The sequence below is a fragment of the Haliotis rubra genome, unplaced genomic scaffold (genome assembly GCF_003918875.1).
Source record: "Haliotis rubra isolate DU_JTF1 unplaced genomic scaffold, ASM391887v1 Scf540, whole genome shotgun sequence".
In the NCBI taxonomy this organism is placed as follows: domain Eukaryota; kingdom Metazoa; phylum Mollusca; class Gastropoda; order Lepetellida; family Haliotidae; genus Haliotis; species Haliotis rubra.
In genome coordinates this window covers 247,004-368,899 of record NW_025767236.1, presented here as the reverse complement: position 1 = coordinate 368,899, position 121,896 = coordinate 247,004, and the positions used below count along the sequence as shown (strand labels likewise).

General features: G+C 39.8%; 5 protein-coding genes across 12 annotated transcripts; 2 read left to right on the top strand and 3 right to left on the bottom strand.

Annotated features, from left to right (window-relative positions):
• Nucleotides 1-10,775: 10,775 nt before the first annotated feature.
• Nucleotides 10,776-17,160, bottom strand: LOC124253442 (GPALPP motifs-containing protein 1-like). Its single transcript, XM_046687216.1, has 6 exons — nt 17,031-17,160; nt 15,616-16,263; nt 13,877-14,050; nt 12,642-12,746; nt 11,896-11,955; nt 10,776-11,125 (listed from the first exon to the last, which is right to left on the bottom strand). Exons 2-6 carry the CDS (start codon nt 16,183-16,185, stop codon nt 10,952-10,954), a joined length of 1,083 nt encoding a protein of 360 aa, XP_046543172.1. The 5' UTR covers nt 16,186-16,263; nt 17,031-17,160; the 3' UTR covers nt 10,776-10,951.
• A 109-nt stretch (nt 17,161-17,269) lies between these two features.
• On the top strand, nt 17,270-20,223 carry LOC124253444 (peptidyl-prolyl cis-trans isomerase NIMA-interacting 4-like). The gene is made up of 3 exons (XM_046687217.1): nt 17,270-17,501; nt 18,706-18,825; nt 18,969-20,223. The coding sequence occupies exons 1-3, from the start codon at nt 17,346-17,348 to the stop codon at nt 19,125-19,127; spliced, it is 435 nt and encodes a 144-aa protein (XP_046543173.1). The 5' UTR covers nt 17,270-17,345; the 3' UTR covers nt 19,128-20,223.
• Nucleotides 20,224-21,523: 1,300 nt separating this feature from the next.
• On the bottom strand, nt 21,524-32,993 carry LOC124253454 (protoporphyrinogen oxidase-like). 4 transcript variants are annotated; one of them, XM_046687229.1, is made up of 12 exons: nt 32,948-32,981; nt 32,791-32,916; nt 29,929-30,063; nt 29,489-29,597; nt 29,064-29,203; nt 28,767-28,917; nt 26,503-26,693; nt 26,318-26,378; nt 25,522-25,634; nt 24,181-24,297; nt 23,779-23,925; nt 21,524-22,023 (listed from the first exon to the last, which is right to left on the bottom strand). In XM_046687229.1, exons 2-12 carry the CDS (start codon nt 32,878-32,880, stop codon nt 21,850-21,852), a joined length of 1,428 nt encoding a protein of 475 aa, XP_046543185.1. In that variant the 5' UTR covers nt 32,881-32,916; nt 32,948-32,981; the 3' UTR covers nt 21,524-21,849. The 4 variants fall into 4 exon arrangements, with proteins under 4 accessions (XP_046543185.1, XP_046543184.1, XP_046543186.1 ...); XM_046687228.1 differs by having other exon boundaries at nt 32,791-32,992; XM_046687230.1 differs by having other exon boundaries at nt 28,773-28,917; nt 32,791-32,991.
• Nucleotides 32,994-34,121: 1,128 nt separating this feature from the next.
• Nucleotides 34,122-84,878, top strand: LOC124253436 (GTPase-activating protein skywalker-like). Of its 5 annotated transcripts, none has more exons than XM_046687202.1 (11): nt 34,122-34,219; nt 57,145-57,688; nt 63,529-63,839; nt 66,111-66,212; nt 68,609-68,703; nt 69,198-69,297; nt 69,837-70,058; nt 70,659-70,745; nt 72,672-72,830; nt 76,469-76,677; nt 77,904-84,878. In XM_046687202.1, exons 2-11 carry the CDS (start codon nt 57,298-57,300, stop codon nt 78,037-78,039), a joined length of 1,812 nt encoding a protein of 603 aa, XP_046543158.1. In that variant the 5' UTR covers nt 34,122-34,219; nt 57,145-57,297; the 3' UTR covers nt 78,040-84,878. The 5 variants fall into 5 exon arrangements, with proteins under 5 accessions (XP_046543158.1, XP_046543159.1, XP_046543160.1 ...); XM_046687203.1 differs by lacking the exon at nt 34,122-34,219 and adding an exon at nt 34,944-35,202; XM_046687204.1 differs by lacking the exon at nt 34,122-34,219 and adding an exon at nt 44,442-44,573 and having other exon boundaries at nt 70,662-70,745.
• A 3,179-nt stretch (nt 84,879-88,057) lies between these two features.
• LOC124253440 (putative glycerol kinase 5) lies at nt 88,058-117,360 on the bottom strand. The gene is made up of 17 exons (XM_046687212.1): nt 117,155-117,360; nt 109,753-109,902; nt 108,432-108,525; nt 107,753-107,828; nt 106,344-106,437; nt 105,132-105,221; nt 102,847-102,888; nt 101,855-101,992; nt 99,134-99,207; nt 97,350-97,410; nt 96,518-96,644; nt 95,465-95,569; nt 93,216-93,266; nt 92,624-92,667; nt 91,299-91,462; nt 90,684-90,820; nt 88,058-90,327 (listed from the first exon to the last, which is right to left on the bottom strand). The coding sequence occupies exons 2-17, from the start codon at nt 109,867-109,869 to the stop codon at nt 90,173-90,175; spliced, it is 1,569 nt and encodes a 522-aa protein (XP_046543168.1). The 5' UTR covers nt 109,870-109,902; nt 117,155-117,360; the 3' UTR covers nt 88,058-90,172.
• Between the last annotated feature and the right edge of the window lie 4,536 nt (nt 117,361-121,896).

Sequence of the window (121,896 nt, the reverse complement as noted above, 5' to 3'; positions counted from 1 at the left end):
GCTGCACCTTGAGTCTCTCGATCCTCTGATCTCGATCACGGTCTACACGTGCTCGTGGTCTCCTTGCTCCTCCAAGTCCAAACTGTCGTCTTGTGCGCCTGTCTGCCTTCTCGATCTTCTTGAGCTCCTCTACGAATTGGTAGGCAACGCAAAAGCGACAGGAAACATTTTACCATTCACCAGACAATGAATGATGTACACTTGTAGCCACAGGTTAGGACACACAAAGAATGTACCATCCATAAAGAGAATGTCAGCGTCGCTCAATAATTCCAGCATCTCGGTTGTAGCAAACAGCAAAAGTCTGTCATCTTCACCGTCGTCTACACAGAGGAACTCTCGGCCATCATCGGTCTGGGTCCATATTCCTTCTAGAGTGACGCCAGCCCTGCTCTCAGGCAGTGGTGGGATGGACTTGGCTCTGTGTCTGTACAGTGCGGCCTGAATATTAGAGTACGTGGGTGCAGTTGCGGCATCATCTTCATCAAGGAGGTCGAGCTCGTTGTTGTAGATCTGCAGCACCGGTGAGATGTCAGTCTTTACACGCTCTTTTACACGGGCGACGAGTCGGATGTGTTCTCCATTCTCAAAGGGTGGGTGGCTGTGAATAGTGGAGGACACTACGTGGTCTCCGATGGTGCTGCTGCGACCATTGCATCCTGTGAGGACACACTTCCAGTGTGTAGCAACCTGTCGCTTGACATTGAGCCTGTACCGGTAGCCTGCATACAGTAACTGCTGTCCACCTCTCTGTGAAGTCACGAACTCAGCTCTCTGGAGATTTGCCATTTTGATACCGACTAAAGATCAGTGGCATGTATATATACTTTGAGAAAATTATGTTGAGATGACCCCTCATTGCAACCACAACAGACCTAATTATAATCTTTTTACTTTTATAAGATAAATCTTTTGAAGTATTAATTCTAATCAAAACAATGGGATTATCTCACCCAGGGGTAAGCATAACCCCCTTCACTAATATCCTTCACTGTATACTTAAAACAAATCATGTATCAATAGTAACTTCTCAATAGTCTTCTCTCCCATTTAGTTGCATTCGATGAAACTACAGTGGAATAGGGCCATTCCATTCCCTGAACAGGGTAGATGGGATTTGACAGGATGTTTATATAAGCTGTAGGCGAAATAGTGGTGTAGGCGATATGAGGTCAAACCGACAGGAGCAGGAAGTGGAACACGGTGGTCTGTAGGTCTTCGTTTATGTAATCGAGACAAATACAAAACCTTCGTTTTTGATAGTTTCTCGTTTTACTGACTCTAAATTATGCTGTGTTAATAATGACGTCACAATGTATAACTACTACATGAATAGATTGAAATAAAGTCTTGGTTTATTTGGGAATATTTGTCTCTATGGGAAGTAACATCGGGAGCCTAGACTACCGTAGACGTGGTACAAGTTGAAAACTGATGAAAACGTTGCCGGGCCAAAATAACACATTACTATGGTGAAAAATAACAACGAATGAATTATTGAAATAATACTTTTATATGTAACTATGCACAAGTAAGTGTCTATATGTGTGTCTAGTTGTGGAATATACAGGGTAGGTATAGTGGAAGTCATCGCGGTTGAGCGGGTTAGGCGGCTGACTTTGTGTGCTGGCGATTAGCCCGACTCTCAGGGTGTGGGTTCGAATCACGGATGGGACTCAACCCAACTCAGCCCAATTTATTTCGTATAAATATGACGATGAAATGTTTGAAAGGATATGTGATATTATATCAATATTCACAATATTTTCACAATTAACTGTTTTCTGATTCATTGTATATTCAACTTGACATATTGTTGTAACATGTAACAATCTTCATATTTTTGGAGGAAATAAAGATAATCTATCTATCTATCTATCTATCTATCTATCATTACTTGATAGACTGTTTGAGAAGAGTGATAAACTCTTTGTACAAGAGCTTCACGTCATCAATATTTAGCAGACAACCGCTGCATATCGGGTCCTCCGTCGCAGACCTCCCACGTTTGTATTACATGTAATTGGTTTTAGTTTTTAGGAGTGAGTGAGTGAATTTGAGGGGTGGGCAAGGGTGTGAGTGAGTATGGCCAGCGTGAATGAATGTGCATGTCCAGAACGCCGGTGAGTTGTCAGCCTAAATATTTGTCTGACTAATAAAAAAATTAATAAAATGGAAGCAGGAATAAATAACGTTCAAGCTGGACTTGTCAAGTGTTTTGTAATTTCGTGGCAATATTATTGCATGGAAGTCCGGCTGACGGAGCGAGAAAACATTATCTCACGCTATAATACTGAAATAGCATATAATTCATATTTATAACTGTCTTTATTTATGATGATACTCTCCACCACAGAAGCATCCCATACCGCCAGCAGTGTTTCAACGTTATCCGACCAGCATTCAGTAGAAAGCGATCTTGCAGCAGGAAGCGCGACAAATATTATATCCTACACTAACTAACTAAGTAAGTAAGTACCGCATTTCCTCTAATAAGCGCACGGCCGCTTATTTTTTTCAACGGACTTCTTGACCCGGCACTTATAAGAGGCCCGGCGCTTTTGCGCTTTTGGGTGCATGTAATTACCGTAATTGTTAGTGAGCCGCTTTGTCTCCGGCGCTTATTAGAGGAAATACGGTACCTTTGATAAAACCAACAAACTCCATTTAGATTGAACAGGCGACTCACTTAGGTGAGGGATTCAGCCTGAACCTTTGGAAAATCTAGACATGCTTGATTTAGAGGTTTAGGTTGTGTATTAAAGACCCTGTGGAAACCACAGTGATGTGGTTCAGGGACTGGGGGAAATAAAATATATCCCAACAATATGTTCGGTCATCCGAAGTTCCTGAATTAACTATGCCATATGTTATAATTGGGGGTACACATTTTCGGTCATTGTGTATATTAAAATAACGCAATTATAAAGGATGTGAGGACATGGTCCTCTGTTGTGGCCATTATAGCATACAATCACATTGCTACACTGTACAAACACTGAAAGCTGTTGGCGGCTGATCTCTGCACCCAGTCGACATACCATACAAGTAATCCCCAGTAGCCCACATACCTGTTGTAGGGTCAGCCTAGACTGGAGTGAGTGAGTGAGTGAGTGAGTGAGTGAGTGAGTGAGTGAGTGAGTGAGTGAGTGAGTGAGTGAGTGAGTGAGTGAGTGAGTGAGTGAGTGAGTGAGTGAGTGAGTGAGTGAGTGAGTGAGTGAGTGAGTGAGTGAGTGAGTGAGTGAGTGAGTGAGTGAGTGAGTGAGTGAGTGAGTGAGTGAGTGAGTGAGTGAGTGAGTGAGTGAGTGAGTGAGTGAGTGAGTGAGTGAGTGAGTGAGTGAGTGAGTGAGTGAGTGAGTGAGAGTGAGTGAGTGAGTGAGTGAGTGAGTGAGTGAGTGAGTGAGTGAGTGAGTGAGTGTGGTGAGTGAGTGAGTGAGTGAGTGAGTGAGTGAGTGAGTGAGTGAGTGAGTGAGTGAGTGAGTGAGTGAGTGAGTGAGTGAGTGAGTGAGTGAGTGAGTGAGTGAGTGAGTTGAGTTTTACGCCGCTTTTAGCAATATTCCAGCAATATCACGGCGGGGGACACCAGAAATGGACTTAACACATTGTGCCCATGTGGGGAATCGAACCCGGGTTTTCGGCGTGACGGCGACTGTGCGTAATATGGTACAAGATTGTCAAGTATGTGCTAATGTTTTGTGTATTGACTCTAACAATGTTAAGTATTACCATAACGAGTTTACAGTGGTAATTATTGCCAGCTATTTAAATTTGAGTTTGTGCAATATCTATATGTACATGTATATTTTATTAAGATGTGTGTGTGTGTTAAAATGCGCATGTACAGGTGAATGAGTGAGTGAGTTGAGTTTTACGCCGCACTCAGCAATATTCCAGCTATATGACGGCGGTCTGTAAATAATCGTGTCTGGACCAGACAATCCAGTGATCAACAGCATGAGCATCGACCTGCGCAACTGGGAATCGATGACATGTGTCAACCAAGCGAGAGAAAGGTTTTGCATACATAATAAATACAAGTTATTAAAAATCCTGTCATCACAGGACTGTAAAATACCTGGAGTATCACAGATAGTGTTTAAAACTAGCAAGTAAATCTAAAACTATTTTATTTATGAAGACAATACATTATAAAGACAGGCTATAGATCACCATACTAAGGACATGGGGACATACTGTGTTTTTGCTACCTGCATGAACTCTAATTGGATTTACATCGTCCCTTCAAATTTAGACAAAAATAAAACAAACACATATTCTACGAATATAAATGTGGTAGAAATAAATACACTTTGAAAGACGTGGTCTTATGTACCGTCTCAGGAGGACAATAATTTGACGTTCTTCAACCTCCTGTGAGGATACCGCCACAAACAATCGCAGTTGCTTATCCATGCGACCAATTATAAAATATTATTTATCTATTTACAAAATATATTATTCAAAATCTATCTAACAATTCTATTTCCTTTAACAATTCAGTTAAATCTGTTTGTAACTTCAGTGAGTGAATATTGATTACTGCCGCACCGGCAATGGTTCAGTTACTCCAAGACGTTTGGAGGTCACTGTGACTCCTCAAAGCATTGCTCATGTTTAAACACATTTTATTCCATTCAAGAAAAAAGAAAAGGATTGGCAAACAAGCCTAATTGGTTTATATTATTGCCGCTCCATAATACATGTGAAGGTTCACATCTATGCGTAATGTTATACATATTTATATAATAATAGTTATGACAAGTTATCTCTGAATACTAACAATCTTGGATATCAACAATTTATCTTGGTTTTGTTTCGTGGCCAGCTGAAACAAATAAGAAAATAATAGAAATTACAAAAACTTTTATGAATCAAATCGTTGTCAAATCAAATCATATATCTAGTCACGGGCGTATCTGGTCCAAGGGTTCGATCCTTCACGGTATACCTAGAAGCGTGTATTTTTAAAGCGGGACCCAAAGTGGTTTTAAACGTAAATGGGCTGGTCACGTGACCACTTTTTGAAACCATACCATGTGCTCTATGATGTCGGATGACAGTAGTACATATTGGCTGGCCGGAAGTGCACAAAAAGTTTCAATAACAAACTTGCTTATAAAAATTATGGAATACGTATGATTCAAAACTGTCAATAACTTCTGTAAAAAAAACCCAGTAACGCCCACGTGTTTTCTATTATCCGAGTTTCCGCTCGGCGTCCAACAACGTGGGCGACAGGTCTATTGATACGGCTACACTGACTATCGATCTGGAAATCGAACAATCAATCACTGTTCACCGGTATCGATCGATTCAGATCATTATGTAACGGAACGTCAATTAAGTCTCTCGAGAGCAAATCGAGTGCCCCTAACTAACAAAAGATCAAAGCTTGTTGGTTTGTTGTACAAGCTTACAGTTTGGAGTTTACTTCAGAAGTTGATCAATAACGTCATAGCAGTTTACCGGTTAGGAACGCAGAACAATCACCAGTATTGTAAAGAGAGGCACAAAAACTTGGGAATAGTCGATTTGTAACAGTGGCACTGCGTGTGTTTATCATTGTAAGGATTAAATAAATATCCCGGGTAGCAGCCAATAGGCAGCTGTGCTATCACCGTTATTATCCACCACCCGCCCCAGGGGGCAGTCGACACGCAGCTTAACTTACCAGTGTTACTTGTAAAATAATGTCCCATTGCCCGAGATAATTGATACTTCCGATCCATATTTCACTGAATAAATCTTGGGATGGTGTATATTATGCATTGTTTGTAATGATCTTGGTTAACCTAAATTACAGACGCTTGAGGTGAAAGAAGGACAAATACCTTGAACTGTGTTGATGATGTTCCAGCCGGTAGAAGGCGAGGCTTGAGTGGGTGTTCAGGGTGCACATGGGGAGGGTTGCCATTTCTCAACATGTTCGTAAAAATGTGTTCAGGAATTTCGTATTTGGCACTTTTCTCTGGCCCGACCGGAGAATTGAGTCGATCATGCAAAAAATAAAACATATTTTTTCTACTTTTGTCAAGTTCTGTTGACAAATATCCACGAATTGGTAATCACGTAAATGTTCTTAATTATCAAGTAACTCATTAAAACGGAATATGAAAGCTTTGCCATAAATTATTTATGAATAAGAACGTAAATATTCAAATAAAACTGATAATAAATGTTTTTTTCATATTTCAGCTACAAATCATAGACAGGTTCCTTCGAAAAAAGATGTATTGAAAAGGTGGTCAGAGATGTATGCGCCTGAATGAGAACATGCATTCGTATCCTCAGAGGAAAGTAGATCTCTTCGAGTTCAGAATCACTTCATTTTACTTAAAAAAGAGACCTGAAATTATATCTCAAGTTATTTATTCATAGCAAACCCAGAGGCCATAGGCCCATAGTTTAGCGTAATTCGATTGCGGTTTTTTTTCAAGTAATACTGTTGGGTGTATGTACAATGCATATTTTTGTAATAACGTAGAACTTGAGAATGACATGAGTAAAACAATAATATTTGGATAACGTGTAAACGTCTTTGGAATATATTTTTTACTTAACTGAAGATGCAGTTCACACACAATCACAAAATGATAATCGATAAATGTTGTTCCACTTGAGGGTGGTGAGTACCCTAGTGGTTAAACTGTTGGCTCGTCACGCCAAAAACCCTGGTTCGATTCCCCACGTGGGCATAATGTGTGAAGCCCATTTCTGGTGTCCCCCGCTGTGATATTGCTGTAATATTGCTAAAAGTGGCGTAAAACCAGATTCACTCACTTGTTACACTCTTGAAATGTGCCAGCTCTGTATCTCATCATAGATTGCAATTATTAAAATGTTAGATATTAAATTAATGTCCTGGTAACAATGTTCAGAGAACAACGGCCCCAGAGAACGACGAACGAGACAAAGTCGGGAAGTTTTGACTTTATAAACTTATACTAAAACGTTTATTTATAATGATTTTTCACCGGTAAACAACGATGATACATCATGTTCCAACAGTTTCGTTGTTGCACGGTACATTGTAGTATGCAATGAGTGATTAGATATACACTCAACTCCGTGTGTTGAAACTACCGCTATGTTGAGGCAGGGATACTCTACAACCTTATATAGTCTCCCTGGTTGAGGAAAACTGGCAGCCCACAAGTGTTAGGTATAACGGTAAACGTTGTTGAATAGAACAATTGCTGACTAATGCAAGTGTGTCAGAGCTCACCATTTCATTTGAATCCAAGGAATCAATATGTGTCCTAACTTAAATATTATTTCAGAGAATGAACTGAAACATGAATCCCGTCCCCAAATGTTGAAAGAATATAAAGGAAGCCACCCATCCCTAACGCATTGTTTGGCCAGCAACATCTGATGGTACAATATGAAAGATAGAATATATTCAAACACCAGTGTTTACATTTTAATGGTTGATAAATTATATAATAAAGGTGTTCGGTTAATAAGCCATAATGGGCACATCTATGTACATATATGTGAGCTGTAATTAGACCCCGGATGCATCATTTCCGGTGCACGTGTTCAGTAGGCTGAAGAATTAAGTGACTATTCTGTACTTTTTTTCTGTTTTTGATGCTGGATATGTTGATGTTGATTTCGCCATCACAGGGATGTGAATAATGGGGGATTGTATTTGCCACAAATATTAAGGTCGAAGAAAAACATTTAAATTTCTAATTAATAAGTTAAAAATAACATTTCGTCAACAGGGGCTTGTATTGCTGAAAATAATACGTCCTGGGTCCTACAAGCGTACACTGATAATACGTCCTGGGTCCTACAAGCGTACACTGATATCCATATACATATCCTTCTTTATATGTATATGGATATCAGTGTACGCTTGTAGGACCCAGGACGTATCATTTTCAGCAATACAAGCCCCTGTTGACGAAATGTTATTTTTAACTTATTAATTAGAAATTTAAATGTTTTTCTTCGACCTTAATATTATATTACCTGACACACTTGCATTAGTCAGCAATTGTTCTATTCAACAACGTTTACCGTTATACCTAACACTTGTGGGCTGCAAGTTTTTAAAACTGTTACTTTCACCATCACGGGATTGTATTTGCAACAAATAGATTAAAAACATTAAAGTTCTATTAAATAAGTAAAAATTAACATTTCGTCAAAATTTGCGGTGTTTTGAAGTTTTTAATATTGCTAAAAGCGACATAAAATCCAACTCACTCACTCTGATGTTATGTGCATGCTTTCTATAAAGAAAGGCTGGCGATATTCAATAAAAGTGGTCACACCATCTGATATTTAATATTTGTATTGGGATACATAGCTTAAAAGTGTAGGACGGCTGACCGAGATATGTCGATATATAAGTCTTGTTCCAGATAGACGACATATGTAAAAAAAAGTTTGAGTTTAAAACAACAGTTACTTTCAGTCTTGTTTTTACCGCTAAAACGTACAGCAACATGCTGACACGTTTCACTATAAATTTCTAATTTTACCCCGAAAGTATTTACGTGCCCATCATGAGAATAGCCTGCATAAACACCATCCCTCTCGACATTGAACTATTTCCTGCTGTTTCTACTGTTACATTCATCATTCGGTACCTTTTAAAGGAATGTACCAAAGATATATCTTTTCAAGTCCAGTTGATCGGCAATAAAATATATTTCGCAATAGGTATGTTTTTCTCTTGGTCGTTTCTTGTGTTTTCGTATATGATTTCTAAATACTTTCAAAGGTTTCAGGACCGTTCCCTCTGTCGTTTGTTGAAGAAGCTGAACGTTATAAACTGGCGACTAACAAACTGAGAGCCCGACATTGCATGAACTCACGTGCATCCTAGTTTCTGTGGAGCTCATGTCTCTACGGTCCAATGGGAAACTAGCATTGTTGGAAGATCTTATTCAAATGAGATAGTGACGTCAATTTATCATGCGGCAAGTTGATCTACTCTGGTCAGATGAAGATGAAGTTACATCGATAAACATGAAAATTGTTAACATTGAAAACAAAATAGCATTGATGGCAGTAGTTGGTATAGATCCTTCATAAATATTTGAAATTATAGATAGCGCGTATTTCAATTAATGACATTAAGTACGTCAAATTGAGTATCTCATACTATACGTGAAATGTCTTGGGACTTATTCAACATTTTTCACACATGTAAAATTTCACAAACTCAAATATATTACTACACACATCCTTTATCAAATTTCACATATTCAGGATTGATATACATGTTACTCCCTGACACGTAATATTGCACACACTCACATTTAATATTCTACACACATGTAATATCTCAGACATGCTGTATTCCACATTCATATGTAATAATTAACTCACCAACATGTAACACCTCACACATTACACACATAAAACTCCAAAGACAAACTTCACACATTCAAATTTAATTTTTTACACACTCTAATGTAAAGTGTGGCATATCACTCTGACATGTACCATCTCATAGTATATATGTCACACTCCCAAGTATTAAACCCCGCCCCATGTAATATGTAACACACTCACAAGGAATATGTTACAAACACCCCATCACATTTCCAGACTTACATGTAATATCTCACACTGACACCTTAATACTCACACTTTATATTAGTTACACAAAATAGTAATTTACATGTATACATTTGTTTGAGCTGAAAAATATCACACAGCAAATGAGAAAGTCTCCATAAGTAACAAGATTGAGTGAGTGAGTGAGTGAGTGAGTGAGTGAGTGAGTGAGTGAGTGAGTGAGAGCATGTTTTTACCCCACATTTAGCAATATCACATCATAATTTTTCATGTGGAATCGAAACACCAGAGTAATCTAAGAATATTACAATTGGAACTCTAATATGTGCCAGTCTGTCCCTTAATCCCAGATTCATCACAATGACATTTTTCATACACAGATACTCCAATCCTAGACTGGCAAGGGGAAGCAATGCAGTATTGACTTAGTATAGTGGTCCTTGAAATACACCAGTATGCTTTACACAACTTCATTCTTTATTTACAGGAAGTACAGAGTGATAGCTACACTGAACATTTATAATGATGGTTTGATGAGACATGTCCAAATGTTTGGACTACCTATGTAAATGATGTACAGTATACCCTGGTTATAATGCCACCATTCGTCCAGGAGAAAACATGGCATTATATCCAGGGTGGCATTATAACCAGGTAGGACAGTTAACGGTCTATGCAATCAACAATGAGATTGAGCTGATGTCTCCTGTAATGAGCCTTGAATGACTGGAAAATCCAAGCATCTAGGGGCTGCAGGTGACTTCTTCTTGTAGGTGGCAGGAAGTGTATTGTCACATGTGTCATCCTATCTGGGATTACAAGACTACTTAAAGCATTAATGAGTTTGGTCAATTAATTTGAGTCATGTCAATTAACCAATTAAGGTATGTATACTACATGCCGCCAGTGCAATTGGCATTATAACCAGGGGAAAATTACTTTTTGTTCCAAAACCCATTGGCATATGGCATTATAACCAGGGTGGCAGTATAACCAGGGTGGCATTATATCCAGGGTGGCAGTATAACCAGGGTGGCAGTATAACCAGGGTGGCAGTATAACCAGGGTGCACTGTACATGAATTCTGCTATTTGTGTAAAATTAGTCTGATACAGCCATGGTTGAAGTTATAACTTCCACATATTTCAAAATTAGTCGTAGCTGAAAGTTTCTCTGCAGAAAAAAGTATCGAGAGACACCATCTGTTGATCTGTTGTGGAAGATTGCACAAGTCATTTCCAATGACAGCTGTATTACGTCATCAATAACATAGGATGTGTGAGATATATACCACACACATTGATTTTGGCTAAGTCCTTTTTTATTCTCGAACACATTTTGTGTTGGCTTTTTTCAATCTTTCCTGGACAATGTGGATACCAAGTATATAATGAACATGGCCAAAGTATCCTCAGAGGAAAGAAGAAGTGGAGCCCCCATGTGAGAAACGAGTGTTCAGTTGTTGAGATTTTTTTATGATTGCATTTCTCTGTGCATTATCAAATCTGTTGACCTGGAGGTCAGAGTCCCGGTCGAAAGGTCGTCTCTCCTTTGGTTTGTCTTTGTCTTTTTCTTTGTCTTTCTTCTGTGAACACAAACATATGGATTATCTCCCTTTGTATGCTAAAACATATGGATTATCTCCCTTTGTACGCTAAAACATATGGATTAATAAATTGGGTGGCTTATATTGTCTTTTCATACAAAACAAATTGGAGCTAAAAGGATCTCTTTAATCTACTGCAGACTTGTTTAAGAGTTTTAATTGTTAGTGTTTCAGGGCATGTTGGAAAGGCTCAAGTATCATTTAGTAAATATGACATTAAGGAAGACTGGACATAGATCAGCTTTAATATGAACCACGGAATGTAATGTCTTGTAGTACCACTTGTAACCCTGATGCGTTTAGGGAATTCGGTCTGATTTAAAAATAAACACAATCAAGATACACTGGTTAATATGTCTAAAGGGATGGGGTTTTGTAAAGAGAGAGTGCTTGGGTGGGGTTGGGGTCGTTCGTTCTAGAGTGAAGGTGTTCTTGGGTTAGCTGTTAGCTGTTGTTCTAGTGTGGGGGAGGAGGTGCTCTAAGCTGAGGGTGGTGTGTTCTAGGGAAGAGAGGACAAAAAAAAAATGGGTGATTGTTTTCACTCATTGATAAGGTGGATGTTCAAACTGTTTTATCTGAGTAAGTCCAGATATGACCGTTACGAAAAGGGAAGTAACTCTTGAAAGACACATAATGGACCGTACTGTTTCATACAACCTTTCACAAACACCTAAAACAATTGAAACACTCGACATGCAATTCTCCAGGTGGTTCTGAAAACAAGTGCTGAAGTCTTGGTCATATTTTACCTTTTTCTTTTTCATTTTTTTCTGGTGCATTTCTAGCAATGAGTCGGGCCTTTTTGACTTCTGGAAAAAGAATAAGAGCATATATATACACAACTCTTTCCGACACAAGAGGTAGTTTCATGATACATATACATACTAGGGCTAGGGTGAAGCCAACATAGTACCTGAATACCCGAGGTCCTGTTACCTCACCTATATACCTGTAAGCCTTAAAATGTCTGATTGGGAATTGTTTTACCTGAGCCCTCACAAAACAATATTAGATATATATATGAAACAAACAGATCATGCATACACTGAAGTTTCATGTTTACTCCGACATCTAAAAGCCAAACGAATACACGCATAGTTCAAAAGAAATATGAACAATAGCAACTTGACTGTAACCATGGAGTCACACTGTTATTGTCATTAAACAATATATCACACTATACCTCACCCCTCCAGCACTCATCCATACATTACACAACACACGTGTCAACCGATCGACTGAACATTCTTATAAGATAAGATAAGATAATTCTGTATTGTCCCAAGGGAAATTTGTTTTGCATCATACGTTCTCCAGTTTTTCATACATAAAGCAGCCATACATAACATTGCAATATACAGTGTCAGCCATACATTCACGGCCTGCTTTGAAATATACTTCAAAATTCAAATTAATATTTTGAACTTTTATTCAAGAGTTTTTTTAAAAAACACATGCTCCCTACTTCCTTGTCTACATATACTCAGAAACCTACGTTGTGTTTATGGACAGCCTTGGCATGGGCCTTATCTTTACTGGACGATGATGGCTGGGCTGTATCTTGAGATGATCCTCTTCTCTCATACTTCTCTCTTGCTTCCTGATGACAAAATATACAAATATGATAATTATTAACCAAAATTCACAAATCCAGTATTTTGACTTGCATTCGGAAAACTTCATAACACTCAGAAATCTTCGGATATTTCTGTTTTCATTTGTGCCAAATATTATTCACATTTTTATTTTTAATCACGCATAAAAGTTGTTATTAAAGCTTAATGAAGCACAGTTATTTTGCTGTGTATTTGCTCTATAAATCAAGCATTACCTCGATTATAAGTAGTTTTTTGTTTAAAGAATACTTCATGCAATAGATTGCAATACATATCGCAATACATGCTTTCGCATTGCAATATATCGCAACATGAAAATTCTCTGCAATACCCACCCCTAAGTATTAGTGTGAAGACACTCAGAGGGGTAAGGCATTTTGTTCCTTTATTCCTTCATTAACAGTGAAAATTTCACACAACTTGGCTCCAATAATATACAAGTTGCGAGGCCAATCACTTCTTACTCCTGACTCCTGCTGGAGTTTTCACTATATTTCCCTTGATATAAAATTATGTGCTGCAAGTATAAGCCAATCTTCCAGGTCTGTAACATAAGCAGTGTTGAAGACAGTATGTATGGTTTAACACTTTGAGTGCCACCACGAGCACACTCGTATTATCAGTTCTGGAAGAATTCGCCACTACGAGTAATCTCGTGGCTATAATTGATAATATGAGTATACTCGTGATATGCAGTCAACACATAAATGACATAAACATGTTAGATGAAACTTATGGTTCATAAAGACAATATATCTGGATTCATCCATGAACCGTTGAGCAACATGGAAAAACGTTTGTGAATGTTTACAATAGAAGTACCACATATACAAATATACCTTAGCTCAGGTAAACCTACATGTATATAAGCTCAGGAAAACCTTTATATATAAAGCCCATAAACTTATATATACCACCAACAAAAAATAACAGGTTATGATTTGAATGCAGTTATATTTGAGGTGTACAGGTTTGCTAGAGCAACAAGTCTTGACCATGATTTGGGATGTGGTAGTTTCATGGTAAAGGGGGTGTACGTCATGTGTAAAGATCTATCGTTCACTATATAAGAAAGCATTCACCTTGGTTTCACTATGACATTGGATGATGTTACCTTTTCCTTTCTGGCCTTGTCAGCTGGTGTGTCCGTCCACACAGATGCATCCTTGTCTTTCTCAGGAATAACTCGTGTCCTGAAAGTCCGAGCTGTTAAACCAAAATTCTTTTTCATTTCAGTTGGGAGCTCTGTCATCCAGGCTTCCCTCTCCTTCGGAGCGTCTTTACCGGGCTGAAACATATTCATCAGTGAGAGAGTGGGGAACTCCAGAAATAGGCTTCACACACTGAGCTCATTAGGCTATCCTACACACACACCACCACGTATTTTTTATATAAGTTTCTACTAAACAATTTACAAATGTAGCATGAAAGTGAGTGAGTGAGTTATTATTTAACGTCACATCGGCAATATTTCAGCCATATCGGTAGCATGAAAGGGGGCCTTTGGGCTCATTATGGAAACCAAGGAAATCCAGTTTATGAATTGGCCGTGAAGATCTGGGTTAGTATTGCTCTTCAGGAGCACATGCTTGTTGTAAGAAGTGACTAACAGGATCGAGTGGTCAAGCTCAATGACTTGTTTGGACACATGACATTGTATCCCAGCTGTGTAGATCAATACTCATGCTGTCGATCACTGGATTGTCATGTAGCTTGAATATTGCAGAGATAAACAATAATTTAACAATCAAAACTTTCATAAATTAATGAATTATGCATACAAATTACAATTTCATGAACTAATGCACTATGCATACAATTTGATTAATTAATGGATTGTGTATATAACTTCAAGAACTTATTGACCGCCTCTGTGGTGTAGTGGTTAGAGCGTCCGCCCGGAGAGCGGAAGGTCGCGGGTTCGATGCCCGACCGCGTCATACCAAAAGACGTTAAAATATGGTACTTGTTGGTCTCTGCCTGGAGCTCGGCATTAATGGGTACAACAAGGACTGGTCGGCTGGGAGTCAGTATAATGTGTCTGAGTGGGGTATTCATGCTTCACTGCGGCATGGTATCTCAGTGGGCTAGCACTATAAAACGAGCTTAAGTCGGCTAGTACAAGCAGCCGCACATACACATACACACGCATGTCGTCATATGAGCGAAATATTCTCAAGCATGACGTAAAACCCAGTTTCACCTCACCTCACCTAAAGAACTTATTGATTATATGTATAATTTTCAAATGGTCCACATGGTGGTCTTTTGCTTGGTAGTTGCTCTTCTAAATTTACAAAGGGAGGTAATTCCAATGTAAAGCATTCCTATCATCAGAGGATGAAATATCTAACAAGAACTAAAATAGATATCAATTTACCATGTTTACAGCAATCATAAACCTTCCCCAATGGATTAATTCAAAATTCAAAATCTAAAAGATCAATATGTTATCTGTATCTAAAGAATAGCAGAGTGTCCATATTATACATTAACAATTTAACAACGACCACAATATACTGACTGAGTTTACCATGTTTACTACAAAGTAATCTTCTATGTCAAGTAAAGCTGGAGTTAGCCCTCAAAGTTTCTAGCTTTGACAAGACAAAAAACTGTTTACTATGGTTACTATGACTACATTCTCTGTCAGTTGTACTACAATTTGTGGCATAATTGAAAGATTCAGAACAGGTTCAGAAATATTGCCCTCAAATGCTACAAATCAATCAGGAAAAAAATCACTGGTGTTTTTACTTGTCCTTTAGTAGCCTCAGCCAAGCAAACTGATATGAATTTCAAAGGCTTTAAGTTCAACATGCATATGAATATTCCACACCAAACTGAACGTACAGCATCTGTCAGCTTCTCCTTCATCTTCTGCGCCCTCTGTTCAATCTCAGCGGCTGCTGCTTTAGTCAAATCACCTGTCATCATTTCAGATGGTAGAGGTCCGATCACATCCTCATTAAACCCAGCTGCTGACAGATGAACAGGTTTAAACCCCGGTGGAAAGGCTGGACCAAATGAATCGTCCTCATCATCAACTGTTTGTTTCTTAAAACCAGGAGGCAACATGGGACCAATCGATGCTTGATCATCATGATTGGAGACACTTCTATTCTTAAAACCTGGAGGAAGAGCTGGGCCTATTTCATCTCTCGCCTCTTCATCCTCACTACTGTCACTGTTCGCTACATAATTTGAGGATGGTATGACTGGACCGATATTGACATCTTCTGAACATTTGGATTTCAGAAGGTGAGGAGGAAGAACCGGGCCTATTATATCAGTTTCATGATGATCAGCTGGCCCAGATATGTCTGTTTCTTTCCTGACTTTTAAGTGTGGTGGCAATACTGGTCCCATGGTTGATGGGGTTCCTGTCCCATCATCAACATCAGTATGTTTTCTTTTCCTCATGTGAGAAGGCAAGCTTGGCCTGATAGCTTCCTCTTCTCCATCACTTGAGGAATAACTGTTTTTTTCTCTGTTTGTGTCCTGGAATCATAGATCAACAATGGCTTCAAAACATAGCTTCAGCAAATAACTTCTGGGCTAGAGTGCAGTTTACCGGGCGCAGACAGAACATGTGCTCCTGTAAGTTATCAGCACTCTTGAGCCCATGCAGCACTAACTGGGTCTGAAAATGCATGCCTGGTATTAGTGGTAAAGTGCACTACTCTCAAGTTCTGAAAACACATTATCATTAGCAGAATGGGGTGTAAATACAGCTATGTGTGATCTTTCAGCATCAAGTCACTATTTGCATCATTTTCTAATTTCTTTCCACCTATTTCCACAACGTATGCCCATTTACATGATCTTTATTCATATCATAGTATGGGTTTCAACTATTTGATTTTGAAATTATGCATATCATTAGAGTGTAGTTTTCTCATATTTCTGCGTTTGTGAAACTGTAAATAAACCTACATCGTTTAGTTCTTATCGATCATCTGCGATTTTGTTGCTATGGAATATTACTTACACTAGTTACAGCGTCCTGTGGTTGCATGACTCCCAACAGTAACCCCTTGCCAATCAAACATCCCTTCGCGACTCCTAGTGTCAGTTGTGCGTAAGTGTTTGGCGCTAGCTGTCTCTTCTAACGAATTGACCCCATGTAATTTGAGTAATCCTTACACTCGGATCAAGTTCATTGTTTCACGAAGAAATGACAGTAAACATCCTCCGGGATGATTTCAGACTGCCCCAAAATATTTATAAGGAACTTTATTCGGTGCGAAGTAATATTTCTTACGTACCTGGCGGAAGTGCCGGCATATAACTGTCTTCCTCCATCGCTGTTATCAACAAACAGGCAAATATTTCAAACAATACAAGGATTTCTCATTTGCAAACTTTCCAAACCTGCAAACTTGCAGCCATGTTGACTATTTTGTTTCCTTCGATATTTTACTAAACAGAACATTGATTGGCTGAAATGAAGGATTAGACCAATAGCAACCCGTGTTACAAATGTAAACTGAATGAACCACTTCCGTTTTCCACACGTGTTGCAATCACATAGATCACAACAGTCAAAACATATAAGTGATAACGCCAGCTGATTCAACGCTATGCCCAAAAACAAAGGCGGGGGCGGAGCAAAAGGTGGAGCAGGGGCTAAAGGGGGAGCAGGTGCCAAAGGGGGAGGAGGTGCCAAAGGAGGATCGAAAGGAGCTGAAGGTGGTGCCAAAGAGGCTAAACAAGTAAAAGGAGGCACTGCTGTCAAGGTGCGTATCACCAAGTTATCACTAAAACTTAAGCTTAGCACAAATGAATTAATGTTCCTTCGCGTACTTAACACCGTATTTATTTAATTATGGCCAAAACCAGATTGCATTAACCAGCATGGATCATATTAAATGGCAAAATTCCTTAACATCTGAGTGTTCACTGGGCTGTTTTGAGTATGAGTCATCCAGTTGTTTAGGTACGACTGGGTATGGGTTGTCCAACATTTGGGTACAAGTTTGCGAAAAATGTGTGGGTACAACTCTCTGGTGGAGAATGTCCACTTCCTCCACAACAATCTGGAAAGTTGTCCATAATAATGTGTACTGGATTAATTGTTACACACATAACAACAAACAAGATATATATCAAGGCTACTGAATATCTTATGGAGATTTCTTGACTGTATTTCCCTTGGAGAGCCAGGAGTCCAGTGCCCATCATGGGTCATTTCCAGGGTATTGGACAAAGGAGTCAGGCTCTGTGACTGCTGGAATGTGTGTTACCATGGTTATTGTGATGGTGTGGATTTGATGCTCATGACTTTAGTCTCTAGCTTGCTTGCTCAACAGAGAAAGGTATTTGTTATCCACTGTTATAGCTGGAATTTGGACTATGACATTAACTGAAATTAGTCACCTCCTCCGTTTTGTGCTGAATGTTTTGTTCCTTAGTTATAACCATTGGGATTATAAATGTTTCAATATGTGTACTACAGCTGTAGGCCCCCCTCCCTCCCTCACTCACGACCTGTGAGTGAGGGTTAACGACCTGTGATTGATCTTCAGTAACCTATGCTTGTTGTAAGAGTCGACTAACGGGATCGGGTGGTCAGACTCGCTGACTTGGTTGACAGAAGTCATTGTATCCCAATTGCGTGGAACAATGCTCGTACTGTTGATCACTGGATTGTCTGGTCCAGACTCAATTATTTACAGACCTCCACCATATAGCTGGAAGAGTGTGCCCGTAAAACTAAACTGACTCTCTCATTCACTCTCCTTCCCGCATCTGGATTATTCAGGAATATCTGTCGTAAAGGGAACTTACAAGATCAGGTAATTTGGCTCCAAACTACCAAATAGCATTGATCTTTGATAATGATGTCAATCACTGAATAGCATGGCCCAGACTGAAGGTGGCATTTAACAACAAACACTAACCATACTCACTGACAGACATTTTCTTCTTATTCCTGTCCAGGTGCGTCACATTCTCTGTGAGAAGCAGTCCAAGGCTCTGGAAGCCATTGAGAAGATTAAAGGTGGCATGAAGTTCAGTGAAGTTGCAGCTCAATACAGTGAAGACAAGGCGAGATCAGGGGTAGGTTGCTGGATGTATGTTATCGTGTATGGGTATATGTATGGATGGATATGTATGTGTGAGCGTGTATGGATACAAGGATGGATGTGCAAGAGTGATCCAGTGTATCAAGATTTATATATCAGGTGTGTATTTGTCTTCAGGGTGACCTGGGCTGGATGACCAGGGGGTCCATGGTTGGGCCGTTCCAGGAAGCTGCCTTCCAACTCCCCAACAGCAGCGTGGACAAACCCATCTATACAGACCCCCCAGTGAAAACCAAACACGGTTATCACGTCATAATGGTGGAAGGAAAAAAGTGAACTTGTTGCCCCTAAATGTACATGAACGTTGTTCACTGAAATCATTTCATTATAACTGTAAAAATCATTATTTGACTATAACTTGAGTATTTTTCATAGGGAATATATTTCTTGTTGTGGGACTTTTTCTTGCTGATGTTATTTGAACCTCAAATAACACAGTGGAACAGTTAATTTGTGATTGCAGGTCCTTAGAATTCAGTTAATGTCTTACCATTCATATGTTCAAACACATTTATCATCACTAATTGAGGGATTCTGGCTTCACTGCTGCAGATAGTAAATGAATGTTTTCACAAAGTTAATACTCGGCCTATTACCCAGTGAATTATCTTTTCCTACCATACTGCTGGAATGCATGCAACACATACATAAACTTGTTATGACTTAAAAATGAAGCACAGCATTTTAGTGGAATAACTTTCATTGGTTTCAAAGGACCTGTGCATATGTTATATGGTTGATATCATGAAACTTATACACCTTGCAGAACATTTGGTATGCAGGATTCTGGGATATATTTAGATTACTGAGATGGAATTGAAATCCCCTTGTGTGATTTGTGAGATGCAGATAAAAATGTATATGTGCAGACTCATCATTTGTGTAAATAAAAGTTTCCTTGGAATATTATATATTTTATATATTTAATCAGTAATGTGAAATCTTCAATATTTTTACTAAGGAACATGTTTTATAGGTTTTCGGGTGTGACCAATATTCTGGCATTATAGAGTGAATTCTGACGTGCTTTTGGGAATTGTCTGAGGTACTATTCAGAATTCATGGGGAGTAAATGATACCTGGAATTATAAGATAGATATTGTTCAGGGTTCAGGGAAGAGTTTCTGAGGAGGCGTGGTCATCACAGGTACTTCACTCACCTGCTCACCCCCAGTACCCCCAACCCTGAACATGCAGGTCTGTGGAATGATAAATTATCAGTGTCAGCCATTATCTACAGAAACTGTAGTTGTCATAGAGCTGATATTGTTGCCATGGTTACATGTAAAATGTCTGAACCATCAAGTTATTCAATCATGTTCATGTCTGTTCTTGTAATTCTTGTCCTTGTGAATAAATGAATTTACATTTTTGTGATGTTATTGTGTGTTCCTATGCTTACAACAATCACTACAGTTTACACATGGTTCGTACAGATTGTCAGCCATCACATTTATGATGAAGGTAGCATGTAGGAGTAGGATATAAATGTCAGTGGAGTGTAAGTGGACATATCAGAGGCTGGACTTCTAGCATGTTTCTTTAAGCAGTAAGTGCTAGTGACCATAGTCAAAGATCCACGATTTACATAAGTGGAAAATGTATACTGTAGTGAGTGGTTGTACGCCACTTTTACCAGTATCGTGACAGAGGAACACCAGAAATGGGGTCACACATTGTTCGCAGGTGGGTAATTAAACCCCCCAGTGACCACTTTTACCAGTATCGTGACAGAGGAACACCAGAAATGGGGTCACACATTGTACGCAGGTGGGTAATTAAACCCCCCAGTGACCACTTTTACCAGTATCCTGACAGAGGAACACCAGAAATGGGGTCACACATTGTTCGCAGGTGGGTAATTAAACCCCCCAGTGACCACTTTTACCAGTATCCTGACAGAGGAACACCAGAAATGGGGTCACACATTGTTCGCAGGTGGGTAATTAAACCCCCCAGTGACCACTTTTACCAGTATCGTGACAGAGGAACACCAGAAATGGGGTCACACATTGTTCGCAGGTGGGTAATTAAACCCCCCAGTGACCACTTTTACCAGTATCGTGACAGAGGAACACCAGAAATGGGGTCACACATTGTTCGCAGGTGGGTAATTAAACCCCCCAGTGACCACTTTTACCAGTATCGTGACAGAGGAACACCAGAAATGGGGTCACACATTGTTCGCAGGTGGGTAATTAAACCCCCCAGTGACCACTTTTACCAGTATCGTGACAGAGGAACACCAGAAATGGGGTCACACATTGTTCGCAGGTGGGTAATTAAACCCCCCAGTGACCACTTTTACCAGTATCCTGACAGAGGAACACCAGAAATGGGGTCACACATTGTTCGCAGGTGGGTAATTAAACCCCCCAGTGACCACTTTTACCAGTATCCTGACAGAGGAACACCAGAAATGGGGTCACACATTGTTCGCAGGTGGGTAATTAAACCCCCCAGTGACCACTTTTACCAGTATCGTGACAGAGGAACACCAGAAATGGGTCACACATTGTACGCATGTGGGTAATCCAACCCCAGAGTGACCACTTTAACCACTAGGCTACCACACGGACATCGGGCTCAACTTTAAATCAAGTAAACTAAATGTTAAGATGTAATATTCTGGTAAAGACTCAATAAGCATGACACCATAAAACAAACAGTTGTCAACTTGGATAAATTTTATTTTGCTCAAAGAAAGAAGCAAGTCTTTCAAACAATGTCATGTATATTATTTTTGGATTATATTAAACTGTTAAATACAAAGATGAACAATACCAGAAATCATTTTTCATTATTTAGCTACACAAATGACATAACCAGAACATCGTTGTTATTAAAACGTTCACCAGTGAAAGCTCCTACTATTCTATGTTCAACCTTGCATTTTCAATGTACATAAATAGAAAATACTCAGTATATCAAAAATATAAGTAGTAGAAAACTTCTATCATCTAAAATGAACCATACATCTTGTGTACTTTAATATGTATCATGAGTTGCATACTTTCTCCACAGTTAGCCGAGTGTTGTATATACAGTCGTTAACGCTCGGACCTCGATATGATGAACCAATGAGACTCAGGGGAAGCTTTGTGTCGGCCAGGTATTTGTCCATAGATGACAGTCGCTTGTTGTGGCCAAGGATGTACTGGGGAATACAGTCCTATAAAACATGAACATGATCCCAATTTATAGTCAGAAGATTTGATATCAGAAATGTATTTCCGAACCTATCCACATCCTGCAGCAAAACATTCCCATAATAACTAACAACGCAAAACTACCCACCTCGTGCATTGCAACTTCTCACAACCTTCTGCAGCAGCGATGTTTATACATATAGACTTCTCCACATTACCTACTTCCTTACAAGAACCCTACCTTCGATGTTTATACATATAGACTTCTCCACATTGCCTACTTCCTTACAAGTACCCACCTTCTGCAGCGCGTCGTTTATACATATAGGCTTCTCCACATTGCCTACTTCCTTACAAGTACCCACCTTCTGCAGCGCGATGTTTATACATATAGACTTCTCCACATTGCCTACTTCCTTACAAGTACCCACCTTCTGCAGCGTGACGTTTATACATATGGGCTTCTCCACATTTGCCTACTTCTTACAAGTACCCACCTTCTGCAGCGCGATGTTTATACATATAGACTTCTCCACATTGCCTACTTCCTTACAAGTACCCACCTTCTGCAGCGTGACGTTTATACATATGGGCTTCTCCACGTTGCCTACTTCCTTACAAGTACCCACCTTCTGCAGCGCGATGTTTATACATATGGGCTTCTCCACATTGCCTACTTCCTTACAAGTACCCACCTTCTGCAGAAGCGTGGCGTTTATACATATAGGCTTCTCCCGTTGCCTACTTCCTTACAAGAACCCACCTTCTGCAGTAGACGCGTTTATATATATAGGCTTCTCCACGTTGCCTACTTCCTTACAAGAACCCACCTTCTGCGTTTTATACATATAGGTAGCGGCGTTTATACATATAGGCTTCTCCACGTTGCCTACTTCTTACAAGTACCCACCTTCTGCAGTAGGCTTCTCCGCGTTTATACATATGGGCTTCTCCCGTTGCCTACTTCCTTACAAGTACCCACCTTCTGCAGTACCGATGTTTATACATATGGGCTTCTCCACATTGCCTACTTCCTTACAAGTACCCACCTTCTGCAGCGTGACGTTTATACATATAGGCTTCTCCACGTTGCCTACTTCCTTACAAGAACCCACCTTCTGCAGTAGCGACGTTTTTTATATATAGGCTTCTCCACGTTGCCTACTTCCTTACAAGAACCCACCTTCTGCAGCCACGGCGATGTATTATACGTTATAGACTTCTCCCGTTGCCTACTTCCTTACAAGTACCCACCTTCTGCAGCGATGTTTATACATATAGGCTTCTCCACATTGCCTACTTCCTTACAAGTACCCACCTTCTGCAGCGTGATGTTTATACATATAGGCTTCTCCACGTTGCCTACTTCCTTACAAGAACCCACCTTCTGCAGCGCGACGTTTATATATAGGCTTCTCCACGTTGCCTACTTCCTTACAAGAACCCACCTTCTGCAGCAGCGACGTTTATACATATAGGCTTCTCCACGTTGCCTACTTCCTTACAAGTACCCACCTTCTGCAGCGATGGTTTATACATATAGGCTTCTCCACGTTGCCTACTTCCTTACAAGTACCCACCTTCTGCAGCGCGATGTTTATACATATAGGCTTCTCCACGTTGCCTACTTCCTTACAAGTACCCACCTTCTGCAGCGCGATGTTTATACATATAGGCTTCTCCACATTGCCTACTTCCTTACAAGTACCCACCTTCTGCAGCACGATGTTTATACATATGGGCTTCTCCACATTGCCTACTTCCTTACAGGTACCCACCTTCTGCAATGTGACGTATGTACGTATAGGTTTCTCCGTGATGCCAAGTTGTGTCTTCAAAGCATCATGTGCAATTTGCTTTAAGTGAGATTCATCTAGATTGGTTAGCTTCACCAGATCGTCAAACCAAGCTCCGCCCAACATAACCTACAACAACATGGATATACATAAATAACAATAGAACAGTTCTTGGATCCCAGTAAAATGGGAAGGTTCAAGTACTAATTACTGTGATGGATCATTGAACACAAAGCTCTTCCCAACATCACAACATTGATTATACATAAATACCGTAACAATAGAACAGTCAAATGACACATCATATAATTACTACTATGACGTCAGTTGAGGGCATCATGTTCCTTCTCCAGTTAACCATGAAGGTGTGTATATTTTACTCACCGTGACACGTGTGCTGTCGGTCATGTCACCCCTGTTATGTTCAGGGAAGGTACAGGAATCATAGATCACACCTAGTACTGGACCACTCTCGAAGGATGGAAGGAGGTGACCGAAACCCTGGAAGAATAAAGCAGAAATTCAGTCTGCAAAGAAGTACAGTGGAATGTGTCAAATCTGGACTCTTTGTAAACCGGTTTTCTCCATAACCCGGACTACTCCGAGTCCCGGCAAAATTGATCTTGATTTATCATTAAAGCTTGCTTGATAGTCCAGAATCTCTCAATTACGGATTACGGACTAAAATAACAGTCCCAACAATCAACAATGCTTTGTAATCCGGACGTAACAAACATGAGAAGACTACTTTGTCAGTAAAGATGTCAAATTTGCAATTAAACATCACCAGACAAGATTATTTATGTTGACATCGTGCTTCTTACTCATGAACGACAGAGGCATCCAAGTTGGGGTTAAAAGTTTTAATAGACCTTCTTCGCACATCGGCGGTTACATTTGAACTGAGCATGGGAACACATGTACAGGTACATGTACTTCCGGAAGATAAAAGGGAGTTAATTGTTTTTGTATTTTACATACCGCTAAAAACAAATGAGCAAAGTGACTGATGCGTACGTACAATATCCACAAAGCAATATAACTACAGTTTACTTCAACAATTTACCTATTCAGTTCTAATTTGTCTTATATACAGGGATTAAGAGTACTGTGTGTATTTGTCTTGTATACAGAGCTGGAAATAGCACTCGGCTATGCACACAATCTCCTACCCAGAGTTCCATGCTGTGCACACGTTCCCTTACCAGCGAATTTTTTTTTAACATTTTAAGGAAAATTACTGTTGTCTTTAACAAAGGGTGGTAACTCATCATGTAACAGACAAATATTGACTAATCCGGACTGCTTTATAATCCGGACAAATGAGTTGGTCCCAGGCCTGTCCGTAATAGACAGATTCCAGAGTATCCAGCTTTTACCAGCCTAATAACTAAAAACACCTTTACAGTACCGGCTAGAATGGGAATTCAGATGCCCACACTTGTCGTAAGAAGCAGTGAAAGGGATCTGGTGGTCGCACTAGCTAGTCATCATATTCCTAATGTATCAATGCTTATGTTTGCAATCACCTGATTATCTTGTCCAGACTTATGTAAATATCTCCATCACAGGGCTGCAATATTGCGGAGTGTTGAGTTAATAACAAATAAACTAGACTTGTCCAATCAATCTAGACTTGAGATGGACTCCTATTGCAATATATTCTGAAGGGTCTGGACTCTAGGAAAGATGTACCACAGTGAGGAGCTTGGTGTTGGGTCTTACCTCATACGGGAGTTGCAGTCCCTCGTACTCCATGTTGATGACAACAACCGAGACGGCAGGAATCTCCATCAAGTTATCCTTCAAAGGACTGGCAGGGAGCAAGCTTCCCAAATCTGGAAATAATAGGAAGTAGCGTGTCTTCGATAATCATATTGGACTGGAACAAAATATGTTGAGATGGGAGTGGCTCCAGAAAATATTCTTACCTAAACACATCCACATATTTAACGATCAAACTGACAGCAAAAAGATCAGTCCTTTTTCAAAGGGGTGGTGGAGTTCACTTATCTTTGAATATACAAAGAAATGCCATAATTGATTTTGGACCTTCACCAAGTATACAAAATTGCTAAAACAGTTTAGTTATCTTGACAATTATCCACTGTCATCACTCTGACTCTAGACATCCTTTGAAAGCATTACCCAACTATGCATTACATTACTGATAATATTCCCACACTGTTGGCCCGACAACCTAACAACCTGACACCGATCTTAGTTAGATTGTATGCAGGATCGGTTACAAGTTTAGCCCCCAAATAGAGGTCAGTAGGTTGATAAAAAAACATACATATGAAATTTCCTCAAACTGTAAAGTAACTGTTAATATGAATTTTTTATTTATAGTACATAAAGATATTTTAATGATATTGATGGAATCAGTAAATTTTTTTTTTTTTCAAACATTTCACATATTTTTGGTCTGCAAAATAAATAAAGTTTAGATTTATTCATTTTCACCTTTTAGTATTTTGGATTTTATATCTAAAAAAAGCCTGTTAAAATGTGATCATACTTTTTGAGTAGACACCAGAAAAGACGTGGTCGGCCGTGATGTCTTCCCCTTCAGTCTTCACCTGTACAACAAATTAATTTAATTCACATTAATATATAACAGACGACTTTCAGAGACAGAATGACATCTAATTATTGATTTCACATCACATAAGTAACTTTAATTGTTTAAGACTATAGTCTGACCTTGAGTTTCCCATCATGCAGCAGCTCAATGCCCATACATGGTGTGGAGGTCCTGACCTCTGTTGTACTATTCTGGCCAATCACAGTGGACATAGTATCGGTCAGTTCCTGCAAGCCTGTCCGCAGTGACCACGAAACCCACTTCTCCAACTCCGACACCCGCACCAGAGACGAGGATGGAATCTCTCTCTCTACAAAAATGATAGCAAATGTAACCAACTTGTGTCTGGGGTATGTTTTCATGGTACATCCCTTTTTATCTTACCTCACACATAAATGGCGCTTTCTGATTGGCTGAGCGTTTATCTATTATTTTCAATGTACCCCGCTTACAAGCGAGTAACATTTCAATGTACCCCGCTGTCAATGGCAACTCATTTGGTACTTCGTGGTAGTAATTCTTTATCTCGAATAACATTGAATCACGGATGATGTACGGAAATTACCGTTTCTTCCATTGAATGAAAATCGATGGAAGGGAGATAACTCTAAATCTGTTTTTCTTGTCAGCAAAATCTAGCGATGGCTACCAAAAGATTTGTACCCGTGCTTCAAACAATTCAAAATTACCATTGAGGTGTTCGGTAAGATAAATACGTTGTTCACTGGTCCTTCTTGGCCCATGGGCTGATGTACCCTGATGTTTGTTTATGTTCCAAACATCGAGGGTATGTAACAAGTACAATACAAGTGTGTAACAAGTACAAAATATACAAATAGTAAAATGTTCGGGAAAAGCAATCTATTTTAATATGTCTTGTCTTATGTTCCTGTTTGGAATCAATTAATAACACCTTAAACAATAATACAATTGTCAGTGAAAAGGTTTACCACTGGGTCATAGGTCAAAAGTAGTTCCTATGCAAATTAGCCAAGTCTTAATGAGGTCAGGTCTGATGTCTTGTCCTTGGTTTTTATTGGCTGAAGATGTGCAGCATCTTGATTGGATGTTGAATTTAGTTGCATTTGGAAAGTGTGAAGTTTGTTCACTTGCTGTCTTTCTCCCAACCTGGCAAGGTGGTTTGAAAGTCATGGACGGAGGATTTTGACTTTGGTGAATTACAGGTTAGTTACACTTGGTTTTATATAAAAGGAATAAACTACAAAAATATGTTTAATTGTTGAAAGGTTTATTTAGTATTTATTGTAACTGAATTTATGCATTTGGTGGAGGTATATTTTGACCTATGGTTAGAGAATTGTTGGTGTCAATAATTTCACTTACAATTGATTCAGATTAATGTTTGAGTCCAAACAGATTGTACGTTTACTTTACTGGTGAGAATTAGCATTTCCATGCTAATTAAAACATACATATTTTAGGTTCTTGGTGTTTTGTTGGTGCCTCACAACTTGTGGCCAGTTTGAAGCAAGTTGTCCCATAGATGGTAAGACACGTTGATGTTTCATTGTTTTGAAGATGCCAAATGTGTTCCATAATTCCTAAGGTTCTTAATATGAAACTGAACCATTGACTTTGTGATGTCAATTTGTCTTGAGTTCTTTTTATGTGTTCAGTGGCAGAGCTGTGATTGTTAATTATCTGAACAATGTGCAATGAAATGAATGTGATAAAATAGGTATTTTGATGGAGTGTTGTATATTCATATACATTGTTTCAGACTTGAATTCTTTATACAAACTACCGTAATAAATCCGGACTACAGCCTCAACGGAGTTGTGTTGTTGAGTCGGAGCCATTCCCGTTACAGGTACATCAACCCATCTCCTGCTCGAGACCAGTGATCAACTTTTAATGTAATGTCGGCGCTATCTCTGTTGTCAAAGACACATTTATCCTGTGTGGATCGAGAGTAACACTTAGTCTCTGAATAGCACAGAAACCAGTAAACTGAAAAGGAGACCTGAACCTGAAGAAGTCTAGACTTGCTTCATTTAGGGCTTTACCATTGCAGGGAGGGCTAGTCAGCAGTTTAAACAATGTGGTTCATGGACTCTGAGACAGACTGCAATTCGCCTAGCTGGCACTAGTGTCTAACATTCTTTAGAGCTGAATAATGAGAACCTGGTGTATGGTTAGCCTTTGAAGGGAAATAATGCAGTTCAGGGACTGAGAAACAGACTGGAGGGGATCCAGTAGAAATAGTTCCCAAGTACTCCATGTTTGTCTCCCTGTGGGGATCCGGTGTGTTTATATCCTGATAAAGTACTCATCCTACGTCCTAGCTAAATACTCTCTCACTAATACAATGTTTTATAACACAGTGTAGTCAATATATATCAACTCTACATTCACCAACGACTCTTACTTTTTGGCGTCAACATGCCCTTGATGACCGACCCGTGGTCTCGTTCCATGTTGGTCAGCATCGGGAAGCATGCGTCCACGCTCAGGTTCCGGCAGTTTCCAGCAAATATCCCACGGCACATCGGGTCAACAGCATAGTCGGCAAGCTGCAACACAAATATGTGAAAGAACTGGGGTGTTCCTTGAGTCTGTGTTTTCAGTAATCTGTCTGCATAAAGCAGTTGGGGATGTAAGTTTGTTCATGATTTGGGGTCTTTTTGGAAAAGATATTGCTTTATATCAATGCACTCACCTCCGCCCCAAATCTTCTGGCTACAAAAGCATGAACAGTTTCGTCAGAGTTATCTCCCTTCTTTGTAAGGAGTTCTTTCAGACCACTCAAGATCATCGGCTTGGTGAAGGGTGCTTGTGTCCTCAAGATGGACTTTAGACCTGCACATGAGAGTAAAGTGAAAGAATTTGGTTTCAATAATATGTGGTTTCAATAATATGTGGTTTCAATAATATGTGGTTTCAAGAGCATGTGAGAGTACGGAAAACTGAAGTAGGCATTCAAAATGTACTCGTTAGGTGAAATACCTAGAACTTAAATCAAGGCAAATGAAGGATTAAGACATATGCTATGTATACCGATACAGTGAAACGAATATAATTTTAAGCGCTTTTTTTGTTTTTTGGTGACACCCCACTCTCATTCCTTTATTAATCATAACTCACTGTTAGGTAGGGCATGAATCTGACCATCAATAAACAGGAATCTGTTTTTAGCTGCAGCGCTGGTGGAAAGACATGGAAGAATTTGATTGGACAGCCCCAGTTCTTCTGCCTGCCAGGATAGAAAAACACATTATAGAGTGACCACATCAACCATGTGCATCTCTCCCAACTAGTGTTTGAAACATATGATTGGGATACATCATACACACAGGGGAAATGTGTAGGACATCAGACTTACCAACAGTGCCTGTATAACCATACAGTCATGTCACCAACTGACGAGACCACATACTTTCGACAAATATTACAAATTTCCTGAATGTGAATTGAGTGTCATATAATATTTACCACATCCTGCACTTTAATAGTCATGCAGTCTACTAATATTTGGATTTCAACTTTCAAAACAGTAATTTAACAGGTCTTGAACAAATCATCACCAGCATGAGTGAGTTGATTCCTGAATCTCCCACCGGCCGTAGACTGCGGGGACCATGCTCGAACACTGCTCCATTGTCGTACCGCGTTGACCTCACCCAGCCTCCGAGACGGTCCGACGCCTCCAGTAGAATAATCTGGAAACGAAGGCACTGCATCTGTCAATTTATCAGTTGAATAAAATGAGTAATTCGGTGGGCTGGAGAGAAAGGATACACTAGACTCAGGCCAGTAGACAGGACATTTGATTAAACTGACTCAACGCTCACTGCTCCGTTTTACTCCAATGTTACTATATGCCTGAAACGAGACCTGAGAACAGAGTTGGACAAGGGAGATAACTCACTTTTCTCCTACAATGCATTGGTGATACAAACCAATCATGCAGGTGATGATAACATTCCCCCTAAATGTCTCAGTTTGACATGCAGTTATTACGTTGTCGAAACCTTGACTGAAAATGATCACCATTTCCTAGAAAAATGTTCTTTTGACCCATTAAACAGTGGCAGCATTGTGTGTGTGTGCATGTGTGCATGCGTTCATGCATGTGTGTTGAGATAGGGGAAGTGGAACTGTATTGTAGTGGAACCATAATTGTAGAAGATCTACATTTTAATTGGATCAAAACCAGTTTAGAATATGAAAATATGCAAATCAAATTGGCGTGAGTGAGTGAGTTTAGTTTTACGCTGCACCCAGCAATATTCCAGCTATATGGCGGCGGTTTGTAAATAATCAAGTCTGGACTAGACAATCCAGTGATCAACAGCATGAGCATCGATCTGCGTAAGTGGGAACCGATGACATGGGTCAACCAAGTCAGCGAGCCTGACCACCCAATCCCGATCCAGTTAGCAGTATTCCATAGGTGTAGTAGCCTAGTGGTCGAAGCATTCCCTCTTCACGCCCAAGATGGGTACAATGTGTGAAACCCAGCCCATTTTATTGTCCCCCGCTGCGATATTACTGGTATATTGCTAAAAGCTCACAGTAACTCACTCACTCAATCCATCACTCACTAAACTAAATTCGTAATTTCAATTTTAGAATAGTTTAGAAGGGAGAAACATATTAAACTATGAGCGATATACAGTGTTTGTTTACTGAATGTGTTTACCAAGCCACCCAGTCCTTGTTCTCTCCCCTCAACGTCAAACACAAGGCAGGGTAATAATAAGTACCTTATTTCATCATTTTACATTATTAGGTAGGGCCAGGAGATTCAACCATGGACCTACCACTCTGTGGGTAGATGCTCTATCCACTAGACTAACGAGTTGGTCCTGACTGCCTGACTGACTGAGTTTGGTTTTTACGCCGCTTTTAGCAATAATCCAGCAACATCACGGCGGGGGACACCAGAAATGGGCTTCACACATTGTGCCTATATGGGGATTCGAACCTGGGTCATCGGCGTGACGAGTCAACGCTTTAACAATTAGGTTACCCCACCGCCCAAGTTGGTCCTGCAGCTAGATGAGGAGTAGATGCTGACAGACTGAGAATAATACTCAAGAGGGACCTGCACCATCAGAGAACTGCCTACATCTATGAGGTGACAATTTAAGGTGATTTTTCACATTTTTCTGTTAAGATTGTTCATCTGTGTGACAGAAAATAAGCAACAAATCATGCAAAATAATAAACTTAAAAAATAAAATCAGTTATCGATATCTGAAAAAGAAAATTTGCAACAATTACAGGTTTGAATAAAACAATTTTTAAATTAATTTATCAAATGCATTGTATAGATTCTGGTCATTCTGCCAAAGAGAACAATGTAGAATTATGGAACGTGTGTTTCACACCGTACAGATATTTGTTTTCAGCAAACTTTATGCCAACCAAAATGTACATTGAGCTGCACAAACATATTTGCATAAATATTTATGTATGACTGACCCAAGCTATATTGTTTTCAAAAATCTATAAATCATTAAACAAAAACAGTCTGGACTAAATATTTACCCTATCACCTATATCATTTGAGGTTCCTGTGACTGGCTTGTAATAACTACCTATATTTTGACACTCTATCATCCCTGATGTGAAAACTGTCCACAATCTGGCACTGTGTCCCTGTATTTGACACGGTGAATGGGAGGTCATAAATTGGCCTGATACACACTTTACACAGATTGATAAAATACAAACTGAAACTAGATAGAGATGATTAACACGATTAATCCCAGTGGAGCTTTATATATATTAATACAGTGGAACTTCACTATCTTACAGCAACTTTTCAACAAATTAATGATCATATATACATTCCATCTGACAATGAGAGAGACTCAAAGATTGTTTCATCGATTACACGTCATTTACACTTCCTTACTTCTCCAATACATATTATTCAATACAGGGATAATATGCACAAATTTATAAATTTTGCCATTAGCATAATTTGTCAGATTACCAATTTCGGCAATTTCTTTACGCATTGCAACAATCACCATTTCATAACATAACATGACATGACATGAACCTGGAAAGTTGTGTAGTTAATACATTTGATGAGACATTGAACTTGCAGAACTGAATGATCAAACATGAATGTTTCCATGTGATCATGGTGATATTTCGTAAATTCTGTAATATCTCTCTCACTCACACATACATGGACACAGACACAGTGACACACACACACACACACGAAAATAATAACAGAGGTGTCGTTTTCCTGTGTGACGTTCTGTCAGTTACGTAATTTAACAGCCATATGACATGATCCCCTGACTCAAACTATCGGAGACAAATCCTATTATTAATGATGATATGGGACAATAACTGAAGTATATGTGCTTGTCGTGCGAGTTATCACGTCTCCAGGCCGTGGGATATTGGTGATTATTCCATACCTTAGCAAATTTTGCGGCTGTCTGCCTCTGTAGATAGTACGCCGCCGCTAGTCCGCTGACTCCCCCACCCAAAACTACTGCTGTCGACATAATTAGTCCAGGGTAATAGAACCACACATCGTGAATGGTCGTCGTTATTTAAAAACACTCCGTGAATACACCTGTCCTACATCTTCACATGGTGACATATTGGGTCAGAGGTCATATGACATATCAAGGTCAAGGTCATAAAAGATAAATCATCCGAAAGTCACAAAATATGCAAGTGCAAAAGGGTGAGAAGCTTTCGAATCAGAACTTTTACACAGTAATTGTTTGTGGGAACATTAGTTAATCTAGTCGAGTCATTTTAAAGAAATATACTTTCTGCAAACCGCTCCGATCGAAGGGACGTAACTCCGTTTCAAAGTGGGACGTTTCATTAACTATTGACATCCACTATGCAATGGGTCCTGATATCTGAGATTTGATATTTGTTTGCGATGTTTTAATTGTTTCAATAAACACATAATAGAAAAACAACAACGTGGCCAAATATAATTAGAAGTAATTAAACAACGATTCACGGAAATAAGTTATCTCTATGTTGTCATCGCCCGACCGACTCTTTTCTAAAAAAGCGGGTTTTTTTATATTAATCCTAAGTTTTTTCTTCTTTTCAAGATGCAGATTTCCACAGGCACTCCTAGACAGGCCAGCTAAAACATCAAACTAAAGAATCAAAGTTACAGATATTTGTGTCTACTTTTTTCATGTAGATATGAACAAATCAAGCATTTTCATTCTGTTATATTTTTTTACCGGCCAACCCAGTTTTAGATCATGCTGGCAACGCGACACACACAGAATAATATTGTCCTTTCCAAAAGTCCATATAGACAATGTCCATATGGTCTCACTGCACTAAAATCAATAACAAAATGCTGGTTTAACTGCAAATGCGCAGATCACCTATTAGAACATCGTGTCCCAGTTGGATCGATGCTCTTAATGTCAATCACGGGATCGATTTGTTTACAGACCGCCGGCACATTGCTCCAACGTTGATGGGTGCGGTCCCCAATAACCATACAGACATACTGACAGACAAAAATGTGCACTTGTAGAATTCATAAATACTACAATAATCCTGCTGCAATACTGTATATACACGAACTGCAGGGAGACAGCAGTTTCCGACCTTAATTAACTGAATTGTGGAACAAAGTACAAGAGCTAAATTGTACTATCATCACGCATGAATCCTGCTAATGCCAGAAGGGGAATAGTCTACCTACAGAGATCAATACCAGACAGCTGTTGTCCGATTGCTGAATAACTACACAATTACTCCAGGCCGTGCTGTATGTGCCGACAAAACGACAGCTCATATCAACTCGAGGGATCGTTCATATTAATTTTCCACAGATTTCGCCATTGCCCGATAACTGTAAGTACTATATTATTAATTACCTCCACACGTCTGCATCTGTGTTATTCGGCGCCGTTCATATACGCAAAACCGACGTATTGACGAAATTCATGGGAACAATTTATTGCGACGCATCATCCATCTAAATGTAATAATTTGTGTTCAGTTCAAAGGCATCAGCATTTTGTGTTTCATATTGGGATTAAACTGCCATGACCGATCCTTGGTCAGTCATGACCTTATGCCCGCCATATAGCTGGAATATTGCTGAGTGCGGCGTAAAAAATAACTCACTCACTCACTCATGACCTTATGCATAACAATCCGCCAAGACTAACGCTTAGTCCCTGAATATAAACCGATGTCCAAAAGAAACGATATGAAACATTTTAAAATATATTTTTAATTAAGTATTCCTTTTAGTATGTATAAGTTAATCATAATTACAAGGTACTTATTTATATAAACTATGCGATGGCTTTAGAACCCAGCAGTGAGGGTGAATAAACGGCTTACACCACGAGGGCATACTTATGTAATACGCTAATGGATTAGGCATGATGAAGATTATCAAAATATGTACAATTTTATTGTTTCTAATTAGAAATAATTGCCCTAGGGCTGTTAATCAGTTATGCTAATAAAACACTTCCAAGAACAATGGACATAACTTCCCCTAGTGGTTTAAGAAGACATACTTGAGCGTTTCATATGTTCCAAAACAAACGTAAAAATCCGGGAACATTTGATCAATGGAGAAAAGCGCACACTTTGCCAAAATGATGTTACGTCCCGTAGCACGAAATGCACGTGCAGTTCAACTGTATAAAACTGCTGACTCGACACGTTGGGATCACAGCAACAAAAAGCACACACAAAAAATGCCACGTTGACAACGATGAGGGAGAGAGTCGATCGTTGGAATGGGTCAACAGGAAGCAACGTGGACCGACATCGCCAGAAGGATAGGTGTGCGCGCATAACCGTCAACGTTGGAGTGAGTGAGTATGGTTTTACGCCTCTTTTAGCAGTATTCCAGCAAAATCACGACGGGGGACACCAGAAATGGGTTTCACACATTGTACCCATTTGGGGAATCGAACCCGGGCCTTCGGCGTGACGAGCGAACGCTTTAACCACTGGGCAACCCTACCGCCCCTAAACACGTTGGACAAGAGAGAGGGGGAGACCACTGTCGAGACTGGGCACGGAACAGATTCTGCAGCTTCAGGAACGACGGTCAGAGTGTGTACCGAAGACTTGGTGCACGTTTGGCACAGAATTGCATTCATCAAGTCCGACCATTCGGAGGCGGGGGTTTCATGGTTTGGGGTGGAATCTGGGTTGACGCCAAAACGAGGCTCGCCGTTATTCGAGGAAACCTAAATACACAGCGTTATCGAGATGAAATACAATCTCCAGCATTGAAAACGCACCAGTCTAGAATTGTCCATATTTTCATCAAGATGGATTTCTGCATGACAAGTGTCAATGAATATGACTAACATGAAGTCACAGGGCATGTCCAGTTGAAAACAAATGTTTTAGAAACGAGTTCCTGTTCACAATATGAATCTTAACTCCAAAACACAACAACATGCATCCATGCCATGAACAAAAAATGAATTTCGTTCTGAAGTTATGCTGACTGTAATAATAGCGCTCATTTCCACGCTAGCAGCATGCTCAAGGCTCAACAATCAAAAGTACATAGGAAGGAATGATGACAGAGTTAGTATGATTCATAGAACAAGTCAACACATTGATTACACAACAGTCGCGTTTCCAGTTGACTGGGTTCCGTCCTATTGCGCAACTTAGTACAATAACCAGTCCAGAATTTTGAGACCAATTCATTTAACTGGATACATAAATATTAATCAGTATTATTTGATACATCTAAGCACTTGTATATCGCAGCACTACGTCCCTTCTAATCCTTGCAAACACGTCGTACAACGTGCTCTGATAAACGGAAACCAGGAAATCTCAAAACGAGGCTCTGCCGCTAGAAACGTTTGGCGGTCTGGTACGGACTTGATATTATATCAATCACATTGTGCGTTCCAGAACTACACTGAATAAGTGCTAAAATACACATACCAGGTGTAACCAGTGGACCAGATGCATTGTGAATCATTTTATGACCTCATCAAACAGGGTCGGTCTGTGACGTCTTTGTTAAGGTCATGCTGCCTACACCTCGCCATAAAATATAGAAATACGATGCTATTAAACTTTAAAATTAAAATTCATTATAATACCATTTTCTTATGAAACAAGGAATTGGAATTCAGTGTAGCCATATTTGTTTGTGATGTCTATTTTCTCTTTCACACGAGAAAATTCGGATCGGCTGAAAAGTAGGTCATTGTCTGAATACTAGTGAGTGAGTGAGTGAGTTTAGTTTTACGCCGCACTCAGCAATATTCCAGCTATATGGCGGCGGTCTGTAAATAATCGAGTCTGGACCAGACAATCCAGTGATCAACAGCATGAGCATCGATCTGCGCAATTGGGAACCGATGACATGTGTCAACCAAGTCAGCGAAACTGACCACCCGATCCCGTTAGTCGCCTCTTACGACAAGATAGTCGCCTTTTTATGGCAAGCACATGGGTCTGAATACTAGTAGGTTAATGAGACTCATGTTTCGGTTTGTGGCGGAAAAGAATGAATCAAACGTTGAAGAAAGTTTAAGATCTTGGGGAAGAAAGTTCCACATCACTCGCAGATTCCAGTAGCAAGTCTTAAAGACGTTATTAATCTGAGCTTCCGTGGAAAGCGTTGGGTCCACCAGGACACCAAGATCTTTGAACTGAAATTCCGTGTCTGAAACATTAATGGTGTGTATGTCCACCTTTTGGAGCTGCTGCTTTGTTCCGAAAAGGATCGCTTCAGCTTTATCGCTGTTCAGTTTGTGTTTGTTTGTGGTCATCCAAGATTTCAAGGACTTGGTGCAGTCGGCTATATCAAGGAGAGCTTCAGGTGAGTTCTGAGGACGAAATTGGTTGTACAATTGACAGTCATCAGCATAGGAGTGATGAAGGAGACGGTGCTGTGAGATGATGTTTGAAGTACTGCCACAGTATAGGACGAATAGCACTGGACCTAGAACAGATCCTTGCGGGACACCATACTGCAAGTTAACAGTGGATGACTTGTCATTTCCAATCATTACAGCGCAGTCCCGTCGATACCATACTGATGCTGGAGTCTGTCTAGAAGAAGGTTGTTATCGATCGTATCGAAAGCTAAAGACAAGCAGCACAAGGGCTGCAATGTTGCCATGATCAACTGCACGGCGAATGTCATTGATGACACTTAGCAAGGCTGTGTCAGTATTATTGAACTTGCGGTAAGCTGACTGGAACTTTTCTAGAAGAGAATTATTTGCAAGGTGACATTTGAGACGAATATGAAAAGCCTTTTCAATGATTTTAGACAGGAATGCCAGGTTTGAGACGGGTCTGAAGTTTTTCAAGTTTGATGCATCTAGGTTGTCCTTCTTGAGGAGAGGCTTGACAAGAGCAGTTCTGAAAATCTCAGGAAATGATCCACATTCAAGACTCTTGTTCACGATGCTTGTGATACATGGAAGAAGTACATCCAAATGCTTAAGAACAATCTTGGTTGGCACCGGGTCCATGGCACAGGTAGTGGGCTTTGATGAACTAATAACCTCACGTATCTCTGCGTTCGTGAATAAAGCGAGATCAGTCAGGGGATGCATACTGTACTGATCACTGTTATACATGACGTCTGGGGACACTGTGATATCATCATAGAGATTTTGTCGTATCATGTCAACTTTGTCAAGAAGAAGTAACCTAATTTCTTCACTAACGATTGTGAAACGAGGACAGAGACGTAACATCATTTTGGCAAAGTGTGCGCTTTTCTCCATTGATCAAATGTTCCCGGATTTTTACGTTTGTTTTGGAACATATGAAACGCTCAAGTATGTCTTCTTAAACCACTGCCGGGCTCCATGCTCGATGTTATTACTTTGGACCAATTCTGACTGACAGACATCGTAATGAGCGTATACAATGGGATGGTGAGAGTATCATGGTCTGGGGTGGAATAAGTTACAATCACAGGACTGCCTTCATGTCTGTCAAGGGAGAGTTAATGCCCTTTACTACCGTGACCAGATTCTTCAGAATCACGCCTTGCCATTCTTCAATCACCACCAAGATGTCCATACTTTTCAACAGGACAACGCATGGGCACACACAGATAGACTTTCCATGCAATATATGGCCCAGCAACACATCCCGGTAATTCATTGGCCAGCACTGTCACCATATTTATCCTCTATTAAGCGCTAGTGAGACGAAATTGGTCAACGTCTTTCGCGGCGACAACAGATGCGTAACATCAAGGAACTTGAGGCTGCACTTCTGAAGGAGTAGGATGCCATCCCCCCAAAACACTATTCTGACGATTGGTGACTCAGTGAGGAGACGTTGCACTGCATGTGTTAGTGCAAATGGCGGTCACACGCAATACTGACTTTCCGATTTGACCCCGCATGTGTTTGATCCTTTCTGACCGTGAAACAATTAAATGAATGGGCGTTTTTTTCTGTGTTGTTTGTCAGTCGTTCACCTGTTATTATCCACTAAAAAACAATCAATTGCTTACACGTGCTATTAGTTATCTCAACTTGTGTAAGTGGTGCGTTTTCAATGCTGGTGTGTATATTACAACAAGTTGTTGAGTAATTCATCCAACAACAGCCTCGTGGAATCTTTTTCTAGCACGATAATGCGAGGCCACATACGGCATAGCTGACTCAGAACTTCCTCGCCAACGCCAACATTCAGGTTTTACCATGGGCGGCATATTCACCGGATATGAACCTAATCGAACACGTATGGGACTATCTCGATCGCCAACACAGACTTTGTTTCTCTGGACCAGATCGGGTAACCAACAGGCCGGGCGTAGTGCTCATGTTTTTGTGATTTTTTTCACAAAACGGTACATGCTAATCGTTTCTGATTGTTCACACAAACACCACAAATCGATAGATAAATACATAGAGCTAGACATGTTTGTGTGCTACGCGATCGTGCCATGATGATGTTTAACTTTAAGAAATATTATACATATACTAGTCAAATAAAGAAACTGTGCATTGTCAAAATATTATCCCAGTTGATAAGTACGATAAGAATGTCAAAGGTACATATAAACTTTAATGGAGGGATCATGAGACCATAACAAGTCGGGAGAATTTCAATTGAAAAGTCAATCACAATGACGTCACGGGTATTTCCACCATCGGCATTGAGAACAGCAGTGCATCGACGACGCATAGGGCCTATCAAACGTGCAAGGAAGGCTTGTGTGATGTCACGCCAGATTCTCTCAAGTTCTGTTGCAAGGTCAAGGACGTTATCTGGCAGATGAGAAGACGGCGTAGACGTCGATCCATCTCGTCCCAAACATGCTCTATCGGGAGAGATCCGGTGAATTTGCAGGCCAAGGCACTAAGTCAACGTTGTGGTGTTGCAAGATATCCATTGCAACCCTTGCCGTATGTGGGCGGGCATTGTCCTGTTGGAATGTTAACCCAGGGCCATGACGTTGCAGAAAAGGAATTGCCACAGGTCGAAGAATCTGATCCCTGTAGCCCACACCAGTTAAGTTGCCCTGAACAATCACCAAAGGAGTTCTTTGGCGTGCTGTTATTCCACCCCAAATCATCAAGGAACCACCACCAAAGCGATTCCTCTCCAAGACACAGGCCTGTGCATAACGTTCTCCCACGCGTCTATAGGCACGTTGACTTCCATCACTATGGTAAATGTTAAACCTAGACTCATCTGTAAAAACAACATTTCTCCACCCAAAAAAGGGTCTGCGGACATGATTTCGGCACCACATTCGGCGAGCTTGTCGATGACGTTGTGCCAGGATAGGCCGTATGGCGGGACGTCGTGGTCTGATCCCGTCACCCTTACCCATCTGTCTTGTCTTGGCGTTGTTACACGTGGACGTCCAGAACGTGGCCGATCGATGACGTCATTTGTGTTCTGGTAGCGTCTCACCAGTGCAGAAATGGTGTTCCGGTGGCAGTGAAAATGTGCAGCCACTTGTCGTTGAGCCATTCCCCCACGGACCATCCCAATGGCCTCATGACGTTGTGCAGACGTGAGCCTTGGCATGCTATGCGTTTCAATAGCTGTTTAAATTTTTGAACGATCGCAAGGGCAGGGGTTGAGCTTTCCAAAGTGACAGTATTGTGTGGCATTCATTTGCTCTGTTACTCTTTCCCGGAATAACGTGCGACAACGTATTGCACGTCTCAAGGACGAACCCACTGATGTCACGGAACGTGGCACGTGCATGCATGTTGGATACATGTCACTAATCTCTGAGTTTAAATACTTATGTGTCTACACAGGTTTGATAAATTTAGATTTTAAATTTTGTATGCACAGTTTCTTTATGTGCCTAGTATAGATAAAAGAAATAATGATCATCACCATTATGCATCATCAATGCGATAAACCTCTGGGTAAATATGACGTCATAAATGTGGGCTGTCCGGTATTTACACATTACGTCACAATAGATTATGTTTGTATGTTGACGTCACACTGGTAATGTAACGTGCTACACCTACTTCCCCAAACCGAGCACTTGTTCCTCCTTTACCCCTTACTATGTATTGGTTCCAACTGTGTTCCAAAACTAACTGATTGTAGGGAATGTTAGGGACATTCATACAAGCCGCTCGCCCTCCGCCTTTGGGGAGTACTTAGTACCTTAGACAGGCTACGTGAAATTTTCAAATGGTCTTTGCAATTTACACACTTTGTGAGCTAGTCAATATCCGTATTCAATTTTCTACGAAAATGGAGAAAGTATTAATTATCCGATACAAAACAATTATCTCAGTTAATTAATCGTTTAAAAAATCATCTGTAATGGCTTCAATCTCATCATAAATCGGTTGCATGAACTTCAAATGCATTGAGATGACCGCGAACAATCAAAACAATGGATTAACAAGCAGTGTGAAGTAAATATTGCAATGCTCAACGACATCACTACCCATGTTGTTATCCCTACAACTTAACTGGGGAATATATACTCATGGAAACAAATAAGGGAACACATGAAAGCACAAGTGTTCTTTTATTTATTTCCAGAATTTCACCAACAGTGCAATACATACCTTGTGAAGAAACCTGGAAAAGAATAAAGGAACACTTGTACTTTCATGTGTCCCCTTATTCGTTTCCATGAGTATATGTGCAGTAAAATACGGTCATATCTAGGGCTGGGACGATACACTACTAGTATGTCACGATACGATACGTATTTTACCTGCGATACGATACGTATCACGATTCATACACCTTGAAAGAATGGCACAGTATTAAGATTTAAACTGATTTATTTCAAGGTATTTGTGTATAACAATAACACTATTGTAATAAACAAGCAAGAAATCTATCATACTTGCCTATTTTGCTCTAAATAAGTACTTTAACATGTGTAAGATAAAACTGTTTTGAAAAAAAGTATCATTTTGTATCGATACATCAGTCGACGATACGATAGCTGTATCAAACTTAAATGTATCGCGATGTATCGGTGAATCGTCCCAGCCCTAGTCATATCTAACTCAAAGGTACCAGTAATTGTACTTTGGTATTCCTGTAGTTATACGCATTTCGACTATAGTATACATAGACAGACAAAAAGACAGTTCGTTACAAGCAGGTTCGATATAAGCGTAGTTCACCGTAAATGTAATAAAAGACAAAACAAATCCAGCTTTACCAAGCATCGGTGGAAACGTTTATAAGAGACAAATGTATTGCGTAATAAATTGTATCATAGGCCACATATATGTCAGCCGTCTTTTCAGTACAATACAATACAGAGTGCTCGTATTCTCCCGCACCCCAGATATTGACACAAGTAACGTGCATCACTGCTGTCTTTCGTCATGCATTCCTCGTCCCTCCATGTTTAGAAGCCATATATATCCATCAAATTACGGAAACAATGTGACATGTTCACCATACGGTGACGACAGGAACACAACTACCAATCACTCGCAGGCAGACCGGACATGTCGGCCAATGTGCCTCACCTAATTATGAATAATATTACCGTTGACCCCTTTGCAGTATATAATAATACGCTTCAACTAATTATCCTCGAAACTGAGATTGGTACAGTGGAGTGGGAATGACACCGTCTGGTTAAACGAGTCTTTACTGTATTGACATTCTCGTTTGCTCATGAAAGATTATCAATAAGGATATGTAATCCACTGGTTAATCGAGGGTAAAGTGGAAGACTAGTTTATCTGTTACACGCACCTGGTATGTGTCACGTACTCTACTCATCTACATAGGTTGTTACATAATACGGATTCCTCACCTGTTTTCGCCACAATGGCCCTTATCTGTTTATCTGCACTCCCACCAGATTCAAGCCTTTGTATAACTGTCTACCCAGTACACTTAATGGGCGAAGTAAGTTTACCCTGTGTTCAAATATCGCGATCGTATGTTGTATAGAGAGTAAAGTCATAAGTTATCCAGGATCATTGAAGTACATTGTTTTGTGAGAGTTCGTTTAGAATAAGTATGTTTGTGAGAACAAATTAACAGAATTCAGACATTGGTTGTGTTGCAAACACCATTGATGGGTGTAGATCTACAATCGGCCACATATTACCTGTTCAGTGTACAACACGTTCTAACAATATATTGATGGGTGTAGATCTACAAACGGCCACATATTACCTGTTCAGTGTACAACACGTTCTAACAATATATTGATGGGTGTAGATCTACAATCGGCCACATATTACCTGTTCAGTGTACAACACGTTCTAACAATATATTGATGGGTGTAGATCTACAATCGGCCACATATTACCTGTTCAGTGTACAACACGTTCTAACAATATATTGATGGGTGTAGATCTACAATCGGCCACATATTACCTGTTCAGTGTACAACACGTTCTAACAATATATTGATGGGTGTAGATCTACAATCGGCCACATATTACCTGTTCAGTGTACAACACGTTCTAACAATATATTGATGGGTGTAGATCTACAATCGGCCACATATTACCTGTTCAGTGTACAACACGTTCTAACAATATATTGATGGGTGTAGATCTACAATCGGCCACATATTACCTGTTCAGTGTACAACACGTTCTAACAATATATTGATGGGTGTAGATCTACAATCGGCCACATATTACCTGTTCAGTGTACAACACGTTCTAACAATATTTTGCCGTTGTGATGAAGGAAAACATTCTTTTCCCGTCGACTGAGAAAACAAATGTAGATGATGAATATATGCAAACAGTCATTTGCCAAGGCTCTGGAAATACCGTAATGAATATAATCTGCAAAAGATAATTTAGATACTGGCTCGTATAATGCTCCATATATATACAGATTGACATAAATTGTATATCTTCGAGATTTCCGATAACAAACGATATAACCAAAAAATAATACTGATTGTATTATTTTGGTTTTACCCCCCCAAAAAAACAAAACAAAACACAACAACAAACAAACAAAACCCAAACAAACAAAAAACAACAACAACAAAACAAACAAACGGAAAACAGCAAACAAAAGAACAAAGCAAAAACAACAACAACGAACAAACAAAAACAGAGAAAAAAACCCAGCAATATGACACAAAAAACAAAGCGAAAAAAACAACCCAACCCCAAACCCAGCAACATATAACGATCACACAATATGTCATGTGACACGCTGAAATGTAATTTCACGGTCTGATGACGAAACGTGGTCTCGTGAGTTTGGGAGGATTTGGATACTAGCATTAGTAATTAACATAAGATGCAATTGTTTTCAGATGCGTTGGTATGACTTGTCGTGCATAATGTACATCAAATATACATGTTTCCTGACTGGTAAAGTCAACATCAGCTGATCCCAAACCAATGTCATGTTACTTTCGATTACTCATAACCACGAGACGTAGAATAATTAGTCCAGTAATACTCTAATCTTAACTTCATTTTTTCGTGTTCCTGATACAGAGTCTGTATGGTAAAATATGTACACAACGACTGGAAACTTCCGAAATTTAAAGCACTGACGACACTGCTTCGGCCAGGAAGACTATATCCCTGTTGTAGAGTATCCCTGCTTCGGCATACTCCTTAACACTCACGTGGTTTTGTTTACCGGCTGTCAATGAAATCTCGCGCTGTCTCGCGGAATCACGCGACAAATCCCCGAGTGCTGAAACGAAACTCTTGGTTATCTTGCACAAGACTCATTGACAATTCCACTGTGATAACGCTTGTTGTTTACTCAAACTTTAAAGGTAAGTGTATCACATGTACGGTTCTTATATTAGCGTTACAGCCGCCTTGATATGCACAAGATTGTATGATCATTCGATTCATCGTCACCAACATTCTCAAGGTAAACAATCGCCCTTTCAACATTTTCTTCGCTTTTGAAAACCGACCAGTGTTGACACAGATACAGATTCATTGAAGTCGTTTAAATACTTATTATCACCAAAATGACAGAGAAATAACGAAGCTGAAAAATGTATGTGACACCACTGTGGATGTTCTTGTCCATTGTAATATTAACTGGTGCTTGAGGTAATGGTGTATGGTGCTATTATTAGGTCAAGGGGAGGGGTTGTAATAAGGAGGTGGGGATCAACATTACTTCATCCGGTCACAAAGTTTTCACATTCTGAGAAAAACATCACTCACTGTGACAATGTACGTCCTTACTAACACCACATTGTGCATAAACGTGATGTTTTGAGGTGGGAAGATTCTCACCCTGAAACTACTGTACCATTAGGTCAGAGACCACATATTGGTGTATGGTCTCTGATTAGGTCATTGCTGTAAAATAGTGAAAGTATCTCAGGGACTGCTTGTTTTTGCTAACTATAATTATTGTTCACTAACTGAAAGGCTGTAATGATCTGTGAACATGACCAGTGGCATGACAGGCGTAACACCTACCAGTAAGTATAATTTGAAGTAGATTTTGTTGTTGGCGTTTAGATTATTTTCTGGTGAATTTCCCTTCCCCTCCATACTTATTTGAGTTTGTTTACCTTTACAACACCCCGACCCCACACTTTTGCACTGGCATTTAGCACAGAACACCCACCCACACCAATCTACAGCAGCCCCTCTACGAGATATTTGATTGCCAGATGAAATCGTTTTTACTCAATAATATTTCCATCTTAATTATTATGATAACAAATAAAACTATTTTGACGTTTAACTTCATCTGCCAGAGGTATAATATGTTATGACTGAAAACAACCCCGAAGTCAATGTACGTCTTTAAATTTTTCTTTTATTATCATAATTAATTTATTAGTATATTTTTATGTTTCGGAACTTCATAAGAAGTACGCAATCTGTTTTAGTGAATTTATAAATTGACTGTAATATGATTTTATAGATTGCCTACGTGAATCATATTTCACACACACGCTCAAAGTGCGACATTGTGTATGTTGTCTGTCTCATCAAACTTCACGGCAAAAAAAACTGAAGTGGAATGATTCTTTAGGATGTTAAAAACAAAATACAAATATTAAATCAAAACTGACTATAGTTAGACCAATATTATCAGGCCAATAGCTTGTTCGAGGAATGTATCCATCAATATCCACATAAAGGAATGATATGCCATTCATCTGCAGCTGACAATGATACCTGTTCCATGTCATGTGTCTTTTAACAGTCTAATAATACTAATATGCACAAAGTGTATCAATCATTATAACTAGTGATGAACAGAAATGTGTTTTTATGTACAGACAACTTCTTTATTGCAATTGATGCTATGATTCGATGTATATATTGTGTATATATGGTGTATATATGGTGTATATATTGTGTATATATTGTGTATACGCTGTGACGTCGCATTGACTGCAATAACGAAGTTGTTTGTGAAAAAAGTAATGTCCTTCCTTCAAAGGATTAACGGCCAATATGTTGATTGATTGCTCGTTGTTGTGTACTGTAACTAAATTGCTTTGAAAAGAATGGTGGAAATCATGAAAATAGTTGTCATGTTGGCTATCTTGGGTGACCAATGAGATTATAGACCAATGTGAATAACCTGAAACGTCTAGTTGAGAAATTATTGCTAGTTACTACTTCTTTGAGTGGCATTTTGAAGCTGGTATGATAAACAGGAACGATTTTATTGATAAACAACTTCACATCGACTGGAATAAAGAAGAATTTGACAATTAAACTGGTGTAGGTTTATATCACCAAACATGGGTTACAGCAAGAGAGTATTAAATTAATTGCTGTATTGCATGCAAATTTGAAGCACTGACTAAAACAAATTAGGGGTTGATGCTGTTTTGAGGAAACTAACAGAACTTCATTGTTGCATAAGAAATACATGTAAGCATTTGCGATGTACTAAAATTCAAAACTGTTTGTACTTATTTACTTAAAGGTCACATGCAACGTAAAACACAACTTTGCAGATTCTGATACCTTTCGGTATGGACTTACCAAAACAAATCATCAAAAATGCAAATTCAACTTATAAAGTTGAAAAATAACGCGATGAAAAAAACTGTGCGAAATCGGAGTTCAAACGATTCACTAATTTTCCCCCGACTTTTCGGGGGAAAACTGGTTTCAACAGCTGGGTCGCGCACATAGCACGTGCGCAGTGAAATAGGTTCACGCAACTTGGAAGCGGGCTGTCCGGTGAATACTCGGTGAAGGCTTTGGTGTGAGCTATTTTCCTAATGTTTTGTTGATATCTCACAGGCGCGAGCTTTTTATATGTTAGGACAGTTAATAAACTGTTTATAAATTCATTTGTCTTTTTCACCACAAGTTCTTCTTACCGAGTCACTTTCTCAGTTCGATACTTAAAAGCAATGTCATTATTTAGCGTTGACAGAATTTCTAACTGTGATATAGATATGTCGTTGTCGCAGACAAAACTCAATGTCTTGTTTTATTGACACCTGGTGTGTCTGCCTGCCTGTCTGCTAATGACAATATTCAATACACATATGCGATTACTGACCACATGCAATTTGAACTTAACACCAATCAGGCTATACACCATAAACAAAACACATTGATTTATGGCCCGAGTTCGGTCTCTGTCACATTATGTAATTACACAGACAGGCAGGTGTGATACTTGAACACATGACATGTTATGATGTCTGTTGATTGCAAAATGTTATACACAAAAAATGAGCATGTATTTACAAAACCCAACATCTCTCTATATACACACACAATGAGCAGTGGGGGGCATCTGCAAATGAACCAGCCGTTACACTTGAGTGCACACCCACCCAATCTGACTGGCTTCGGTATCCCGGCTGCTTCGTTTCTTGGGAAGTAAACCCAAGTACACAATATTGCACTTTTGATTTGCGATTGTATGCTTATAATTTTGTTTATATGTTTTTTCATAACCAGCGATGTATATTATATGTCACAAATAAGTGATATTTGTGTTTTAATTATGTTTGATTTTTGGGTTGCATGTGACCTTTAAGTAAATTTTCAGATTTTTCTAGCAATGGCAAAGTGAGGTTGATTAAGTTTACGGATTCAAATAAATCAGATGTATGTTTTAAATATCATAGGTCAATAGGTCAATAGGTCAATAGACATTACAGTGTTACAGGACATGATTAATATCGCCGTAAAAAACACAGAAATAGATCCACATTGGATCAGTCATCATACCATCCACACATCAAAATCACTGCTGGGATACTTCATTACAATCAGACAAGAACTACCGGGGATATTTTCAAATAACAGCATTAGGGCTGACATGAAAATGATACGTATTGCGATACGCTGATCAAAAACCGGTATTTTGATTTTCATTCGGAAAACTTTGTAACACTCGGAAATCTTCGGATATTTCCTTGTTTCATGTGTGCCAAATATTATTTACATTTTTATTTTGTCATGATTACCGGTAAAATTTTTATTATAGCTTAATCAAGCATAGTGATTTTGTTGTCTTCATGCTTTATAAATCAATGATTAACTCTATTATACGTAGTTTTTTGTTTAAAAGTACTTCTTGCAATATATTGCAATACATGCTTTCGCATCGCAATATATCGCAATATGAAAATTCTCTGCAATACCCACCCCTAAATGGCATCTGATTGGCATTCGCCGTTCTTATTGTCCCATTTATTTAGGTTGAAGAAATTCTTCCAAGGTGGACAGTTGCCCAGTCCCTGTTCCCGCCGGGGTCAAGGGACCAGGGTCTGACCACCTGGCAGGTAGGCGATTGTTGGCGCAAAACTTAGTCACTCTGGATCAGTGCCCCTTTAATAAATCCAGTATTGCCAAAACCTAACATTGTTTTTTGAATCTCACATAATAACAATCAGAATTCCTTGGGCCTGAAGTATTCCTTCCAGGATGTGTTTTTTGTGCTTATGCTGTGTACATGATATACACCACGTAGTGTAGATGACCAACAGTCTAGGTATTTTGAACCATTAGCCACACAAAATACACATCAATCTTCATGATCTTCATTGACTTGCTGAACCCCCCCACCCCCACAGGTGAGGAGAGGAAATGGTCCCCAGCAACTGATGCTGGTTAGTAGAGTCGGGGCGGTGAGGTAGTCCCGTGGGTAAAGGGTTTGCCTGTCACGTCTAAGACCCGGGTTCAATTCCCCACATGGGTACAATGTGTGAAGCCCATTTCAGGTGTCCCTGCCTTGATGTTGCTGGAATATTGCTAAAAGCGGCATAAAACTTAACTCGCCCACTCACTCAGACTGAGTCACCTGGTTGATGCCACGTCATTGTACTTTGAGGATACGTATCATTGCTCACAATATGAATCTATTGATTCGGTGATTGTCTGGTCCAGACTGGATTATTTTACAGTTTACCATAAATATAGCTGAACATTTCTGAGTCACAGTGAGTGTGGCCTTAAATACAAATGAAACAAAACTGGGATGTGATTTGGTAAATCAATTGAAATTGTTCACCCAGAATCAGATGGACTTGATAAGGGTCACTATGTTCCCTGGCCTCAGAATACAAATGAATTAATCTGTCTACACGCTAAAGATGTCAGTTTTGGTTCACATGTTATAAATCTGCTGTGATCATGATGATGTTAATATTATTTGAAGATAAAATTATGATTTGTTTTGAAGTACAAACCAATGGAGTCTATAATGCTAAACAGACCCGTGATGGTCCGGGTTAGAATATTGGCCTTCAGTAACCCATGCTTGTCGTAAGAGGCGACTAACGGGATCGGGTGGTCAGGCTCGCTGACTTGGTTGACACATGTCATCGGTTCTCAATTGCGCAGATCAGTGCTCATGTTGTTGATCACTGGATTGTCTGGTCCAGACTCGATTATTTACAGACCGCCACCATATAGCTGGGATATTACTGAGTGTGGCATAAAACTAAACTCACTCACTCACTACTGCTAAACATCAATATCACAGTGAATCGTTACAACCCTAAAAGTCATGTAACCATGGTTACAAGGGCACACTGTGACCTGTGAGGCCCATGTGTTTCTTGGGGATGTGTGCTGTACATTGAAGAATGCATATATACACATACTGCAAAACACGCCAAGGTCACGCATGTAGGTTATGCACACATCGGCAGGTTTTCCCGAGACGTGTGTATGTTGACTCAATCCTGCTTTCCCCACATGATAAATACTACAGTTGAATGTCAGCTCTGACTAGATGATAGGCAACAATGAATGAATTTCTTGTTTTCATTTTGTTGTTCCCAGGTACCTTTGCAAAAGAATTTTAATATGTGTGATCTCCTGTTTCTTCACGTGACCAAACATTCCATGTACAAATTGGTGTTAAAACATTCAATGACACTTGTCGACAGCTTATGTATACATATGTCTTAAAGGCTTTTGAGAAGATAATATAATATAAATAGTAGTATAGTACCACTGCTCTTGCCTTACGTCTATTTAAATGTTGGCTGAAAATTGAATGATAGTTTATTGTGGTCTTTAAAGTAAGTAACATGTTTATTGTTCTTGTATCCCATCCTAAGACTCGTGTCTCTTTCAAACCTAAAATTCAACATATTATTAATTATCTTGATAATTAAGAATTGTGTCCTACGAATGTTCACCCAGTCCTCCTGCAGTGGTTTTGGCAGCTGTTGGAGGTTCTGTGGCTGCTGCTGCTGATGTGATCACCATAAATGTCCAATGGAGTTTACATCTGGAGACATCAAGGGCCATGGTAGTACTTAGGTGTTGCAGTGTCGGGGCGGTGGGGTAGCCTAGTGGTTAAAGCGTTGGCTCGTCACGCCGAAGGCCCAGGTTCGATTCCCCACATGGGCACAATGTGTTAAGCCCATTTCTGGTGTCCCCCGCCGTGATATTGCTGGAATATTGCTAAAAGCGGCGTAAAACTAAACTCAGTCAGTCAGTCAGTCAGTGTTGCAGTGTCCAAATAACATTTCCTTGTTTGGAAGGACGTGTGGCTGAAGAATTTATCTGTGTAACGCTGTGCCATTAAATTGCGCTTGACATGTACCAAGTCTGTTCTCATGGTATGGGAGCCCTAATCATTACACTCCCGCCACCAAACCTGTCCACTTCCTGAATTCAATTTGAGCATAAAAATCCCCACGACATCTGTAAACATGATGTCTTCCGTCTGTTCGGAGAAGCAAAAAACATGACTCATCACTGAAAATACATATCACGTTCTGTCCATACATTGTGTACTTTACACCATCAACATCAGAATCACACCGTGAACGCTGGCAGTCTCCGGCCAGTGCCAGCCTCGGGTAGACAGATCCTCCTCGCTGTCTTTGCTGAAATTCTACACAATCCTGGTATTGCTGAAGATGTGTACATGGTGACGTAAGGGACAAACCTGTTCTGCTCTGTAGTTGAGACACATAGTCGACTGGATCTCGGTAGGTCGTGGTGCGTCTGATAATGGTTCCATAGTCTTGTAATGGTGCTTGGTGAAAGCTGACTACACCCTACATTGTGTGTCTGCAGTTGGCTGGCTACACCCTAAGCCGCATTGTCTGTCTGGAGTGGCTGATGACATTGTTGCGTTGAGCTTCTCTTGGTCGTGGCATGTTTTAACTTTTCAATTGCTGTACAATTGTAATAACAGACAAATGACTATCCATTGTTTTTATTAGCCCATGCACGTCTTTTTCATGTTGTGACCTGTGAAGAATTGATCTTCAGTAACTCATGCTTGTCGTAAGAGGCAACTAACAGGATTGGGTGGTCAGGCTCACTGACTTGGTTGACAGATGTCATCGTATCCCAGTTGTGTAGATTGATGCTCATGCAGTTGATCACTGGATTGTCTGGTCGAGACTAGATTATTTACAGACCGCCGCCATATAGCTGGAATATTGCTGAGTGCGGCGTAAAACTAAACTCACTCATGTTGGTGTGTCTGGCCACCACACCACACCACAAAACGTATGTGGGCAACAACGGAACACAATTATAACATTGTGCATGTGAAACAGTCACCAACAATCAAGTTGCTTCCTGCTGTACATCTGTGTTGTGTTGCTTGGACGCTGGGGTTTGGGACGCTTGACAACAATTGTTAATTGCATGAATAACTATGAAAACATGCCATTAACTTATAAAAGAATTCTTTATCTTAACAACCCATAACTTGAATATTGACAAAAGGAAACATACTTCCTAAAATTTAATTTGTTGTTTCATTTTTCTGAATATTGATTAGTCTATCGAACACATTGATAATTACTAATGCAAATGAGATCAAATTGACCGATTATTCGATCAATCACTCCTGCACTAATTGTTAGAGATATTAATCCTATAACAGTCGTATGATTGTCGGTTTATGGAGACATAAATAGAAAAAGACTTCCAAAGTTGCATGGTTAGCCAATCAGACGAAGTGTATTTAATCGGTCTCACCTCCAGCATTATCTAGTTGTTGATCACAGAGTGGTACAGGTACACAGATGGTGTTTTTGCTTAGTCAGCAATATTCCCTCAGTATAATGTCAGCCTGGAAACAAGTGTATCTTCTCCAATAATTAACCTGTGGCTTGAATGCCATCTCCTGTTTAAGAGCTACATTATTGTCGGTGGCCCCGTGTGTGACCTTCAGTGTTTTTGTTGCGAGACTGTATGCATCGGTGCTCATGGTATCTACCATTGGTGAGTCTAAGGCGTGATTAGTCATACTCATAGGTGTGTGTGAAATAGGGGTGAAATGGTATACCACGGTATTAGCAGAATCACGGTATTTTGCCTTCGGTTCAGTATACCGTAATGCAATCCAAAAAGTCAGTATTCTGCCTTCGGTTCGGTATACCGTAATGCAATCCAAAAAGTCAGTATTCTGCCTTCGGTTCGATATACCGTAATGCAATCCAAAAAGTCAGTATTCTGCCTTTGGTTCGGTATACCGTAATGCAATCCAAAAAGTCATTATTCTGCCTTTGGTTCGGTATACCGTAATGCAATCCAAAAAGTCAGTATTCTGCCTTCGGTCGGTATACCGTAATGCAATCCAAAAAGTCAGTATTCTGCCTTTGGTTCGGTATACCGTAATGCAATCCAAAAAGTCAGTATTCTGCCTTCGGTTCGGTATACCGTAATGCAATCCAAAAAGTCAGTATTCTGCCTTTGGTTCGGTATACCGTAATGCAATCCAAAAAGTCAGTATTTTTCTGCATTATGATCATATCTCATATGCCGAACAGAAATTATCCGAACTGAAGGCCTTGTACCTCAATACGTACCATACCGTGGTAAGAGCATACCTTTTCAGTGCTTTCACCCCAAGTGTGAATATATTGAATGTTGAATAGTTACAAGAAAAAGCTTCAAATAATTCAGTGATAACTTATATCGTGGTTATATGGATAGAAAGTGTTCAGTTAACGAGCTGTGTATAATGTCAGGGATTGAAATAATGCTTAATTTGGTGCCATGGCATAGTAAATGCTGAAATACCTTTCAGTGTGCCCTGGTGGCACAACTATAATTATAAATCAATGCTATGATTCATTTAATGGAAAATGTGATACATTTGACCAACTCAAATGTTTCAAGAAATAGTTTTTGCACCTCATCAAGCTGTTTATCTGTTTAAACTCACAGCTTGACATTGGCATGACCATTTTTAATGCCCTCGCGCATAACAGGAAATCCTGTTTGGGATGATAACATACTAGTAGCTTGTGTTAGTTTATGGGTCCAGGACACATGAAGCTGACTGTTCTTGCAATCATGACAGTCTTCAAGAAATTCAGTTCTCAAGTTTGCAGGTTTACATCACGTTTACTGATTCATTAAAAAACCACGTAAAACGAAATGACATTTTCGTCGTGACGTTCGAAGTTTATTTGGATAATCAATAGGTATGGGCACACTTATTTTCACAAAAGCACGCATAAATTATCCTCCAAAAAGTTGCATTTCGATCCCTGTTACCAGTTCTGCAAAACGATTTTTCATAAATTCCTATTTACCAGATTACAGGCTGTTGTAAATGAATTAGAATATTTCTGACAGTGCCCTAATCTAAATCTCATGCACACACACACACATGCACGCACGTATGCAAGCACCCACCCACTAAAGTGGTTACTATCAAGAATTTTTTCAAAATATCTAGCAAGTCATCTGTGGCCCTAGTTTCCAGGTATAAATTCCATGCTGTGTCTCTCGGAATGACATCCGGCAGCATGAGGAGCTCCAGGCTGTCTATGGAATGAAGTGTCTGCTTCAGGAAGCTGTCATCTTGTCTGTGTCATTGTATCAAGAGAGAACTCTCCGATCGCTTGTCTTTATTATTCTTGTTAGTCCTGTGTATTCCTGATAACCTTGCTTCACGAGGCTTAGAATGAAATCAGTACATTTTTGTGATGTCGAAAATGATAAATTTTATTATCCCCAATGTCTCTATCCTGTAATGTTCTTTTGTGCTCGGTGTGAGACGTTTACGACCAAGCCTGGAGGCGTTGCGGTTAAGGATGCCATTTGTCATTTATAAAAGGTGACAATTAAATATTTTTCAGGTGAAAGTGTTTCCAGAATATCTAGGTGACCTTATTTTATCTGAGGAGACGTGTATTCTTGATTGATGTGCACCATATATAGATATTTTCAGAGGAACAGTTTCAGAGTAGAATCCATGAGTGATATCTGACAAAGCCACATGGCTCAGTCCGATAAATGATTATTGAATGATGTACAAGACAGAATAGGGGAGAGTATTGGTATTGAAGTAGTTCAAGACTAGTCGAAAGTAGTGATAAAACTGTTTATATAGCACCTTCTATCCAACTGTTAGATGTTCAGCAGAGGTATCGTTTATTAATGTTCCGTTTTTGAGTGTTGAATTTTGTTGAATTTGTGGAGGGTATGTTTCTGAGAACAGGAAGATTTTTAACATTTTCCTGAAGAAGCTCTAAGGTGAAGATTTAAAGGGCCCTTATATTGAAATGACATGTATAGCTCGAGGACCCCAGAGCCCTGCACCCCAGAGCCCTGCACCCCAGAGCCCTGCACCCCAGAGCCCTGCACCCCAGCCCTGTTTAGCTGCAGCCGCTGATCATGCTCACCTCAAGAGTATGGCGCATCTTTGACTGATGTTGTTGCAAGGGTGTGATTGTACACAGCTATGCAGTATGCCCTAAGAGGGCCCCATTGTCAGGTTATGATATCAGTTAAATAATTGTATCCATGAACCTATATAGGGCCCCTTGGTCATGTTTTAATGTGATATCAGCTGAATAATTGTATCTGAGGACCTATGTCATGTACATGGTATAGAGGGCCCTTGTCATGTTTTAGTGATATGAGCTGAATAATTGTATCTGAGGACCTATGATAATGTCATGTACATGGTATAGAGAGCTGAATAATTGTATCTGAGGACCTATGGTAATGTCATGTACATGGTATAGAGAGCTGAATAATTGTATCTGAGGACCTATGGTAATGTCATGAACATGGTATAGAGAGCTGAATAATTGTATCTGAGGACCTATGATAATGTCATGTACATGGTATAGAGGGCCCTAGTCATGTTTTATAGTAATATCCCAGCTATATGGTGGCGGTCTGTAAATAATCGAGTCTGGACCAGACAACCCAGTGATCAACAACATGAGCATCGTTCCACGCAATTGGGATATGATCATGTGTCAACCAAGTCAGCGAGCCTGTCCACCTGATTCTGTTAGTCGCCTCTTATGACTAGCATGGGTTACTGAAGATCAATTCTAACCCGGACCTACACGGGTCTTCAATCAAGAAGTTACCCGGTAGATGAAGTACATTTTCTGTTACACTCGACAATATTCAGACATCTTCATGTTAATGTGGTAAATATAGAGGACAAACATGCATGCTTCTATCATATTTGTATTAGACAAAGTGACTGGAGTTATATGGTGAGTGAGTGAGTGGTGTTATGTCACTTCCAGCACCAGAAATGGGCTTTACACATTGTACCATGTGGGGAATCAAATCCACTTTAAGCATTAGTTTATGCCACCCCCCCCCAGAATTACATGGACATTTCAGGCCTGATGACGGTTTGGTGGTGACATTATATCCAGGCTAAAGTCATGATGCACACTCAGGATCCAGCAGAATACATGACAAATCAAACACAATCACTTAATCAAGTTAATGTATGCTTATGAGCATGTGGTCTGCCTGGTTAGTGCTACATCATGTATTATCAACACAACGGAAGGACAGAATTTATTTTATATTCATCGTAGTGTGTGTCCTGTATGCTTGTATAGGTTGCTAATACAATTTTTTGGGAAGATTAATGAACTCAATTATAAGTCGGGTCTGATTTTTGAGCTCCTTTTTCTGGTATCAAATTTCCGACTTATAGTCAGTCATATACGGTAGCTGAAATGTATTAACAATCTAGTCAGACCCTGTATATAAATGTTTAAATACAATACAGTATTCAAAATCCTTTTGTTGAACTCCAAACCCATGTGTATTAGAATACATTTGTTGATTGCTAAAGCCAGGTGTATAAAAATAATTTGTTGAACTCCTTGCCACAAGTGTATTAAAACAATTGTATAAAAATCCAGGTGTATCATAATGTTTCAGTAAAATTCCAAATTCCAGTCAAAACATGCCTTTTTAATCTCCTGTATTGTATAAAAATCGTTTGTTGATTTCTGAACACAGTTGTATTATAATACAGTTGTTGAACTCAAGACCCCACTGTAATAACACTTGGTTGAATAGGAAACCTACAACTTTATGTAAAACAACTTTTGATTGAATAACAAAACTAGCATCATTATGGATAATGACTTTTGGTTCGAATAACAATATTAGCAGTTTTGCGGATAACAACTTTTGGTTTGAATGCTAAAACTTGTGACTTTATGGTTGACATCTGGTGTACATTCATGTATATTTTCTTCATTTATTCGCGAACTTTTAGAATACCATTCAAACAATTACATTTGCTAAACTCCAGATCCAGGTGTATTAAATACATTAGTTGCAGGCCCAACCTGCGTCGTCTCTCCCCGATACCTGGGCACAGTGTGTATGGGAGAACATGTCGGATCACCGGATTAACACACTATTTATGTTTGTGCCTCCTCTACACCGTGAGACATTAACAATAACATGTGCAGCCATTAATGTCCTCATACTTCTTTTGTACAGTATTAATGACAATGAGCTACATGCTTTTATTAGAAAATGCCGGAAGGCTTAGGTCAGGGCAGTGAAAAAACACTACTGTTTTTGTGATTGTTGTAAAGTGACAGATGAAAGACATGTTTAAGTAAGAAAGGAAGTACTACTGTCTTAACACGGCTCTTTCTCCTATTTATCTTTCAGACTTGCGAGTGTGACATGTGCCGAATAACTGCCTCAGTCACATGACCAGGTCTGACAGGGAAACGATGGCAAGAGTGGCTGCTTGTACAATGGGACCATGACGTAAGCTGACACGCCCCCTCCAGCACACGTGGGACTGACAGACAATTCATTATGCATGTCAACACCGAGGACCCGGGCACTGTGCAGGGGTCATCTGCTGAGAAAGGTGTTGTGCTCAGAGACGCTACTCTTGATAGTTACTCGGACGGATCGTCGCATATCTTTTCCGAGTTTGTTGACATGGATGCAATACGTCGCAACCTTGGACAGTCAGCTGCGTCGTTTACTTCAGATGACTTGGATGATGGGGATCAGCTTTCAGTTTTGTTTAATTTGTACAAGTTGGGGCAGAAAAAACAACTGAAACAGTTACTGCGACAGTCAATGTGGCCTGCTGACCACATGATCCGCCATTCATTATGGACATCACTTTGCAAGCACCTGCTGAAAGCGGACGGAGATCTCTATGATGAAATGGACAAGGAACTTTTTGGAGATGATGGTAAGAGAATATTTTGATTTCATGCAGTAATTTCTGTATTGTTAATGCTTTCATACATACACAGGTCTTAAAATCTTTAACTTGTCACAAGGTTATTAAATGTTTGTTAATATATTTTTTAAGAAATTATATACTCGCAGTTTATTTCATGGCAAGTGACCTACTTATACTGATCATGGACATGGAGACACTGGTGTACATTGGTTAACAGGTAGAGATAGGATACAGTTGTAAACATACTGGCATGTTTATTGCCTGTCATCAAGGGACAATATAGATACACATGTCAGAGGTCAGCTTCAGTTTCCGAGATGCAGAGGATGACCTACCTTTGATGCAGTTCCAGTGACTGATGCATGAAATGGGTGGAAGAACTATCCGTGTGAAGTTGTTTTCGCCAGATATCAGTGCACATGTACTACTTTTGGGTCTGATTTATTACCTGCAGCTCTTCACAGGGCACCCGTGTGTTTCTTCTCTTGATTGATAGTTTATTTAACTTATCTCCTCAAAGGATTTTGGCAGCACCATTAAATCATATTGATGTAAATGGAACAATTTTGATGAAATTTGTTTCTTTTAACATGTTTAAAGTTAGTCCAGTGGAGACATTATTTTCCTAGTCCGTGGGTTGTTAGTCCGTTCTGGCAGGGCTCCAGATAATTTTTCAACATCAGGAGTATGTACTCCTTATTTTTGAAGTATAGGAGTACTGGAAAAAACTTAAGAGTACATTTAGAGTACTGAATGGAATTTAATGGAGTATCAGTAATCTTGGGTTTCGTTTCATAAACAGGTGTAAACAGTTCAGTGAACAATAAAACAACACTTTTCAGACAAATATATCTGGAAATGATTCTAAGACCGTACACCATTTATGTGCTACGTTTTCTAAATTAGTTCCCATCGTATTGTGCTTATTTTTTTTATCCGTACATACGTCAATATGGCCCTTACCTGGAGCTCTGGTTCTGGACAGTACAAAGTGTTTACTTTGTGAACAATGTCAGTTTTATTTAGTTTGCCAATTTGTTGTAAATCACTGGATTGTTGCATGTCCTCCATATTATTTAGTTGGTTCACAGTTTTGATAGCTGACAAGTGTGAATTTGAAGGGTGGTTTAGCCATTCTCAATGTGCAGTTTTACTCATAATGCACCAAGTGCACACCGCTAAAGCTGCTGAAAGCACTACTTTGTTACCCATGTTTGCACCCAGTTTTCTTTCTCAACTCCCTCAGGAGTATACATTCTTCTGGCAATGGTAAGCATGTGGTAGAGATTTCTCTGGATGACACCCAGTGTCCAGGTGTGGAGCGGGAGACCCACCACTGGCAGCCCAACTGTGCTGGTTGCTTGGGTGCATACACACCAACCCAGAACCTCAGGGACCGTGTCAAAACTACACACACCATTTAATTTGTAGTGCGTGAATTTGTGAATTATGGCTGGGATTGACACTATGTACAGAATCACACCATTCTTCTGTACATTTTGGACTAGTTTTAGATGCTTTTCAGGATTCTGGGGGAAATTCTCTCCACTTTCCTGAATGTCCCTCTAATTGTGGACGGGTAGGTCTGACCTTGATATGTTCACCTGGAAGGGGCATGTACATGTAAACAGACTGATTTATGATGGCTGAGGGTTAATCTTCTGAAGCCCAAGACCAATACCGGGTGATATATAGGTGAATGTCTGAATATGACAGAGAACATGACTGTACACATGGCAGGAGGTCAGTTATTTATTTATACTTTTATCAGATTGGGAATGATTGTGTAGGTCCAGTATGCGGTCTTTCATTATGAGTAACAGGCTTAACACGTTTCTCTTTGTGTCCATTTGTGTACATGAGGAGGCCCTTTGTGGCACTTGAATGCAGTTTATTAAATTATTATTATTATTATTATGGTGATGTGCTGTTGTCATTGCTGTTGAATCTCAGCCAAGATTTCATTGGTCATTCAGAACCAAATGTATATAGCAAAAAGCTATCAAAACTGTAGGGCATTAGGTGGAATATGAAAACAAAATGATGGCAACCGTATCATGGTTAAGAATGAGAAATCAGTTGAATCTATTGATTTGTAAAGTAGAATAGACTGGAATGATTTCTTCACAGCATAAAGACATTGCTGCTTATTTGAGCCATGTTCAGTAAATATGTTTTGCTTTGACAATCCCTTACCAAAGAATAATGGAAAACTGGTTGCCATGGTTATGAAAATTGTGTATCAACAAATTCCACCCTTCCTCATGTTATCTGTGTGTGTCTTTCATTAGGTCACATGCATTTCTTGGAGTGTTACTGTAAATTACCCCATTTGACTTAGAATAGTTCACACAAGTTTAAGAATGATGTGGAAACAAACTGATTGCAAATTTCATGAATTGATCTAAATGTTTTTGAAACAATGCAACTCCAAACAAGCCTTTAAAGTAAAGGAACAAATTAGGTTTATTCATTATTATACTTATGACATCGTCCCTGGTGGTAGTGACCAGGGGTACCGTGGTCAGCTTGACTGTGACTGTTATGTTGGCCTAGGGTTGCCCCTGCTGGTGTCATGGTCAGCTTGACTGTGACTGTTATGTTGGCCTAGGGTTGCCCCTGCTGGTGTCATGGTCAGCTTGACTGTGACTGTTATGCTGGCCTGGGGTTGCCCCTGCTGGTACCATGATGGTCTACAGCGGTACAGGGTGTGTAACACACAAACATAGAGGCTGTCTCTATCTGTCCTGTGGGGATAAGATGGACTCTGTGTGGGAGATGAAGTGACTGACAGCTTGTGGCTCAGACATCATAGGGAAGCCATGGCCACTGTCACACCGACCACTCAGACCAGGGTGGAGAGGGTCTGTGGTTAGCTTCAGTGTTATCAAACCACTTTCAACTTGGAGTGAGTGAGGGAGTTGAGTTTTACACCGCAGTCAGCAATATTACAGCAATATGACGACGGTCTGTAAATAATCGAGTCTGGACCAGACAATCAAATGATCAACAGCATGAACATCGATCTGCGCAACTGGGAACCGATGACATGTGTCAACCAAGTCAGTGAGCCTGACCACCCGATCCCGTTAGTCGCCTCTTACGACAAGCATGGGTTGCTGAAGATCAATATTTTAACCCGGACCTTTCCAGGTTCTTTCATCTTGGAGCATAATATCAAACAGAGTCATTTGTTGACAACTTTACATGCATTTGTGATAAAGCTGGAATATTGCGAACTGTTTTATCAACAATTGGGTGAAATCAAGTAATGGCTACAATGAAATTTCATCACAATGCACTGTAGACTATTGTGATGTCATCAATTCCGATGACGACTCTAACCTCAGCCACTGAATCTAGTTGGCTAAACGTTTTACCCTAAGAAATTGGGTATTATGGTTTTTGAAGTTCAACAGTTAAAAGTATGAGTTTGGATGATGAACAGAATCTCCCCACTGTGTGTTTGATATAAGGGGAAGAGGTGGGGAAGTCTAGTGGTTAAAGCATTTGCTTGTGAAACCGATGATCTGGGTTCAAATCCCCACATTGGTACAATTTGTGAAGCCTAGTATTGGTGTCTCCTGCCATGATATTACTGGAATATTGCTAAAAGTGGGGTTACACCATACTCACACATGGATATCAGGGACATTCAGCTATTATTGTCTGTTTATCTATTTGCCCACCAATTTGCTACTGACCAGAATTGTTCATCAAAATATCTGTAAACCAAGAAAATGTTTCAATAGGTTCTTCAACTGTTGAATAAAGACACAAACCAAGGCAATAATCCTTTGCAACAATTCAGAGCAACACACTCCATGGCTCAACCAACCCCTCGTCTGTCTCACACTCCCTGAACCACATTATTTTCACTTCCACCAAGCCCTTTCTGCCACGTTAAAGCCCTAAGTGATGCGAGTCTAAATTTCCTCAGGTTCAGGTTCTGAAACTCCCATCTCAATGGGGCTCCTTTTCAATTTAAAAGGAATTATTTGTTTCTATCAAAATGTATATATTCAGAGACTAGCATTAGTCTAGACCTGCCCCTTGTGTTGGGTGTGTAGCTGGTGTCCGACGGGTTCTGCTGGAACGTGATTCACTGTTAATACACCGACAATGTGAGATACTGTCGTTGATGATATTAAGAGATATACCTGACTAACAGCCTGTCATGGCTACTGAGATGTGTGGATCATGGTAGCTAGGGGATCAGGTTAATTAATGTTGTTAAACATTTCTGGTGGCGTGTTCGTGAAAGGATGAAATAACAATTATGGGTTCACATACATTTCTTAGATTGTTGTAGGTAACAGGTAAATCTGTTAATGCAAAAAAGGGTAAGTAGACTAAAATATGTTGGCATGTTATCCAGGCCTACCAAAGAAAACTTTCCCGCTGTGCAGAAAAACGCAGAAAAGCCCACATTAATCGTGGAAATAGTAACATAAACATAATACCTCGCTACTGAAACAGTAAAAACGGCCACTTTAAATCGCTTACACTGCATCATAAAACAAGGAGCCCACAACTTCGATTTTGCGCATGCGCACTTGGAAGTTAAAGTCTCGACCGCATGTTGACATTTTCCAGCTTGGACATTCCTTTTTAACTATTTCAATTGTGTTATTTGGCATTTATCATCATGATACTTGTGTGCACACTTGTTTAGTTTACTTTCCATGGGTATGAAACGATTGACAGCAATTATTTCAACATATTTAATACTTTTTCTACGCGAGGCGATTCACGGTTGCTCGGAAATTGGAAAGACGCCCGGATCATAATGTGCACGCGCAGTAGAGGTCAAAGTTCGCTGATATAAAAATGTTGCAGTTTCATAGTTTTTCGTTGCCGTTTTTACTGTTTCAGTAGCGAGGTAATGTGTTTAATGTGGGCTTTTCTGCGTTTTTCTGCACAGTGGGAAAGTTTTCTTTGGTAGGCCTGTTAACTACATAGAGAATACTAACGATGTACCGTGTGATACCATATTTATGAAACGAGTGAATCATGGTTTGGTATCTAACGAGCGAAAGCGATTTAGATACCAATACCATTCACGAGTTTCATAAATATGGTATTACACTGGACATAGTTTAGTATTTAATAATTACTCACCCAACATTAGCAATATAATATCGAGCAAAGTACTTCTTTCCAAAGAATTCAACGAGTGTGATGACTCGTAGCTTTCCACGAGTCAAGCAAGGTCTAATACTATTGTGACAGAGGTTTTAGCATTGTGACGTCATAACTGTAAACCAGTTTTACGTCATACATACGGCACCACGTGATGTTATTACACAATGTGTAATAACATTGTAAAATTATTAAACAGTGATATCTTCAATGGGTGAGTAATAAGTTATTATCCCAAACTGGGATATCACCCTGAGGATATATTGCTGCAGTGTAGATGCATCACTTCAGCCTTGTGCAATGCTAAGAACCAATTGCTTGCAAGAAATGTACAGCACCTTTTTGTTGGGCACTAAATTTTAGCCCCTTTCAATGGTGCCAATCACTGACTGTAGTTGCTTTAAACATTCCTGACTGCATCAGCTGATCTTATGTTCGTCGGCTTGTCATCGATCCATTATGTTCTTCATTAAGGGGAGCCAGCGAAGTGGTTGTCAAGCTCCCATTTTTAGCAGAGTGTGGATGTGGATCGAGCGTTTGCAGACCCTCCCACCCTCCCTCCCTTCCACTCTCACTCACTCACTCACTCACTCACTCACTCACTCACTCACTCACTCACTCACTCACTCACTCACTCACTCACTCACTCACTCACTCACTCACTCACTCACTCACTCACTCACTCACTCTTCTACTTTTTACAGTTATGATGGACGACATCCCCCTGCCGGGGTTTGTCGACCAAGTCAACCTGACCTCGTATCATCTGTCCCACGAGGGGTTGCACCTCATCACCAAGATCGTCGCCATCATCAACCATACCAACCCCGACGTAAGCTACAGCCCTGCTGCCTTCTCTGTGGCCAGCCTCTTCCTCCACTATATGGGCCCCTCCGACGTCTACAACTGCCTCTACGCTCTACTTACAAGCAAAGACACTCGCTATCTCACTCAGACAAGTATCTCTCTTGATGCATCCAAACTAGTACTGAGGGATTTGACCAAGAAGTATGCAGTAAGTATTCCGTGCAATTAGCTTCCATCGTGTGTTTTCACTTCAATGTTTGGTGTATTTGTTCATTGATCCTCAATGATTCTGCATGTTTAGGAGATAAACATCATGTGTTGGCCAATTTCCGGGTATTATTGTGTATTTGAAGCACAGGAATTCATTTGGAACCGGCGGCATCAGCCAGAGGTATCAAATGGAATATTCCCGTGCTTCAAATACTCAATAACACCCGGAAATTGGCCAACACATGATGTTTATCGACACTGTAAACTCAAAAGTAAACCAAAAGGTCCACACACGTTTTTGTGTCTGCACTCATTGACATTGAGTACGGGTACAGCAGAGAAATGTCATCAGCTGACCGTTTCGGCTGTCTCCCATGTTAGCATCTGGAACTGCTCATTTGTGACGCCATTCGGACTTTACGTCACAATATGATTTCATGACGTCATCACAGTTGACGACGTAACAATACAATGGTGTGAGCAATGTTTGTATGTATTAATACGCAGCAAAATTCCGGGAATCGAATACCATTTGATCACGTTTTTCAACCAAAACACCGTGACTTTTGGTTTACAATTATTTACAAGTTATAGAAGTCGCAAATTCTCAAGGCATCAAATGCTTCACATTCTTCTTGATAAAAGTAATTTTTATTTTATTTATTTTGAGGGGTCGTACGTGATATCCTTTTATTTTCTGTCTAGTTCAAGATAAGAGGTTGAATCAAACCTGTACACATTCACATGTAATAATACTGGATGTTGAAGTCATGTTCTCACAACTAATGTCATGTGTCATGGTGATGCTAGATTCAGTTGCATGAGGCCGATATTTGGGCCACATTTGCTCAAAGGCCGGTATTCGGGACACACTTACTCAAGGACCGGTATGCGGGCCACACATGCTCAAAGGCGATATTTCGGCCACACATGCTGAAAGGCGGATATTCGGGCCACACATGCTGAAAGGCCGATATTTGGGCCACACTTCCTGAAATGCCGATATTTGGGCCACACTTCCTTTAAGGCCGATATTCGGGCCACACTTGCTCAGAGGCCGATATTCGGGCCACAGATGCTCAAAGGGCGATATTCGGGCCACACTTGCTCAAAGGCCGATAATTGGGCCACACATGCTCAAAGGGCGATATTTGGGCCATACTTGCTCAAAGGCCGATAATCGGGCCACACACGCTGAAAGGGCGATATTTGGGCTACACTTGCTCAAAGGCAGATATTCGGGCTACACTTGCTGTAAGGCCGATATTTGGGCCGACCTTGCTCAAAGGGCAATATTTGGGCCATACTTGCTCAAAGACTGATATTCGGGCCACACTTGCTCAAAGGCCAGTATTCGGGCCACAGATGCTCAAAGGCCGTTATTTGGGCGACACTTGCTCAAAGGCCGATATTTGGGCCACATTTGCTCAAAGGCCGGTATTCGGGCCACACTTACTCAAGGGCCCGGTATTCGGGCCACACATGCTCAAAGGCGATATTTCGGCCACACTTGCTCAAAGGCCGATAATCAGGTCACACATGCTGAAAGGCCGATATTCGGGCCACACATGCTGAAAGGCCGATATTCGGGCCACACTTGCTCAAAGGACAATATTCAGTTGAAAAGGATGAGGCTTTTATATTAAGTTATTGCTGCAGTGAACATGCTAAATGCTGTTTCAAACACCTGAATCTAAAAAAATGCCGGTTTTGAGCAAGATCTACCAGCCAAAGGCATATAGTTTATTATCCTAGATAAATCTGTGTAAACATGAAAGGTGATTCATCAAGATTCTATGTCATTCTTTGTCTGGTCATTATGCTCATCCAGAGGAAATGATGTATGCCATAGATAATTGGTTTCCATCAAGTTTATAGAAGACATTCCATCAGTTGCCTTGACATCACATCAACTGACATCCCTGATAACTCTGCTATGGAACTGGGTTAGCTGTACTGTACTTGAGCTCAAGACTCTGGTTATGTCTGCTTACAAACTGGATGAGAAATAGAATTTCACCATGATGATTTTTATCTCAAATTTATCTACACTTGTTGATAAAAGTTTAAATCTCCTTTGCATTCTGAATATTTGATATAAAACAACACTGGGGTTGAATTTATAGTTCCAAATCAAGCTAACATGGACCTCATCATAGAACTTGTCTACTATTCAAACCGATGTTAAGCCTAATTCATCCAACTTGATTTAATCACTCTCACTTGATTTATTTGAATGTAGAGTAGAACATGTTTTTATTCAATTCAGAAGTCGGCCTATGTTCACATTGTGCGACAGAGCAGCAACACAGAGGCTGTGTTTGAGAACTGGTTGTGGTGGATCTATCGGGACCTGCCCTTCTCTCACCTGGTACGTACCTCACACTCACTCGCTTATTCACTCATGGTGGCGCATAGACATTTGTAGTATTGTACATAAAAAAAAATCAAATTCTGTTGCTTAACACACTGTGTAGAGTGATAATGTCTACAGTTATCATCCCAAACTGGCTTCCAGGGGTGATATATCAAGTGATATATCCAAGAATATGACATCACAATCAAATGACATCACTGATCTTCATGATACAGGAAGACCTTAGCTGTACTTTTACAAACTGAAAAATAAGAAGAGCTTGACAGATAGAATCTCAGCATTGTGGATTTTTATATCAAACAGATCAACTTGTGTTCAGAAAACTTTTACACAGCTGATTGAAGTGTATATGCATTTGATCTCATGATGAGGGTGAGATTCTCCGTGTCTGGTACTATGGAAGAGAGGTCAGGTATCGGTCCAAACGGTTGCATAAGGACACAATATATTAAAATAGATTTTCAAATTTTCAAAAATGGAATGTGTGAAGTAATATTTTTGGGTTTTGAATGTCTGCAAGGGCTGTTTGTGTGAGATATTTCATCAAGAAGTAGAGCATAGACCACAAGGAATTACAGGTTATCTGTCCATGTGTGAGATATTTCATCAAGAAGTAGAGCATAGACCACAAGGAATTACAGGTTATCTGTCCATGTGTGAGATATTTCATCAAGAAGTAGAGCATAGACCACAAGGAATTACAGGTTATCTGTCCAGAAAGAAGAACATAATTAATTTGAGTAGTTTGGCAAATGTGAGTATATGTTATTGCTGATGTGTAAATTTTCTAGTAGCAAAAAAATATTGTAGCCAAAGATAGATACTTATTACTCAAGATTTAAACATAATTATTTTTAAAGACACAAAAATGACTCTTTTGATGCCAAAATAGGCATAAGATTAAAGGGTTTTCAAGCATAAAAACGTGAGTCCTTTTGTGCAAGGATGTTGAGCCAGTGTTGAGACAGCTTGCAGTGAAGGTCCTCTTCCTGTAGAGCAGCGTTTGTTTAGGCATGTCTACCTGACCACAACACGTCGAGACGCTGTCACCACGCTGTGTCAGGCAGCGCTGTGATCAAGGAGGCAGGACCTTTCTCCTGTGGGGCGAATATTTGTCTGAGATTAAAGAACTTGTACTTTATCCGACGGATCTGCAGGATATAAATAACAATACAATCGCTGTCTTATTTAGATTGATGGGTTCATCGTGGGGAACGGATTAATTAGTGTCGCATCATTTGGATAATTGATATGGATAGTTTGAAGTGATGAATTGATAATTTATGTTGTGAATTTTTATTGTGTCAAATTATCTGGTTATTGATACTGATGGATGATGTGAGTGGTGGAATAATTAAAACTGATGATGTTTAATTATCTGAATTATTAGTGACGATTACTACCATATTTGGGCAATACTTAGAGTGTTCCTCTGAAGAACAGGTGAGAAGACATTTTTCCCTACTTTGTTGCATTCCTTTTTAATTGGTAGAATATGTTTGTTTGTATTTTGTCTATATTATAGCTGTGAAATGGTACACATATGGTCATAAGGCTTCATGCGACAATACGGTAAATGCACATGGTGTGTCAGTATATGGCAAAAATATTTACTACTCATTTAATGACGACCCATGCCAGATTGTGGGTTCAAATCCTGCTTCGCCCTGATTTAGCTTGGATTGTCTGCACCAGACTTGTTTCACTCAAGTGGTAACTGTTAGTGTTAGGGCTGCAATGATTTGGTTCAATTCATCAAGAATCGAATCTGACAGTTTTTTTTCAATTTTCGATAACCATTATCACTATTTCGATTGCGATATTTCAATGCCTATTTAAATTATTTCCACACAGCCAGAACATAATTTTGACTCCCAACTTGAGCAGTTTTGAGCGCTGAAATAAGGCAAAACCTGATTAATTGATGTCGGGCTAATTATCCAATGAGAATTGTTGTTAGTAGACATCGCCGAGTTTGTCAATGGATTTCACACTAAATCGACGACTCCGAGAGTTAAATGAAATCTGATGTTTTTACTTGTTTGAAGAATCGAATCGAAAATGATCAAATCGAAGGTCCAATATCGAAAATCGTTTGAATCGAGGTGTGGGTGAATCGTTGCAGCCCTAGTAACTGTCTGACACCTGCATCACCTTAGGCTTTCCTCGCACGTAATGCTGACACACCACGATTGGAACACTGTTAGACAGTTTGAAGTGGTGCTGAACCTCACTCACTCATAAAGTGATCCAGCAACTTTGAGAATGATGAGCACAATATATGGGAAAGTCCGTCACTTGGTCTAGTGTTGTGGCTTAAAGTCCGTCACTTGGTCTAGTGTTGTGGCTTATATTATTATGTCAACTCGGGCACATTGCATGTGTTGCAGGTGAAGATTACAGACTGCTTTCTGGTGGAGGGTGTAAAGGTCCTGTACCGAGCTGTACTAGCCGTTCTCATACTGTACGCTAAATACTCAGGTAAGCAGCATACTGTACGCTAAATACTCAGGTGAGGAGATTACTGTACACTAAATACTCAGGTGAGGAGATTACTGTACACTAAGTACTCAGGTGAGGAGATTACTGTACACTAAGTACTCAGGTGAGGAGATTACTGTACACTAAGTACTCAGGTGAGGAGATTACTGTACACAAAGTACTCAGGTGAGGAGATTACTGTACACTAAGTACTCAGGTGAAGAGATTACTGTACACTAAGTACTCAGGTGAGGAGATTACTGAGTAGTAATATGAGATGATATAAATGTGATGATTCGCTCCAATTAGTGATAACGTGTCATGATATACACTGAGTGTTAAATAACTTGTGGTAATATACACTAAGTGGTAGATAACATGATGATATACACTGTAGTAGATAATGTCATAATGTGAAGATATTCACTCAGTGGTAGATAACATCTGATGATGCCAGTGGTAAGATGGGTTATTATTTGATCTCCATGTTGCAGGTAGGCGAACTGCCTCAAACGGAGAACCTGTCAGTGTCAACATCTCCAACAACATCAGCCGATTCTGTGAAAAGATGCCGGTGGATGTCACTAAGTTTTTGAAGGTGAGACTGACACTGAGAAGTAGATAACATATTATGATATATGTAGAGACAGACAGAGTTGTAGATAACATGGGATGATTTACACAGAGTATTGGATATCGTGAGTGTTCTTGAGGGGTCCTGTGCAAAGAGCACATGTCACAAATCAGTTCAAGTTAAGCAACAATGGTTGCTGAGAGTCCTCAGATTGGTGACCATGTTTGGCAGCCTGACTCCTGAAAGTTTCTTAGAGTTCAGTCCTGCCCCACACCATTGCACATGTGACAGGTTTTTCCCGCTGACAAGGAACTTTGTTCATAATATGCCACTGTTAACCCAGCTGTGCAGCGTGGGTTACAGTACATGCTGATCCACTAACTGGTGTATTACTGTTATTGCTTTGAGCATACACCTTGTGTGTGGAGGTTAGAGCAGTATACGTTCACACATTAATATTGTTATTGTATGATGAGATGCACTGTGTAAGAGAAAACAAAAGGAATTTGGACAAGCAAAATGACATTTAATACTTAACAAATTTAAAATTGTTCATGATACAGATTGCCTTCGGTATCCGTGGCTTGTCTCGGAAGGAAATCCATCGTCTGGAGTTAAAGCACGAGATGTACATCAACAGCCGAAATTTTGTCCAGTCCACCAAGAATGACCTCATGATGAGACGTGCGTCCACACACTCCATCGGAGTACCAATGTCAAGGTCATTTAGTGGACCAATCATCATGCAGCATATGAAAGGGTCAAGTGTTCTCACACCTGATATGGTGAGTGCATTGAAAATTTGAAAACAGTTTATGAAACTATACGAGATTGGATTGAAATGTTGCATAATTAATGACAATAAATGAATATTGTATAGCTATCAGGAAGTGTCTGGTCTAAAGAAATTGGCCAAAGTGAAAAAAATGTTTTTAATCAGAAAATAAAAAGTTCATTTGCCTTGTGGCATTATGACTGACAACTAAGATCAAGGTTTCCAATCCGATTTTCTCCCCATTTATCATTTCTGATTGTTGAATGTCATTCGGGATTTGAGTTCAATTTTGTCAGTTATGGTAAAGTCACAAATGACTGTTATTTTGTTGATGTGATTTTTGGCTCACTCAAATGTGTCCAAATGGATATGATTCTGAAAAGTCAAAGATCTCATCTAGTATTTTAACCTATGATGAACAGATACGGACAGGACTAAGGGAGACAACCGTGAAATTGTATAATGTTAGTAGACTAACAGGCCTACCTACTACTACTGGACCTGAATAATTTAGGGCTTCCAGCCACAGTAAGCAGACTCGCTGTGTGACAACTGAGAAACTGTTCCAAGCAGCTCTAAACCTAACTCACTCACTCACTTTTGTTACAAGCAGCCATCCACATCTCGGGGTAGGTCCAGATCTCTCGGGATACTCGTTTTCCCAAATTTCAAAAGTAGCATTATCACTCAGGATGATGTGAGTATATGGGGAGATAACTCTGTTGTGTAGCATGGGCACGTCATTGGTGGCCATCTTGCTTCTGTTCCCTTTTCAGTTTGTTTTCTTTATGCACAGCGTTCATTTGTTCTATGAATGATGTGAACAGTTTTAGCTTTTGTTTTTTTCTGTCAAAAGGCACGGTTTCTTTTCAACTTGACCGAACCAGTGCTGATCATGAAGATATTAGGACATGGCTGAATATACTTTCGCTTTGTGATTGAGAGACTGTCTTCTTTTTAAATAGTGTTAAAGATGTTCTAATTAAAAGAATATAATGTCAGAGGAATGAGTTCAGTTTTAATCATGATGTATCAATGTAGTAATTCTTCTGGCGGCATATCTTAAGGGATAGTACGGTAGCCTTGTGGTTAAAGTGTTTGTTCATCACACCAAAGGACATTCCCTTGGTACCATGTGTGAAGCCAATATCAGGTGTCCCTAGCCATTATATTGCTGGAAGGTTGTTAAAATTGGTGTAAATGCATGCTTAACACTCTCTCACTACAGATAACTTCTGGTGCTTGGTTAGTCCTTCTGAAATCCTATGAATGTCAGTTCTTTTCTTCTGATGTGATACCTGAGAACTCCTTGTTGGATAGAATGTTGCATCAGGTGAACCTCTTCCAAACTTTAACTGCCCAGTCTACATGAAGAATGCATGGGCTCTTTAGTCAGACAGATTTCAGCTTTCAAAAATTATTCAGCTTCTGAAAATAGGATCTGGTCAGCTCAGAATCCACATAATGTGTGAGTTGGGAATCCACTGCATGGTATCTGAACTAGCTAGAATCAACACTTCTCCAGACTAATACCAACACACAGACAGGCAGACTATTTAGTCTTCATTACTGGGTTTTTACTGCAGGGTGTGTAACATATGTTATATTTGGGATTACACCTTCATTGTATAGTACAGATTCTAGTACTTTTGTTGGGTTGAGTCCCATCCGGGATTCAGACCCACACCTTCAGAGTCAGGCACCTAATTGCCAGCACACAAAATCATATGCCTAACCCGCTCAGCACCGTAACTTCCAAAACAAATGTAAGTCGGTCAACTGGTGTGTAGCAGTAGGATATAGCAAAATGCTGTCAATCATAACCCAGGAAACAGAGTCTGCTGTTTGTATGGTTCAGATAATTGATGATGTAATGTTGAATAAAACTCACAGTTGTGTGTCAGTCTTTTTCTTTCTTTCTTTAGATGTATTCTAGTATGCATGACAATCAAAGTTATTTTTGGCTTTTTGTTCTTATCTGTGTTTATCATGGTACTCATTTGAATGTTTTGTCTTCCTGTTCTACATCTTAAACCTTGAATGTTGCTAAAGTTTGATCTTGTGTGACATCCATCTCATTTGATGTACTAGAGAATAACTATATGTATAATGAATGCTCCCTATCTGGGTGATACTGACTGCTCCCCTTCTGGTGCATCTTGGGTCGTGGCCAGTGACATGCACTATGTGTGTACAAGCTTCCTATCAACATCTCCAAGTAAAGCCTGACTGTTTCCTGGGGTCTTTTGCTGAGGACATAATCTGTTCTGTCGTAAGGTAGCCCAGTGGTTAAAGCGTTTATTCATCACGGTAATAGTCCAGGTTTGAATCCTTACACAGCAGTGTGTGGCATTCAACAAAAGACAAACTAAAACCAAAGAGAAACTAAAATAGTCTCGAATCAATTATTCCGTTTACCATGTATACCTTTCCTACAGTCTGTTAACGACCCCCGAATATGGTGAAAGGAATGCTACTATTTGCTCATGATTTCTTTATCGGGGAATACATTAATCCCGAAAATTGTTAATTCAGGAAAATTGTTAGTGCACACCATTTTACAGGTAAGCTACTCTTTAGGGAGTAGGTGTGTTTATGTACAACTTAGACTGTCTTGTTGTAGTTGCACACGGTATGGAGCTGGCTGCCGGCACGGCTGTCAGTATGTGTACCGGAGCTCCTTTTCACGTCCGAGGAGCACGGCACCAGTTTGAGAACGGTCTACAGCAAGATTGAGTCCAGGCAGCAGACACTTTTCTTTATACGCAACACAGAGAATGAGGTGAGATTAACTTGTGAAAAGGCAAGAATTGTTATTATATGCAACACAGAGAATGAGGTGAGATTTACTTGTGAAAAGGCAAGAATTGTTTTAAAACTTTAGATATGAATCTGCTGACTCCCCAATATGTAAACATGACAAACAAGTAGAATGTCAAACAGTTTGTTTTCTATTTGGCTAACTAGAAATGTAAAACTAGCTCAAGTTAACAGGTTAATGTATTCTAGGTTAATGTATTCTAGCCACCAAAACAATCAATACCATGCACATGCTGTTAAATAGGCATTTTGTGCTGGTTCAGCAAAAAACGTTTCTCTTTAGCCTGCACCAGTATTTGCAACAGCTTGGGGCTGGTGTTATTGATTTTCTTTACACAAACCGTAGGTCCAAGAGAGGCATTGTTGTACAGTAGTTAGGCCTGTTATAATCAGCTGTTAGATATGAATCTTGTGAAAATATGTCAATGCAGTAGAGGTTTAATTAGATGACACCCTTCATAAGTGTAATGTTTAGATACTGAACTGAAAGCATGAAAGGGAAATATAACATCTGGAAAGCAAAACTGGATATATTCTGTAAGTGCAACTCAAATATATTGCCTGGTTAGAAACAAACAAACATGGAGATGACCTCTAATAAATTTTGGAAGAGCAAACAGAAAAAGAAATGTCTTTCTCTTTCAGTTATGTTCCCCCTTACCTTACAATAAAGCAAGAATTATTATGGATCTCTTGTCCTTTCTGAAAATCGATTGTTTTGTTTGTTGGGCTGTAGAGATAGGCTGCAATACATTGGGACCTGCATTGGGTATAAAATGGACATATTAGCAACATGTGATATTCATCTTCAAGCAAGTTTTAATTACATTTGTTACAAACTATTTTATTATATGGGACGTTCTTTTTGTATATTCGAGTTATGTAGCATCAAAATTTGATGAACATTCGCATTAATTGATCAATACAGTTGGGATACGATGATATGCAAGTCAGTGAGCCTGACTCGTTATTTCTGTTTTACAGGTCCGTTCTGTTCCGCTTGTTATCTCTGATTTATAGGTGTTCGGTGCCTTCTGTTCATCCCGTTATCTCTGATTTACAGGTGTTCGGTGCCTTCTGTGCAGCCCGTTATCTCTGATTTACAGGCCTTCAGTCCCTTCTGTTCATCCCGTTATCTTTGATTTATAGGTGTTTGGTGCCTTCTGTTCATCCCGTTATCTCTGATTTACAGGTGTTTGGTGCCTTCTGTTCATCCCGTTATCTCTGATTTACAGGTGTCCGGTGCCTTCTGTTCATCCCGTTATCTCTGATTTACTGGTGTTCGGTGCCTTCTGTTCATCCCGTTATCTCTGATTTATAGGTGTTCGGTGCCTTCTGTTCATCCCGTTATCTCTGGTTTATAGGTGTTCGGTGCCTTCTGTTCATCCCGTTTTCTCTGGTTTATAGGTGTTCGGTGCCTTCTGTTCATCGCGTTATCTCTGATTTACAGGTGTTCGGCCCATTCTGTTCATCCCGTTATCTCTGATTTAAAGGCCTTCAGCCCCTTCTGTTCCGCTTGTTATCTCTGATTTATAGGTGTCCGGTGCCTTCTGTTCATCCCGTTATCTCTGATTTACAGGTGTTCGGTGCCTTCTGTTCATCCCGTTATCTCTGATTTACAGGCCTTCAGCCCCTTCTGTTCCGCTTGTTATCATTGATTTATAGGTGTCCGGTGCCTTCTGTTCATCCCGTTATCTCTGATTTATAGGTGTCCGGTGCCTTCTGTTCCGCCCGTTATCTCTGATTTATAGGTGTTCGGTGCCTTCTGTTCATCCCGTTATCTCTGACTACAGGCATTCGGTGCCTTCTCTTCATCCCGTTATCTCTGATTTATAGGTGTTCGGTGCCTTCTGTTCAACCCGTTATCTCTGATTTAAAGGCCTTCAGTCCCTTCTGTTCATCCCGTTATCTCTGATTTACAGGCCTTCAATGCCTTCTGTTCCGCTTGTTATCTCTGATTTACAGGCATTCGGTGCCTTCTGTTCATCCCGTTATCTCTGATTTATAGGTGTTGGGTGCCTTCTGTTCATCCCCTTATCTCTGATTTATAGGTGTTCGGCCCCTCTGTTCATCCCGTTATCTCTGGTTTATAGGTGTTCGGTGCCTTCTGTTCATCCCGTTATCTCTGATTTACAGGTGTTTGGTGCCTTCTGTTCATCCCGTTATCTCTGATTTACAGGCCTTCAGCCCCTTCTGTTCCGCTTGTTATCTCTGATTTATAGGTGTCCGGTGCCTTCTGTTCATCCCGTTATCTCTGATTTATAGGTGTTCGGTGCCTTCTGTTCATCTCGTTATCTCTGATTTACAGGTGTTCGGCCCCTTCTGTTCATCCCGTTATCTCTGATTTACTGGTGTCCGGTGCCTTCTGTTCATCCCGTTATCTCTGATTTATAGGTGTCCGGTGCCTTCTGTTCCGCCCGTTATCTCTGATTTATAGGTGTTTGGTGCCTTCTGTTCATCCCGTTATCTCTGACTACAGGCATTCGGTGCCTTCTCTTCATCCCGTTATCTCTGATTTATAGGTGTTCGGTGCCTTCTGTTCAACCCGTTATCTCTGATTTAAAGGCCTTCAGTCCCTTCTGTTCATCCCGTTATCTCTGATTTACAGGCCTTCAATGCCTTCTGTTCCGCTTGTTATCTCTGATTTACAGGCTTTCGGTGCCTTCTGTTCATCGCGTTATCTCTGATTTACAGGTGTTCGGTGCCTTCTGTTCCGCTTGTTATCTCTGATTTATAGGTGTTCGGTGCCTTCTGTTCATCCCATTATCTCTGATTTACAGGTGTTCGGTGCCTTCTGTTCATCCCGTTATCTCTGATTTACAGGTGTTCGGTGCCTTCTGTTCATCTCGTTATCTCTGATTTACAGGTGTTCGGTGCCTTCTGTTCATCCCGTTATCTCTGATTTACAGGTGTCCGGTGCCTTCTGTTCATCCCGTTATCTCTGATTTACAGGTGTTCGGTGCCTTCTGTTCATCCTGTTATCTCTGATTTACAGGTGTTTGGTGCCTTCTGTTCATCCCGTTATCTCTGATTTACAGGTGTTCCGTGACTTCTGTTCATCTCGTTATCTCTGATTTACAGGTGTTGGGTGCCTTCTGTTCATCCCGTTATCTCTGATTTACAGGTGTTGGGTGCCTTCTTCTGTTCATTTACTGGTGTTCGGTGCCTTCTGTTCATCTGCTATCTCTGATTTATAGGTGTTCGTGCCTTCTGTTCATCCCGTTATCTCTGATTTATAGGTGTTCGGGTGCCTTCTGTTCATCCTTGTTATCTGATTTATAGGTGTTCGTGCCTTCTGTTCATCCCCTCAGTGCCTTCTGTTCATCCCCGTTATCTCTGGTTTATAGGTGTTGGGTGCCTTCTGTTCATCCCGTTATCTCTGATTTACAGGCGTTCGTGCCTTCTGTTCATCCCCTTATCTCTGATTTACAGGTGTTCGGCCCCTTCTGTTCATCCCGTTATCTCTGGTTTATAGGCGTTACGTGGCTTGTGTTCATCGCGTTATCTCTGATTTACAGGTGTTCAGCTCCTTCTGTTCAACTCGTTATCTGTTTTACAGGTGTTTGGCACCTTCTCTTCAGCTCATTATCTGTTTTACAGGTGTTCGGCGCCTTCTGTTCAGCTTCCTGGCAGCAGAGGAAGACAAAGGAGAAGAATCTCTCCTATTTCGGCACTGGTGAGACCTTCATCTTCACGCTGTACCCCGTCAAGTTAAAGTATGACTGGGTGGGACTCCTGTATGAAGATATCCCCAACACAGCAAACATGTTCCTGGCTGGCGACACCTCCGTACTCACCATTGGCGGCGGGTAAGTCTCCACCACAGTGTGACCCTGTCGGGAGTCTTGGTTAAAATATATGCCCAGTATCCTGTACTGGAGTAGACCCTGTGGGGAGTCTGGGTTAGAGAAGGGGCCAGTATCCTGTACTGGTTAGTTGGGGAGTCTGGGTTAGAATAGGGGCCAGTATCCTGTACTGGTTGTAAGAGTTGACCCTGTGGGGAGTCTGGGTTAGAATAGGGGCCAGTATCCTGTACTGGTTGTAAGAGGCGACCCTGTGGGGAATCTGGGTTAGAATAGGAGCCAGTATCTTGTACTGGTTGTAAGAGGCTTGTTGTTTCTGGATGGGGACAGTCACATGATCACCCAATAAAGGGTCAAGTGTTTTCAGTGTGTTTCATTTGAAGCTAAAATGTGAGATTACTTCTTGTGCAAGAGGAAGATTGCCCAAGTTGCCTCCCTGTGAGATGGTAGCTTTTGTCTTTGGCAGTACCCATGGACATCCAGGTTTGAATTGATCTTCAATAACCCAAAACAAAAGTCACTCACTTTGGCAGTAGCATGCTGGCTGACAGCGCTTGGGGTACTGTTTGCAGATTTGTTATGAAAGATGGGTGTCATTCAGTTGCATGATGGTCGACATGTTTCCGCCCAGTTTCTGTCATGTAACGAATGATTGCTCTAGTTTAGGGACATGGTTGTGAGCTTATGAGTTTACATGCTGTTTGACAAAACTGTCAGTCATGTAATGACAAGTGAGAGCTTATTGCTTTACCTGTTAACAGACCTAGTTTAGTGACAAGGTTGTCAGTCAACATTACTTAATGGCTGGAAGCAATGATCACAGTAGCAATCACTGGATTGTTCGGTCAAGGCTTGAAAACTTACAGACTTAGCTGAAAGAGTGCTGAGTGCAGTGTAAGGAACACACAAGTCTATGTAAACACTGATATGTAATGTATTTAGAGACAAAGATTCTGGCTTCATCCATCCATCCATCCATCCATCCCATCCATCCATCCCATCCATCCCATCCATCCATCCATCCATCCATCCATCCATCCATCCATCCATCCATCCATCCATCCATCCATCCATCCATTCATTCATTCATTGAATGACCAAATGAATCAACATGTATTACGTTATTTGGTATTACACTTTCTGAGTAATTTACATGTACATGTATTCTCAATGTATAGTCTCACAATACTAAAAGCACAACTTGTTAACATCCCAATTCTTTTATTTTTTAGCCGAGGTGAAGCTATCCAACTCGATGAAAATTTGGTTCATTGTCGTACAGAAAATTGTGACACATTTGACAATGACCCGCTTTGCGAGAAACAGGACTTCACCTGTAAGGTTGTGGAGGTGTATGGCTTCAAGTGAACATCGTCATGGTCTGCCTTGTGGATGCTGGAGACCTTATGTGGTCTTTAGAAACATGGACTGGGTGATCAGCTGTATTATAACTGAGACTTCAAGCAAAGTACGAACCTTATAGTGAATTTACGGACCTGATATTGATATAAATACAGATCTGTCAGTGAATATATGGACCTGTCCCAATAATCAGGTTCCTAAACAGAACTGTTGCAATGTCACACAGAGATTTCTTAGACGTTACCATGGTTACGGTCTCACGGGAAACCGCCAATGGAATCAGTGTTTCATTGGGCTGGAGATAACCAATAGGGTGAAGTGAAGATTTAGATTTAGATTTAGATTGTGTGTCTTAGACATAAAATCAGCATGTCTCACCAAGGGAGGATTAGAGGTGGCATCAGATACAGGGGACAGCCACTAGACACGACAAAGGGGACATATTGTCTGAAGAAGTGACCATGTGTCTCAAACATCATGAAACAGCCAATGTGACAGTGTCAGTGACAGGGTCCTGTGTAAACAATAAATTATGTAGATTTAGCAGTTGTTCTCAGGCAAAGAGTGCCGGATGTATCTCGGTGCGAAGTGTCTGTATCTCTGTAGCATGAATAGTGTGTATCTCGTAGTGCAAATAGTGTGTGTATCTCATAGTGCGAATAGTGTGTGTATCTCGTAGTGTGAATAGTGTGTGTATCTCGTAGTGTGAATAGTGTGTATGTCCTTAGCATGATTTGTTTGTATCTTGGTAGCGCAAACTGTGAGCATCTGCAGCATGAATTGTTTACAAACAGAACAAACGTCGTATAAATCATGTTAAACCCGATGCAAAATGTCCCCAGAATCAAACCTTTTGGTTAATAACTAATAACTAATTAGTAAGTTCCATTAGCATGTCCTCTCTGAAGCTGGTTAGTCGTTGGTGTAGGCTTGGCTCTGATTGCCGGAGACGATGTCAGTTGTTATTGTGAGGATGTAGACAGTAGAGAGACGTTGTGGATGTTGTGACCTAGTCATGAGATGGTGTCCCAGGATGTAGCTGCATGTGATAGGTACATAGGTACAGAGAGTGATGGGAAGTGGAGTTATACGAGACATATTGCTATACAAGGGGAGTGACAGGTTACATTAAGCTTATGAGAGTGATATACGATGCTTATATTCCATGCCAGGTCATGCTCTCAGGATTGCTTTGTTTTAACAAAGGTGTATTGGCAGGTAAATCTTGCCTTGTCACTTTAGAATGCACCAAAACCTTTCCCAATATTAGGATTACTGTCAGAAATGATGTCTGTAGATCCCAGACATGAATTTGTTTTAAACTTGAGGGAATGGGTTAATTTTCTACAAACTTAGCATAGCTGTCACATGTTGATGTATTGCCAGTGAGTCTAGTTTTACGCCGCACTCAGCAATATTCCAGCTATATGGCGGCGGCCTTATGTATTGCCAGACAGACATGGTATACTATGATATATGTGATGTAAGACTAGTGATGCAATACAGACTGTGATTCTGTTTATTCGACAGTGTATGAAAGTGCATGGTGTCCTAGTGACCGTTAAACTGTGAATCTCCAAGCAGAGTTGTGTCCCTTTTCCATACCAGGATCTGCTAGTTGCTGGTACAATTCCCACATTCTCCCCTATCATGATCGTTGTAGGTTTTATCAGAGTGGTGACTGAAATCTTCAACCAGCATCTCCTTAGGCTTACATCATCACTATTCAAGAACACAGTGATGTGAAACACAGGTCAGAGTGACCTTTCACCTTTTAGACTGATTTGCTGAATGATATATAGCTCTGAATCTCTCCAATATTTATGTTGATATAAGTTGCAGAGTAGATCCTTGTGGATCAGTTGTTTCATGTATAGCAAGTATGTGCTTGTGACTGCATTGGAGTCGGAAATGGCTGTGACATTTATATACTCATGCTTGTAGCAGTTGCAAAATGGGTAGGTGCCCACTCCCCGTGTGTACAAAACCATAGGTTGGCTTGTTAGTTGTCTGTAGAAAGTGGATGGTCACTCCCAGCCTTCCTGATCTGCCAGTGTGTATTGTTTGATAATGATTCATGCAGTTGGTGGTGTATATAGACTGTTATTACATGGTACAGAATGTATTGGTGTGTAGTATATGTAGATTACAGACAGTGCCAGTAGTGATAAAGGTGGTACTTGCTAACTGTGAGTCATTGATTCCAGACAATATCTCTGGTTAGTCCTGGCGTTTGGTATTATTTGGTTTATAGACTTGCCGACCAGAAAAGAAATTTTGAAAGCGTAAAATCGACGATTTAATTATTATTGTTTATGTTGCTGACAGTGAGACGTGTGAAAGCTATCACAGTTGAGTAAGATTGCCTGATTATACCGGTATATGTAGGACTTTACTTTAGAGAACTGGGTTCAAGTGTGCCATGAATAATACTCCAACTGTAGTCTTGTGACGTTATGTAAAGCCTTTGTGTTATTTGAACATGTTATGTTTTGGGGTGTTTATATCCTGTATTTGGAGTACACAGGATATCGTGTCATCCTTTGTCCATTCCTCATACAGATATTTGTCATCCCAATATACAGAGATATAGCGATAACCTTTTTTATCTTATGTGTCATTCATAAATTCTAACTTACATGTATTATGTAAGGCTTGTGTGATGTATGTTCTGATTATACTAATATGAGACTTGCAGTGTAAAGCTGCCCATGTTGAGACTAATGGAGGTTAAGCAGTCTAGTAACAATGGTAATAATATAACAATTGTTCCATTTTTCTTGATTTATGATAATTTGGTATATTTCTGATTCCTCTCATTTTTCATGCTACTCTTGTAAGAACTGTAACAACCAAGGGAGATCTCTAGTAGTGATTATTTAAATCTCAGCAAAGTGTAACAGCACAGCTCCACTGGTAATTACTCTGTTGGGAAACATGTGCAAATATAGAGTATAGCCAAACCAAGGTGTGAGAAGTGATGAAATCTTTGCAAGGCTGATAGCAGTGATGATAGACAGAGACAGATCTTCCTGAGTTGTGAAACCGGTTTTAGGAATTGTTTGAATCCGTTTGGGGTTTTACAAGCATGTGTCATTTTGATTCAGTGTAGCTGGACAGTATATATGTATAAATAATGTTCAATTTTCTTTTAGTTTTCAGTAACTTACAGTGTATTAGTGTGTAATGAAAATGTTATGTTCTTTTGATGAGAAGAGCATTGAACAGAAGAAATATGGTGCTTGAGTCAAAGCTCGTGGAGCGTCTGTGCGTGTGTTTTATGTGCAATATGTTAAACAATTTTTGTACATTACTCTGATACCATTGTTATAGTCCTAAAAATGTAAAAAAATTGCATCATCGAAAGAGTTTCAAAACCAGAATCTAATGACATTATGTTATGTATTGTTTTCTGAAAGTAGAGGATATTGAGAAAATAGAAAACAATATGTTTGATTTACTCTACTTTGTAGAACATATTTTCTGTCTTACACAACTGGTTATGTTTATGTTTGATCATTAGACAAGCTATGGCATTAGGAAATGTGTTTCTCAGTAACCAGAGATCTGACGTGTAACCATGATTGATTTGAAGATCTGTTTGACATTTATGTGATTGAATCAAATCAAGAAGTTCACCTTATCCATCGTGTGTTTCTGTGGCATCTTTCATGCATTATAGTGTGTTGCCATGGAAACTGCAAAATATAGATTTTCAAGCAGGGTCATGATGAGTCGGTTTATATTGATTAAGTTTTGATTACTTTAACAAACAAAGCAATACCCCACCTATCACTTACCCATCGTAATACAGAATGCCACTTCTAGCAGGAGTGTGAAGCAGAACATGATAACAGGTTTCATGACACTCACAATGATACAAAAAAGAAACGATAATCAAAACACACATCTAGCAAGAATATGCTGTGGGTGAGGGTGACAAACAAATCCTTGTTGAGGTATTTTTGCTCAATTGTTTCCCAGACCAGGCATTAGGTCTCTTGTCCCAGTCTCCAGGAAGTAGTGCTAATAGTGTAGAAGTATGTAATTAGTTGTCAGAAAGTAGTTGTAAAAGTACAGCACTGAACACTGTACTAGAGGAAGTGGTCACTACCCCCTTACTTACAATGTGTGAAGCTCACTCCCTCACTCATAACAAGAGATGAAAGAGAACATCAAATGATTTGGTCTGGTTTGATGTGAATTTGATGGTAACAAAATGATGGTGGATATATTTTAATATTAGGCTATAATCTTTTATATTTATCTATGCCATTATACTTTGTTTCTTTGTGGCACTGTCGATATTATCCTCATATTAAGGAGGTGATTGTGATGCAGAAATATGAGCACTGTGTTTAATGCATCCTCGATAATCTCCAGGGTATACGTTACGATAACTCTCCACTATACCCTGGAGATTATCAAGGATGTGTTTAATGAAGCACTGGCAATTTATTAGTATCATATATTTATTTGCATCATGGTGACAAAAAATCTCAACTTCCTATATACATGGCCACAGTATGAAGACTGCCATTTGTCATGGGTTGTATATATACCCATCATTTGTACGGCATCCAGCGTGATAACAACCGTATCATCATATGCCAGTCTTTGAGGCAGCCTATAGCCTGAATTTGATTTTTTGTCTGTTTTCTTATTTTTGTATATGTATATATGTTTAGTTGTAAATTTGCTTTCTTTGAAACTATGATTATCTTTCACCAAGTTGTTTCAAAACCTTGAGTTCAGTTTAGAGTTCAGTTGCAGCTGTTCTTAGGGAGGAATTGAAATGTATTTATTTTGAGAAACATGTTGCTGATATTATTTGGCCAACCTTGGATGTTATATGCCATTATTGATGAGGTTTGGTCCGGAAGCAAAATATTGTTTCACACATTAGTTTTGTGAATATCCTTTAAAATTTATACTGAGATGCACAAGTGGTTTGCTGACTCCCTACTGCTCATGACCATACAAGTTACAGAACATCCTCTACAGACCCGATTATTTACAGACCGCCGTGATATAGCTGGAATATTGCTGAGTGCAGCATAAAACTAGGCTCACTCACTCACTCACATAATATCTAGTGTGAGTGAGGCCAGCAGGGTGCCAGTTTTAATACACGGTGCCAGTATGAATAAGGATTCTCCTGTGACAACTGTCTTGGAGTTGCAAGTATATTTAGTAACAATCACTTTCACTGGGCCATGAAGTGATCATAGAACTACAACTGTGGTAAGCCTCTGTCACAGTCTGGGAATGAAGATAACCATAGGCTCCGATCACCTTGAGAGAGCACTTGGCCATTCTAGTGATCAAAGTGCCCTTTTTGTCAAGGAATCCTTCAACTCAGCAATACAACATATTAGTGGTATACAGCTTCTAATCAGTCATGTTGAGCATTACAATTCAATTACAAAAACAGCACACTTCGCAAGAATTAAAACAAATGAGCGTTATCTCCCCTAGAGTTGTACTCATAGTTTAGTGTAGACTTACGACAGTCGTAGTGTGAAGATCATGGCTTGGGACCTTGGCCATGTAGCTGATGGTGGAGCAGGCTGTGCAGTCCATCTTGTGAAGGTCTCGATATGTCTCATCACTGCAATGTTTATGTTGTATTTATATTAAATGGCAACCCAAGTATTATATGTTTGTATTTATCATGGTGGTTGATGTGTCAACCCTTGACAAGGCATACGTCAGATGAATTCCAAACCATTCTAACCTCGAGTTTCTTCAGTGATTTCATGAGATCTGTTTGGTTGACATTTTAGAAGTTGGCGAGCAATAAGAAAGTAAAATTCTTTATTGATAACAATGATTTCATGAGAGTTTCTAACTTCAAATGATGGTCCATTGTCTCTGATTTCAGAAACACAGAGTATGTCAAACCTCCACTGGTGAGAGATAATATCTAGTTATTGTTTGTACAAAGGAATATAGTGCTATAATCCATCCATTGCACTTAGCCCCATTTTGCTTACACGAGGGTCCATCCTTTTGATTCATTTATTGTAGTGTCAGTGTTGTTCAGGAATGTATTTAAAGGTTAAAAGATTAAGAGCCCAAAACGATAGTTAGTAATGGTAAATCTACTGAAGTGAATGCCCATATTTAGGGGTTAACCATGAATTGTCAAGCTTGTGGAAATCTTTCCCAAATTTGGCATAGTGGTTGAAGTGTTAGCTTGCCACACTGACATCCTGGGTTTGATTCACCCAGGAGTACAGTGTGTGAAACTCTCATTTGTGTCACCCTCTGTGTGATATGGCTTGAACATTGCAGCCAATAAGTGGTGATAAACCATACTGGCTCACTTTCCAAGGGAAGACTGTGATAGTCACACCAGGTCCTCGCACACACCCCTACTCTCACAACCATGATCAGTGTCAATAGCTTTGCAGAGGAATGGTGGCTGGCATCAAAACTGAACTTAGTCCCTCACGCTGATCAGCAGTTGTTAAACGAGTGGTATGCGTGATGCATTATATATTGGATACACATTTTCCTGTAATGCCGTGAAATAATCTTTTAAAAAATAACTTATTAATTCTTTTGTGGATTGAAATCCAGGTAAGTACGCATCATATATGTCATAGAAAATATTGATGTTGGCACCTGCCCTTGGAACCATATCTACCTTGTAATAACATTCCAGATGTGTTAGGGCTGTGAGTATATGTGATACTTGTATAGATGCAGTACGCCAGTATACTTGTGTAGGTGATAGTGAACTGCCTTGTGTACATGTATTCAGAGCCCTTTGTGTAGGCAACGCTGCTCTGCCACTTAGGTTGGTGTGTAGCCGCAAACAATAAAATGAAAGAAGTACAGAATTTGTTTTGTTTTTATATGCATGATGGTCATATGGGATTTGAACCAACATTCGGCAGATCCTGTTTTTATCATCAATTCATCATCACATGATGCAGATTAATTGTCCCCCGTCGCAACGCGGAACGGGGGACTGTATTCAGTGGCGTCCGTACGTCCCGATTCTTGTTAACGCGATATCTCATGAACTGTTGCACCCAATGTCTTCAAATTTGGTGACAGCCTACATTGGGGGATTATGCAGACACCAGTCGATTTGGGTGACGACCTTATTTTCAAGGTCACCACGACACTTTGACCACTTTTCAAACTCTTGTTAACGCGATTTCTCATGGACTGTTGTACCCAATGTCATCAAATTTGGTGAGAGTTATCATTGGGGTATTACGCAGACACCAGTTTATTTGGGTGACCGTGACCTTATTTTCAAGGTCACCACGACACTTTGAACACTTTATAAACTCTTCTTAACACAGCATCTCATCGACTGTTGTACCCAATGTCTTCAAATTTGGTGACAGCCTACATTGGGGGATTACGCAGACACCAGTTAATTTGGGTGACCTTGACCTTATCTTCAAGGTCACCACGATACTTTGACCGCTTTTTAAAGGCGATATCTCATAAAACATTGCACCCAATGTTTTCGAGTATGTTGACAGCCTACATTGGGTGATTATGCAGACACCAGTCATTTCAGGCATCTTGTATGTGACCCAAAAATAAAAAGTAGTAAATATAGATATTCCATTCTTTAGCGGCGGGGGACAACATTGCCACATCAGTGGCAAACACTTGTTCCAACTTGCATTATATAATCCTCTTTCATCAAAACCACTAAGCTATCTGTACTACTCCAAACAAACAGAATTAGTCAGGGAGACATTTTTTATTCATTCAATTTTACAAAAGTGTAAGAAAAACAATTCAGTGCTTATCAACCTGGATGGATGGACATTGCATCGTAAGTCAATATACAAAATCCTGTCATACAGCACTACAACTGTTTGTACACTGCTGGTGCAACAGATATTGCTACTGGTTATATATAAGATGGCATTAGACATATAATTGTAACCTATTCAATACTTGAGCAATATCGTGGCCGGGGACACCAGCAATGGCTAACAGGCTGCCCATGTGGGAAACCACATCAGTTCTCCAGCATGACGAGTGACTACTTCAACAAGCCCAACTCCTAATTGCTACAGAGTTTGAATATTACTACACTGCCCGGGTTTCTTTCTTTGATATATATACTACACAAAAGAAGTTAAGGATTACCTAATACATTCACAACACCCTGGTTAATCAGCGGAACCTAGGTGATGCGTCTCTTCTGTAGAGTAGTCAACAGTCTTCATGCTTCTTGTCATTCGCACGGGGCAGTGGGGCAGCCTCGTGGTTAAATCATCCACTCGTCACGCCGAAGGCCCGGGTTCGATTCCCCATATGGGTACAATGTGTGAAGCCCATTTCTGGTGTCCCCCGCCGTGATGTTGCTGGAATATTGCTAAAAGAGGCGTAAAACCATATTCACTCATGTCATTCACACCTGCTGACAGCTGCCAAGAGCAGTTTGATTGAAAAATGACGCATAACAAATGTACTACCTCCCGCCTCACGTTTACAAACATAATTGAGAACTAATTAATAATAAATATTGTAGCTTATTTTAAAACATGATCTTTGGATATGATCTTTGTTATCTTAATCATAACAGTTTGATAAAAAATCAGCAAAGATTTGAGTTAATTTAAGTAAACAACAGTACCATACACTTCTAAAACTACTGCCCTGCTACCAACTGACAAGAAAAGGCATGCTAATTATTATGAATATAGGCATTATAAGTATCACGGAACCAAGACTATATGGAGTTTCTTCTAAACTATGGCAGTATTGCAATATGTAAAATATATATCCTCGATTGACAAGGAACTCATTTTTAATACCAAAATAATATAAATGATTGTTCTCAGAATGTAAAACTCTGAATGTTGAATGTTTTGAGATGACACAATGACATCTCAAATTTCTACAATGTCTACAATAAAAAACTGAAAGTGTAAATAGCGGCGCTATTAGAAAACGTGTGTGGTTTGCAAATGGAACGTCAGTTCCGTGAACTATTTGATTGTGGTGTACAGGTTCAGAGGCCCAGATAAGCTGCGTATCCGGGTAAAATATGCATAGAAAATTTCCAATTACGCATTGAAAAATAATTGTTGCGTACCAATTACGCACATAAACAGTTAGATACGCAAAGAGTTTAAAACAAATGCGTACAGAATATATTTATAAAAATCGCTTGCGTAATGAAAGAGACATCGATTGCTATCAAGTTGTACTGTTAGTATAGGATGAGCGCGTTTTTTTATGAAATCATTTCCCTTATATTTAAGTTGGTTTTGATTAGGTATGACATAAGGCAGAACATACCTGCTTAGTAAACTTACTCAATGACACAATACTCAGGTGAGTAAATGACTGAAATATGCACATATTTAAAAGCAGTGGGTAACGGAACATGATATACCCACTCAACATTCATAATACCCACTCGAAAAAAATACAGTGGGTACAGTACCCACATCAGCTAAATCTTATCTGGAGCTCTGCAGGTTCTAGAATATTCACATTGCTAGAACTTCACACAAACCCATGTTCAACAACGACAATCTCTATTTATTAACAAAATATTAAATTATTGACGTCACTAAAATGTTCACCTTTGTCATAACAAAAAGAAAAGCAGTAAACTTAATGATTAACATAGTCCAAACTTAACATCTCGCTGAATTCATACCCTGAAATGAGAAAACATTCAAACAATAATATAACACTGATTTCTTTCCAGCATATGACCCACACCACATAAACACATTATACTGAAGAGTTCTTTGGCTCCAAGCTCTTGTTGGTGCACATGGTCATTTGTTCATATTACATGATGGGTGTATTGAAAATGGACATGTAATTAAATTACATTTGTGACGTCATTCCATTGTCTGCTCGCTCCATTACTTTTCAGGAATGGAGCGATGTGTACCAGTTTCAAATTAAGGCCTTCATTTTGTCATCTTGACATTTAATTTTGATAACAGAAATATTCCCAATACTTTGAATGTAATTTAAGTAGGTTAATGTCCGAGTAAGTCTCCATTCCTTAAAAATATTTTTAAGGAATGGAGACTTACTCGGACATTACTCTCTACATAAAGATTTCCTGTTTAATTCTGCTGCAATACTAAGCTACATGATAATGCCTGAAATCATCAATTCCGAACCAGACCGATCACTGACTGACATAACAAGCGATGTCCCACATCTTCAGGATACAACGACACACAGTCAGTTTGTTCACCTCTGAATGGCGAGCAAGAGAAATCTAGTGACCTACCCTAACCCTGGTCCACATACCATACAAAACATGTGAGGAAGTAAAGAGTCATTGTTGAACAACCTTGGACAATATTACAGATACAACCAACAAAAAACAAATGTTGATATCAAAACATCGTCCAAGGTTACTTCAACTCCTCAAAATAGCTCGTAGCTTGTGACAGTCGTAAAACATGGCATGTCTGTTAAGTATATTACATGATCTAACTTTAAAGTATCAATTTAACTGTTGCCAATCAAACGTGGTTGTTCGATCAGATTCCATATAAAACTCTAGCAAGTAGTAAACGAGTACCTGGTGGGATCGGATTTCAGTGCTCTGATAATATTGCTTGATGTTTCACTGCAAGACAAGTAGCTACAAAACTCCCACAATGTTCAGTCAGCAGTATATGGGTACCTGGTGGGATGGAAATTCAGTGACTTGCTCTGCTAATATTGCTTGAGATGTCTCTGCAAAACAAGTAAATACAAAACTCCCACAACGTTGAGTCAGCAGTATATGGGTACCCCGGTAAGATATACAGGCATTGGTTAATGCAAGTTTGATTGATTGGTTAGACTATTTGTTCACAAACATGTCCCATACATTATATCGGGAATTCTACCATGACTTCGGTAAATACTGGATTGTAGGTTTATCAAAGTCATTCACAGGTACATAATCCTGTTACATATAATCTCATTTTCCAACACAGCATATATTTTGTTTTAAATCTTCAGAACACAGTTATGGTAGAATGGAGATAAACATACTGTGTTGGAAAATCAGAGGTATATAATGAAATTATAATAGCTCTAATTTTTGTCACACCATATGCTCGGTTTTAAATCAAATTTAGAGCTATAATAATTTCGTTATATATCTCTGACTTTCCAACACAGTATGTTTATCTACTAAATATAAAATATCTTAAATTTTAGAGACGACATCTCTGGAAGGCACACTTGGTACAGGCACAAATGCACAACTAACAAAACACTCACTCACTCACTCACATCTGTTCAGTTCATTGATTCATGATTCATTGATTCAAAGTTTGAAGATTGCATCTGGAATGTGCACATTAGGTAACAAACATGCTCAATGCCTTAGAATTACAATGAACGGAGATCAGGAACTTTTAACAAGAATACTACTCAACAATAGTTAAGGTTCACAATTCATGTGATATTCAGACAACCAGGAAGTGTTCACATACGCCATGTCGTGAGGCATTGGGGGAACTAGTATTCCTCATCATGGACGACTGGTTCTGATTGTGGAGGGAGTGAACTGCAGTTGTACTATCGATCTTTGTACGTTTGTCTTGACAGGAGAGATGCTGGTTATATGCTCTTGTATTACCACTCTTGTTAAGAACATGTGCATAGTATGGTTTTCAAAACAGATCAGCAGCACATCCTAGAACAGGTAGGGGTGGAAACTCTGTACAGAGTTACAGCACCTTTGACATCTGCAGTATACTACTCAAATTAAGTTAAGAACACTCACAACTGGGACACTGTGTTGCATTACCCATATGCCTCAACAGATCAACAGACGCAATGGAAAAACTTGTGTTCTTAATGTCTTTAGAGTAGCATATATTAGTGGTTGTGGAATAGATCACTGAAAAAATATTGAGCATTATTCCTTTTCTTCGATATTCCTCAATTAATTTGAAAGCATATAATTGAGTAATATCTCAAATTACATTGAAACCTCAGTTGAAATAACCATTTCATTCTAGATTCACGAATCTGCTATTCTCCACACAACCGCTAATATCAAACAGCCCACCATTCCTATGGCAACCATGGTTGATAATATACTGGATTGCTGACTGTTATGTAAAGCTGACATTTCCGTCAACGGTCGCCCTGGTTCGTGGCGACACAGTTTCTGTCAGCTATCAGCTTCACGGTACCACTGCAGGGATCTCGTTACTGCACGCTCCCACTGCCGATAAATGTCTTTGTATTGAGACCAAACTGACTGGGGCTCAAACACTCGGCCGGACTTTCGGAGATGGCAGAGCTGTTCCTTGCTTTCCCACACACCTACAATAATAATAAACAATGATGATGATGATGATGATGATGATGATGAAGCAGAATTCGGTAAGGATGGTACAAGGTGAGTGAGTTAAGGAGCAAACGAGTTGGTGAATGAGTGACTGAGATACAGTTAGACTGACTGACTGACTGAGTTTAGTTTTACGCCGCTTTTAGCAATATTCCAGCAATATCACGGCGGGGGACACCAGAAATGGGCTTAACACATTGTGCCCATGTGGGGAATCGAACCCGGGTCTTCGGCCTGACGAGCCAACGCTTTAACCACTAGGCTACCCCACCGCCCCAGATACAGTTAGAGGGAATGAGAGAGTGAGAGAGTAAGGGAGGCCAAAGGTCACCTGCTGCAAGTCCTGCCAGGAAGGCTGCCCCAAGGCTTGTCATGTCTGGCTGCTTGGAACGGTCGATGCTGGTGTTGACGAGGCTCGACATCAGCTGCATAATGAAGTCGTTGCTACACACACCGCCGTCGTCAGCTCTGTACATGTTCAAGGTTCAGTTGTCATATATTGTGTTACGGATGTAAAGGATAAAAACGGTTTTGTTTATCAGAGTGCGCGCTCAGCAATAAGGCGTCAGTCAGACAGTGATCAACAACATGAGCATCAATCTACGCAATTGGGATACGATGGCATGAATCAATCAAGACAGCGAGCCTGACCAACAGATCCGGTTAGTCACAGCATGGGTTGCGAAAGAGCAATTCAAACCGGGATCTTTATGGGTAGATAAAAACTGACCTTGAGGACCCTAGAAAATCTGAGGAAGAGTGAAATTGGAGGCCTTATTTACAAAACTATATTCATCTCATATTATATATAAAAAAATCAAATCAAATCAAATCTAAAACAACATTAATCAACAATTTTAAGTTTCGAACATGGAAATGGATGTAAAGGATCTCGAGCTGGCATACAAATAGTGAGCATATTCAGCACAGTGAACTATCTACTGACCTGACATACGACAGAGGAATCTTCGTCTCCACTAGCACCGTTTCATACAAGACCTTGAACCTGAAGGCCAGTGATTCCAGCATGGCTCGGACGATGTGGGCCTTCGTGGCATTGGGCGTTAGGCCAATAATTGAGGTAGCAGCACGGTCATCATTTATTGGTGCCTGTTGAGATCAACATCAAGTTTGTTGAATATGTCTCAATCGCAGTGTACTTTGTTGTCCAAGGGGAGGTGACAAGTCAACATTAAGGTTACCTCTAGGTCAAAGGTCAATAGTGTTCATGGTCTACACACAGTATAAACTCATGTATGTGTAAGTTTCTATACAGATTCTTGTATCGTTGCTTGACAATAATACAAGAATCTGTATCGAAACGTCGCATCTACAGAATAAAGAAGTTGTTTATCCATAAAGTTTGTCTGTATATCACTCTCCAACTGCTAAACGATGCCACTCAGAGAACTTATATTCAATCTGTCATCAAGGTTCGAAATACCCCATATATTAGTGTGCCATGGCACGGTAAATATTGAAATGGCACGGATAAAAAATGTTCTCGGTGCCCTTTTGACACGCCTAATGTTTTAGAGACATAACTCAAATTTAGTCATTTAATCCCCCAAACAATTATTTTCTTCCAAATTGAATAATATCATACATATCTGAATGCTCATAAATCCATTTCTTTATTTAACAATAAATTTCAAATGATCATCATCATGGTCATTTATTCTAAGAACATGTGGGCATACTCGATTTCTGAAAGGCACACCTAAAATATTTGTCTGGTGCCCTAAGGCACACTTAAAAAAAAAGTATTTCTATCCCTGTGTCATGCTTTGTTGTTTGAGTGGTGTGCAGAGAGGGACGATTAATTTATTACCTACGAGGGCGAACATATCGGGGTTCATATTTTTCATATGATGCCCTAGGGCAAAATATCACTTTGTCATGATGACGTGACGTCATGAACAAGGCTATGACGTCAAGTTTCTTCTGTGACGTTGCGTTCTACATGCAGCGACGGCAGGTAGCCAGCCTGTGTTTGAAAGTAGATTTGTGTTTATTTTCCTCAATTTGACGGCTTTGGTAATAAACAGAATATTATATTCAAGCCCATATCATACTATGTTTATGACACTCGTGCCCAAATATCGGTATATCCCTCGCTCTCGCTCGGGACATATTTAGGCACTTGTGTCGTAAACATAGTATGACAAGGGCACTCATATAATATCCTCTATATATGCCACTGAATATTGTCTGTCAGCTTCAACATTGGGTACATGCTGACTTTAGTGATAAAGACCAGAACATCAGTACCTGGAGTCCACTGAACGCAGGGACGAAGCACACACCCGCAGAATCTGTAAAACAAAACGTTAACGGTTCAGAGGACGTTCATAATGATGCCCCAACATTTCACAAAACTCATAACATTTCGGAGAAAATAAACAAATCCAAGTTATTTTAATGAACATTGATTCAACTTGATATTGGCTGTACCACATGGCACAGTTATTTAAAATTTGAAAACAAAAGAATCTCTAATGTATACAAGGACACAATGAAAGATGCAAGTGTTAGTTTTACACCAATCAGCATGTGCTCCTAGTAGTCCTACTCAATTTACAGGCATCAATGCAGCAATGACTCTTCGTGTTGACTGCATGTGACACTGCCTACCAAGCTATCCATAGAGTGAGTGAGTGAGTTGAGTTTTACGCCGCACAATCCAGTGATCAACAGCATGAGCATCGATGTGCGCAACTGGGAACCGATGGCATGTATCAACCAAGCCAGTGAGCCTGACCACCCGATCCCGTTAGTCGCCTCTTACGACAAGCATGGGTTACTGAAGGTTCACTCACGGGTTAGCTATCCACAGGAGAATGTCTACACCTGTAGTACATACCTTCTACACTGTTGGCAATATTGGCTGTCTCGGTTACATCTTCAAAGAAACCTGGAAAAAGTGTATTAGCTGTGTGTATTGATACTGAACACCCCCATGTTACATGGACACATCGTACAGATGCACAAGCGTATTTCATGTTTACTGTATATTTTTTTGTACTTTTTTCTTTCTTTTGTAAAAATATTTTTATTCATTCAGTGGAGCATATACAAAAATATACGAATGTGGCACAATGGAATGGATCTGTTGGATAACATACAATATAGTATAGAGTAACAAATACAACAAGCATTGTCACTAAGGTGACATAATCCCCCGCCGCAAATTATCAAATCAAACTTAACAAGAAGACAAAGTCATCAATATCCCCCGCAATGGCAAAATACTCTTCATGATTATGTCTACAAGTTATGATTATGTCAAATATTTAGGTGTGTATATAGAAAAGTGGAAGGAGAGTATTGAAAGGTTTTTAAAGTTCTGCTCCAGAAAGGAGCACTATCACCAATTTCAGTCTATGTCAAGCTTGTTGCCGTGGAAATGCCAAAAATATTTTATTCAGAAGTCCAAAACTACCAAAAGGCACCAGAACACCACCAGATCTATCTATGTGCCAAGTTTGATGAAGAAATAGTGAACGGTTTTAGAGTTCTGCTCCGGAAACGTGCACTACCACTAATTTCTGTTTTAGTCAAAGTTGTTGCCACGGAAAAGCCAAAAATATTTTATTCAGAATTCCAAAACTACCAAAAGGCACCAGTACACCACCAGATCTATCTATGTGCCAAGTTTGGTGAAGAAATAGTGAACGGTTTTAGAGTTCAGCTCCAGAAAAGTGTACTACCACCAATTTCAGGCTAAGTCAAACATGTTGCCACGGAAATGCCAAAAATATTTTATTCAGAATTCCAAAACTACCAAAAGGCACCAGTACAACACCAGATCTATCTATGTGCCAAGTTTGGTGAAGAATTAGAGAACGGTTTTAGAGTTCTGCTCCGGAAAAGAACACTACCACCAATTTCATTCTAAGTCGAACTTGTTGCCATGGAAACGCCAAAAATGTTTTATTCAGAATTCCAAAACTACCAAAAGGCGCCAGTACACCACCAGATCTATCTATGTGCCAAGTTTGGTGAAGAAATATAGAACGGTTTTAGAGTTCTGCTCCGAAAAGACAAATGTGCACAGACGGACGGACGGAGTCCATTTTAATACCCCCCGCAAAACGCAAAACGCGTTGCGGGGGATAAAAAATAATGAAAGTCAAGGTCATAATTTAAGATGAAGTTAAATGTCAACAAAAACATGACCAGTCAACCTTGATATCTTGATCTGTAGTTGTTCAAACGCACAAATATTTTCAAGACTTACTTTGACCTTGACATAAATGTCTTAGTGTACGAAATATGCAAAGATAGTAATAAAGAAATTGCTTATTGAAAAACATTCAAGGGAAGTCTTGAAAGTCTATGAAGAAAATCGCGTGAATTGTTCATGAGATATCTCGCTGACAATCTTAACATGCAGTCTAACATGCTGAAATCTTCAAAGTGTCGCCATGACCTTGAAAATTTAGTGAAGGTCACCAAAATTGACTGGGCTCTGCGCATTCCCTAAATAAAGCTTGGTTTTGAATATGAAGAAAATCCAGTGAATGGTTCTTGGGATATCCCGCTGACAATGGTAAAACGTTAAAGTCCCCTTGTGACCTTGAAATGAAGGTCAAGGTCACCAAACCTGACTGGAACCTTTCTTTTACTGTGATGAACCTAGGTACCAAATATGAAAAGACTCCAGTCAACGGTACTTAAGATATTCCAATTCTTACGTACATGCGGACAGAGCCTAATACTATATCCCCCGCTCCGCGCTAAACGCACGAAGTGGGGGATAATAAGTAGTGCATAGTACACACATAAGAGAAAGCATAGTCAGACTAAGGCTATATAACTTCAGTTTCATTCGGCCATTTCTTCTGGCCAATAACTTTGCCATGTTATTTTTCCTGGCTATGTATCTTTCGATTGATATAAGATTTTTTAGCCCATTTAGGAAATTGTCAAAAGTCGGTTTTCTGCACTTTTTAACTGTGATAGTTCAGATGCTCTATAAACCTTATTTCATTCTGCATTATCACCTGTGAAGTTACGTCTAATAGGCATCACAGATCTTCATAAAAAAATATAATTGACTATCAAAATACACTGTTACAGCCCGGTTGCTGTGGTTGTAACACTGTGTACCTAGAGACTTGGCCCACTCCAGCGTGATCCCTGTGTCGGCAGCCAGGCCCTCCGCGAGATACGTCAGTTCGCCCTTGATCTTCCACCCGATGATGGGGTACAGGCCTGAAATATACACTCAGTGAGTGAGTGAGTGGGTGGGTGAGTGAGTGAGTGAGTGGGTGGGTGGGTGTGTGTTTAGGTGAGTGAGTGAGTGAGTGAGTGAGTGAGTGAGAGTGAATGGTTGGTTATGGAGCATCACTAACAACTCTTTTGTTTTATCTGAGACTACAAAACTCTGTTTCACTTGAGAGATCATCCTCGATAATCTCCAGAAAATATGTTTTGATAAATCTCCACATATACCTGGATACATCTATGGCTCCCTTGGCTCAAGTTTTTGTTCAATCATGTGTCTACGCTGGTCACAAGGCTTTTATCATAACTCGCTTTGTAACTGATTAACTGAAAGAGGTAGGAGTCCTTGCATATATTTTTTTGCAGGTTTCACACTTGTCAGTTTGTCTGTATGATTATTTCCCTAAATGTGAGTAGTACAGCGAGCAAACCTTCGCAGCTGCAGCAGCCATCTTTGTTGACACTGGCAAGCACGGTTGTAACGACTTATCTGATTGGCTACTGTGAGAAGGCGGAGCCAGCAAAGGGAGGTAATAGAATTATCGCACCGAGCTGTAGATGCATCCAGGGTACTAGTGGAGATTTATCAGAATGTATACCCTGGATATTATCAAGGCTGTTAAGAGATGTAACACTTTACATTTGATTTCCTTTCATTCTGCTTTTATGACACCATTACTTTCATAGATGCATTATGAAGATAAGTAAGAAAATATACAAAATATTTTTCTTTCCTTGTCAAGAAACACCTCACCTCATGGATGAGAACAAATTGTGTTATAAATGCGAATATCAACTAGTTCACATCACAAAAATTTTAAAAACATCAAGCTGTCAGAAAATGCATCAAATTCAATTCTTCAGAAATATACACAGAGTTTGCTTTGTTTTTTTAACAATGCCAATTCGAAAGAAAGGTGAAAACAATCCCCCAACCTGCGACAGATGCATGAGGCTTGTTCCCAGTGTTGAGGTCAATGAATGTCCCAGTTCCCATGGTGCACTTGATGTCGCCAACCTCGAAACAGCACTGTCCAAACATGGCGCCCTGCTGGTCGGCAACCTGACGTTATGGAGTCAGTTTTAACATCTCATTTGTCAACATCCCCGCCATATCTCACAGGGTTTTTGAAATTCACTCTAGTCCGCCGTACTGATATTACCAACTTGTACTGAGTACAAGCAAACATCCAATATAGACCTCACTGATCAATGGTGTTAACTAGGAGCTAGGTCTCATCTGTTTCAATCTGGCTACAAAATGGAATTGAATCTTACTAAGCAAACAGTTTTGCTTTTTCTAGCACTAGCTGTAACTAAGACAAGTGAAATTAGGTCCTTGCACATAATAATACACTCAACCTTTCGTTATTTCTTTCTAAATTCTGCACTCACTCAGCAATATTCCAGCTATTTGAAAGTGGCCTGTAAATAATCGAGTCAGACCAGACAATCAAGTGATTGATATTGTCAGTAACAATCCAAACAGTTGGGTTTGACCTCAGTGACCTCTGGTCTGACCTGCTGATGAAACATCTGCAAGCTTGGACATGGACACACTAACTTCACAGAGAACATAACACAGTTTTACATGTTTTGACTTTACATTAACTTGACAAATTATACAGTTCATTTAAATTGAATATTTTGGGATAGATTATCAATAGTAAATCTCTTAAGAGGTGGAGCAAAATATGTAAAATATAGGGTAAAAATGTAAAAAAATTATTATCTGATTTCAAAGTACCCAAATATATCTTCGACTTACTGAAGCAGTTATTGGAATGGACTGTCCCAGAATATCGGGATGGACTTGCCCAAACATGCCACTAAAAGGAGAAGAGTTCAGATTAAGTTATGACATCAAAACAATCTGACACATCAAATGGGTAGAGGTTTCCTCTAAGATTGATGCAGGGTAAACAGCTTCAGTGGATTTGGTTGTTGACTTGAGACTGTTTTAACATAGAAACCAATCAGAGAGATATATCAATGAGATATGGATAGTTTAACATTATGTGAATTGAAAACATGGCTCTTATTGGTCAGTGTAGCCTCACTACAGAACTCAAAGTAACTGCACGTAAACAATTTGCTCAATTTGAGAACAGGCACTGATTATAATTTTAGCCTCAAACCTGTGGTTTTGGCTGAATGATGTGCATGTCTGATACCCCTGCATTCAGTATAGCAGTCTGAGTGTCAGCATTGTTTTGTCGTTGTCTTGTGTTGATCAGGGGATAAATCAGTGGAGGTGAGGTGAAATTGGGTTTAACGTCGTGCTTGAGAATATTTCGCTCATATGACGACGTGCATGTGTGTGTATGTGTATGTGTGACTGCTTGTACTAGCCCAGACTGAAGCTGGTTTTATAGTGCTAGCCCACTGAGATACCATGCCGCAGTAAAGCATGAATACCCCACTCAGACACATTATACTGACTCCGAGCCGACCAGTCCTTGTTGTACCCATTAATGTCGAGCGCCAGGCAGGGACCAACAAGTACCATATTTTAACGTCTTTTGGTATGACGCGGTCGGGGATAGAACCCGCGACCTTCCGGTCTCCGGGCGGACGCTCTAACCACTACACCAAGGAGGCGGTCCAGTGGAGACTTGCTAGACGGGTGTTATAGCAGTGAGTGAGTGAGTATGGTTTTACGCCGCTTTTTAGCAATATTCCAGCAATATCACAGCGGGGGACACCTGAAATGGGCTTCACACATTTTACCCATGTGGGGAATCGAACCCAGGTCTTCGGCGTGACGAGCGAACGCTTTAACCACTAGGCTACCCCGACGCCCCAGTGTTATAGTAGACTTACTCTACAGGCTAGAGTGTTCTGTGGTTGATTTTCACAGCAGTGAGTGGGAGAGTTTGGTTTTATGACACTTTTAGCAAAAATACAGCAATAAAACAGTGGGACACAACAAAACTGGACTTCAGACTGTGTACACTTACTGGTACTTACTGATAAATAACTGGAGGCTTACTAGACAGACATCATAGTAGACAGAGTGAGTGAGTTTAGCTTTATGTCACTTATATCACTATTCCAGCAATATCACGGCTGGGGACACCAAAAATGGGCTTCACACATTGTGCCCATGTGGGGAATTGAACCCGGGTCCTTGGCATGATGAGTGAACGCATTTTAACCACTAGGCTACCCCACCGCCCCTAGTAAACTTAGAACAACAGGCTAGAGTGTACTGTGGTTGATTTTCACGACAGTGAGTGGGAATGTTTGATTTTACGATACTTTTAGCAAAATTACAGCAATAAAACAGTGGGACACAACAGATATGGACTTCACCCATTGTACACTCATTGGTAATCCAATTCTGACATCTGGCAATGACTGCTATAACCACCCACATACACCTCTGAAGGTCACTGTGAACAGTATGTACTGATATTTACATGAAGGGGATGTTCCAAAGGTGCTGCTAGGGTAACAGGTAAGTTAATTGACCTTCTCAAAAAGACAATACACTTGAAAAACCTCATGAAATATTTGACATAGGCCATTAAAGTCATGTGACTTCCTCACCTTGTGTCCTTCACCTCTGGCAGCATTGACATTGGAATGTTCACCATGTTGCAGACTATTTTACTCCACTCAACCTGAAATCCAACAAATCCATGGCTTACCTGAAGTATATTTTAAGTTTATTACAGAAAGATCCAAAACAGAAGTGATTAACTGAAAAAACCAACATTCACACATTCAATTCAATGTAAAGTTGCTGTGAGCAACTGTGAGGTCAAAATCCAGAAATCAAAAAGTTCCACAAGTGACGGCAGGTTGAAAATGACAACATGAAGAACAGGTAGGATGTCAAGCTTGAGTCACAGGTAAGTCATCAGCTGGGTCATCAAGCTGAGTCACAGGTAAGACATGAGCTGAGCATACATGAAGAACAGGTAGGACGTCAAGCTTGAGTCACAGGTAAGTCATCAGCTGGGACATGCGCTACATGAAGAACAGGTAGGACATCAAGCTTGAGTCACAGATAAGTCATCAGCTGGGACATGAGCTACATGAAGAACAGGTAGGACGTCAAGCTTGAGTCACAGATAAGTCATCAGTTGGGACATGCGCTACATGAAGAACAGGTAGGACGTCAAGCTTGAGTCACAGATAAGTCATCAGCTGGGACATGAGCTACATGAAGAACAGGTAGGACGTCAAGCTTGAGTCACAGGTAAGTCATCAGCTGGGACATGCGCTACATGAAGAACAGGTAGGACGTCAAGCTTGAGTCACAGGTAAGTCATCAGCTGGGACATGAGCTACATGAAGAACAGGTAGGACATCAAGCTTGAGTCACAGGTAAGTCATCAGCTGGGACATCAGCATGAAGAACAGGTGCCGTCCAAGCTTGAGTGAAGTAAGTCATCAGCAGGGACATGAGCGCGTCAAGCTTGAGTCACAGGTAAGTCATCAGCTGGGACATGAGCTACATGAAGAACAGGTAGGACATCAAGCTTGAGTCACAGATAAGTCATCAGCTGGGACATGCGCTACATGAAGAACAGGTAGGACATCAAGCTTGAGTCACAGGTAAGTCATCAGCTGGGACATGCGCTACATGAAGAACAGGTAGGACGTCACAGGTAAGCTTGAGTCACAGGTAGGAGTCATCAGTTGGGACATGGGAGCTACATGAAGAACAGGTAGGACGCAAGCTTGAGTCACAGGTAAGTCATCAGTTGGGACATGAGCTACATGAAGAACAGGTAGGACGTTAAGCTTGAGTCACAGGTAAGTCATCAGTTGGGACATGAGCTACATGAAGAACAGGTAGGACGTTAAGCTTGAGTCACAGGTAAGTCATCAGTTGGGACATGAGCTACATGAAGAACAGGTAGGACGTCAAGCTTGAGTCACAGGTAAGTCATCAGTTGGGACATGCGCTACATGAAGAACAGGTAGGACGTCAAGCTTGAGTCACAGGTAAGTCATCAGTTGGGACATGCGCTACATGAAGAACAGGTAGGACGTCAAGCTTGAGTCACAGGTAAGTCATCAGCTGGGACATGCTACATGAAGAAGAACAGGTAGGACGCCAAGCTTGAGTCACAGATAAGTCATCAGCTGGGACATGCGCTACATGAAGAACAGGTAGGACGTCAAGCTTGAGTCACAGGTAAGTCATCAGCTGGGACATGCGACATCTAGGACATCAGCTTGAGTCACAGGTAAGTCATCAGTTGGGACATGCGCTACATGAAGAACAGGTAGGACGTCAAGCTTGAGTCACAGGTAAGTCATCAGTTGGGACATGCGCTACATGAAGAACAGGTAGGACGTCAAGCTTGAGTTGCAGGTAAGTCATCAGTTGGGACATGAGCTACATGAAGAACAGGTAGGACGTTAAGCTTGAGTCACAGGTAAGTCATCAGTTGGGACATGAGCTACATGAAGAACAGGTAGGACGTTAAGCTTGAGTCACAGGTAAGTCATCAGTTGGGACATGAGCTACATGAAGAACAGGTAGGACGTCAAGCTTGAGTCACAGGTAAGTCATCAGTTGGGACATGAGCTACATGAAGAACAGGTAGGACGTCAAGCTTGAGTCACAGGTAAGTCATCAGTTGGGACATGAGCTACATGAAGAACAGGTAGGACGTCAAGCTTGAGTCACAGGTAAGTCATCAGCTGGGACATGAGCTACATGAAGAACAGGTAGGACGTCAAGCTTGAGTCACAGATAAGTCATCAGTTGGGACATCCGCTACATGAAGAACAGGTAGGACGTCAAGCTTGAGTCACAGGTAAGTCATCAGCTGGGACATGCGCTTCATGAAGAACAGGTAGGACGTCAAGCTTGAGTCACAGGTAAGTCATCAGTTGGGACATGCGCTACATGAAGAACAGGTAGGACGTTAAGCTTGAGTCACAGATAAGTCATCAGCTGGGACATGCGGCTATTAACATGGCCAAACAATGCACTAGAAGCTACACTCAGACGAGATGCTCATCAAAATGCTGAGGTACTTGAGACCTATTCTGCAGGGACAGTGGTAACGAATTATACAACTCCACAAATCTACACATGGGACGAGGATGACTTCCAGCAGTGTGAATTACGGATCTACTCTGACTCACTAAGGGAAGATACAAGCGTGAGGCAGTTGAAATCAACTATGCATCAGATCTACAAGTGATACAGGGAAGCAGGAGTCTGCAGTGACTCCCCCCAGTTAGCACAAAGGTCAGTATGACATCCTTGGCATCGTGAGAGCTACACACATCAGCATCACTAACCTGGAAAGGGTCGTAGAGTCCTGTACAACTGGCATTGGAGTAGTCTGTGGCATGCACCTTCTTTCCTGTGAGGCAATACAACAGCCATGTGTCAATACACCCGAACATCACCTGATCCTCGAAAGCCCTCTTTCGTAGCTGGGAAATAAAAAAAACACACACTGAAACCAATAATGTCATTACATTTTTTACTACATGTAAAAAGACTCTTAACTGCACATGGAAATGTTTCTTCAAGAAGTATAACAGAAGGCGATTAATGGTAGGGTTGAAAGAAAAGACGATAATCCCTTGAATTACGTTTCTATTCATTAGATGTCAATTAAGATTGTAATTTTGCAATGTTTCATGATTGTACATGTACATGCTGTTTAAACTGACCATATCTACAGTAAATAAATTGTCACAGGAAATAAATGAAAATATACACATTACTTGTATACCGAATTAACTGCTTTAGACTTTTACGGGTGTGCAAAAACCCATTTAAGTGACCATGTGTTGGGGTTGGGGGTTGGGGGTGGCGCTGGGGTTGGTGGTGGTGGTGTGATGATGATTTTAAGGAGGGTCACCCATTTTGTTCTGGGGAGGTATGGGTGGGGGTATGGGGGTGTGGGGGTTTTGTGTGTCATCAAGTTGTACACATGTACTAGGGGTCCAGCAATATGGTACATAAAAATATTCAAAAATTCTGCTTAATAATTATGGGAGGAGGGATAACTTTACGTGTGTGTGTGCGTGCGTGCATGATACGCGGGGTGTCAGTAAATTTGTACATTAAGTTTAGTGGTGGGGTCATTCACATTGTACATGTTTGTCCATAAGAAATCATCTCACACACACACACACACACACACACACACACACACACACACACACACACACACACACACACACACACTCCCTCCCTCCCTCCCTCCCCCAAAGCCATGAATTATGAACGGTCCCTAAGTCAGATGTCACACTCGCAGTGAATACTGAAGACGCCTTACCTCGGGAATATTGTCCAGAGCCCATAGTAACCTCATGGTAACCTGGAGCCAAGACACAATGAGGGATGAAGTCACATGTACACTCGGACATCATCTGTATCTACCCGAGGTGATAAAACTTTATAACTCTTAAATATTTATATTGATGTGTGTTGATAAATTTCACATTGCAGGGGTGACATTCTATTTATCACCAAACAGCATTCACTTTAAAGTTTTATTCTGAAACAGTAATAACTATAGTACTGTCGGAAATGCTAGAAAAATGCTTTTTGACTTATATTTAAAATTCAGAGGTATTACAGTTACTTAAATAACAAATATCACTTCAAGAAACATCTACCTAATGTAGACCGAGGGAATAAATTTTGAGACATGCTCTAAAATGTGTTTTTACTGATGAAAATACAAAAAACTTAGAAAAATAAGGGGTAGTTGGACGTTATTTGAAACAAACATTAACTGCCTGTGTTACGTCATCAGCATGCACGGTATCGACAGGTGAAATTGACACCTGAGCACACGCTCGGGGCGAGGGGTCATCTCAATAGATGTTTTCTTCAAAATGTTGAATATGTGTACGATAGTATAATGATCAGTTATGTAAGGGATCATTTGTGTATGTGTGTTTGTTTTGAAATAAACATACGAATTACTGTACATTGGAAATAATCCTATCACTTGTGTTATCTTATCGACTGCTTGTAGAAATGTGCAACGTTTTTTAATAAATGTTTTGCTTGTCAACAGTATATTTCATTGAAAAAATATGGATGTAATTCAGTCAGTTTAATCTAGTTGTGAACATTGGCCAAAGATTTAACGAAGTCACTGGTGTAGCTTCTTTAGAATATATATATTTTTCTTCTCATAAAGTTTGTAGACCGCCCGTCTAAGCACTCCCTTGTCAAAGTTGTCAAGGATGGTTTTACGTCCCTGTTTTGCATTTGAGACGGTCCCTGTCTTGTCTCATTTGTTTACAATATTGTAAACTTGTTGGTAAGACATACCAACAGCTCTACAAGTTCTGTAATAAACCCTTTCTAAACTAATGAAAGGTTTACCTCTGTTTTTTAAGCAGAAAAAAACTATAAACCTTTGCAACAATCGACTGCAAATCGTTGGCCATAGTGGACGCTGTGATAAAGATGTGCATGCATGACGGGAAACTTATTTATCAAGACTTAACATTTATATTAATATTTCTTCAATAAAGAAAACGATACTTTAGTGAAGTAACACAAACATTCAACATTTATTTGTTTAGGATAAACGTTAATTCATATTTTTACACCACCTGTATTATTAGCATAAATGTAAAGACTATTTCAGATTTCTGTTGTTGAACTCTGAAAAAATCTTTAGTTGCTGTTTTGGTACCAAATTCTCTCCTGTAAACTGCCCTTTAAATGCATGGGAATGTTAAATCGATTGAAATAAAAATTAGGTAGACAATAGGCGAGTTGATATATTGACAACATAGTACATTTATCACCTTTATAAAGATATTAAGGCTAAAAAGCATTTTTCTAGCATTTCCGACAGTACTTTAGTGTTTAACTGTGGAAAGTTTCCCTAACCAGCCTCCGTAGCAGAGGAATATGTGATGTCATTTGTTTGTGTCAACATGGTGACTAATGACATCACAATGGTCTACGGAGCATGGTGATGTCACTTCATGGAAACAACTCCTTGAACTCACACATGGAATATCTCTCATGGAAGATAGTCATTTATTGCCTACAGGTACATCATGCACAGTTCATACAAACTGGAGCCACCAATTTACGCCCACGTAAGGTCTTTCATAGGTCTGTGCTGGGTATCAATCACATTTTCACAACTACAGCTTGGTTAACAAATTCGGGGCATTTTTGCAGAAGATTCAAATTCAGGCTATCTTGGTTGGTACAGTGATTTAATTACACTCAGACCAACTCGGGGATTCCAAAAGTCAAAATGTGGAGATCATATTTGTCACTGGTGCTTTAATAGTTTCACAATATCTACCATCAAACTTTTTGAGTGAGTGAGTGAGTATGGTTTCATGTCACTTTTAGCAATATTCCAGCAATATCACGGAGGGGGACACCAGAAATGGGCTTCACACATTGTACCCATGTGGGGAAACGAACCCAAGTCTTCAGTGTGACGAACAGATGCTGTAATCATTAAGCTTCCCCACCGCCCCTGAAACTTTTTGAAAGTTTTACTGAGGTCTTGAATGTTGTAACCGTCAGCACACAATATATTTAGGTAATGGAAAAGCTGAATTAAACCTGCACCTGTTTGGTCATGAACTTGAGGACGCTGGCAGCTAGGTACCTGTTCTTCCTGGTGAAGATGTGGAGAAACTTGGAGCCAGAGTTGAGAGCCTGGAAAACAAAACTACTGTCTGTCAGGCTGTCTCCAGCTTCACTTGGTGTAAACATACGGAAGATACTTTAAATCTGTACATAACCACACCAAGAAATCTGTCATTGCGAAATTCACATGTATGATGATAGCAGCTTCCAGAGGTACATATAAGCTGCGGATCCGCGTAAAGTACACAAATATTTATGTGAAAACTCAATTCCTATAAAGCCTATTGCGTACAAATACGCTTGAAGTTTTGTAAATACTCAACAAATTTGATCTTACATGCGTACACACAAAAAAGTCAAATGTTAGCTTGCGTGGATAGATAAAAACAACTGGGGTATATTGAGAGGTTCTATTTCAGCACACAAACTTGGCAATTTGCAGTCTTTTTTTATCGTTTCTCATATTACAGATCAAATATGAATATCAAACTCGTCAACCAACATTTAAACTTTATCCTATTTTCACAAGTAATGGAAAATGGCAGAATACCCAAATGAGTTTGAGTGAGGTGGGTTCAATTTATTTGGTTACTCAAAGGAAAATTAAAATACCCAATTGAGATGAACACAAGTGAGTAACTCAATGACCCAAAAAATTATCTGTATCTCTGAACTTCTCAAACAGGATCCATTGTTTTTACAGATCATTAACAGTGAAATCTTTTCAAAATTCTTATCTACAACTGAGGTGAGAGAATTCTTACCCTACACAGCAAGCCCAGACATTTATACTGAACCCCAAAAGCATTTCCCCCAAACACCCCAAAAACACAAATAATTTTATATATCATTCAGAATCATACTGTCAACATTTTCTAAAAGGTATCTAGAAGCTTGGGCACTTAGTAAGGATCAGCTGTATGGATGAACAACAAAAGACAAAATAATAAGGAAGCTATTCAGGTAAATATTGTATCCTTATCAGGCATCTTGAGTGTGAAAAGCACACGCAACAAGCATCAATGGCAGAGAAATTAGTGATGTCATTTGGTTGTGATGTCATGACGTCACAATGGTTTAAAAGCAATGTGATACAACTTTATTCTCCTGGGAGACATTACTTGACCTCACTAACTAACAATCAAATGACATGAACAATGGTTTACATGACAGTGTCTTGAGTGCTTGTACCTTGAGGGTATAGGACTTGTTCCACGCCGTCACGTAATGAGATGCCCGGAGATCCTGCCACGTGATGAGATTGTGGAAAGGTCGACCCGTCTCCCTGGGGGGGGGGGGGGAAAGTTTTAAAAATATCATAACACAGGCAGAGATTTCAGTGAGCTTATAGTCTGTGGTACAGACCCTGAAGCAAATATATCCAAGAAAGCCCACGCAAGTCTAGAAAATGTGGCAAGTCTAGATTTCCTCAGCTTCTGAAAATGAAGAAAGTCTCAGGGCTCCTTTTCATTATATATATTTTTTTTTACTATGAACGTTTTTCAGTAAAATATGTTCATTTCAGAGACTAGCTGTTAGTCTACTGAGGTTAAGATATTTATCATTATCCTCATCAGAATTCAAACCTGTTTAAATATTGCAATATCAGCTTTATTTCATGTTTGTTTGGATTATTTGTTCAATATGATGTATGTCATTTAACAATCGCGATAATACTGTGATTGAAATCACCAGGATTTATTTATTTAATTGAGATATGATGAAATGTGGGATCACTTGACCTCCCATGACCTGTCTATGAGAAGCGAACATTGATGTAGACCACATCCGACCTGAATCTTCTCCAGCATTCATCAGGGCAACTTCATTAGACATTTGGTATGGTTATATGCCTCAAAGCTTCAATAAAATAACACTCGTGCAATAGTTTTGGAAAATGGCAGAAAGATGCAATCTCAAGAGAAGTTATCACCATGTTGAAAGATGTAGTCTCTGTTTTGTAGCTTTAAATACATGAAATGAGTGCGGGAGATAAATGCCTGCCTGAGCAGAATACTTAGAGTTATGTCCCTTTGATTAGTGTGGGCCAACTTTTAGAGTTATGTCCCTTTGATTAGTGCTACCATATCTCTGGATGAGCTCTGTTCCTTTCCATTGCTACTGAAGGGCAATCTTTTTCAATGTGAAATGTGGCCTATGTAATATGTCAAGTTTGTCAGTAAATATTGTGCAATATGACCGCATCACAAGTATTTAGCAGACACTACTGCAAAAGGTGATAAACATGTTCGAGATATTGTGAAAGGTGCAGACACAGATAAATGTCATCAACTGTATCATTATACAACAGAATAAAAGCGAATCACTGAAATCCATTTTCGTATCGGAACATTATTTTTTTGTGGATGGTGTATAAAAAAATTGTATGAATTACAATGAACAAATTAGATAACATTATGGCAATTTCAAAATCTCATAAATTTTGAATATTCAGTATGAGAAGAACCAGATATACACATTTTGAATACATACTCAAAGGTACAGACAAAATATAAGCTTTCTCACTCTTTAAAGACAACCCAACACATTCTTACTAATATTCAGTCTGTGGAATGATTGTATCATGTTCATGTCCTCACCTATCCCATGTCATGAAGGTCGACCTCTGAGTTGCCAGGCCCATACACTTGACCTGCTGAACCGTGATGTTGGCAGCTGTAACACATATAGAAGCAGCTGTAGGTACTGGGGCTCACCTTCATCAAGTCATGTAATGAATCAAAGGTAATCACCCCGCATGTTAGTTTAACTCAATATTTACCAACAGAACGGATACAGCTTTTTGAGAAAGAGGGGTGCACAGTTCATTTTCACCCATTTTCACGAGAGTTTCAATGGTCATTTAATAAACTTTCAGGACAAAAGAGGGGGTCTGGATCCACCTATGACCAATATTCCGGCTGTGGTAATTGTAACTGATTGAGTCTGACAAGACAAGGCTGTGATTGAGTTTTGGGCAGTGAGCGAGTGAGTGAGTTTTTAGCAATATTCCAGCAATATCACGGTGGGGGACACCAGAAATGGGCTTCAAACATTGTACCCACATGGGGAATTGAACCCGGGGTCTTTGGCGTGACGAGCCAACGCTTTAACCACTAGGCTACCCCAGTGCCATTTTCAGCAATGATTCATAAACCACGGTTATTCTCTCTATGCTGTTCAGGAGAGCAAATTATGTCATCTTTAAATTTCTGGGCCTCCCATTTGACTAAATTTGATTTAAATTCCTTATTTATACCTGCATATTTCATTTCTCACCTCTGATACTCTCCTGCATGACCTGTTTCACCTGAAGGAAGAGTACCTCAGGGTCCATTTCTGCCCAGCCTGTTTTCGGGTGCAGGATGTCAATCTAACAAGGAACATCAGTCTTTCAATACACACGATATATACAAAGATGGCATGTGGTAGTATTTCTTTCTGTGTTATTCTGCGCTCATGTGAAGTCACGGAGCCAGGTTCATAGTGGTATGTATTGCAATACATGAATCATTGTTGCAGCAAACTGTGAACAATGACTACTATATCTGTAAATATGTGTAAGCAAGATTTTGACTGGACCATTTGTGATTTGCAGCCATTGTAAGGAACTCATAATAAATTGTGACGCATGTGGCACAGAAAATCAAGATGTTTGCATTCAAGAATTGAAGCAGGGATCTGAGTGATGTAAAATATGTTTGAGACAGTCGTTAACTTCGATAATTATGTACAAGAAACCCATCCACTTGAGTGTCTGAAGTCCTAGTGAACATAGAGTGTTTAAAACTAGGGCTGCAATGATTCGGTTCGATTCATTGAAAATTGAATTTGACACCCTAGTTTCGATTTTCAATAACCATTATCACTATTTCGATTCGATATTTCAATACCTATTTAAATTATCTCCACACAGTCAGAACGTATATTTGACTTCACCTCAAGCAGCTTCGAGTGTTGAAATAAGGCAAAACGTGATTGGTTGACACCGGGCTAATTATCCAATGAGAACTGTTGTTAGTAGACATCTCTTACTTGACGATGGATTTCACACTAAAAAAGCCGACTCTGAGAGTTAAATGAAATCTGATGTTTTTACTTGTATGAAGAACGAATCGAAAATGATTGAAAATCGAAAATCGAATCGAGGTTTGGGTTAATTGTTGCAGCCCTATTCAAAATACTGTCCTCTCTGACAAATGTCTAATTTGCGGAAAACATAGAATATGGACTTGATTTTTTTTTTTCACATTTCAATAAATATTCATCTGAAAATTGAGATGCAGATGTGGATGAATAATTTAAATATTGAAATGTGAAAAAATAATAATTAAGATTTGAAATAAAAGGGAGTGTTTCTAAAGTTCCAACCATCATAAACAAGCCAAACAAAGAAAACTCGCAAATTGTCACTTTTAAAATGAATTACTGTAAATACTATAATAGTAACCTATAGATAATTTATCTCAATTTTCGTAGGAAGAAATAGAAAAACATCTGCATGAACTTGTATTTTAAAAAGACAACCTAAAAGTCAAGTGTTACATAAAAAAATGTTAGACTTTCCTATAAGGCATATTGAGATGTGATAGACTCTCACCTTCTTGCTGCTTGTCCCTCTGTTGACTCCATTCTTGTCGTAGATGTGACCTCGTAGTGTCGTTGTTCCAACATCCACGGCCAAGATGTACTCAGCAGCATTGTCCTCATCCATCATCGTCGTTATACTCCTTGCATGCTACCTCAGTTCCTGCAACATCCAGGGGAGACAACTGTACTTCAGTGTGGGTAGGTGAAAGTCTCTTGAGTTCACTATAAACATACCGTATACCAGCTAACCTGGAGGAGACTGTTTCCAGTTATGTGGGAGGAATACCTTAGGTGAAGCAAGTTTCAGATGTTGACCACTTCAGTAAAACCAATGATCATGGCTCTGGTGGTGACAAACCTACAAACCCAGGGCGAACCGGGATTCAAACCCACAAAAATTGGTTTCAGGCAATACCCTGGGTGTATCTGTAGGAGAAGAGGGGACAAAGTTTATTCACCATTAGGCCAGACCAATTTTATTTCTTGTTTTATGGATCCCCTGGTTGTATTTTTTTAAGAATAAGAAAAAAAAATTAAAAAATTTCCCTGCTCAAAAAATAAAATCCTAATGTTTGTATTTGCAAAAGATGAAAACTTACAGGAAATTTTTGTTTAGATTGTTTTTTGCCCCATATACATACACTTCATAAATTGCAAAAAATAAAACCTTCGTAGTATTTCGAAGGAATATTACTTTGACCGGTGATTTTGTTTCCCTCCTGCCTTTAGGTTTTCTGAGGACAAAAAACAGTAAAACAAGAAATAAAATTGGTCTGGCCTTAATTGGTATTAACAGCTACTCAGTAATATCATGAGGAATTGCCCTGGCATGTAATAATTTGTTAAATTAAGTGACAATTAAGTTGTCAATCCACAAAACCATTTCTTCTTCTAAGAGGAAGACTACTGATCTACTAACTCTGTGAACTTCCTTTACAATGAAGGACAAAATATGCAGTTGTAAATTTAGAGTAAGCGATAGAGTGATCTAAGTTTTATGCCGCACTCAGCTATCTATATTCCAGCCATACGGTGAAGGTCTGTAAATAATTGGACCAGACAATCGAGTCATCAACAGCATGAGCATCGATCTACGCAATTGGGATACGATGACATGTGTCAACCAAGTCAGCGAGCCTGACCACCCAATCCCGATAGTCGCCTCTTATGACAAGCATGGGTTACTGAAGATCAATTCTAACCTGGACCTTCAAAAGTTTTGTAAATTTAAAATTTGAAACCTTTTCATGAGCCACACTGGCCTTGTATAATAAGAAGATATACCTGCTGTGATTTGAAAAATGCCCCACTGTACAGCAGATACCTCAATTGTAATTTGGAACCAAACACTATGTTATGACTAGAGTTTCTCAAAGCCTTAAGACATTTGTCTCATTAACATGATTAAGAAGAGTACGAAGGTAAACCTGAATTCACTTGTTCTAAAATTGTAGCTCACTTTGTGTAGATGACTACCATCATTGAATATTTACTTGTCCACAGCACAATTTACTAGTCTCTAACAGACTAGTGTGAATTTTGAAGGCTGCCTTGTGCTAAACATGTAATAATCCACTCTAAAGACACTGATTGCACTATGAAGTTCAAGTCGAAGTTCTTAGTTTCATTGAACAACGCTCTCAATTTGTGTTCAGATCAACACATCTACATATTACGTTTATCTTATCACCATGCCATCACATGGCCGCCTCATGCTTCAATACATGCACACAACCTAATGTGACCCTTCACCTGGGTGCTGACAATAAACCCCTGATAAGAGAGATCTACTACACCTGAGTGGCTGTGTCATTTGTGAGAATGCAGTATTGTATTTACCAGTATCTCAATCTCCTCACTAAAGGGCCTTAGCAAACCCGTGACGTGAGACGTCAGTATTATTCTGGATCAACACAAAACACAAAATGTGTACAGAGCTACAGATAACTTTTTGGGTCATTGAGTTATGTACTCGCTTGTGTTCATCTCATTTGGGTATCCTAATTTTCCTTTGAGTAACCAAATAAATTGTACTCACCTCACTCAAACTCAATTGGGTATTTTGCCATTTTCCATTAATTTGAAAAATATAATAAAGTTTAAATGTTAGTGTTTGTTATTTATGTTTCATCTGTAATATGAAATATGATAAGAAAGACTGCAAGTTGTCACGTTCATGTCCTGAAATACAACCTCTCAATATACCTCAGTTATTTTATCTATCCACCGGTACCCACGCTAAGATTTGACATTTTTTGTGTGTACGCATGTAAGATCACATTTATTGAGTATTTACAAAAATTCAAGCGTACTTGTACGCAATAGACTTAATAGGAATTGAGTTTTCCCAAAAAACAAATGCGTAATTTATGCAGATACGCAACTTATCTGTACCTCTGTGTGTATATACTGGCATGTGCCCTCTTCCACTAAAATGAACATTATCAAGCTCTTAACCACTTATTGTGCAGTCCTGAGACATGACTAGAGATGAGCACTTTGATTATGTTCTAGAGGTCTTGAATGACGCAGATTCTCAAAATGTGGACAGCTGAATCTACAACCTCGACAGACACTGTTGTAACTTTGAGATATAGGAACATTCGAGATAACAAGCATTAGCATCCAGGCAGATCTCCTGATATCAAAATTGATTCACAGCAATACAAATGCATTCACAACAAAATGTGTACACAGTGACAAAGTAAAATAAATTTAATTATTAATACCAATTATGGCACATTATGTACAGTATGCATGTATCATGTTAGGCAAGGCAGTAATTACTATTAAAAGTTTAGCCTGTCCACTTGACAAAACAACAAAGTGCCACTGTCACATTGTATCAGTCAGTTCACAGCAAGGCACTTTCATAGGATTAAACCAATGTTAGATTGTCGAGAAAGTTACTAAATATACCTGCCTTTCTTGAACTTGTAAACTGATAAATTCAAGCTGAATGAAATAAAAGTTTTTTGTATGTGTCAAGTGTAATGCCTGACAGGTGTGTTACAGTGAATGTCTGTGTTATATTGAAGCAATTAGACTTCAAAGGAAAGTAGTCAGAATGAGTCACAGACAAACGGGCCTCAGTCACCATGAAAGAACAGGTTCAAGTTCAGTTAAAATGTTCCCAATGTTAGCTTTCCAGCTTTATTTATCTCAATTGGTTCATAGTACTGATACATTAAATACACTTGTTGATTTTATTAAAGAATATTTGTTACTTTGCATGATGTTCATGTTGGCTTCGCGACTTTTTCATAAATTTTCTAGTTTTCATTTAGTATCTTTGTGAAACGACTGCCTCTGTGGTGTACTGGTTAGAGCGTCCGCCCGGAGAGCGGCAGGTCGCGGGTTCTATCCCCGACCGCGTCATACCAAAAGACGTTAAAATATGGAACTTGTTGGTCCCTGCCTGGCGCTCGGCATTAATGGGTACAACAAGGACTGGTCGGCTCGGAATCAGTATAATGTGTCTGAGTGGGGTATTCATGCTTCACTGCGGCATAGTATCTCAGTGGGCTAGCACTATAAAGCCCGACCGCGTCATAACAAAAGACGTTAAAATATGGTACTTGTTGGTCCCTGCCTGGCGCTCGGCATTAATGGGTACAACAAGGACTGGTCGGCTCGGAGTCAGTATAATGTGTCTGAGTAGGGTATTCATGCTTCACTGCGGCATGGTATCTCAGTGGGCTAGCATTATAAAACCAGCTTAATTCTGGGCTAGTACAAGCAGCCGCACATACACATACACATGCATGCACGTCATCATATGAGCGAAATATTCTCAAGCACAACGTAAAACCCAATTTCACCTCACCTCACCTCACCTCACCTCACCTGTTTGTGAAACGTGACATGAATGTTGAAATGCTGAATGATTAGTCAAGCCACACCCGGCTTGTGGTGCTTGTATTACATCTGTATAAACAGAACATGTATGCTGCAGTATATAATACAGCACATATCACATGGGTTATGTATTTCCTGCTTCGACCCGTAATCAAACCTATTGATGGACACAACAACATGACTCTGTCAGGAATGAATAACGGTAGCATTCATGAACTGTAAACTAAATACTGATAATAATAATATGCCTTAATTGCTCTAAAAAAACATGTTAGTACAAGGGCCTGACATACATTCATACATATATGTGGCAGGTGTAGCTGTATTTGTGTACACATTTAGTCTAAACTGCTGGACGCAGTACACCTCTCCTAACGAGTTTTAACCTATCATACTGACATTTTCCTGAGCCCTCAGGAAATGCTTAACTCCTTAAGGCTGAGAGCCGCATATATGGGGCAAATTAATCAGCTCCTCACAGCGAGAGACGTGTTTATGGGGCAGGTAATTGGCAGTTTCTCACAGCGAGAGCCACATATATTCGTTAACAGAAAGCACCTCTTATTCAGCGAGAGACGCACATGTGTGTCATACTTTTAAAAATCGCACTGTACCTATTATTTCAACCAATTTAGTAGTACTGAGCAAATATTAGCCTTTCTTACGAGAGATGCTACCTTTAGTGTCAATCAGAAGAAGTATTTAAATTGTTTTCATAGCAATTGCTAATCACTATCACAGGCTTATACAGCGTTTGGCAAATGAACACGTCGGCGAGAAAGGGGATTATGATGTTTTTAAAGAGGTAAGTGTCTGGTACTCTTCATTGGGAATGGATACTAAAAAACTTCTTTTGCACATTGATTGAATTAGATGTAATGGTTTAGAGGTTACTGAAGATTATATTTTCTTCAACTTCCTAATAAATAGGTAACAATATATGAAATTTCAAGGACATACAAAGAATTCAAACACAATAGAATAGTTTTAATTTACTTTTCAGGTATTATTACGTTGTCATGTTTCATATAATGAAACATAATGTATAAACACAAATAATTATACATGCAAGCTCGAATAGATTAGACATAATTTAACTTACTAATTTAAAGCTTACTAAATTGTAACTAGTTATTTTCCATAATCTAAAGTTGATAATATTACCTAATTGAATATAAAGTGATAAGTCGAGCCTTTAAATCGAATATATATACATGTCAGTGTTATTACAACAATGAAATCTTTTACTTCATTTGTTACAAAACACAGTAAGTTGGTAATTCAAAAGAAGAAGTCAGTGAGTGAGTTATTACATGTAAACCATACATAGGTATTTCAAGCATTTATGTTCAAGCTGTTGAAAGTTTCATGTTGATTTGAATAGTCATTTTTCTATGCAATTTAAATGAGCATTGTGTCAAACATTTGTATTCGATCTCTGTAATTTTCAAATCCGGTGTAATTATCACGTGTATCAATGAACACAGTCTCTATTGATCCATCGTCAATAAAAGCTGGATAGTATATCAGTTACGGTATCTATATACCGGTACATGCATATAATCATTCAATCAGATCACAGTAATGAGATAATCGAACACCTCTTTCGACCTTGAAATAACAGCCTACGGTAGAATGCATGTGTAGTTATGCCTTTGTTGAAAGGTTTGTCCCGTGACAAGTGTAAAATAAACAGATGCGATGTTATATCATTGGACAACCTGCTTTATGGAGTCACGCCCCTCTTTTTAATGTTTATGCATTAGTGGTGGTCCGATTAATTGAAATAATCGAAGATTGGTCGCAGTGACCAAACAACCAAGCAATCGATCACATTTTCTCATAATCGAACACAAACGATTTTGGAACTGCTGTTTTAGTCTTTGAAACACTTGACGATGGAACATATCTTCGAAGTTGTTGGGGCCTGCAAACTTGTTTAATTCTTAGAAAACTCACTTCACTAACTGAAAAGTCATGACTGAATATTTCTTGAAGACTCCAGGAAGTTTATGGTCATGATATATCAGTCATCACTTTAAAGTAGCAAGTTGCATAATCTTATACCTATCTGCAAAAACAACCTGGATTGGAAAATCTGAAAAATGATGCTAACCAATTTTTTTCGATGATTGTTCGTTGGTAATGAAGCAATCATCAATTGTGAGATTTCAACCAATTCCCAACACTATTATGCATACAAGAACATCTGTAATCTTATGAACCTCGTTTACATTCAGTATAAATATAGGCACACACCATCTTCATAAATATTTGGGGGGATTAAACTGCAAGTTTCTACATTATAATAATTCAGTATCGTGTCACTTTTTGAATTCTCTAATACGTGTACTTTAATTCATTCGTATCAAGGTGAAGATTATATTTACATGTACAGCAAACCATTATGTTTTATGTACTAGTTGTGTGCGTAAAATGTATATGAAAATAAATACTATCTCTACTCATTGGTTGGATTTCAATCACTTTGTTTTATTATCAAAAACACTAAAATGAGTTTTCGATCTCTGAGATCTATCTACTTCTATTTGTCTTATATGTGTATATTTCATAGATCGTTACGATTATGTATGTTTACAATACACAAACTGTTACATGATAGCTTGAGTTGATAAAGCCGAAACCCAGCATATCGACTGGTCAACGGCATAGCCAATAATCAATCTCTATCCAGCTGTTGAGTGACCAAAAGTGGTCTTCAGCTCTCGGGCTTAATGAGTTAAAGCTATGCTATCAAATGGAAAAATAAACCTGATCATACCAAAACTGTCCAAAACGAGATATTGTCACTACAAAAAACACAATGCCTCGGAGCCACTGGTTACCATGACATCACTAATCTTCAGGTTGCCACTGAATCTGGTTGCCTGTGGTATACACGCTTCATCTGAGTTCTGTCCCAAACAGTGGGAGCATATAGAGGTGTTAGTTGTGTAATATCTTAAAAGTCCACATTTTGGTGATTACCATGACTTGAATGAATTTTCTTTAAAAAAAAGAATAGATAAGAAAAAACAACAACAAACAAAAAAAAACAGAAAAACACTGAAGGGATTGGTACAACGATTCTTGTGATAACATCAATCACAATTATTAAATTTGTTATATCTCAGTTACACCTACAACATCCCCAGGTGTGGTTGTAGACGACACGTCATATTTCGAAATGAGCGAAACGTCAACGTTGAGTCACATGAAATCGTGGTTGTATACAAACAAACATACTGCTTACTGACCCTACATTGGCGAATCCGGGTCAGTTTAAAACATGTTGTTTGTATACAGCCACGAAGTGTTGTGGTTCAGTGAACTTCACATCCGGATCTTTCGTACTACTTTGACGCGTGACAAAACACAGTGTATTAAAATACCGCTCTCAAAATAACGCACTATTTTCTTCTCACAAAGTTTGACGGCAAAACATAAACATATACAAAAAGACATCTTTAAGAAAATGAAGTGGAACAGCATAACAACAGACATCTCTAAGATGCATTGATTGAGTTGAAAATTAACAGAAATGTATTTCTTACTTTCAAATCAACTGTCCAATAAATCAGCGAATATATTTTTCGGCATGTGAGTCTCATCTGTCGGCCACTGTCCAGTGTCAGCATCGACGATAAAACAATCTTTGACCTGTGGGCTTGACACCGCAACTTAAAGTTGTCACTCTCGTCGTGTTCTGATCAGGCGATCGCACATGGGCGGGGCGACAACGTACTCCCTGCACGGTTCATTTGCTGTACTCTCTACTATGTCGTTAGCTGCCTAAGCGTATACTGGGATAGTATATAGTAGCGTGAGCGCGCTGAAATAAGTTCAGAGTAGGATTCGCTGAGTAAAGCTTAGGGCCAAAATAACTGTTGGGTTCAATTGTTATTTTACAAGCGCTTCGTTCTCACTTGTCAGGACACAAAGAAAACACATTTTCCTGTTTCAGGGGGTTTGAAAATGACATAAAACCACAAGGTTTTTTTTGCGCTGTGCGGAGCCAGTGGCGGGGTTCAGGGGGTTCGAAACCCACACACACCACCACCTTAAAATTCCTGGATCCGCCCATGGGATGTGTTTTGTAAGAAGCTAAGTGGAGATCTAATGCTGATTTTCTTTGAACATGTTCTATGTAACCTGGAACACTATATTTGTGCAAGGTCCTTATTTTGTCAACATGTAATGCAGTCGAGGCGCAGATTTTTTTACAATGGACACTGGAATGAGAGAACATTTCTCATAACTGACCTTTTGAAGAGATTAAGTAAAACGCACTTCTTTAGATACATGTATATGCATGTGTGCGTGTGTCTGTTTCTAACAGGTTGGACTTAAGTCCTTTTTAGTGCATGTCCATTGAGATGACAGCGTAACAGCAACACCTCACTCACAACATAGTACACTGGTTTCCAGCCAACCAGACTTTGCCAAGCGTCAGGCAGAGTAACATCAAGTACCATACACAGGCCCTCGTTTCTTTGCGAGGATTAAAGATTAAAGAATATTGTTTTTGAAATGACTCCCGACTCGAAATGCCTCACAGTACAATACCACACGCAATCGTGTCTTTGCGCGGATTAAAGATTTTCAAAAAAATATATAAAACATTGAGATGACCCCCCGACTCGAAATCCTTTACAGTACAATACATTATGATGTATATGTACTGTGAAGCATTTCTAGTCGGGGGTCATTTCAAAAACAATATTCTTTAATCCTCGCAAAGAAACGAGGGTCTGTGCAATACATCATGATATATTGCACTGTGAAGCATTTCGAATAGGGGGTCAGCTCAGTTTTTTGTACATTTTTTTGAAATCTTTAATCCTCGCAAAGACACGAGGGCCTGTGGTACCATATTTTTAAGTCTTTACAATGACAAGGCCTCGGAATCAAACCCCGAAATTACTGCTCTTTGGGAAGATGCTCTATCCACACGGCCATAGAGGCGGTTACTCGTCTTAAAGATGGACTATATGGAGTGCAACAGGATCCGATGTCCAGTTCAAGCCAATCGATACTCTGAAACTTGTGTCATGCGTCATTATGGTTCTATGCCGTTTTTAACCATAGTCCAGCAATACTGCAGAAATGGGATTTACACATTGTGCCCATATGGGGAACCAAAACCCGGTACTGCGGCGTGAACAGCGAATGCTTTAACCACTAGGCTACCCCATCGCCTCCACATGTGACATAACATTCTCAGTATATGTAATATATCCCAAAGAGTGTCTTGAACAAGTCCGATAACATCAGTAAATCCCGATTCCACTTTCTGTCATGTCCTTGCTAATTACTTCAGCCTTCCTTTGGTCCATTTGTCATGACCAGTCAGTGCTAGGTTAACTGACATCAAGTTTCCAAATTTGTTTCCATATTACCTTTCTTAACTTCTACAACCTCGTGGGGTGGCGGAATAGCCTAGTGGTTAAAGCGTTCGCTCGTCGACCCGGGTTCGATTCCCACATGGGTACAATGTGTGATGCCCATTTCTGGTGTCCCCCGCTGTGATATTGCTGTAATATTGACAAAAGTGGCGTGCAACTAAACTCACTCACTCTACAGCCTGGTATTCATAAAGAAGCTGATACTCTTGATTGCAGTATTCTTTACCATACAGGAGTTGCACTTGTAAATTATCTCCCTTGCTGTTCAATGCGATGTAAAACCAAATTCATTCATTGCACATTCACTCTTCATTTTCATAGAAAATAGACCAAAACCTGAGACGTGGAGAGGCAAAATAGGATTTCCTGAATGGACGTTACGAAACAGAAGAGAAATGCAGCCGAGGAAGAGATCCCGAAGATGCTCACGTTACGAGATTAAAATAAAGAATTCTTGCTTCCTGAAAACATTTCGTTCTATGCATTCGTTTCACGATACGACGGCTTGTTTGGTATGCGACGGTTTGATGTGGTATACGACGGTTTGTTTGGTATACCACGGTTTGATGTGGTATACGACGGTTTGTTGTGGTATCTGGTGTATGGTACTACTCAATGAGTGAGTGAGTGAGTTACTTTTTAACGTCACACTGGCTAAGCCATAGCATTATATAGACATTTTGCTCGATGATTTAAAATATACGTGATGATTCCCAGGTTGAAACAAAACAATAAAGTGGGAATCGGTAGAGTACAATGTGTGAAACCAGCAAACAACGGGGAATGTACTGTAATTAACAATTGTATGCTTAGATTTCAGTACAAAGGTAATTACTATAGAGGGGGCAAGGGCCCTGAGCTGACGATGAGCCTTACCAGCCTGACTGCTAGGATCACCCGAACCCTCTCTGCTGCATATTCATCTTTATCAGTTAAAAATAATAATAACAGCAAATTTGTAACGCGCATATATCGATGCTTAAGCATGTCCAAAGCGCTACACTATACAAAGAGTTCAGTAAGATGAAATTAAAGGCAAAGAGCTACAGTTCAAAGGCCATCTTGAACATGTGTTTTTAAATTGGATTTAAAGGTATGAAAGTCATAACAGTCTCTGAGACTCTGTGGGAGACTGTTCCAGGCTATAGATCCCGCATGGACGAAGGACCTCTTTCCATACATCACTGTGTTTACTTTGGGAACAACAAGCAAGATCTTATCCTGTGAGCGGAGGGATCGGGAAGGCGTGTACACGGTTAGAAGATTGGATAGATATGAAGGTGCAGTTCCAGTGAGACAGCGGAAAACAAGGCTTATGAGTTCAAACTTGATCCGCAACTCGACTGGAAGCCAGTGGAGAGTGTACACTATAGGAGTAATGTGTTCATATTTTCCAGAGCCAGTGACGATGCAGGCGGCGGCCTTCTGCACTCTCTGCAGATTGGCTATCTGGGTCTTTGATGCACCGGCCAGTAAACAGTTACAATAATCAAGTTTACTCATTACAAGTGGTAATACAAGAGTCTTGGCAGATTGGACCTCCGCTTCTCTGGACCAAGGAGAATGCACTCTGTCTTGTTGCTGTTGAGCTTAAGTTTGTTGTGGGTCATCCAGGATTTAACGTCATCACAGCATTGACTCATGTCTGTTAGTGCACTACATGGCTGTTCTTGGTCTGCAGGAAATCACTTGTATAGATGTGCGTCATCTGCGTATTGATGACGATTTATGTTGTGTTCGGCAATAACACTTCCAAACTCCTTAACATACAAAGTGAAGAGGACCGGCCCCACGACCGATCCCTGTGGTACACCATGTTTGAGATGGACTGGGGCAGAGTGGTGTCCATCTATGAGCACAGTCTGACGGCGGGACGTTAGGTAGGACTTAAACCAACAGAGAGCGGTGCCATCAATGTGAAAATCACACCTGAGACGATAAATGAGCATGTCGTGATCAATTGTATCAAAAGCCGAACTGAAATGGAGGATCGAAGATACCAAGATTGCTGTTGTCAAAACCAAGTCGTAGATCATTTAGGACTTAACAAGAGCAGTCTCAGTGGAGTGGTGAACACGATAGGCTGACTGAAGATGGTGATACATGTCATGTTGCTGGAGATGTTCTGACATCCTCACATTCACTGGATACAGGTCTGTTATTGCCAAGTACGGTGCAGTCAAGGTTTGGCATCTTCAAGAGTGGTTTCACTAGAGTTCAAGACTTGTGTCAGTACGAGAACATCAAGATGGTCTGAAGTACAGATGTAGGCAAATGGTCAAGAGCGCAAGATGTGGGTTTTGATCTCGTACTTTTCAGCCTCACTGAAACGTCTGAAATGAGTCTGCTCGTCATTGTCACTGGAGTCTCGACAGTTTTGGGTCACTTCAGGATCTTGTGTGAAGTCACTTTCGTCATGTTCACGATTCAATACAATTCAAGTACAGCCGTATCACAGAATTGCCTGACAGCACACATTCAGAAACAGAGTAGTACAAGGGACTGAGACTGTTAACTTCACATCACAGCAACAGTAATCCAACTTGGAAGAAAGGGCTGGGCAGGTAGGGGACAGAGTTTAACATGATCACACAAAATTCTTGTCTTCCTGTGGCTTGAGGTGCAACGAGATGAGAGGCAATAGCCAGCTCCCCTTTAATCTGGAGAAAAAGCCAAGAAAATTCTAAAATATTCACAGGGTCACTGGAGATGCCTATAGGTTTGTAGCACAAGTCTAAATATAGCGCACCAATGCCCCCGAATGAATCTACAGGTGCAATGTGCAGCATGTAAAACATTACTGCATAACGTATAACACTGCCTCATTACATAGTACAGTATTATCAGATCTGAACTGTCATTGAAATTATACATTGGAAACCAGAAATACG

Coding starts and splice junctions, on each gene's coding strand:
- LOC124253442 (XM_046687216.1), bottom strand. CDS start 16,185: ATGAGGAAAAGAAAACATACTGATGTTGATGATGGGACAGGAACCCCA. Junction 12,747..13,876: donor ACAAGGCCAGAAAGGAAAAG/GTAACATCATCC, acceptor TTTTGTCATCAG/GAAGCAAGAGAGAAGTATGA. Junction 11,956..12,641: donor AGGCTGTCCATAAACACAAC/GTAGGTTTCTGA, acceptor TTCTTTTTCCAG/AAGTCAAAAAGGCCCGACTC.
- LOC124253436 (XM_046687202.1), top strand. CDS start 57,298: ATGCATGTCAACACCGAGGACCCGGGCACTGTGCAGGGGTCATCTGCT. Junction 57,689..63,528: donor GGAACTTTTTGGAGATGATG/GTAAGAGAATAT, acceptor TACTTTTTACAG/TTATGATGGACGACATCCCC. Junction 69,298..69,836: donor ATGTCACTAAGTTTTTGAAG/GTGAGACTGACA, acceptor TTCATGATACAG/ATTGCCTTCGGTATCCGTGG.
- LOC124253444 (XM_046687217.1), top strand. CDS start 17,346: ATGCCCAAAAACAAAGGCGGGGGCGGAGCAAAAGGTGGAGCAGGGGCT. Junction 17,502..18,705: donor AAGGAGGCACTGCTGTCAAG/GTGCGTATCACC, acceptor ATTCCTGTCCAG/GTGCGTCACATTCTCTGTGA. Junction 18,826..18,968: donor AAGACAAGGCGAGATCAGGG/GTAGGTTGCTGG, acceptor ATTTGTCTTCAG/GGTGACCTGGGCTGGATGAC.
- LOC124253454 (XM_046687228.1), bottom strand. CDS start 32,880: ATGTCGACAGCAGTAGTTTTGGGTGGGGGAGTCAGCGGACTAGCGGCG. Junction 26,694..28,766: donor GTTGACGCCAAAAAGTAAGA/GTCGTTGGTGAA, acceptor TCATTTTTGTAG/AGAGAGAGATTCCATCCTCG. Junction 26,379..26,502: donor TGCATGATGGGAAACTCAAG/GTCAGACTATAG, acceptor TTTGTTGTACAG/GTGAAGACTGAAGGGGAAGA.
- LOC124253440 (XM_046687212.1), bottom strand. CDS start 109,869: ATGATGGATGAGGACAATGCTGCTGAGTACATCTTGGCCGTGGATGTT. Junction 108,526..109,752: donor GAGGGACAAGCAGCAAGAAG/GTGAGAGTCTAT, acceptor GTTCCTTGTTAG/ATTGACATCCTGCACCCGAA. Junction 91,463..92,623: donor CTGCGTTCAGTGGACTCCAG/GTACTGATGTTC, acceptor TGATCTCAACAG/GCACCAATAAATGATGACCG.